At 40.9% G+C, this 144,179-nt stretch overlaps 1 protein-coding gene and 2 long non-coding RNA genes across 3 annotated transcripts; all 3 read left to right on the forward strand.

Moving 5' to 3' along the window:
• Positions 1–19,079: 19,079 nt before the first annotated feature.
• Positions 19,080–24,734, forward strand: LOC131403915 (uncharacterized). Its single transcript, XR_009219640.1, has 5 exons — positions 19,080–19,133; positions 19,689–19,899; positions 21,091–21,230; positions 22,496–22,599; positions 24,655–24,734. It is a non-coding gene; the product is annotated as an uncharacterized LOC131403915 (long non-coding RNA).
• A 761-nt stretch (positions 24,735–25,495) lies between these two features.
• On the forward strand, positions 25,496–29,882 carry LOC131403903 (uncharacterized). The gene is made up of 3 exons (XR_009219633.1): positions 25,496–25,691; positions 28,174–28,209; positions 29,727–29,882. It is a non-coding gene; the product is annotated as an uncharacterized LOC131403903 (long non-coding RNA).
• Positions 29,883–42,274: 12,392 nt separating this feature from the next.
• Positions 42,275–108,925, forward strand: LOC131403895 (centrosomal protein kizuna-like). The gene is given in 10 exon segments (XM_058538126.1): positions 42,275–42,872; positions 43,317–43,632; positions 74,224–74,337; positions 82,042–82,157; positions 82,160–82,188; positions 89,616–89,672; positions 90,299–90,464; positions 91,588–91,653; positions 106,288–106,392; positions 108,803–108,925. Coding segments are annotated over 10 exon segments (1,659 nt in total). The 3' UTR covers positions 108,895–108,925.
• Positions 108,926–144,179: the final 35,254 nt, after the last annotated feature.

Genomic DNA, 144,179 nt, shown 5'->3' on the forward strand with positions numbered 1-144,179 from the left:
TTTGGCCTAAGGGATCATTTAGTGTTTTTAGTTATATTTGTTTAGAATACTTGTACTCAGGAAAAGAGGATACCTACTGTAAAGAGCTTATTTTTTAACATTAAATTAATTTGATTCCATAAAAGTCTTACATTACTAAGCTTGATTTTATATCTCATTCTAACATAAGTTCTATCCTTTTATTTCCAAATACTAACTCAAATATAAGACATTTTTATATAATTTAAGTAGTCCTTAGACTACCTGTTACAGCCTTATCTGTTACCTAAAATTACCTCGGTGATTTTTTAAAATAGAGTTCACCTTAGATTCCTAACAAGGACAATGCTGTGTGGGAGCATTCAGCGCTGAGAGAATCTTGGCAGCAGGCTTGCTGCCTTCGCCTTGACACTAGGTCCTGAGTCAACGAAGCTTGTCCATCTGCCCACAGAGTCGGGCACATCGTAATTATTCAACAAATATGTGATGAACAATATTTGGTGGAAAAAAGGGTCAAGTTACAGTAGTCAGATGGTAGGACTCTTACTGGGTCAGGAGGGGAAAGGACTGATGTGGTTTTGGAAGGATCTGGAATTTTCTGGACTTTCTTGAAGACCTTTGATAGAGCAGTCTTAGCAGTCATGGGGAAGGAAGCCTATTTCAGAGGGTCAAAGAGTGACTGAGAAACAGAAGGGCAGAGAGGGAGTGGAGGTGGACAGCTGTGCCTTGTGCCTCCTGACAATGGCCTCTGGATTTAACACAGTGATGTCTCCCTCCCAGAGCCCACAGCTTGGTGTGGGGCTGACTCCTCTCTAGGACTAGGGTGTTCTAATTCCTCAGTGTGAGCTACTCTGCATATTCAAAACCCCCGATGTCCTAGGACAGGGAGTGTCAAATGGCCCTCTCTGACCCTACAGGATCCAGGCACAGGACCCTTTATGGAACAGGAAGAGGATCCGGGTATACACGGGGTTCTTACTTGCCAGACCTGGAGTTATGGGGAGTGGAGCTGAGTGAGGTCACAGCGTAGGAGTCGCTGACAGGGTCTGAGTCCACCTGGGAGGAGAACAGAGTAAGAGTGGGTGAGGGGGATGGTCAGGACAAGACCTGCCCCCTCATTTGTATGCTGCATCTCTGTGCTTGGTCACAATCTACTCCTCAAGTCTCATTAACATGAGCTGATTTCTTCCCTCATTGCATCTTTTCTTCCCTCGTACATCCTGTTAAATTGTTTTAGGTTAACGTCAGTTGGGTTTTTGCTCCAATATCTTTAAATTATTCCTGACGAATTCGTAGATGTAGACCATGATTTCAGTGAGTTACATTGAAAAATGAAGGTGTTCACATGTGATAATTGCAGACCTGAGAAATTTAAATGATGGCATCGGGCGTGGTCCATGATCTTCAGGACAGCCATATGAGCCATGTGACAATCAGAATTTTTAAGACAAGGGACCATTAGGTTTTGATGGTTTGAGTGAGAACAAAGGGGAGCCCTACAATTGCTTCACAGTTTATCAGCAGCAGAGAACCCTCCCTCACCTCTTCCAGCTCCTGGGGGTTCCTGCTTCCCTGTCTGGTGGCAGCAGATCTCCAATCTCTGCCTACGTTTTTCACGTAATCTTCTTCCCTCCATGTCTCTGTGTCCTCTCTTCTTATTATTAAAGACACCAGTCGTTGAATTGAGGGCCCCCCCTAAATCCAGGATGAGTTCATCTGCGGATATTTAATCACATCTGCAAAGACCCTGTTTCCAAATAAGGTCACATTCTAAGGTTCTGGGTGAACTTGAATCTTTGGGAGACGTTATTCAACCGACTACATCACCTACCCTCAAGTTGAGGTTGGGAGCTGGCTCAGGCAGATCTGAACATTAACAATATTAAAGGAGTTGTTTTCACCAACAATATTGGAGTTGTTTTCCTCAAAAGTACTTGATTCAATGTAATAAACTTAAAAATCATAATTATTTGAAATCGTGATGGTGATTCTTAAATCATATGCAAGAGAAAGTTTACAAAATGAAAGAAGAATTTTTGAGAACCAACCACCAAACAAAATAAACAAGATTGAGAAAAAGGACAAAGTGACATATCAAAACATTTCCCTAGTTCCGTTAAGAAAATCAGCAAATTAACGTACTCACAGAACCAGTCTCTCCACTGAAGCAACCATTCAGTTGAACAAAACTTGACAGAATCAAGTGTTTCAGAAATCGGAAATATAATAAAAAACTTACAGCATCCAGAGGAGTGATTAATGAAGGAAAATGGGGCTGAATTTGGGTAAGAAAGCACTGTGGTGTTTTTGGTTAATGCCTACCCGCTGACATTCTCTGGTACCGCGGAGGATGTGAAGATGGGAGCCAGAATCCTTGCACGGCTCCCTCATGCCAGGAGACAAATACTAACCTGCTTCTTCAAATAGGGTGATTCTGTGACTGGGTGGTAGTGATCTGTCTTTTGGGTCCCTGAGGGACCAGCACAGAAGTTGACAGGTATTTCTCCCCCTCAGGGTGGAGGGACTTTCCAAGTGTTGTCATTGTCTGATGAAAGACTTAAAGATCTATGCTACTGGTAGATGCCTGGGCCAATGGCTGGGGGAGGAGACAGACATAAAAATCTGGAAAGGAGGCATCTGAGGAGGAAGTTTTTTGGGGAATGAAAGGTTAGAAGGGCCACTGCATCTACCAGGGAAGCTGGAGTGCAATGTGCACGCCCAGGATTGGATGGGTGCTCAGACAAGACCTGAGAAGACCTGGGGTTGCACCTCTGGCAGATTTGTGGGCTCCATGCAGGTAGGGGGTGAAGTCTAAGGTAGAGCTACAGGGGACCAGCTGCAAACACTGGAGAAATTTTAATTTTTTCTTTTTTTAAAATGTGTTCTTTTGGATACTTGCATTTAAAGACATCTCTGTCAGTTCACTTGCTGATTGTTAAGATAACTGAAAAGAGATTTCAGTGACCACACACATCAAAAAACATAGTCTTTGTAAAAATAGTTTGAAGAGTCACTAAACAAAAGGATGACTGCAGCTCATAAAAAGCCACAACAGCAAAACCTGGAGAGCGAGGAGAATCTGATTCTCACAACAACAACATTGTAATACAGAAAAAGCCCAGTTACCACTACAAAATTACAAATTATATGAAGCTACAGGAAAGTATAGCTGGTTCATATGGAATAGAAGGAAACTGACAGAAGTTTTTCCTGAGGAAGCCCAGGCATCAGACTCATGAGACAAGGACTTTAAAACAACTCTCTTATATATGCTCAAAGGGCTAATGGAAAGTAGGGATAAAGGACCAAGGAAAATAAAGAGAATGATGTCTCAATTCAGACAGAATATCAATAAAGAGATAGAAATAGTAAAAAGAACCAAATAGAAATAATTGAGTATTACCTCTGCACTTCTCCCACCTCCAACCTTAAACAACCACGAATTTACTTGCCTGTATTTGACATTCCATGTAAATCGAATCACATAATAAGTGGTCTTCTTTGACTAGATGCTTTCACTTCGCAGGTCTTCAAGGTGCATCCATGGTCTAGCACGTGTCCTTCATATCTTTATGGCTGAAGAACATACAATGTACAGAAACACGGATCACATTGTGTTTATACATTCATCAGATGATGGATATTTGGGTTGCTCTGGTCCAGCTTTTGCTGGTCCCACTCTCACCTTCAGTGGCCCAACATCAATGTCTCCCATCACCCTTCGTATTCACTGCCATCCAGTCAGCTCAGCTCTGCTTAGGCACCAGGTCTTGTCAATGTAAACACTGGTGGAGCCCATAACAAGGGCCCTAAAAGGCAGAGGTTGGGACAGGTAGTGGCCACCTCGCTGAAGACCGCCAAGTCCAACACATGCTTTTTGGCTGCTGCAACTTTAACATAAATAATTAGAGCGGAAATTCCCCAGGTTGCTGACATAAGTGGTCTCCAGTGGTTCCTCTTAAAAAACTTAAAGTAGGGCCTCCTAGTAGAATTTGTCATCCTTCTTGGTTTCTCAGCCACTGAACCCCTATCCTATGTTTGAGGGCTTCCCTCACTTTATGATCCTGGAGGGAGATAACACCAGCTTCCAGATTTAACAGCAGAAAATGCCAGACACGTCCATTTCCCGCCTCCCCACTGTAGCCAGGGCACAGTTCTGTGGATCAGACGCACCCACGCAGACTCTGACCCAGGAGAGGGACCTACGCTCTGATGACGATGGATTTGGACAGCAGCTAATAGAAGCGGCCTCAGCGGGGCTCCAGCCGGTTCCGTCCTCCCAGAGGCTCCGTGAGCGATCCCTCTAACAATCCTGTTTCACACAATCAAGAGCCCTGAATGAGAGCCTGGCGCTGGTGTTGGAAGTGGGGAGACGGTCAGGAGGGGCCCACAGTTCGCATTCCAGCCTCCGTCTAGGATGGGGGCCTCTTCCCAGACCCCCGGTCAGCCGGCGTGGTCACTGCCCCCCAGCGGCTTCCCCACGGGCTGGGTCCGCGGGCTCAGCGCGGGTCAGAGGCTGCACCCCCGGGGTCAGTCCCCGCGCGGACACCGGCGCCAGACTCCACGCGGCCATCACGTCCGGCGGATGCAGCCGCGGGGACACGCGCGTCCTCGTCGTGGGCGGAGGACACGCCGCTGTCCGGCCAGAGCGCCCCGCGCCGTGGGCAGCGGCGGGGCCGGAGGAGCCGGGAGGAGGGCAGCGGGGACCGCGTCCACGACCCTCCGTGGGGGCGCTCGGGGCGGCTCGTGCGCGTGGAAGGCTCCGGACTTTACATCCAGGTCCCCATGCAGCGCGGTCCCCTTCATCGTCGCCGGCCTCGCCTCCGCTTCCTTCTGAGGCGCCAACCGCCTGTTCTCTCTTCACCGCCCACGACCTGTCAGCCCTTCCCCGCGGCCCCGGGGCTCGGCTCTCTCCGCTGCCTCTCGCCGCTTTTCGGCTGGGCTCGGCTCCTCTAACCAGGCGTCGGGCCCTTCCGCCTGGCCTCCGCTGTGTCTTCACATCTTCGGCTCTTTCCGTTTATCTTCGTCTCTCTCCGCCTGGTTTCGGCTCCCTCCGCCTGTCCCCGCCGCTCCTCGGCTCAGTGGTTCGGGTTCGTCTCTCTCCGTCTGGTTTCGGCTTTCTCCGATTCCACTGCCACAGTTCGGCTCTTTCCGTCTCTCCCCGCCAAGTCCCGGGCTTCGCTGGTTGTTCAAGTTCACCCCCTCTTCACTGTGCTGTCGGAGTGTCACTTTCTCTACATCCTAATAGATCAACATATTAAACAAACAGTAAGTGTTCCTAATCTGATAAATAAAAACAAGAATCTTGGTGTTTTACTTATTTTTCCTTTGGTGGGCGAAGTTGAGAATCATCTCTTATACTGAGAGCATTCTGTATTTTCTGTGAACTGTTCTTCGCCATTTGTCCATTTCTCCAACGGATTCTTGGTCTTTTTTGGTTGGTAGGAGTTCCTTAATGTTAAAAAATTAGCTTTTTGTGATGAGTTGCCAACATCCTCCTCTTTTCCTTTTTTTGTCTTTGCCTCTAGTTGTTGCTGCCATGCAGATTTTTTGAAAGGAAATCAAATGTGTTAATTTCGGTTCTTGTTTTGTTATAGTTTTAAAAGACCATCTCTTCTCTGAGATTATATATAAAATACTTATCCTTTGGTTTTTTATAGGACTTTCACAGCTTTAATCTGTACCTTTAAATCTATGATAATCCCTATTCCACAGAACAACTGGGGGTTCCAACATGATTTTTTTGTTAACAATTCGTTTTTCTTTCCTGCCTTAGCACACCACCTGCACCCACTTTATTAGGAAAAATGTTCAGGCAGGGAGATAATTTGAAAGAGTTTTGCAGTGAACAGTCACGTTATGGACAGAATTCTGTCCCCTCAACTGTCATGTGTTGAAGCCCAAATCCCTAGTACCTCTTATTGTAACTTTATTTGGAGTTTGTGACTTAAAAGAAAGTAACTGAGATAAAATAGGGCCATTAGGGTGGACCCTAATCCAATTTGACCAGTGTCCTTATAAGATGAGATTAGGACACACAGACCAAGAGACGCCAGGGGCACGCATGCACAGAGGGATGACAATGTGAAGAGGCAGCTAGACGATGGTCATCTGGAAGCCAAGGAGAAAGGACTCAGGGGGAACCAATCCTGCAGGCACCTTGATCTTGGACTTCCAGCCTCCAGAATTATGAGAAAGCAAATTTCTGCTGTTTAAGCCACCCTGTCTGTGGTACTTTACTACGGCAGCCCTAATGAAGACAGTCCACCACCTAGATTCCATCAGTTACAATTTACTATGTTTACTTTGCCACCTCCATCCATTTATCACCCAAGAATCCATCTCTGTTTAATGCATTTAGAAGTACGTTGCAAACAACAGTAGACTTCACTCCTAAACTTGTTAGCATACATAGTCATTAAAGTTCAAAATTTGGCTGAGGCTGGAAGATCTTCCCAGGTGGCTCACTGAATGGTGAGCACTTGGTGCTGGCAAGTTGGTTCCTCTCCACGTGGACCTCTCCACAGGGCTACTGGAGCATCCTCATGGCATGGTGGATGGCTTCCCCTAGAGAGGGAGCAATCTAAGAGACCAAGGAGGCAGCTTCAGTGTGGTTTATGATGTAGCCTCAGGTGTCAGACACTGTCATTTCTGCAGCACTGTATTGACCACTTGGGTTCATGACAATTCACAGCTAATCGAATGTAGGAGGGGGCTGCACAGGGCATAAACACAGGTGGAAGATACCATTGGTGGCTATCTTGGCTGCTAGCCTACACACCCCCCTTTCCTCCAGGCCGCCTCTCCTCATAAGCCCAGAATTCCTTTTCTTCTGCTCCTGCTCACCCCTGAGAACCTGGTTTGATTGGAGCTGTTTGGGGCCTCTGGAATTCATGGCTGTGTTTGGGACAACATGGAAGGTCTCATCTTTCCCTTTACTCTTACTCCTCTCCCCTCTCTATCCTTCTCAGCCTCTCCCCCAGCTCCAGCCTTTCTTGGCTCCTAGTGACTCTTTTAGCAGTAGAGGTTATTCTGAAGGTCAGCAGGATGTGCAACAGATAAGAGGGGTTTGGTGGAGCAGGAAATGTTGAGGGGAAGTTTGCGTCCTGGGCTCCTGTCACCTTCTGTAGAAGGGGAGCTTGGGGGTGTTTGATGGCTTGTCAGGACAACTGCTGTGTTCCTTATTCTGAGACTGGGTCCTCAACATTCCCCAGGGCAGGGGATTTTAGGTTGAACGGGGCTCTATCTATCCACTACAGTTGGGGACAGAGACATCTACACAGCAAGAGGAAGCTGACGAGTTGCCAGCTGGGGCTCAGAATGTTCCTTGTGTTTGGGATTAGGGAGGATTCCCCACAGGGGCAGTCGTCTCCTGTTGGGAGGGACTTGAGGGACTTGCATTGTGGTCTCCTCTCATTTGTGTTGAGTACTGCTTGCTGATGCTTCTATAGACTCTTATCTTTTGATAATGGGAAGAGAGGGAGTTTTCTGAGGATCTGTTTGACACTTACACTGGAGAACCTGGCGTGTTGCCTAGTGAGACTCTGGTCATTGCTTTTCTGGGGGGGAGACTGGGTTACTCATTGCTGGGTATACTCATATCTAGTCCAAGTAGTCAAGAGGCGAGCTGGGCTTTGTGTTGGGTGAAAATGGTGTGCTATTGGTTGGGGCTCCTTTCTTCTTGATGTATAGGGGGTTGTAAGTTGGTTTTTGGGGTTTCCAACATCTCTAATCTTGCAGGAATATGGGGGAGCACTTGCTGAAGCTTCCGTCATTTGATGGAGCCCTCATTATTTTGGGGATAACTAGGAGGCATGAGACTGAGTTTCCTGTTGTATCTGGTGCTTGGAGACTGGAGGACCACTGCTTGTACGGGGATCCCACCTTTCAAGTGTTGGGGTGACAGGAAGGGGTCACTTCATGGAGGGCCATTGTCTCTAATTCAGGGAGAGGATTGGGTTAATTGCGTGAGATTCCATGTGTCTTTAGTCAGGGGGCTCTGGAGGGGTCTTTATAGAGCTCCTTTTTTCTAGTGTTGGGGGAGATCGGAAGTCTACTTTCCGGGTCTGCCCTTGTCTGTACTGTTGGCATAGACTGGGTGGGTCACTGGGCTGGGCCTTCCCATTGTCTAGTGTTGAGGAGCAGCTAAGGGTGTTACTTATGGGACTGCTGTCATTTCTAGAATTGGAAGTGACTAGGGGGTGCTTGCTGGAGTCCCATAATTTCTAGTTCTGGGGGAATGGAGGTCTTGATGCTCAGACCCCAGCATTTGTGTTTGTGGATGACAGTTGTTATCTGAGGTCTGGTTGCCTCTAGTTTTGGAAGGAACTGGTGATGTCTCTCTAGGGCTTCTGTCACATCTGCTGTTGGAGGCAGATTGTGAGCACCATTTGCTGGGGCTCCATAATCTCTAGTCTTGCGGGGTGGAGTGAAGATTTTCTTGGAGGTGCTTCCATCATCGCTATTTTTCGGGTATCAGTTCAACATGTTTTTAAAAGCATTATATTTTGAAAATGTTTAAACTTACATAAAAGTTGTAAAAGTATACAGGGTTATTTTATTCAGTCAATATTCATTATATTTACATACATTTTCTTTCCTGCTGATGATCATTCCTAACATTATGTGTCTTTGTGTGGAATTCTTTTCCTTCACCCTGAAAATTCTCTTTATAGAGTTTCTTGAATTTCAGTTCTGCTGCTGTTTAATTGTTCTAGCTTGTTTTTTTAAACCCCATTTGAAAAATATCTTTAATTTGTCTGCATTTTTGAAGAATATTTTTCTTAAGTCAGAGAAATTTAAATTGGCAGCTTTTTCTCCCCTCCCATTCAACCCTTATCTGTCAGATGTCATTCATGTCTTCTGCTTCCAAAGTTTCTTTTGAAAAGTTTCCAGAATTACTATTGCTCTTTTGAAAGAAACGTGTCCTTTTTCTTTGGTTGCTCTAAAGATTTCTAGTTTGTCTTTCATTTTCTACAATTGTCCAGGTTTCTTTCCTTTTATTCATAGTTATTTTGAAGTCCTTGTCTGCTAATTCCGGTATCTGGATTGTCTCTGGGTCTGCTTCTACTGATTTATATATTCATAATTGAGAGCATTTTCCTGCTGCTCTGCATGTCTATTAATCTTTTATTGTGTGCTGGATCTTGTGAACAATACCTCGTAAGGTCTTAATCATGTTGCCTTCCTCTAAAGATTAGGTTTGTAGTACGAATGGATCACCCTGAGCCTCTGAAGGCTAGGTTTTAGACCCTAAAAGGACATATATATTTCAGTTTTACACTGACTCCCAAGATGTAATCCTTACTCTTAATGTGTGGCACTGACTCTCAGGCTGTGACATTTCTAGGGTCATAATTGAAAGCTAGGACTTGTTTTTCTTTTATCAAGGTCGTTCCACTCCAGATGAATCCAAAAGCCAACCTCCCACTCCTGGCATGTGTGATCTCCGAAATTTCTGCACAATATTCAGTTTTCAGTGGCTTTTCTCTTCTAAGTCTCCTAGATTCGTTCCCTGCACGTGCACAAGTTAGGTGTTATTCAAGGACCTGAAGGGGGATTTTTAGTCAGATTTTGGGGGTTTCCTTTTGTGAATCTTTATTTTACACTAGAATATCCTTCAGAGATATTTCATGGTCAGGTTGTATTTCCTCTACCATAGCCCTGGAATCCAGTATTCCTCAAGAGAGCCCTGGTTCCTTCCTTTTTCTTTAGAATAGTATCTTAGTAACCAATTTCTGGGTGGTTGATAGGTATTCTCATTATTACTGGTGTGTCGTTCTTCTAGGCCTTCTGAGCAGTCAGGCCTTGAAAAGATATGAATCTATACTGTCCTCTACATACACACATTAACTATCTATCTCTCTATCTATCTATGTATCTATCTATCTATCTACTATCTATCTATGTATCTATCTATCTATCTACCCATCCATCCGTGAAAAGCATGAATTGATAATGGTAGCTCTTATTCCAATCCAACGCCTCAGTTGGATTGGAATAAGAGCCAGCCTTCTCTCTTTCCCTGTTTATAACATTTTTCTTTGACTGTGATACACTGGCTCTCATCATCTACAATATATTTACTTAGTTGTTCATGTCTAGTGTATGCATAAATTAGTTTCAGAATTGCTAACCGATACCCTTCTGAGAAACATTTTTTATGAACTAGACTACAGGATTTCTGATCAGTTCTTTTGATCCAGGCTTACAGGATCTGGTAAAACATAGGTTTCCAAAATAATTTTGGTTTCCTTTTCATAGCCTTCATTGTGGCTATGTTATTCATTTGCAATACATTTAGATTCATTTGTTATAGCTTGTTTTCCATTTTATGTTCCCTTCACTACCTGGTGGATTAATTTTTTTAACCTACAGTAATATCCACTCTGGGATGTACTGTTCTGTGGGTCTTGGCAAATGCATAGAGTTGTGTATCCATCAACACAGTCATGATCTAACATGATACACACATGAACAGTCTTGATAGGACAATTCCATCACTCCCAAATTCCTTTGTGCTGTCCCTTTGTAGTCATCCCCCTCTCTTACTCTTTGCCCCAGAAACCATTGATTTCTTGTCCTTCCTGACAGTTTTGCTTTTCCCCAAATGGAGTACAATGGAATCTACAATAAATGGCTTTTCATCTCTGGCTTCTTTCACTTAGGAAAATGAATCTGATTTTAATGGAGGCATATGTTACACATAGCACAATGCATAGATCTTAGGTGTAGAACTGAATGCATTTTGACAAATGCATACACCTATGTAACCTATACTCCTTTCAAGATATAGAACGTTCTCCTCATCCCATAAAGTTCCTCCATGTCCCTTCTCAGTCAATCCTTGCTCCTGCCTCACCCCTTCTCCACAATCTGAGGTTAGATGCAACCACTGTTCTGATTATTTTTCCTACCACAGACTATTTTTTGACTGTTCTTGGAATTCATACAAATAGAATCATACAATATTTACTCTTTTTTGTGTGTGGCTCATTTTGCTCAGTATAATCCTGTAATGGATTTTAATTAATTCACAATAAAAGATGAAACATATAATGTTTCCTATATACTGGGAGTCTCATAAATGTTTTACATATATTAGCTGATTGAATCCTTAATACAAGTCTGTGAAGTAGTCAATCTCATTGTTCTCATTATACAGATGAAGAAACTTTGGCATAAAAAGTTTGTTACTTGCTTGAGGTAACCATCTCTAAAGAAGAGAACTGAGATTAGGCAGAAGACATTGAACTGTGATAAGTTAGAAACGGAGACCACAGTTGATCCCAATGGGAGCACTGGAGCTGAGGTGGCCCTTCTGGGGTCTCTCAAATTGAGGCAAAGGAATTGGGCCTTTGTATCCGCCTCCCTCCCCCCATGAACTGGTGATTGGAAGTGGGCCGCTATTGGGAGTGGTCACAATCTTAGGTGTGGCACTTTCCTTTGGCCCAAGGAAATTCCCAGAGAGGTTGGCAGTATGAGCCCTTAGAAGAATTTCTGCAGCTACAAGAGCGAGTGACTTAGTCCTGAAATAAGAACCTAGAAAATATACCACTGTCTCCATTATGGTCCACCACTTATGCCACTCAGATGCACTTGCTTCTTACAGTCAGTGCACTAGGATTCTGGTTGGTCTTCTTGACTGGGGAAACTTAGAACAGGAAGATCAGTGGGACAAATTACAGACAGCTCTTGACTGCACCTTTTATTCATGCTACAATTGATACTTACAATCCCACTTCTCCTACTGTCCCATTTAGATTCCCCTCACCCTTGACAAGCACTTCTGGTGGTCTGGGTGGCTTACCTGGAGAGAGGATCCAGTTCCTCATCCCTGAGTCATCTGAACACCTGATCACCACACCCTTCACAGGATACAGCTGCTACACTTAATTATTGGGGAAAGAATATCAAAAGACAGCCCAATGGATGACTTGAAGGCCAAATGTCTTCTTTGCCCTCACTGTATAACAGAAGCCCCTTGTCCTCTGGATGAGTTACTTGTGCCAGAGGCCATAGTGACTTCTTTCATTCTGTTTGCCTCATAAGCAGTAGTAAAGTTCAATGGGACTCTGACTTTGTCTCCTGGTAGAAGTGTCCACCTCTGGGAACCAGGATCTGTTGGTTAATTATTGTTTGCAATTCTTCCCAAGAACCTCATAACCCATCTTACATGAAGAACACCTGCAATGGCAACTATTTTTGACTACACATGGGAGTATCAATGCTTGGATTGCATCTAGGACAGGACAGTAGCTGATGGGATTCCTGGGCAGGGATATGAACTTTCCACCCAGGTGATTGACAAGAGTACATTCTCAGGCAAAAAAGGGCTGCACAGTTCAGAACATCTTCCATTTGCCCCAGTAGATCCACCTTCTCTATCTTGCTTCACCCAGGAAGATTAGTGAAGATGAACTACGTCAGCGGGCTTTCTTGCCTTATGGCTTTTGGCTGGGTTTGGTCAATGGGGAGCCTAGACATGAAATCAGAAGGATGAAAGAGAGTGACATCTAGTCACTCTGGCAATTTCTAGTCAGTCCTGGCAATTTCTTGCAGGAGAACCTGGGGCTGGATGCTACCCCTGACCTCCTTTCAGCTCCTGGAATGCATTTCCCTCATCTCTTGTTTCTAGAATTCGATAATTTTTCACTATCCTTACTCCTTCAGACTTAGGGATGTTAGTAGAGCCCTGCACTTACCATCTCACTGGGTACCAACCACCTTTTGTGGTGTTCTTACATGCTGTCCACAACTCCGAGAAGCCCCTTTATGAAAACTCTACTTGAATCATCCTAGTCTCAGTGTGTCCTCTGTTTGCTGCTGAGACTCCAACTGATATTGATAGCCAACTCATTGATAGCATAAGGAAAAGACCTAATAGTGAACCATAACACCCAACAACATCAGGACCGACCAAGTCTCTGACCACATCACCTTCTACCACTCCCTCAGTGTCCCCAACTTGATCTACTCCAGTCACACTAGCCTCTGTCTTCCAGACCTTTGCATGAGTATATTGCTTTAGTCACACAAATTCGTATGACTCACTGTCCCAACTTGTTATGCTATCTGTTCAAGTGCTCCTTAACTAAGAGTTTATCCCTTTCTATTCTATGTAAATTAGCAAGATCTCAATCCCTCTCAACTGTCTTAAAATGCTTTCTACATTTTCTACATGACACTTATAATAACATGTTTTCTTGATTTTTCTATAGTCTGTCCTTCCCCTATTAGAACCTAAGTGCTTCAATAGCAAAAGTGGAGTTTCATTCATTGCTACAGACACCAGTGTCTCCAAAAGTGCTTGGCATATAGAATGTACTCAAGGAATATGCTGGTGGTTAAGAGTGTCTACTGTCTGAGCTCAAATTCAGGCTCTACCATTTTCTAGCCAAAGAGCTCAGGCAAGTAACATGCCAGTTTTCTCACATCTGAAGTGGGAATGATACTACTGCACACTTCTTATGTTTATATTTAGTACTCTGTAAGTTAATATTCATAAGGCGTTTAGAAAAGTGCCTGGTCTATCAGAAGAAATGTTTGATCATTTATTAATGTAGTGAAATACTTCGCTATGAAAAAATAAGACCCCTTCATGAAAAGGAACAATTCACAAGAAAAGACCTAATCCTGTATGTACTTATTTACGTTACACCCAAATATATAACGAAAAAATGACAGAATAACAAATAAGAATCTGTTTCTCTATAACCGTAGTAGAAGACTTCAGTACACCTCTATCACAAGATAAGTTCGAGAAAATAATCTGAATGTAATACTATATTCAAAAACAAAATTAGCTTGAGTTCATGAGAAAGTAGTGTCCTAAGGATAGAGCAGTCAGCCGGGTCAAATGATGCTGCGTGCTGAAGTAAAAAAAGAGTAAAGAATGACCACTGGATTGGGCCTCGTAGAAGCTGCCGATGTTCTTGACGAGAACAGATTGAGTGACGTACTTGGACAGACCTGATTGAAGTGGGTTGAAAAGAATGGGAATTGAGGAAGAGGAATATTTGAATACTAACAACCCTTGCAAATGTTTGCCTTGAAGATTAGCAGAGAAATGGCAAAAGAGTTGTTGAGAGAGACTTTGGGTTTAGGAGAGACAGACTTTAAATGGAATGTACTGGAATATGTAGTAACTAAGTGCTGGAGTCCTAGCACAGGACATAGGTCTAAGGAAGAGGTTAGGTGTAAATATATGTGAATTTAGACTTCATTTCATGGGAAACTGATATGAACTGGATAATGGATATCCATTTCCTGAACTGTGCATGAGACCAGTTCTTCAGACATTGGTCAAATAGACCTAAGGGTGAGGTTGGCGATATAGGCTGTAAAGTACCATTGAGGCTTACCCAAGGCATGGTCAATGACCTCATCCTTGGGTATCACAGGAATCATGCTGGGCTGTTTTTGCCGATTGCAATACCAGCCCTTTCTGATGTTGTGTTTTGATGGATGCAACACCACTCAGTCAATTGCAAGAAACAGAATGTTTGCCTAGAAAAGAAAAAATCCAATCTCAGGATGGGGTAGTTCCCAGAGCCTTGCTGACCCCCATCCCTGATGAAATCTCTGGCACCTTCAGTGGAAGATGTTGCCCAAACGTATTTTTCACCTTTGTCTTTACCAGGGCACAGCATGCCCAGGTGCAGAGCCCCAGGGCAGGGAGGACCCCAGAGCTCCTTACTGAGAGCAGTGAGCAGTTAGGCCTGGACTGGGGGAGTGACAGAAAGAGGGTACCGGAAGCAACTCTGAACCACAGTGACATTGAGGGAAAATCTGAGCCAGTATATATTGCTCTTGAAAATGCCCTAGTTCTGATTAATAACAAATCTTCTTTCCATGGTGTTGAATGGCAGAGCACTTTTAGACACGTGTACCATGCACAGGAGTAAAATTTCCCTGCAGAAGGCTACACTGCAGGTCTCTTTCCATCTCTGCTCCCTCAATCACCACTGACTAGAGGCCTTGCCTCAAACTGTTGAGTCAGCTGAGATGTTCTTTCTGCTTCTTCTGCCCCTCCTTGGGAAATTTCCACATTCCATGTGCCTGATGAGTTATTCGAGCGGCTTTGATTACATAAGGCCCAGTGTCTACAAGGAAGGGAACTTAGTGGTCAGTGGGTTTTCCCCCTTCTATACGTTGACCCAGGATTCAGAAATGCAATGGAAATTTCTTTGTGACTTGTCCAAGCAAAGATGTCACATTTTGCGTGTAAGTTCCTGTGTGTGTGTGAATCCCTCTGACAGTTATGAAAGTTGAATATAAAAACTGTGTTGAGATTCTCCCGTAAACTATGAATCATCGGCTCCTTTCTTTTCCTTCAATAATTATTTGTGGCTTCCTTTCTTTTTCCCTTCTGGAATATTTTCCTTCCAAACAGAAGACAGAAATAAGCATCTTTTATTTTCCCCTGCCTTGGAATAATCTCCATTAGTGATTATTTTCTGAAAGCCTAAAGGATGCAAATTGTAGGGAAAAAACACCAAGATCCTACTGCAGTGATCCACAAGCCACCCTGCTCCTGACCCATATTGTGGGAGGGGAGGGAATCTTTGGGCAAACCATACCTTGGCTAGAAGTTAGTACTAAGAGAAAGTCTCATCACAATGTATAGATTATTCAAAAATGAACTACTTATTGAGATGATATTTATTTTTCTTCAAAATGCATTTACTCAGTATCCTTTATGGTCTAAAATAATTTGGTGTATTCTCTGAAAAAGATGTGTTTTTTTTCCAGTTTTATTGAGATATTATTGATGCTCATCACTGTATAAATTTAAGGTGTACTGCATAATGGTTTGACTTATATATTTGGTAAAATGATTACCACAATAAATTTAGTTAGCATCTATCATCTCATATAAATATAATAAAACAGAAAAAGCGAAAAAAGAAAAGAATATTTTTTTCCTCTTGATGAGAACTCAGGATTTAGTATCTTAACATTCATATGTATCATACAGCGGTGTTAACTATAGTCGTGTTGTACATTTGATCCCTAGTACTGGATCAAAGATCAAGTGTTTAACATATATATACATATATATATAAAATGGAATTTTCTAGATCTTTTTATTAATTGCTAGCCTAATGATACTGTGGTCAGAGAATGCATTGTGTATAATTTCAATGTTCAAAGGCTTACTTGATGGCCCAGTGTATGATCAAATGTATGTATATTCTTTGGGGTTCATAATATACCAGCCTTATTTACATTTATATGTAAATATCTGTTAAGCTTAAGTCTTCCATAACTTTGCATATTTTTTTTGTCTTTAATTTGACCATTTCTAAGAGGATATGTTAAATCTCCAAATCTGGTTGTTCATATATGTACTTATGCACATGGGTCTATAAATAATAGCTTTTTTTCAGTTTGGGGGATAGATATAATGACTGTTAGTACTCAATCTTCTCTTCCTTTCACCACATATGGTCACCACATATGTCACATATGACATATGTTCAGCTCCTTTGATATTTCACATGCTTTTTGCTTTGAACTCGGATTTTATCAGATATTAACAAGGATACCCATGCTTTCTTTTGGTTCATATTTAAATGGAATATCATTTCTACCTATTTTAACCTCTTCTGTGTTTTGCTTCAAGTATTGGAAAGCATGTAGTTGGGTCCTGTGGTAGGTGGAACGTGCCCCCAAAGGTGACCAATTCCTAATCCTTCGAATCTGTGAATATGTTACCTCACACAGAAAGGAGACTTTGCAAGTGTGAAGAAGTCAAGGATCTTGAGATGAGGAGATAATCCTGAATTATCTGGATGTGTCCAATATAATCACAAGGGTCCTTACAAGTGAAAGAATAAGTCAAGAGTCAGAGTCAGAGAAGGAGTTATGACAATGGAAACAGAGATTGAAGTGATATGAGGCTGTTACCTAGGAATGTGAGCAGCCTCTAGAAGCTAGAAAATGCAAGGAAATGGACTCTTCTCTAGAGCCTCCAGAAGGAATGCATTCCTGCTGACACCTTTATTTGAGCCAGTGAGACTCATTTTAGATTTCTCTCCTCCCAAAGTATAAGATAATAAATTTTGTGTTATTTTAGGCCTCTAAATCTGTGGTAGTTTCTCAGAGTAGCAATAGGAAATGAATACAAGTCTTATTTGTAATCCAATCTGAGTGTTTCTGTGTGACTCAGAATTACAGCATCCCAACATTTTGGTTTTTAAAGCTGTATTCACCAATGAAAATAATATTTTAATGTTAGAGCACCAAAAGCCTATGTTCTGCTGTGCAATCTTCTGGAATTGCATGTTGTACCTTGTCAATTAAATTGTTTGAAAATTAACATTGGACTGAAGTTAGATGTGTAAGAGAGGAATCAACCCAAAGATAAGCTGTAAAGCTCACTGCTTATGATGGTTTTCTAATCTGTAAAGAAATAGATGAAAAGCTGCAAGTTTACACTGCTCCTCGGACTCTGAATTGTTTTTACTCTTTTAGAAAAACATAGAGTCATAAATTGCTTCTTCCTCTTTATTTTCTCCCTAAGACTATCTCCTTATTTATTATGGTGCAATTTCCCTGCTTCTGGTAGTATGTGTTTCCTAAGTCTGTGAGGCAGGCAGTTTTAGAAAGGTATATTGCAGAAGTTTTGATGATACCATTCTGTCCTCGACTTGCCCTTCCTTCAAGTTTTTCTTATGCACTTCCCTGTCCTACCTAGTTTCTTTAATGGATTATAAACTTTTGCTTCATCTCACTATACCTGCACATGCCCATGAGCAACCTCATGTTGGTGCCACTGTGTGAAATAGTGTTTGACTTGTAAACAAACATGCAAATGGATTCTTTCCCCTTAAGCATCCTTTGTGCCTCTTCTTTCCACTAATTCATTTTAGGATATTGATCTATCTCTTTTGAGTCCAGAGTTGTAGGGCTTGATCTTCCAAGGCTTTGGGAACATCTTGTGCGTGTGCTCCAGATTCCAAAGTCATGAAGAGACAGCCATTGCTCTGGAATGAACAAGTTGCTTAAGTCAAAATGCCACCCTTTACTCTTTTTTTTTCCCACATGAGTTATGCCTGAAGTGCATGACTTGATCTTTATTTTTAATACTATGGCCTTGGTACAGGTTGAACTTCAAAAACTATCGTTATGTCCTGGTCTTTGTTTTTGCCATCGAGGAGATCAACAGGAGCCCCCAGCTGCTCCCCACCCTGTCTCTGGGTTTCCATGTCTACAATTCCTTCCACAGTGATGTCAGCACCTTGGTGAGCACCCTGAGGTGGTTATCGGGATGGGGTCAGATGATCCCTAATTACACCTGCCAGGCACAGAACAAGAATGTGGCTGTCACTGCAGGAACCACACCAGCATTCTCTGCCCATATTGGGACACTGTTGGAGCTCTACAAAATACCACAGGTATGAGCGTGGTGGAGGGATGGATCTGGAGGGACTGAAGTTTTCCTCCTTGGTGGAATTCTGTGGCCACTCATGTGGAAAAGAAGAAAGTGGTTTTGCATGTCTCCCTAATAGGAAAAAACCTACCACAGATAGTTCTTGAAATGGTGGATTCATTATTTTGGTATGTGAATCTGAGAGAGGGATGAAGTAGCCAGAGGCTAGCGTCACTGTCTAAAGCAGACCACAGGAGCTTCTGGAAGAGTGGTTGCCCAAATTCTCTCAAAGGAGTGGAAGCTAGATATTCTGAAATAATCATACCCTAGTTACTTATCAAATAGTTAATAAAATTTTATATGTAAACATGTACTTAAAACCACTTTACACTCTTCAAATGCTTTACAAATAGTCACAAACTTAATCCTAATATAAGACAATGAATAGGTAACGTTATTATAGGACTTTTTAGAGATATAGAAACTAAGATGGATAGAGGTTATTTAACCTTCTCAAGTGCGTTAAGCTAGTCACAGTAGAGTCAGGATTTGAACCCAGGCAGTCTGGCTTCAAAGCCAAGCTTCCCCTCAATCACTTCTACCATCAGATAATATTGCTTCATACTCACAGTGTTAGCACCAAGAATGTAAGTTTAGCTAGCTGATCATATGAATTTTGTTGAAATTCTGTTTATTTTTCTTCCAGAGAACTCAACATGGAACGCTTTTTCTCTTTTGATTCAGACAACCTATGGAGATTTTGATCCTGTACTGAAAGGTAAGGACTAGTTTTCCTCTCTCTATCAGATAGCTCACAAGGACACATCTCTAGTCTTCAGAATGGTCTCATTGTTGACACATTTTGGCTGGACCTAGGTAGGAATCTTAGTATCAGTTGATACAAAAGGTGAGCAATTCCTCTGGGAACTTAGAAGAGAGATGACTAGGAACGGTGCCTGCCTGTGACTAAGATACCTGTGAGCAAGAGGACGTACACTTCAAAAGATTGGACATGCATAGCCAGAAGCACAGACTCATCAGCCAACGTGTTTATCATTTATGGTGACACAAGTAGATTAATAAATGTGAGCATTGCAGGAAACCATTATTTAACCACTCAGAAGGTGTGGATCACTACACCACAGTGGGATGCTTCTTTTATTCCACGTCACCACTTTTTCCATACCTACCATGGGAGTCTTTCCTTTGCACACCAGAACTTTGAGATATCTGGATTTTAAACACTCTCTATGGACAGTTAGCCCCTCTAAATACCAAGAAGACTTTTTCTTTACCAAATGATGGCTTGAACTTTTCAACTGCTCATTTGCAGGAACTGAATGTGGAAATTTTTGGAGTGTCCATTCAATGCCTCCCTGGAGTCTCTGCCAAAGGAAAAATTAGACACGACTATGTCTGGATCCGGCTACTACATCTATGATGCTGTGGATGTGGTGGCCTGAGCCCTCCATGAAATACTTCTTATAAAAGCAGAACAGGGGTCCATAATGGATGCAGGCCAGCTCATGTTTCTCCCTTAGCAGGTAAAATTCTCCCTTAAATAGGATTCTCATTATTGTTGTTTTAGGATCTGAGAGTTATTTTATTTGGGTATCGAATTGTGATTGTCACATTGTCACAGATCAGCAGTGACTTGTGCATAATGAATTACTGTTCTTTCTTACAGGTTGCAAGTAAACCTCTAGTGATTGTAGGGTCTAATTAGCAACAGTGTCAACTCTTTTAACTGGAAATAATTGATTAAAAACTTTCACTGTGAGAGGTAAGTGCTCAAGAGAAAACAATGACAATTCATCCCAGGGAATTAAAAAATTCAGGGATTTCCAAAATCTAGTTCTGGCCCTATCCCTTGATATCTTAAATGCTTCTGGGGAAAGGACAATTTATTTAAACTTCCTGCATTTTTCTAGAAAGGCTACTGATAGCTAAATAAATATTTCCCCATTGAAATTTAAAATGACTTTTGGAAGCAAGGAGTTTGATCCCCTTTTTACAGATCAGAACCCCAATACTATGAAATATATTTTAATTCCCCAAGTCCTTATCAATTCTACTTAGATGAATTTGTACATGAACCTAGACTTTTATAAATCCAAAACCTATGAATAATGTGTCATGAAACTCTTGCTTTCAGGTACGAGGAAGTGAATGTCATGTCAGATCTAAATACACACATTTGTTGTGAATATATATTTGTTTGTGTATATATACAACCATATATATAGTTATGTATTATACAAATATCAGTTGTACATTTATATAGAAATTATATCAATTAATGCGTGAAGATTCTGTACTAGGAGCTTTCATCTCTTCTCTCTCATTTAATAAAATATTTTGTTCAAAGGTAGGAAGAAGCAGGCTGTCTTTCTTTGTCTCTTCTTGAGCTCGAGGAAACTCCCTAGCACCCTTAAAGCAAACCTCCTTGTTCAAGGTACAGCTCAGGTTTAGCCCCACAGCACTCCCTGGACGTGGAATCTTCAGGAATGGTTTAAACATCACCATGTGCTCTCTGAGGGCCGACAAGAATGCCTGCTTCCTTAAGCGTGCAGAATAGTAAACACTCCCCAAATTGAACTTATTCAGAGGATGAATAATATAGAGGGGAAAAAATCTAATTGCTGGGCAACTCAGTATCCCCACCAGTTCGAATCTGGGTTTTCTGCCTTCAATTTCCATGCTCATTTCATTTCCCAATTATGTCTCCCTTTTAGCTCCACCCATTCCTAAGAAACACCCAATTTAAAAAAAGCACTGGAGCTCACGTGTCACTGGATGAGAAAAGAAACTCTGTGTCACAGCATGTAATTCTGAACTATATGATTTTCCTAAAGGTCTTGGACTTCAGGTGAAAGTAAGGGAGTTTGTTCCCCAGGAACCATGTGGTCAAGGTTTCATCATACATGAGGAGCTGATAGACTGGGCCATGGGATTCAAAAAGGTTGCAGACAAGTCGATCTTGGATTAATCATCTACATCACAAGATAGAGAGCATATATGAAAATAATGGTGAAATCATTTAACTCATAACAAAATCCTCATTTGTTGATATAACTTTTCTTACTGTCCAAGAGATATTGAAAGGACACTTGCAATTAAGGAGATATTCCTGAATTTTGAAATGCTTTATGCATTACAGCAGGACAGTGAGGCTACCAATTTAATAGGATGAGCTGATAAAAAATTGATTGAATTCCCATTTAAGCTGAAAAAGTGTCAATCTCATGTGCTTGCAAATTTATTGCTCTGCATGCATTGTGCCCTGAAGATATAACAGATGCTGATGACCTAGACTTTTGATGATTTAAAGATACAATTCAAATTGTCTTTGGCCATATGCTTTTCTTCCAGAAAACAAATTTTATTCTCTTTAACGAGAATCAAAAGAATTGACATTGAGGGTTTTTTTAAATATTTTAATATTTTATTAATTTTCCTTATATTTCCATCTCTTCATCCCAACTTTATACATTCTTGTAGAAAAATTCACCATCAGAAAAAAAGATTCTTTTGGCTCCCCAGGAACTGCATTCTTCCTCTTCTTCAGATTTCCCTTTAGAACTCAGTCTTGTAAGCCATCCCTCAAGATGCTATATTATATCATTCAAGCCTGTCCCTGTGTCTTTGGTGTATAATCTACCTGACATTAAATACATTACTAAATAAATTCAATAATTACAATTTGTACTAATCAAACAATTCTCATATAAATGCATTGTATGAATTAAAATATTATTTTATATTAAGGTAAAATCTGCTTATAGTTCAAAAAAGTAATCCTGGAATACCATATTCAGAGTCACAATTGTTATTGCCAGATGCCCCATTCCATAAAACAAACAAGTGTCCTAGTCATTGAGATGGAAAATTTTTTAAATCAGTACGTATTTTCGTGTTGGGAACTCTTTTCTGCAGATTGACCTTGATTTTATTTTGCTTTCCCTGGGTGCATCAATCATGTCAAATCTTATAGGTGATCTCTAAGATAAGTTTTGAGATAATTTAAACAATATTATCAATTATTCAATATTATTAAATAAAAAAATATTATCCAATTATATAGTATTGTTCAGTATCATCAATAATTCTCTTCTTTCAAACTCCCCACTCTGAGTGTAGGACGTTCTGTCAGCCAGGATTCAGGAACATCCCTCAGGAAGAGAGAGCTACCTGCTGCTTTGTCTGTGTATTGTGCCCCGAGAGAGAAATATGTAATCAGACAGGTATGAACTGACAAAATTACACAATCACTTTCTCTTACCTCTTCTTTGTCTCCAAATAAAATGTAAAGTATCTGAGAGTAACCAATAGCATCACATTTCTTCATTATTTTCTATTATTTCATTCACTCATTCAATACATTCATTTAGGAAATCAATACATTGTTTCCATGTTAGGAGTTAACTTGATCTGGCTTCCTTATACTCACATTGTTAGGTTCTGCTGAAGCAGCTCTTCTCAAGGGAATACAACCCTTAAACCACATGTTGTGTTAGGCAAACACTTAGAGATTCCATAGCACCATATACTCATCTTGATCACAGAATAACACACATGGAATTACAATGGAAGTAAGTGTGGGTGTCTTTAGCACATGCCTCCTATTCATATCTTTACACCCAAGGTGACGAGCACTATGCCTTACACATAGTAGGTGTGCAAAAACCGGAACTAAAGATTCAATAAATGAATGGATATATTATATTATTATTACTCTAGTAGAAGACATAAACAATGAACTGAGCATGCAAACTTGATAAGATAAAGGCCCTGCTTTCCAAGAAATCATAGTGAGGTACATGTGAAAAAAGAATAGCAGGGCAATTTGAAAAGTGCCAAAATAAAGGTAGTTAGAGGTTAGCAGAGTCAACAAGAGTAGATAGTGTTACTTGGATAAATCAGATAATTCTTCATGGAAAGCTTATGTTTGAGTTGAGCTTTTAAAAATATGGGGGGATTTTTCAGTTAAAGATGAAGAGGGCCTCTTGGCAATAGATGTTTGAGCAACAAAAGTTATGTAAGATTAATAAGTTCTGGAGACCTACCATCCAACATGGGCCGATAGTTCACAATACTGTATTGTAGACTTAAAAATTTACTAGGAGGGTAGATTTATGTTAAGTATTCCTACCTCAAAAGAAAAAAAGTATTTTAAAAAAGGAAGTTAAATAAAAAAAATAAAGAGGACAGGAGGAAACATTTGGGGGTGATGAATATGTTAAGGACTTGAGTAGTGATAGTTTCACGGGTGTATATTATCTCCAAACACATTAAGTTGTATACATTAAATATGTACAGCTTTTTGTATGTCAGTCATACCTCAATAAAGTGTTTTTAAAATGTTTTCATGTGGCATATTCAGACATTCAGAATATGACTAATATGACTGGAATGAGATGATAAAAGACTGATCATGGATGATGATGGAATAGGTAAATAATGAAAAAAAATCCTATCATATTTAAAGTACAATATTCCAGTCTTACCAAACAAAACAGCAAACAATTCATATATATTTATTACCAAAGTTATCTCTACATTGCTAAATGTTCTGTCCAGTAAGATAATTCATGAAATAACATATTACAGAAATAATAATGGGCTGGAGGAGAGAGCATGTTTACAAATTATGTTTGTTGGTAGAATGCATCTGGCTATAAATTAAAAAGAAAAAAATCTAAAAGTGTCTTTTAAAAAATATTTATTATATCCCATAAAAAAGACCAGAGTAATTTACTACGATGATTCTTTGCGCCAGAAAAAATAAAAGCACAATTGTTGGCATTATAAAGATGGAGAAGGAAATAGGTTTCATTCCATTTGTTATTTACTTGATGAATGTTGTCATAAATATCACTATTTATAAAAAGGCCAGAGATAGAATGACTCCAGGTTTAGGGAAAGGAATGAAGAAAAGCTATTCAACATCCAGCTACCTGTACAGTCTAGGGGTGCACGGAAAGCATCGCCTCCAGCCCCGCCCCTGGAGCTGATTTCCTCCCACTGTGAAGTCGGCCAGACTTATTCCAGCCCCACCCCCGCCTCTTCCCGCCCCTGGAACTGGTCTCCGCGGACAACCTCCTGGCCTGGTTCCGCCCGCAGCCTGGTCCCGGCTCATTGCCCCGCCCGCACCCTTGTCCCCCCGACCCCCGGGCCTGGTGTCAATCACACCCTTGTCCCCGCCCACAGCCCGCCCCTAGAACTGGTTCGCGCCCCTAGATTTCGTCCCTGTCCCTGGTGCTGACCCAGCCCGCGGCCCAGCTTCGCACTCACTCTAGACACTGGAGACCTCCCCCGAGGCTGGGGTGCGCGGCCCCGCCCCGCCCGCCGCCTCAACCCGGAGCCCCCAAACGTCCGTCCTCCCAGAACGCCCGCCCGAGACCGGAAGCGGAAGCGCGGGCGGCGCCGTGGATGGAGCGGGAGGTCTGCGCGGTGTGTCCAGTCTTCTCGGCGCGGACCGCATTCCCGTGGACCTTCGGCCTCAGGGGCGGAGCTCGGTGAGCAGCGGGCGGTCCCGGCTCCGGTCTTGGTCCAGGGAGGGGCCTGGGCGGCGGGCAGCCCCGTCACGGCCCGGCGTCCCTCCGTCCCCCCGGAGCCCCGGTTCCCCCGGGCTGTTCGTTCAGGGCGCCCGAGGCTGCTGTTCCTCCCGGCTCCGGGCGCCGCCGGCCCCTCCTCAGAGTCCCCGTCACCGTCCTCCGTGTGATTTTGTCCCCAGGGGGCTTATCCGCGTCTGGAGGCCGTGTTTGGGTTGTTACTAATGGGGGCGTTCCTGGCATCTAGAGGGGGAGGCAGGGATGCTGCTCAGCGTCCTCCAGGGCCCAGGACGGCCCGACAGAGAATCATCCGGCCCCAGATGTCAGTGGTGCCGAGGTTGGGAAACCTGCTCCAGGGCCTGAAAATCTCCCGAGCCCTGAATGAAGTGTGGGAATTGTTTACCAGTCAGCAAGCCACTTACAGGGGTCATAAATGACAAGCTTGTTTAAAGGGTCCGGAGTCACCAAAGTGAGTTGAGCGACTCAAGTGCACACAGCACGGAGCTGCTTCTCTCATCTTGGGGAGCAGGTGGCTGGACAGGAATCGGGAAAATCCAGTCTCAGCCAACAGTTACAGTTAAATCAGTAAATACGAAAAAGAAAAGTAAGTGGGGTGGGCTTTCCTTCCATCACCTGTATTACTCCCTGTAAAAGGCCTCAAAAGCAATCTTTGCTTTTTTTTTCCGTTAGAAAAGAAAAGTGTCTGTGGGGCTCAAGTTTGAGTTGGAACCAGGCTCAGGGTCCACCTGTCCTCGCTGATCCGTGGATTTCTGTGTGACCAGGTGAGTACCCTGTGGACCTGGTACCAACAGGTGCCAGCAGCCTCCGCTGTGCAGAAGACCTGCCAGTGGGCTTTCCTGGGCTCAGGTTGTCAGCACAAGGACTCACTGAGAGTGAGGGTATCATGAGAAAAATTATTTATGTTTGATGGATTATATTCAAGGGAAAGATGGTAAGGTGTGTGAGGCTCTGTGTGTAAATAATTCAGAAAATACAGTTATTTGCAAAGAAAAACACATTAAACAAATATATGTAAATAAGTGTAAATATGTGTAACAGTAAAGAAATATAGACTTACCTGCATTCCGAGTTCTCAAAAGTCAGGATTTCATCTATAAATATAAATATATAAATGTTTTACGTGTATATGTAGTATTACAAGACATCTCATTAAATATTAGCAGGGATGCTCAGCAACATTCCTCAGGCCTATTCAATTTGACTTCTAAAGACCTATAAATGCTCCACAAAGATTCAAAATCTTACAGACACCTGGAGAAAAATATGATTTGAACTTCTTTATGTTAGTAACAGAAATGTAAAGTTAAATTGACCAGCAGCCGGATTTATTTTCAGCATATTGTTGTTGTTTATGAGATTTCAAATCATTTGGAGGAATATTAAGCAACACCTTTTAGATAGAAGGGTAGGGCACTAGTCTCCAAAAAGATTGTCCTCTCCACCTCACATTCTAAAGGGAATTAACTTTGCTTCTTGAATCCTTTCTGAAATAACAGTCTGGTGATTCACGTTGAAGACAATCTTGTTAAGTAATTTTATATATAATTGTTGGCCTCTCCTAATTGTGTGTGTATGTCTGTGTGCCTTTTTCATTCTAGCATTCCTGGGACGTTCTTGAGGGAATGTGTGCTTGTCATGCAGTAGATATTCTTTGAGTGCACAATTTATGGTGACCCACCATCCTCATTTATTCAGAACAGAGGGGTTTTCCAGGACACAGGACATTTAGCGTTCAAACCAGGATGGTTCCTCATCTGATGAGCCAGGCCCTGGGCCAGATGCGTGGGGACCTGGAGAACCAAACAGACCTTGTCCCACTTCCATGGGATTTATATTCTGTTAGGGAATTTGGATTTTAGACAGTTAATGATGAGAGTGATGTGGGAGTTTGGCACAAGGGGACTAAACCGGAGGGGGCAGGGAAGCGCTCTTGAGAAGGACTGATATTTAGCTTGAGAGCTGGAGTTGGGACTGGATTTAGGTGGTTGGAGGGTTAGACTGGAGTGAGGGTGTGGGAGTGTGTTCAAGAGAGCGTTTCAGGCAGAGGGACCCGCATGAGGACACACCTGAAGCAGAGAGCCTGGTGTGTCCATGACCTGAAAGAGGGATGGCTGAGCCGAGTCAACACAGGGGGAGGGGTGTGAGCCAGACCAGCGAGGGGAACAGGCTGGACCAGGTCAGGCGTGACTTTGGACTCTGTTCTAAGACCAGTGGGAAGACACTGGAGAGGTGCGAGCAGATGGGTGATGTGATTGGCGTTTGGTCTAAGCACGTGGGTTAAAATGGACTTCATGGTTAAGAATGTAGACTTAAGAGGCAGATAGGAGGTGTTGGGAAGAAGGTTACGAATAAGGTGATTGTTCCCTAGGCCTGGATGATGGCTGTGGAGTAGGAAAGAAGTAGAAAGAGAAGACCTTGGAGTGTAGAACCGCGAGAAGGTAACGGTACTTTCTTGCCTGGATGTGTCAGATGGCACAGGGCACTGACTGTGCTCCTCGCTGCTGTCCGTGCAGACCTGCAGGCGCCCCCTCACCCAGGTCTGTGTGTTCACCCCACTTAGCCACTCACAGGCCTCCCTCCACATCTTAAAGGAAGTCAGGCCTTACTTGTGAGGGGGTTGTCTCAGACGGGAGACACCGAGGAGAGCCCCTCCAGGCATCAGGGCAGCCCCTTCAGCCTCTCCCTCAGCCTCCTCCCCCTCCACTCTCTCGCTTTCCACCCTCAGAAGGACCCCTGCTCAATATTCCACGTCCCCATGTTCTTCCTCCCTCAGGCTTGAGAAGGGTGGGCAGCCAGTGGGGTGGACATCATCTGTACCTTCCACTCTGACCCCCGCACGTCCTTGGCTGGACAGAGAGCAACTCTACTGGGAGCTGAGCCATGAGAGCCAGGGCGTCACCCACCTGGGCTCCTTCACCCTGGATGGGGACAGCCTCTACGTCAGTGTTGAGGGGCTGGGCTACAGCCGTGCTCTCTGTCCCTATCATAGTTCTGTGTTGCCTCCATTGCTCTAAAGTGAGCTGTGATCCATCTCTGTCTCCTTGTGGTCGGGGTGCAGTCTTCTGGGGTGATGACTGGGGCCAGCCACCTTCCATCTCGTTTCATCCCCCCTGAACACCCCTCCCCTCTTCCCCTCTGCTTTCCCCCCTGCTTTCCCCACAAAGCTCCCTACATCCTCCCTCTCCCTTAATCCTTTATGTTCACCCCAACTCTTGCTCAGCTCCTCTCACCTTCTCTCCACAGCTGACACCTATGGAGCTGTGGCCCTGACTACTACCAGTGAGTATTCCTGGCCCTCATCTCCTGGGTTCCATCCCCATTTGGGGTTGGGGAGCAGTGGTTCTCCTGCACCCGCTGTCCTTGGTGAGAGAAGGACCTGGAAGGGCCCTAACTCATCCCTTCTCTCTCTCCCGTGTTCTGGTGGAGAGTTCCAGCCCAGGGTGAGAAAGCCTTAGTGACAGACATATTCTCCACCACATTCTGACCCCATGTGGTTTTCACTTTAATTCTCCTAAAGCCTTGCCCTTGGTCCTCCTTTTCCAGGTGTCCCATCCATCTGTCCAGTGTTCTGCCCGTCCATCTGTCTCTCCTCCGAGTTCAGTCTCTCTTGTTCACCTATCTCACTCTCTTGGGCTCCTCTCATCCACAGGCTTGCTCATCCCTCTACTCACACAGTCACCCCTCCCCTCACTCTCATTTATGCTTCACCTGTGAATGGTGGTCCTGGGAAAGCCACTGCTGGAGCCCGGGTGAGCCTGGAGGCTCCTCCCACTCTGTGCCTCCCTGAGACAGCCCTCGCCACAGCTCCCGAGCCGGCCACCACGTCCCTGCATACTTCATCATCACCTGTGCCACCAGAAGCCACCACAGGTGTCTGGGGGCCCCTTTTCCTTCCCAAGAGAAGCTCTCCGGCCCCACACCTCCACCAGCCAGTTGTGATCCAGGAGCTGGGCAGCCACAGTGTGAGATTCTGGTTTTGAGGAAATGGTGCTGATCACAAAGATTATACCAATGATTCAGTCTGAGGCCAACCCTCAGAGAGCCCCTAGCCTTGTGAAATTAACACACCAATATAACACTGTGTGGGAGGTTTCGGGAAGAGGCACCTGGCATAGTTTGCAGAGGAAGAGCTTGCTAGAGAAAGTTTCACCTGAATAGAGTCTTCAAGAATGAGCAGGAGAGACCCAGGCAGGTAGAGGATGAAGAGTTTTCCTGGCAGAGGGGATTCCGTGAGCAAAGGCTCCAGCCAGAAACAATATGCCATATGGGGAGAATTGAAACGAATTTGGGTTGCGTGAAGCATAAAGTTTAACCCGCAGTACGTGGATAAAATGAGACTGAAAGGTCAGCAGGAGCCAGATTGAGTAGAGCCTTGAGTGCCAGGTCAAGAAGGTTGAACTAAACACTGAAGGCCATAGGGAGCCATGGGTGGTACTAGAGCAGTGGTGGCCCTAGTGAGGTATTCATTTCGGAAAGATTCTTCTAGTGGTCCATGTAGAACATCCTTTAGACAGAGCATCCAGTGAGCCTGCTGGGGTGTTGGTCCGGGTGAAGGAAGTTAAGACCTGAGCTGGGACAGGGATGGAGTGTATGTGAGGACCAGTGTTCAAGGTGAATGGGTGTTACTGGGAGGGAGGAGGAGCTGAGCAGATATGCTGGTTCTGACTTGGGTGACCACACGGGTGGGTGGTGGTGCCCCTGGGAGAGAAGACGACAGATGATAATGAGTGCAGGACTCTGGTCTGGTCTCAGGCCAGCTCTCAGTGATGGCCATCGCTCTCCCTCTCGTCTTGCAGCTTTGGGGCACAACCTGAAGACCCTCACAGTCACCTTCCCCATCTCCACCCTCCAGTATTCATCAGACAGGAGCAATAGCTCAGCCACGTTCAACTCCACTGAGAGGGTCCTGCAGAGCCTGGGGAGACCCTGGTCCCAGCAGCTCCTGTTGGGTTAAATCCCACCCAGCCCCTCCCCCAACCCCTGTCCCTCCTGCTCCTCCTCCTCCTCCTTCCTCCCCAGCTGGATCCTTGTTCAAGGAGAGCAGCCGGGGCCCCTTCTACACGTTTCAGACCGGTCTCCCTCAGGTAAGACCCTCCCCTGAGCATTTGCCCCTAATGACCACTTTTGTGACCACCCCTCTCTCAGTCTCCCCACTGTCCTCCCATTTCCTCCTTCCTGTTCTGGCCCCCACTCCAGAGGTTTCAGGACCTCTCTCTAGATTCCCCACGTACCTCTCTCCCCAGGCCTGAGAAGGATGGGGGAGCCACCTGAGTGGACGCTGTCTGCACCCACCGCCGTGACCCCATGGGCCACCATGCCTCTCTGCTGGGAGCTGACAGTCTCCACGTGTCTGCTCTTCCTCTCGGTGGCTCCAGGCTCTGCACCCTGGAGTTTATGCATGCAGAGAGAACACCAGCTGCATTTCCCCAGCATCAGCTGGAACCTCAGCAACCCGGAGCCCACATCCTCGGAGTACACCGCCCTGCTGAGGGACACCCAGGACCAGGTGGGTTCTCCCCTGTCCCATCTCTCCTTGCCCTGAAGGCACCCTCATTCCTCCGTCTGACTTACATCTGTTACATGGTTGTTTCAGTCCTTCACTTTCCCTGCGTGTCTGGGTTCTCTCAGTTTCCAGAGGTGATGTCCTAGCTGCCTTCCCCATTTCTCACATGGGTAAACTGAAACTCAGAAAAGGGAGTATTGTGCCTAAGGTCACACAATGAGTTAGGGGCAGAGCCAGGATTTGAAGTCAGGTCTCCCTTGCCCCAAGGTCTGTGATCTTTCACCGGCTCCAGTGGCCCCCTGCGTCTCCAGGAGACCTCCATCTCTCCCATTCTCCCTCGCGTTTGTTCTAGGTCACCAAGCTCTACAGAGGCAGCCAGCTGTGAGACATATTCCACTCCTGCCTGGTCACCGACTTGATGTAGGTTGAGGAGATTGGAAGCATTGGCTGAGCTGGTGGCTGATGGCTCTGAGCTCCCGTGACACATCCTTGATCTGGAAGTCACTGACATGGTGCCCATTCTCCCCCACATCCCTGTCAGCTAATCCTACCATCTCCTTCCATAGGTTTTCGGGGGTTGAGAAAAGCATTAACATTTGGGGCCACCAACCTCCAGCATCCTCCTCCTCCTCCTCTTTTGGAGACTTTCAACAAATATCATCAGTCTAACTGTGCTCTCCAATAGTGGAGCCACTAACCACATGGGGCAATTTAAATTTTTTATACACCTCTTGGGATACGATTCACATATTGTGTGTGTGTGTGGGGGGGGGCTGTATTTTTTAGGTTTTTCTATATACAATATTTTCACCTCTGCAAAACAAATAGTTTTACCATTTCCCTTCCAATCTGGGTTTCTTTTATTCCTTTTTCTTGCCTAATTGCCCTCATTAGAAACTCTAGTACCTGTGATTAACATATCAGATGAGGGAAGACATCATGGTCTTGTCCCTGGTCTTAGGGGGAAATTTTCAGTCTTTCCGCATTGCATATGGTGTTAGCTGTGGGTTTTTCATTGACGCTATTTATAGGTTGAGAAAGTTTTTTTCTATTCCTAATTTGTTGAGTGTTTTCTTTTTTAGACATGAAGGGTGTTGTATTTTGTGAAATTCTTTTCTATGTATATGGTCGAGATTACGTGGTATTGGCCGTTATTCTATTAATATGGTGTATTACATAATCAAGTTTTCAGATATTAAGCCACCGCTCCAACTAGAGGTGAGAGATTCAGACGTTCTCAAGTCTGTCCTGGGCATGCCACATCCCTGAGCCCTTGTGGCCTTCTAGATGCCCGCAAATACCCTGGAGATTTTCAAAGCCCCCTGTGGACATCTCATTCCCCCAATTTTTCTTCTAAGTTTTTGGCTCACCTCTTGCCTGCCTCTCCTGGTGTCACTCCCTCAGGCAACTACAATAGAAAACAATTAGCCCTGATTGTTTTTAGCAAGTGCCCTGGGGACAGACTTTCCTCCCTGGGCAAGCTCTGAGTCTAGTAACAACAAGCCCTGAACATGGGGCGTTTTCGGGGAGCTGCCAGGCAGGTCAGCTAGTTGCAGTTGGGTGGGGAGAGGTCTTTTCAGAGCTCCACACCCATTATGGCTGCTGTGCTGCGGGTTGTCTCAGCCACCATGGTTCTGAGACTGACGGTTTTCAAAGTTATGGAGGATATTGTGAGAGCAGGATGGGAATAGTGCAAGTTATAGTGCCACGAAGTTTGCTCCCTTTATCAAGATTCCACCATGTGTCTTCACTAAACCCTCCTCAGAGTCTTACAAGCCTTTGATTAATTTCTAGACTTCTGAAAAGTTGATTTCGACCATTTTTACCAGTGTTCTCATTGTTTTTATGCATTTGCAGAAGTCCTTACTCCAAAGTTTCAAAAATGTTCTCCCTGTGGTTATTTATTTATAAATTAATTACTTGAAATGAAATTACATGGGAAATTCAGTTCCTCACTCACACACACTAGCCACATTTTAAGTGCTCAATAACAACATGGGGCTAATAATGAGTGTATTTGGTAGTGCAGGCAAATGTTTACATTATTGCAGAAAGTTCTCTTGAACAGGACCCAGAAGCAGGGAATCTAGATTCAGGGTAGAATTCCAGACACCCTTGTTCATCCCTTGTGTCCTTCCAGGTCTGTCCCCCACAGTAACCACACTGGAGTGGACTCCCTGTGTACCTTGTCGCCTTGGCACAGAGACTGGACAGAGTTGCCATCTATGAGGAATTCCTGCAGCTGAGCCAGAATGGTACCCAGCTGCAGAACTTGACCCTGGACAGGAAGAGTGTCCTTGGGGATGGTAAGGCTCCCTGGTCATTGGGAAAGGAAGTGAGGCCTTTCTGGGGACTCTGGATGCCTGGGGCTGAGAGAGCATTGAACCTTCTCAGGCTGGCAGGAGGTGGCATAGTCCCCCAGTCTTTACCCACCGTTGAGAGAGAGAAAAGGACACCAGTGTAATATAGGAGGCCCTCACTTTCTCCTAGACAGCTCTGTGACCTCATAGTAGTCACCTCCCTTCTCTGGACTTTTGTTTCCTCATCTCTGCACTGAAAACCACTGGGCCAGATGGTCAGTGAGGGCCTCCAGCTGTGTGTGAAACAGACTTACAGGTTTGGGGGTCATGTGGTTACTGATCCACAGGCTATAGTTTGCCAAGTCCCGCTCTAGATGAGCACCAATGTGCTAGAACTTTCTGCAGTGGTGGAATGTTCTATATCTGTGCTGTCCAGTGCATAGCCACATATTGCTGTTGAGTGCTCGAAGGACGGTATTGGGACTGGTCTTTATTGTTACTGAGTTTTAATATTACTGAGGTACCAGAATTTTTATTTTATTTAACTAAAATTAATTTTAATTCAAAAAGAGACTTGTTGCTGCTCCATATCAGACAGCACACCTCTAAGAGGTTGTCTGGCTAGAGGTACAAGAAGGGGGACATGCACCCTCCCCCCAAGCCCACTGGGTGCTGTGTGTCCTACCCTCCTGGAGTTTATGTTGTAGCTGGCAATAACAAGAATAGAGAATTGAAAATTATCAATTAATTGATGTGAAAAAACTCATACTTGCAGGCGGAAATAAGAGAAGTCTTCCCGCAGGATATTACATTGTAGGTTAATCCTAGAAAATGAATATTAAGCAAATAGGTAAAGGAGAAGGGGATGAATGTGTTTCTAGGCAGGGAAGAACACTTTTGAGTGGGAATTTACAAATTTAGAGAGATCCCATAGGCTTGCCAACTGTGATGACCCATTCTCCCCCCGGCCATCATAAGAAAGTCCAGCTCAAATTCAATCCTCTGTGCCCAGAGTTATGAATTTGGTTTAATTTACTAAACTTTTGTTCTGTGATAATGGTCTTGGATTTTGTAGGAATGTGTGGTCACGTTTTAGAGATGGAAACTAAAATGGGGTGAAACATGATGATGTCTACTTGACTTTAATATTTCATTGAAAACATGGGATGCATCAAGGTTGGCAAGTGTTAATAATTTATACATTGATAAAATATTGTTTTAATTGGATGGAATATACATGGTTAAATCTAGATGATGAATGTTTATGAGACTGTTCCCTTTATTTTTCTGTGTCTAAAAAGTTCTGTTAAAAAGAGTGAACCACACTCACATGCATTCTCCATTTGATTCACTTCCAGAATATTCTCCCAACAGAGATGACACCTTGACTGAGAAGCCTGGTAAACCTGCAGGAAGCCCCAGCCCACGGTAGGGGGCGAGTATCTTGATGCTGTGCCTCATTGAAGAGAACCATGCGCACAGGGTCTTGGATGATGAGGAAAGTTGGCCAACCCTTGTCAAGGACAGTTGAGGCACAGTGGGGTCAGCAGGAGCCCTGGGGCGATGACAGGAGGTGGCTCACCCCACCATTTGTCTCCCCAGACCTCCCCTTCTGGGCCCTCATCCTCATCTGCCTCCCGGGAATCCTGGTGCTCATCACAGGCCTGATCTGCTGTCTCCTGGTGAGCCATGACGTGCTGCTTGTCTTCTTACTATTGGGTTATAAGAGCTCTTTATATATTATAAATACACGTCCTTTTCTAGGGATATGTTTTGCAGATGTTTTCTCCCAGTCTGTGCGTGGCTCGCCTTCTCCTTCACAACATGAGTCATTGGGGAAATGAAAGTGACAGTCATCATGAGATTCCACCACACTTGAGGATGGCTAAAAGTAAAAAGACTGACTATAGCAAGTGTTGTTGAAGATTTCAAGTCACTGAAACTCTCATCGAGTGCTGGTGAAAAATAGCTTGGATGCGTCTTTAATAATTACATAAGTCTACCCAGCCATTCCTGCCCTAGGAATCTATCCAAGGGAAATAAACCCGTAGGTCTATACACAGACTTGTACACACATGTAGATAACAACCTATTTATAGTATACAAAAACAGAAAACAACCCAAATGTCCATCTACTGGTGAACGGATACACAAAGTGTGGTATTTCCCCACAGTGGAATACTATATAACCATAAAAACGGATGAATTATTATTTTTTTCTTTTTTAATTATTTTATTGAAATTATAAAGGGTTTTAACATTGTGTAATTTCAGGTGTTCATTATTATTTGTGAATTTCTGTATAGACTGCATGGTGCTCACCAACAGTAGTCTAACTTTTATCCATCACCATGCATATGTGCCCCTTTAACTCTTTCACTCAACCCCCAGCCACCATCCCCTCTGGTAACCACTAATCTGTTCTCTTTATCCCTGTGTATGTTTATCTTCTACATATGAGTGAAATAATGCATATTTGTCTTTGTCTGGCTTATTTCATTTAACATCTTACCCTCCATGTCCATCCAGGTTGTTGCAAACAGGACGATCTTGTCTTTTGTTTCTGGCTGAGTTGTATTCCATTGTATATAATACATACCACATCTTCTTTATCCATTCATCTGTAGCAGGGCACTTGGGTTGCTTCCATGTCTTGGCTATTGTGAATAATGCCTCAGTGAACACAGGGGTGCATAAATCTCTTTGAATTGTTGATTTCAATTTCTTTCGGTGAATACCCAGTAGTGGGATAGCTCAAAAGTATGGTATTTCTATTTTTAATTTTTTGAGAAATCTCCATACTGTTTTCCCTGGTGGCTGCACCAGTTTGCATTCCCACCAGCAGTGTGTGAGGGTGCCCTTTTCTCCTTATCCTCTCCAACGTTTGTTATTTTTTGTCTTGGGAATTATAGCCATTCTGATAGGTGTAAGGTGATCTCTCATTATAGTTTTGATTTGAATATCCCTAATAATTAGTGATGTTATACATCTTTTCATGTGTCTGTTGGCCTTCTCTATATCTTCTTTGGAAAAATGTCTGTTCATATCCTCTGCCCATTTTTAGATTGGATTGTCTGTTTGTTTCTTGTTGGGTTGTATGAGTTGTTTATATATTTTGGAAATCAATCCCTTGTCAGATATGTGATTTGCAAATATTTTCTCCCAGTTGGTGGGTTTTCTTTTCATTTTTTTTTTTTGTGAGGAAGATCAGCCCTGTGCTAACATCCGTGCTAATCCTCCTCTTTTTTTTCTGAGGAAGACCGGCTCTGAGCTAACATCTATTGCCAATCCTCCTCCTTTTTTTTTCCCCCAAAGTCCTAGTTGATGGTTGTATGTCATAATTGCAGATCCTTCTAGTTGCTGTATGTGGGACGCAGCCTCAGCATGGCCGGACAAGGGGTGTGTCTGCGCGCGTCCAGGATCCGAACCTGGGCCGCCAGTAGCGGAGCGCACGCAATTAACCACTAAGCCATAGGGCTGGCCCTGTCTTTTCATTTTGTTCATTGTTTCTTTTGCCTTGCAGAAGCCTTTTAGTCTCATGTAGTCCCATTTGTATATTTTTTATTTTCTTTCCCTTGCCTGAGTAGACATGGTATTGGGAAGGGTGCTGCTAAGACCGATGTCAAAGACTGTACTGCGTATATTTTCTTCTAGGAGTTTTATGGTTTCAAGTGTTAGATTCAAGTCTTTTATCCATTTCGAGTTAATTTTTGTGTATGGTGGAAGATAATGATCTACTTTCATTCTTTTGCATGTGGCTGTCCAGTTTTCCCAATAGCATTTATTGAAGAGACTTTCCTTTCTCCATTGTATGATCTTGGCTCCTTTGTCAGAGATTAACTGACCACAGATGTGTGGTTTTCTTTCTGGGCTTTCAGTTCTGTTCCATTGATCTATGAGTCTGCTTTTGTGCCAGTACTATGCCATTTTGATTACTATAGCTATGTAATATATTTTCAAGTTAGGATTGTGATGCCTCCAGCTTTGTTCTTTCTTCTCAGAATTGCTTTGGTTGTTCGAGGTCTTTTGTTATTCCATGTATATTTTAGGATTCTGTGTTCCATTTCTATGAAGAAGGTCATTGAGATTCTGATTGGGATTGCATTGAATCTGTAGATTACTTTAGGTAATATGGACATTTTAACTGTGTTTATTCTTCCAATCCATGTGCATGGAATATCTTCCAATTACTTCAGGTCATCATTGATTTCTTTCAATCATGTCTTATAGTTTTCATTGTATAGGTCTTTAACCTCTTTGGTTAAATTTGGTTAAATTTATCCCTAGACACTTTTTTCTTTTTGTTGCAATTGTAAATGGGATTGTATTCTTGAGTTCTCTATCTGTTAGTTCATTATTAAAGTATAGAATTGCAACTGATTTGGTAAGTTGATTTTGTATGCTGCAACTTTGCTGTAGTTGTTGATTATTTCTAATAGTTTTCTGATGGATTCTTTAGGGTTTTCTGTAATTACAATCATGTCATCTGCAAACAGCAAGAGTTTCATTTCTTCCTTTCCAATTTGGATTCCTTTTATTTCTTTTTCCGGCCTAATTGCTCTGGCCAAAACCTCCAGTACTATGTTGAATGGGAGTGGCGATAATGGGCACCTTTGTCTTCTTCCTGTTCTCAGAGGAATGGCTTTAAGTTTTTCACCATTAAGTATGATGTTGGCTGTGGGTTTGTGATATATGGCCTTTATTGTGTTGAGGTACTTTCCTTCTATACCCATTTTATTGAGAGTTATTATCATAAATGTATGTTGGATCTTGTCAAATCCTTTCTCTGCATCTGTGGAGAGGATCGTGTGACTTTTATTGCTCATTTTGTTAATGTGGTGTATCACATTGATTGATTTGCGGATGTTGAACCATCCCTGCATCCTTGGTATAATTTCCACTTGATCATGGTATATGATCCTTTTAATACATTGCTGTGTTCGATTTGCTGATATTTAGTTGAGTATTTTTGCATCTGTGTTCATCAGTGATATTGGCCTGTAATATTCCTTCTTTGTGCTATCCTTATCTGCTTTTGCTGTCAGGGTGATGTTGGCCTCATAGAATGAATTAGGAAGTGTTCCATCTTCTTCAACTGTTTGGAATAGTTTGAGAAGCATGGGTATTAAATCTTGTTTGAATATTTGGTACAATTCTCCAGAGAAGCCATCTGGTCCTGGACTTTTGTTTTTTGGGAGGTTTTTGATGAGCATTTTGATCTCTTTACTTGTGATTGGTCTGTTCATTTACTCTATTTCTTCTTGATTCAGTTTTGGGAGGTTGTAGGAATCTAAGAATTTATCTATTTCTTTTAGGTTATCCTGTTTGGTGGCATGTAAGTTGTTCAGTGTATTCTCTTACTGTCTTTGGATTTCTGTGGTATCTGTTGTAATTTCTCCTCTTTCATTTCTAATTTTATGTCTTTGAGCCTTTTCTCTTTTTTTCTTCGTGAGTCTGGCTAAGGGTCTGTCAATTTTGTTTCAATCTTCTCAAAGAACCAGCTCTTTGTTTCATTGATCCTTTCTACTGTTTTTTTAGTCTTTATTTCATTTATTTCTGCTCTAATTTTTATTATTTCCCTCATTCTGCTGACTTTGGACTTCATTTGTTCTTCATTTTCTGGTTCTATTAGGTGTAGTTTAAGGTTACTTATTTGGTATTTTTCTTGTTTGTTGAGGTGCGCTTGTATTGCTATGAATTTCCTTCTTAGAACTGCTTTTGCTGCATCCTGTAAGAGTTCTTTTGTTGTCTTTTCATTTTCATTTGTCTTCAGGTATTTTTTGATTTCTCCTTTGATTTGTTCATTGATCCAATGGTTCTTCAGTCACGTGTTCTTTAGTCTCCACATATTTGTGACTTCCCCATCTTTTTTCTTGTAGTTGATTTCTAGTGTCATAGCATTGTGGTCAGAAAAGAGGCTTGATATGATTTCAATCTTAAATTTATTCAGGCTTGCCTTGTTTCACAACATATGGTCTATCTTTGAGAATGTTCCATGTGCACTTAAGAAGAACATGTATTCTGCTGTTTTAGGAGGGTATGCCCTATATATATCAATTAAGTTCATCTGATCATATGTTTCATTTAATTCCACTATTTACTTGTTGCCTTTCTCTGCATGATCTATCCATGGATGTAAGTGGGTTGTTCAGGTCCCCTGTTATTATTGTGTTGCTGTTAATTTCTCCCTTTAGGTCTATTAATAGTTGCTTTATATTCTTTTGTGCTGCTGTGTTAGGTGCATATATCTTTATAAGTGTTATGTCCTCTGGGTGGAAAGTCCCCTTTATCATTATATACTGCCCCTCTTTGTCTCTCATAGTCTTTTTTATCTTGAAGTCTGCTTTGTCTGGTATAAGTATGGCAACACCTAGTTTCTTTTATTTGCCATTTGCCTGGAGTATTGTCTCCCATCCCTTCATTCTGAGCCTGTTTGTTTTTAGAGCTGAGATGTGTTTCCTGGAGGCAGCATATTGTTGGGTCTTGTTTTCTAATCCACCCCAGCACTCTGTGTCTGTTGATTGGAGAATGCAATCAATTTACATTTAGAGTGATTATTGATACATGAGGGCTTAATCCCACCTAATCTATATTTCCATTGTTTCTCTTCCTTTGTGTTTCTGACTACCATTTCATTTTGGGGGTTTTCTGTGGAAGTTTCTCTCTCTTTTTTTTTTTTAATTGATGTTTTAATGGTTTCTAAAATTGTGAAATATTGGGTTGTACATTTTTGTTTGTCGATCACCATATATATGACTCCCTTCACCCCTTGTGCCCACCCCCCACCCCCACTGCCCCTGGTAACCACAGTCCAGTTTTCTCTGTCCATGTGTTGGTTTATATTCCACATATGAGTGAGATCATACAGTGTTTGTCTTTCTCTTTCTGGCTTATTTCACTTAACATATTACGCTCCAGGCCCATCCATGTTGTTGCAAATGGGACGATTTTGTCTTTTTTTATGGCTGAGTAGTATTCCATTGTATATATATACCACATTTTCTTAATCCAATTGTCAGTCGAGGGACACTTAGGTTGCTTCCACTTCTTGGCTATGGTGAATAATGCTGCAATGAACATAGGGGTGCATAAGCCTCTTTGGATTGTTGATTTCAGGTGCGTTGGATAGATTCCCAGTAGTGGGATGGCTGGATCATAGGGCATCTCTATTTTTAATTCTTTGAGGAATCTCCATACCGTTTTCCATAGAGGTTGCACCAATTTGCATTCCCACCAGCTGTGTATGAGGGTTCCTGTTTCTCCACATCCTCTCCAACATTTGTTGTTTTTTGTCTTGGTGATTAGACAGAGTTTTTTGAAATGCCTAAAACCAGTAAGTTTCACAGTCTTTGCCAAGGGGCTTTGAGTGTGTCTTCGGGCACACCTTCAGCCCTCATCCAGGCAGTTTACAATTCCACCTTGACCTTTACTAAGTGCTTGCACAGAGCCTCCGGGCAAGCCTGAGGTGAGAGCTTAGGCCCTTTTCAGGACTTTTCCTGAGCATGCCCAAGGCCTGAGCGTGCAGGTGGCCATCTGGATTTCCAGGAGTGTGTTGGAGCTTTTCAAAGCCCCCTGTGGACATCTTGTTAACCAGCTTTTCCTTTTAAGGTTTTTAGTTAGCCTGTTGTTTGCCCAACTGTTATCTACTGCCCAACTTTTATATACAGCCTTGATGTTAAACAATTGTCTCTGATTTTTTTTTTTTTTTTTTTTTTTTTGTGAGGGAGATCAGCCCTGAGCTAACATCTGATGCCAATCCTCCTCTTTTTTCTGAGGAAGACTGGCGCTGAGCTAACATCCGTGCTCATCTTCCTCCACTTTATATGGGACGCCGCCACAGCATGGCTCGACAAGCAGTGCGTCGGTGCATGCTGGGGATCCGAACCGGCGAACCCCGGGCTGCCGCAGCAGAGTGCGTGCACTTAACTGCCTGCGCCACTGGGCCGGCCCCTGTCTCTGATTATTTTTGACAAATACCCCCAAGGAGAAGGCTTTTTGCACTGTGTGAGCTTCAAGTCAAGTCAAAAAAAGACAGTCTTGTGAGTGTAGCCTTCCAGGAAACCACCAGATAAGTCACGTAATGACAGTTCTCTGAGAATGGGGTGTTGAAGGAATTCCATCTCTTTTCCACTCTTTCCAGTAGCTGTTAGACTGCTGGGTTACAGGCTGTGGATTTTCAAAGTTACCGCAGACCTGAAGAGTGGGAAATGAGAATAGGACAAGATAAAGCACCATAAAGTGTACTGTTCCTACCAAGATTCAGTTGTTTTTCTTGAGTAAATGCTCCCCTGATTGCTGCAAGCCTGTGGTTAATCTCCAGAATTCTAAGTTATTTTCCAGTGTCGAAGATGTTTTCCAGTGTCACTGTTTGTTTTATGAAACATAGAATTTTGAGAGGTTCTTATTCTACCATTTTCTCTGACATCTCTGTTCATTTGTTTTTAACATCAAAGTTGTTTCTTTTATTTTTTGGAATAGAAGAGATGGTATATTTGAAGAGAAGCAACACCTGATTCTGTTTCAGCTGTGTTTATGGCATTTTCTGTCTGAACATTTGGGCCTCAGTTTTTCCATATGCAGAAAAGGGGTGCAAATATGTCTCCCCATCTATTCTGTAGGGCTCTGTGAACTAAATGCTACTGTATATGTGGAGATGCTTTGGTCTCTTTGGAAGAAAAGCACTTAAATTCCTCAAGGCTTCAGGGTTGTTACTTCCAGTTCTGCTTCCCACTGTGCGTCCTTGATCAAGCCACTGAACCAATTGCTTCTGTTTCTTTTTCCACCTCTCCCCTCCCCTCTCTCTTTTCAAGGAAGAGACAATGTTCATTCTCCTGATAGACGTGCCAGTAAATTTAAATTGCTTTAAATGTATTTAAAATTATTTGAAAATGTTCAGGAAAAACTGTTGTTGTTATTTGAGGTTGACTAGAAATTATGGCTGTTTGCACATATGCAGAATATTATAATGCAATCTTGAATGTTATTATTGGAGGGTTTTTTATATTACACATATTACCAGAAATAGAGTTTTGAAACCTCTGGTAGTCCTTTGTATGCATCTCTTTCTCTCCCTCTCCCTTTTTTTTTTTTTCCATCAGGTACCTTCCTAGCTCCATCAAATCTGAGCATCTCTGAGGAAAGTGGCTAGAACTCACAGCTTTTTTTTTTTTGCTTGTGCTAAAATATACATAACATAAAATTTACCATCTTAACCACATTTAAGTGTACAATTCAGTGGCGTTAAGTACATTCACATAGTTGTGCAATGTATGCATTTCTTTTTGAAAAATATAGATTCCATAGTTCCTTGACAATATTTGCTTTGTGAACCAACACTGTTTTTAAAATTAAAGAGTATGGACTATACCAGTTTTTTGCTCATTCATTTTGTAGGAAGCCATGAGTTTTATAAACATGGTAGCTGTTGATTTCAATGGTGATGCTTCCTTTTCCTCATTTCATTTCTGAAAACAACCTAAACAACCTAATTGTTCATACACAATACATTTAACTCACGTCTCTTTTGGTGCTGCAGGTTGCAATGCAGGCAGGGATTAACTTGGGGACAGCTGTGTCAAGAGGATTGTATCAACCAGCAACAATCTTTATGGGCCGCCAAATGTCAGCCATCTCAAGCGCTGGAGATGTTAGTACAGAGCAGAAATCTCCCCAACCCACGAAGAACTTCAGAACAATTCTTGACCCACGTTCACAGCAACAGACAGCCCAGAGCAGTGATGTGACAGACAGCTATGTAGTCTGCACTAATAGTGGCACACAGTGCTTAAATAAGTCTGACAAAATAGATGGAAGGACATCTCTTCAGATTGGTGAGAAAACGCCAGTCACAGCCAGCCCATTGTCTGAGGAGGAACAGACTCATTGCTTGGAGATAGGAAGCAACTCACGTCACGGCAAGAGTAATTTATCTGAAAGCAAAAAGTCTGCTGAACTCCATTCCCTGTTACGGGGAAGATTACGTCCAGGGAGCAGAACCACTGATTTAAAGTGTGACAGTTCCAGCAGATCAGGGGCATCAGAGGGAGAAATACTGACACGGGAACATATTGAAGTCAAGGAAGACAGTGCCAGACTACCAGTCGCTCCGATATCAGTCTCAGAATACTGTGCATCTGAAAGTAAGTGTTCTCAAGAGAAGCATTCTGCTCAGGAAGGTTTCTCAGGTGGGGTGAGAGGCTGAGATTGTTTGCTGATTTTTGTTGGTATTTAGTTTTTCTGGGTGGTAGTGGTCTTATGTAAGAACAAAGTGTACTCTCTAATTTTATCTTTTGTCAAAAAACAAAGTACAGTGGTGACTTTGCCAACAAATTCCATTCTAATGAATTCTTAAATATGTATGTGGAAATATTCTTACAAGCGAATTCTCTGATTTTTAAACTCATTGTTATATTTTTAATATATTTAATAAAATATTTTTAATGAGTTTTTAAATACTGTAATTAATCATGTATTGTTTCTACATGTTTTAACTGATGAATAATCCCATTCCGTGAGGTGGAACGTCTTACCTCGCTTCTCCCTGCACTTAGTGATCAGTAGTCTCTTCATATCCCCTCTTCCAGATCATCCTCCTCACGGGGACCCCGAGGCACAGAAGCCCTTCAGGAAAATGCAGCAACAGCAGGAAGAGGAAAGTCTGAGCAGCAGCAGTGACCTCACAGTTGCCGTAAGTGAAGATGGTCTGATTTTAGAGAGTCCAGAACCACAGCCAGATCCGAGTGACAAGATGGAGGGAGAAGATGGAATAGAGGCCTTAAAATTAATCCACTCTGAGCAAGAAAGAGGTGCCCTATCCACCGAAAAACATAATTGTATTTTGCAAACTCTAAGCTCTCCTGATTCAAAAAAGGAATCCTCCACTAACTCACCAACAAGAGAGTAAGCCATTGAATTTTTTTTTACTATTCTGTTTTTAATTATAGACGTTTTTAGAGATCATTCCACTGGGAATGTATTGTCGAACACTCAGTCATGAATGTATAAGTTCCTTACTCATAAATAATCTCTTAGCAAAGGTCTAATTTGCTTTCTTTTCTTTTTTTATAAAATAGCTTTAAAAGTCTGAATATCATTGAAATCATGGTGATTTGCAGTTTATAATTATATCCAAACAATCCCTGGTTAATTCATAAGTCATTCCCCCCACCCCTACCCTCCAGCCTTTTAAGAAAACAAATCATTTTGAAGTTGTGGTAACACAGAAGGTGACAAACGGTTAAACTTACTAGGAATTCAGCTTTAGAGGCTAGGAACTTTGTATCTAATTAATTTGCTTAATCCTAATATCCCTTGCCATGGTGTCATTTTTGTCATACGATTAAATATGAGTTAATAAGTTCTTCTAAGTGTATATCTAAGCCAGCTTTCCTTTTCTGAATGTAAATATGAGGACACTGGAATCTTTAATGTTAAATAGGAACAACATCAGTGTTATACATTTTGAGCACTTATTATAATATCCAACTCATGAAAGCTCATGTATAATTTTTTATTATTGATTGGAGGTACTAGGTGGAATTGTGTAGAAAACATGGAAACTGTTGAAAACCAATTCTGCAATGAAAAATAACTCTAATAGCATCAAATCTCTTTTAGGAGTGGAAGGAACCTACGTAACAAACTAAGGTAGATCTCACCTTTTAAAAATGAGGAAATCAAGGCTAGGGGCATAGGAATGACACGGAGGCCGTTGGGGCAGACCTTCCATACAGCCTGCCTCCCCAACCCACATGCCACCACTAGAATTTTCTGTTACACTGTGATGCCATCACTCTTTCTTTCCAACAGTCCCAGCAACAGTGAAAAGCCAAGTGGGCATCCTTGTATATGAGGGGATATGTTCTCTTTTAGAGCAGCGTTGCACCTTTAATGTATTGCCTCTTACCATTCATTATCTACTTATGGTGAAAATTTTAATTTATAGTCTGATTGACTTTAAAGTGATGTTCAAGAAATATTTATTAATAGCACATCCAAGTACAAAGTACTTGTACTGTGGATGGAAGAACCAACATGGTTCCTGTCATTGGGAAATTTGATTTATTAGAGTGGCAAGCCAAATGGATTTTTTTGTGTGTGTGTGAGGAAGATCGGCCCTGAGGTAACATCTGCCAATCCTCCTCTTTTTGCTGAGGAAGACTAGCCCTGGGCTAACATCCATGGCCATCTTCCTCCACTTTATATGGGACGCCGCCACAGCATGGCTTGACAAGTGGTGCGTCAGTGCGCGCCCGGGATCCAAACCAGCGAACCCCGGGCCGCCGCAGCGGAGCGCATGCACTTAACCGCTTGTGCCCCCGGGCTGGCCCCCCATTGGATTTTTCTAGTAAGAATACTTCTCTTGTCAAAGAGGTACAGGTATTATATACTACATCATCAGAAACTTTATTACTAGAGATAGAATGTATCTGTTTTGGGTTTCGTATTTGTAGGCTTCTTTTTATAGCAATTCATTGGACAAGTAAGTAGTTTGGTGGATTAACTGGGGGACTAGCGTACTTACCCAGGACTCAGGCTTTTTCTGAGATGAAAAAAGTTGGGTATGTGTATAGAATTAAGAATGTTCTCTCTCTCCTTCTCCTATATGACTGACTTTTTCCTATGATCTTAAAGCCAAGTTCCTCAGAATTTTGGGATATAGTTTTCCAAAATTTGTTAGAAAATATGGGCATTTGGGGAATTTTTGAATAGTTTGTCCTAATGGAATGGTCCCAGGATGAAAGGTCAGTCAGCAATGGTTGTTTTCTGTCTGTTACCAAATTTGAGCCCATTGATTTTTCTGTGGTAAAAGTACTACCCAGGGGCCGGCCCTGTGGCTTAGCGGTTAAGTGCGCGCACTCCGCTGCTGGCGGCCCAGGTTCGGATCCCAGGCGCACACTGACGCACCGCTTCTCGGGCCATGCTGAGGCCGTGTCCCACATACAGCAACTAGAAGGATTTGCATCTATGACATACAGCTATCTACTGGGGCTTTGGGGGAAAAAATAAATAAATAAATAAACAAAACAAAAAAAAAAGTACTACCCAGGAATAGGTTGAAGGTGGTTTAAATGATCCTGGTTAAACTGCTGACATCCTCACCGCTTTTGAGGCGCTGCGTTCTCTTATTTCCTCTTTAGCATGAGCTCTTCTCCTTGCTCTGAGGGTTAATTATTCATCTGAGACTATAGTGTCATATTTACAGAGCTAATACTATGACCTCAAAGGTTCATTATCTCAGTTTACTTTAGGGTCTGTTGGGGGCCTGGAGAAAAGTCACTTGAATGAATTTTAGTTAACAAAGATCGAGAGATGGGACAAAGGAAGACACATAGAAGGATCTGAACAGGAAAGCGGAACCTCTGATTTGATGAGAATGATGATAGATACTATGTTTGAGCACATCTATGTGCCAGCTGAGTTGCTGACCTTGAACATAAAACTTGGTCTTAAGCTTCCTGGCAGTGAAGGGAAAATAGATGTGCAGTATGCAGCGTAGTTTCCATCTGAGGAGAAAAGTGAAATCAAGGGTGACTTTTGGTGGTGTTTTCTCTTGTTTTTTGTTTGTTTTATTTAAAAAAACTTTTTAACAGCTTTATTGAGATATAATTCACGTACCATACAATCCACCCATTTAAAGGGTATAATTCAAGAGTTTTTGGCATATTATATTATTAATATTTAAATGCTGTGTTAAAATGTATATAACATAAAATTTTCCATTTTTAAGTGTACAATTTAGTGACGTTAATTATGTTCATGATATTGTACAACCATCACCACTACCTATTTCCAAAACTTTTTTGTCCCCCTTATATATTTGTCCTTTTGGTCTATTTCAATTCACATAACATTTTCAAGATTCATCCATGTTGTAGCAGGTATCAGAACTTCATTCCTTTTTAGGCTAAATAATATTCCAGTGTATGGATATACCACATTTTGTTTATCCATTCATCTGTTGATGGACATATGGATTGCTTCTCTGTTTAAAAGCCAAGCATCTTTGAGAAGGTTCATGACCCACCCCCATGGATATTTCCAGATAATTGAAGACCAGCTTGTGCTTCCTGCACAGTTCCTTCATTGCAAGCTATAATTCACATTTCTCACAAGGAAGCATATTAGAATGAAGCTGAGTAAAAGCAATGTTGTTAAAAAGGAGGACCTTGAATCTCATTGTTAAAGAGTAGTTTGCTGCAAACATTGGTACAAAGCTTCATGACCTAAAACACCAGACATTTATTATTTTTCAGGTGCCAGGTGGTTGGCCCAGTGTCATTTGGGGCTACAAGAATTATTTGGCCAGGTGTCCCTTATCGTCCAGTAGAGTAGTCCAACCTCAGTCACCTGGTGGTGGTAGCAGGGTTCCCAGCACAGCAAGAGGGCAAGCCCCAGTGCACAAATGCTTTAAAGTGTCTGCTTGTGTCAGGTTTGCTCATGTCCCATTGGCTAAAGAAAGTCACAGGACCCAGCCTAGAGTCAAGAGGTGAAAAAATATAATCCACCTCTTGATGGGATGAGTGGCAAAGTCACATTGCAAATGATTGCACACAGGAATGGGAAGATTACGGTTGCTTTTTGCAATCCACCACAGTACTTGAGGACAAATTCAAATGAAGATAACCTCAGTGTGAGTCAAAAGGGTCAGGAAAGGTTTTATCCCGGGGTGTTGATGCAGCATCTTGAAGGCTGTAAAGGCTTGAATAAGAAGGAGGAGGGAAAGGAGTGAATGAGGTCTGGAGGAAGAGTGCAAGAAGGAATGCAGATACAGAGAACACAAAGGGCGTGGGAGGGCAGAGCAAAGCGTGTGACTAAGGGCTCATTGAGCAGGGCTTGTTGGAGTAAAGGTTTAAAATGTTGCCTGGGTCATGTTTGAGAAAGACCTTGAATATCAGGGTAAAGAATTTAAAGTTCCTTCTCTGTGTTTTCCAGAACTATTGAAGGTTATTTTAAGAGAAGAGTGGTATGGTGAGTAACTTGATTTAGGAGAATTAATCTGACATCATTAGTTTCATCAGGATTAATTGTATACACTGGTGGGCAGAATTCTGAGATGGCCCCTGAGGTTCCTGCCCCCTGATGTACACTCTGTATAATCCCCTCACTTTGCGTGTGGGCAGGACTGTGAGTTTGAAGGATTTCCTTTCTGTGATTAGGCTATGTTACGTGACAGAGGTAAAGAATTTTGCAAACATAATGAAAGTCCCCAAATCAGTTGACTTTGAGGTAATCAAAAAGGAATTGTTCGGGGTGGGCCAGACCTAAACAGATCAACCTTTAAAAGGGACTGGGCACTTACTGAAATCAGATTCAAAGCAGCTGAGATACTCTCCTGTTCACCTGAAGAAGCAAACTTGCCATCTTATGATGAAGGCCACGTGGCAGACGATGGTATGTGCCCTGTGGGAGCTGAGGGCCTCAGTCCTATAGCCACGAGGACCTGAATTCTGCCAACAACCAGTGAACTTGGAAGAGGACCCTGAGCTTTAAATGAGATTGCCTATGAGGAGATGATAAAGATTAAATGAGATCATAAGGGTGAAGCCGTTATCCAATAGGGCTGGTCTCTTAAAAGAAGAGGAAGAGACACCAGAGCTTTCTTTCTCTGCCATGTGAGGACACAGTGAGAGGTGGCCATCTGCAAGTCTCACTAGGAACCAAATCAGCTGACACCTTGATCTTGGACTTCCCTGCCTCTAGAATTGCAAAAAATAAATTTTTGTTGTCTAAATCACCCAATTTGTGATATTTTGTTATGGCAACCTGAGCAGACTAATAAACCTGGCTAGAGGTTTATCCATTTTGTTGGGTTTTTCCCCAAAGAACCAGCTTTTTGTCTTTTGATTTTCTTTATTGTTTGCCTATTTTCAATTTCATTGGTTTCTGCTCTAAATTTTATTACTTCTTTTCTTCTGCTCACTTTGAATTTAATTTGCTCTTCTCTTTTCTAGTTTCCTAAGGTGGGAGCTTTGATTATTGACTTTTAGAGCTTTCTTCTTTTCTAATGTGTGCATTCAGTGCTATAAATTTCCCTGGAAGCACTGCTTTCACTGCATCCCACAAATTTTGATAAGTTGTATTTTCATTTTCGTTCAGTTCAAAATATTTTTAAATTTCTTCTGAGACTTCCTCTTTTACCCATGTGTTTAGGAGTGTGTTGTTTAATCTCCAAATATTTTGAGATTTCCTAGCTATATTTCTGTTATTGATCTCAGTTTAATTCTGTTGTGGTCTGAGAACATACTTTCTATGACTTCTGTTCTTGTAACTTTGTTGAGGTGTGTTTTATGGCCCAGAATGTGGTTTGTCTTAGCAAACGTTCCATGTGACCATGTGTATTTTGCTGTTGTTGGATGAAGTATCTTATAAATGTCGATTAGATCCAATTTAATGGTGCTATTCAGTTTAGCTATATCCTTGCTGCTTTTTACCTGCTGGATATGTTAGTCACCGACAGAGGTGACTAAATATTCAACTATAATAGTGGCTTTATCTATTTCTCCTTGCAGTTCTATCACTTTTTGCCTGTGTATTTCAATGCTCTGTTGTTAGGTGCATACACTTTAAGGATTTTTGTGATATTCCTAGGTGTAGATTTTTTGGGTAATTATCCTACTTGGTGTTCTCTGAGCTTCCTGGATCTGTAGTTTGGTGGTATATGTTGTTAACTTCGGAAAATTCTTAGCCATTATTACTTCAAATATTCCTTCTGCTCCTTTCTCTCTTTCTCCTCCTTCTGGTATTCCCATTACTTGTATGTTACACCCTTTGTAATTATCCTACAATTCTTGGATGTTCTGTCCCATTTTTTTTTCATTCTTCCTTCTCTTCGCATTTCAGTTTGGGAAATTTGTACTGACATATCCTCAAGCTCACTGATTCTTTCCTCAGCTATGTCCAGTCTGTTGGTGAGCCCCTCATAGATGGTCTGTTTTGAGTTTGATGTTTAGTTTTTTGGTTTTGAAATTATGTAGACCATTTAAAATTAATTATTTTTTATAAACCCCTGTATTAAAGAACCAAACTGTTCTCTCTTCTAGTTATAGTACCTTAGTTGAAAATCCCATTTTGTAATTCCATTTTGAGTCAACCAAAGTTTCCTGAATACCTAGTAGGCCCAAAGCTCTGTACTGTGAGGTATGGGGTTGTAGCAATCTGAAATATGGCTGCAAATTCTTCAACACTCCTCTTATTAAAAGATGGGATCTCTCTCCCCTTCCCTTGAATATGGATGGGCTTATGACTGCTTCAACCAAATAGAGCATGGTAGAATTGATCCTCTATGACTTCCAAAGTTGAGTTATAAAAGGCCGTGCAGTTGCCACTCTTTTTGCTGGAACATGTGTTCTTGGAACCCTGAACCACCATGTAAGAAGTCTGACTATTCTGAGACTGCCGTGGTAAAGAAATTATGTGTAGGTGCTCTAGACTGTGGTCCCAGCTGTGCCCATCCTTGCAGCTATCCCCTCCAAAGTACCAGACATGTAGGCGAAGCCTTCTTGGACCCTCTACCAAGTGCATCCACCAGCTGATATCACTGAATAACCTCTCTCAATAATACCTAAAACAGAAGAATCCACTCAGCCAAGCCCTGACTGATTTTCTGATCCACAAAGTCATTAGATAGAATAAAATGGTGGTGTTTTTTTTTTTTATTATTGTTTTTTGTGTGTGTGTGTGTGTGTGTGTAAGGAAGATCAGCCCTGAGCTAACATCCATGCCAATCCTCCTCTTTTTGCTGAGGAAGACTGGCCCTGAGCTAACATGCATGCCCATCTTCCTCTACTTTATATGGGATGCCGCCACAGCATGGCCTGACAAGTGGTGCGTGGTGCCCACCCGGGATCCAAACCCAGGCTGCCAGCAGCGGAGAGCGCACACTTAACCACTACACCACGGGGCCGGCCCCAAAATGGTTGTTGTTTTAAGCTACAAAGCTTTGGGGTAGTTTGTTACGAGTCTATAGATAGCTAGTATAGGACTTTGTTCATTTAACATTAAATATTTACTGAGTGCCTACTCTGTCCCAGGCACTACTCTTGCTCTTATGGTATTTATGATCATGCGTGTGGAGGGGAGGAAGAAAACACAAACCAATAAACAATCTGTGTGAAAATATTATGACAAAGTACGAGCAGGTTAAGTGCATAGAGAATGCATAGATGCAATTTAGTGTAGGATACTCAGGGAAAGTCTCTGTGGTGATTTGACATTTGAGAGGAGATCTAAAGTGAGTGAGAGTAAGCCACATTAAATTGTACCCATGCCTTCTCTGTCTATTTAACCTGCTTTATTCTTTGTTACCTTAATTTTCACCCTGGTATATTTGTTTGTTTATCAATTTATGTTTCATTTCTCTCCTTCAGTGTCTTGGAGATGAGTGGGATATATCTTGAGGACGAGAATACCATGCAGCAGGAACAGCAAGTACACAGGCCCTCTAGTGGCAGCATACGTGGTGTTTCTAGGAACAGCAAAGAAGCCAGTGCAGCTGGACCACAACAGGTGAGTGAGGAAGGTAGGAGATGGAGTGAGAGAAATATCAGTGGGCCACATCACAAAGGGTCTTGTAGGCTGTAGGAAGAACTTTGGATTGTGCTTCAAGGGAGGTGAAGAACCACTCTGGCTGCTTAATGGAAAATGAACTGTAGGGGACAGGGTGGGAGCAAGGAGACCTGTTTAGAGAATATTACAGTAATCTAGGGAGTAGGTGGTGGTGCCTTGGGCCAGGGTGGCAGCAGTGAGAAGTGTCAAATTCTGGATATACATATATTTTTTGTGTTTAAAAAAAAACACAGGGCCGGCCCCGTGGCTTAGCGGTTAAGTGCGCGCGCTCCGCTGCTGGCGGCCCAGGTTCAGATCCCGGGCGCGCACCGACGCACCGCTTCTCCGGCCATGCTGAGGCCGCGTCCCACGTACAGCAACTAGAAGGATGTGCAACTATGACATACAACTATCTACTGGGGCTTAGGGGGGGAAAAATAAATAAATAAAATAAAATAAAATAATACATAACATGAGATCTATCCTCTTAACATTTTTTAAGACTTTATTTTTTGGAACAGTTTTAGGTTCACAATAAAATTAAGAATTAGGTACAGAGATTTCCTATATACCGCCTGCCCCTACACGTACATAGCCTCCCCCATCATCAATATCCTACACCAGAGTGGTACATTTGTTACAACTGATGAACCTGCATTGACACATCATAATCACCCAAAGTCCACAATTTATATTACAATTCACCCTTGGTATTGTACATTCTATGAGTTTGAACAATGTATAATGACATGTATCCATCATTATAGTATCATAAAGAGTATTTTCACTGCCCTAAAAATCCTGTGTGCTCTACCTATTCATACCCCCACCCCCACCCCCTGCTAACTACTGATCCTTTTACAGTTTATAGTTTTGGCTTTTCCAGAATGTCATATTCTTGAAATCGTATAGTATGTAGCCTTTTCAGATTGGGTTCTTTCACTTAGTAATATGCCTTTGAGGTTCCTCCATGTCTTTTTGCGGCTTGATAGATCATTTCTTTTTAGTGCTGAATAATATTATGTTGTCTTGATGTACTGCAGTTTATCCATTCACCTACTGGAGGACATCTTTGTGACTTCCACATTGTTGGCAATTATGAATAAAGCTGCTGTAGACATCCATGTGCAGGTTTTTGTGTGGATGTAAGTTTTCAGTTCATTTGGGTAAATACCGAAGAGTGCAATTGCTGGATTGTTTGGTAAGACTATGTTTAGTTTTATAAGAGGCTCCCAAACTGTCTCCCAAAGTGGCTGTACCATTTTGCATTCCCATCAGCAATGAATGAGAGTTCTTGTTTCTATAATCCTTGTTAGCATTTGTTATTGTCAGTTTTTTTGGATTTTAGCCATTCTAATAGGTATGTAATGATATCTTCTTGTTTTAATTTGCTGTTCCCTAATGACATATGATGTTGAGTATCTTTTCATATGCTTATTTACCATCTGTATATCTTCTTTGGTGAGGTGTCTGTTCAGATCTTTTCCCGTTTTTTAATTGGGTTATTCGTTTTCTTATTGTTGAGTTTTAAAGAGCTCTTTGTATATTTTGGATATAAGTCCTTTATCAGATGTGTCTTTTGCAAATATTTTCTCCCAGTCTGTGGCTTGTCTTCTCATTCTCTTGATGTTATCTTTTGCAGAGCATAAGTTTTTTAATTTTAACGAAGTCTAGCTTATTAGTTATTTTGTTCGTGGATCATGTCTTTAGTGTTGTGTCTAAAAAGTCATCACCAGGGCCGGGCCCGTGGCTTAGCGGTTAAGTGCGCGCACTCCGCTACTGGCGGCCCGGGTTCAGATCCCGGGCGTGCACTGACGCACTGCTTCTCTGGCCATGCTGAGGCTGTGTCCCACATACAGCAACTAGAAGGATGTGCAACTATAACATACAACTATCTACTGGGGCTTTGGGGAAAAAAAAAAAAAAAGGAGGAGGATTGGCAATAGACGTTAGCGCAGAGCCGGTCGTCCTCAGCAAAAAGAGGAGGATTAGCGTGGATGTTAGCTCAGGGTTGATCTTCCTCAGAAAAAAATAAAAAATAAATAAACAAATAAAAAGTTATCACCATACCCAAAGTCATCTAGACTTTCTCCTATGTTATCTTCTAGGAGTTTTATGGTTTTATATTTTACATTTAGGTCTGTGATCCATTTTGAGTTAATTTTTGTGAAGGGTATAAGATCTGTGTCTAGATTCATTTTTGTTCATGTGGATATCCCGTTCCAGCACCATTTATTGAAAAGTTAACATTTTTACATGTACAGTACAATATTGTTAACTGTAAGCACACTGTTGTATACCATATCCCTAGAACTTTTTCATCTTGAACGACTGAAACGTCATACTCATTGAACAGTAAATCCTCATTTCCCTCTTCCCCCAGCCCCTGGCAACCGCCATTCTACTTTCTACTTCTATGAATTTGACTACTTCAGATATCTCATATAAGTGGAACCAACCAGTGTTTGTCCTTCTGTGACTGACTTATTTCGTGTAGCATGATGTCCTCAAGGTTCATCCATGTTGTAGCATCTGACAGGATTTCCTTCTTTTTATGGCTAAATAATATTCCATTGCATGTATATACTACATTTTCTTTATCCATTCATCTGTCGATGACATTTAGTTTGTTTCCCCCTCTTGGCTATAATGCTGCAGTGAATAATGCTGCAGTGAACATGGGAGTGCGGCTATGTCTCTGAGATCCTGATTTCAGTTCTTTTGGATAAATACCCAGAGTGAGATTGCTGGATCATATGGTAGTTCTATTTTTAATTTTTTGAGGAACTTCCATGCTGTTTTCCATAGCGGCTGCAACATTTTACACTCCCACTAATAGTGCACAGGGTTCCAGTTTTTCCACATCCTCAACAATACTTGTTCTTTTCTTTTCTTTCCTTTTTTTTTTAATAATGGCCATCCTAACAAGTATGAAGTGATATCTCATTGTGGTTTTGATTTGCATTTCCCCGATGATAAGTAATGTTAAGCATCTTTTCATATACCTGTTGGCCATTTATATATCGTCTTTTGAGAAATATCTATTCAAATCCTTTCTCCATTTTTTAATCAGGTTATTTGGTTTTTTGCAGTTGAGTTGTTAGAGTTCCTTTTGTATTTTGGATGTTAACCTCTTATCAGATATATGGTTTGCAGATATTTTTCCCATTCTGTAGGTTGCCTTTTCACTCTGTTGATTGTTTCCTTTGCTGTGTAGAAATTTTCTAGTTTGATGTAGGCCCACTTATCTATTTTTGCTTTTGTTGCCTGTGCTTTTGATGTCATATTTAAGAAATCATTGCTAAGACCAATGTCAGGCAGCTTTTCCCCTATGTTTTCTTCTAGGAGTTTTACAGTTTCAGGTCTTACGTTTAAGTTGATTTTTAAGTCTATTTTGAGTTGATTTTTGTGTATAGTGTAAGATAAGGGTCCAGTTTTATTCTTTTGCACGTGAATAACAGCACCATTTGTTGAAGAGACTATCTTTTCCCCATTGTGCCTCCTTGATGCCTTTGTCAAAGATCAGTTGACTATATATATGTGGATTTATTTCTGGGTTTCTATTCTGTTCCATTTGTCTGTGTGTCTGTGTTTATGCCAGTACCATACTGTTTTGATTATTGTAGCTTTGTAATATGTTTTGCAATCAGTAGATGTGACTCCTCCAGCTTTGTTCATTTTCTCCATGTTATTTTGGCTATTCAGAGTCCTTTGTGGTTCCATATGAATTTTAGGATTGGTTTTTCTATTTCTGTGAAAAATGCCATTGGGATTTTGATAGGGATTGCATTGAATGTGTAGCTCACTTTGGATAGTGTGAACATTTTAACAATATTAAATCTTCCAATCCATGAATATGAGATATCTTTCCATTTGTCTGTCTCTCCTTTAATTTCTTTCAGCTATGTTTTGTAGTTTTTAATGTACAAGTCTTTTGCCTCCTTGGTTAAATTTATTCCTAAGTATTTTATTCTTTTTGATACTATTGTAAATGGGATTGTTTTCTTTGGATTGTTATATAGAAATGCAACTGATTTTTGTATGTTGATTTTGTATCCTGCAACTTTACTGAATCATCAGAGTATAAATGCACTTTAAAGCCGTGGACCCTGAGAAGAACATTAGGCAATGAGTGTGAATAGGAAAGCAGCCCAAGGCCTGGCTCCATATTCAAGGTCAGGAAAATGAGAAGGAAACAGCAAAGGAGTTTGAGGCGAAGCTGCAGGGAAGAATCAAGAGAACCAAGAAGAAGTTGTGCTGCAGATGCCAAGTGGAGTATTTCAAGTGAGGTTTAGAAGGATTAAATAACCTTAGAGGTGCAGCTAGCGTTCGAACTGACCGCCGGATGCCAGAATTCATGCTCTTAATTTCTGTGCTCTACCATGCAAATCACAATCATAATGGTGATATACCCTTCAATAGCACCCACTCTGTGCCAGGCACTGTTCTGAAGAGCTTTGTTTATAATAATCCATTTATTCCTATCATCATTACCCTTTTACAAAGGAGAAAACTGAGACACAGAGAAGTTATGTTCAAAGTCACAAAGTGGCTCAGTGTACTTTGAGCTCGGCCGTCTGGGTCCAGAGTCTGTATTCTTAACTGATACCCTGGGCTGGTTCCCAGTAACTCTCTACTGCCTAAAAAACTGGAATATCAGAGATAATATTTCATTAGGTTGAATAAGGAAGCTCCAGAAGCAAATGAGATTATTTAATTAGGAAAAGAAAAGAAAACTAAGCGGTGGCAATTTGAGCTTTTGCTCTGTCCGTATTGATTTTTGTGCCTTCCAGCCTCAAATAAGCTGAGGAAGTGCTGTGTGCCCTTCTTCAAGCTGAGCAAAGTACTCGCAGAGTTGCTTTGTTCCTTCCCCCCTGGAGTATGGCTGACAGCAAAACGTAATGCTGCCTTTTACACTAAATAAATGAAAGCCTTGGTTTCTCAGGGTCATAAAAATGTGATCACATGAAGTGAATCTCCTCTAGTGATTTTAATTTAGCCCCTCTTCAAAGTTAAATATGGGAAGGAGGTTCTTGCATCTGAAATTCTTGCATAAAACTGTGTTTCTTGTGGCATTTACCCGCAAGTCACTCTAAGCGGAGCTGGAAGCATGTTTATCGATTCAGTGTTCCTTCAGATGTGATGATGCCTTCAGGTGTCTGCTTCACTTGCTTTTTTTCTTCACCACTGTCTCTTGTTTTTCCTGGACCTGACCTCTGCCCCTCAACAAGTGGCCCCCTGAGCTTTTTCTTGCTGCCCCACAAATGATCGCTTTTGTTCCCAAAGTAAGGTTGTGCATTACACTTTTGAAAAGATAACCTGGTGCCAGCAGGTGGGGCTGTCAGTGTATCCCCTTCCTGTTCTGCCTGGCACTTCATTCCCCAGTCTTGCCTGTGCCTCTCCTGTTAGCTCACCTACTTTGATCTGAAAAATCTAAGACTTTCCTTATCTTTATTTTGGTTTAAATTTTTACAAGTCCAGAACCAGGCTTCCAAGAGGGCAGCAGTCCTCAGACCAGATGGTCAGCGAAGTAGGCATTAACTGTCACTCAGTGTCTGTACGGGAGATGTTAAAAGAAGTCTCCATTGACCGACCTGAACCTGGTTCCCCAGCCTTTCCCACCCTTCTCGCCATAGGCTTCTGGCCTCAGTCAGAAGAGGTGGGTGCCCTAGAGCAAAGGCAGGAGTCGGGGATACCGAGAACACTCGCAGAGGTTAAAACCAGAGGAACTTGTAACATTTCTTGCAAGACAGGTGCACTGATGAAAATTCTCTCAATTTTTGTCTGCTTTTTCCATTTCTTAAATGCTTATACGTATATTGATGTTTTCATTCATCTTGAGTCAATTTTGAAAATGTAGTGTTGGGGGAAGAGGGAGAATCTCCCTCTGCCCTTTCCCTTAAGGTTCTTCTGGCTGGCCAAATAATCAACACGACAGGTTAGCAGGAGAAAATAATACCAAGTTTAATAACACGTATACATGGGAGAAAGCAGGGACACTGCGTTTATCAACACAATAGCAGAAATTCTCGTCTTAAATACCATGTTCAGCCAATGACAAAGGAGGATTTTGGGGGTGGGGGGAGTCAGTTACAGGAGATTACCACTAAAGCACAGTAAACAAGAGTAAGGTTTATTATGCAGCCCCAAGGCCTCACCTTCCACATTGATAAGTCTCTAGAAATGAGCTCATCCCCCCTCTTCCCAATACAGAGAGGGAGATACCTTTACAAATGGAGACTTTCCTTGTAAATGTAAATGATTGTCTGGCAACTCCTCGCAGGGTCATCCAGAGAATGTGGCCAGAGAGACAGAACTTCTGATAAGAGGGGCTTGTTGGTGCCTTTCCTATTGTAACATTTATCCTACATTATCTTTACAGCCATCATGATAGATCTGTTCCAGGAAGGAGTTACTATGTCACATTCTTTAGGCAGTTAGTGGGGGAGGTCAAATGTCCCTAGAGAAAACAGCCAAGGTAAAGAGATAGATTTCAGGGTGGCCAAATCTTGATCTCCCACAGTAGAGTGTACTAGAAAAATTTTCTAGTTTCTTAATACTTTTCTAAGTTTTCAAATTTGTGGGCAGCTTTTATATTTTACAATTTTTTTTCTTTTTTTTTTTCTGAGGAAGATCATCCCTGAGCTAACATCTGTTGCCAGTCTTCCTGTATCTTGGGTGTGGGTCACCACCACAGCATGGCTGCCGACAAGTGGTGTAGGTCCACGCCCGGGAACTGAACCTGGGCCGCCAAAGTAGAGCATGCCAAACTTAACCACTAGGGCACGGGGCTGGACCCTATATTTTAGAATTTTTACCGTGTCAATAATTATGTTTCTTTTTCATTCATAATTTTATGTCTGCCCAACTTTTTTCATCAATCAATCCTGCATGAGATTTGTCTATTTTATTAATTTCTCCAAATAATCAGATTTCATCCCATCTGTTGCTTTTTAAAAATCTCATTTGTTTCTGTTATTACGTTTATTATTCCCTTTTTACTTTGCTTGGTTTTACCATGTGGTTTTTTTCTAACTGAGTTGAATGCCTAATTTTCAATCTTTCCCATTTTAGAACATATACTTTTGAGGCTTTAAATTTCCATGTAAGTACTGCTTGACTTGCACCCCACTGGTTTTGACAAATAATGCTATCACTCCCATTCAGTTTTAAGTATTTTAATTTAATTATCTAAATGTTTATAATTATTATATCTTTTTCTTTGACATAGGTATTATGTAAAATGATTTTTGGTTGTTTCTAAACATATTAGGGGAAAAGAGGATTCTCTTTTCATTATAGATTTCCAATTTTATCACATTGTTGGCAGAGAATGTGTTCTGAACAACATCTGTCCTTTGGTCTTTGTTGATTGGCCATAGTAATGGCCAATTTTTATAAATGCCCATAATGCTTGAAAACATGTATATTCACTCTTCATTGGGTAGGGTTCTGTATGTTTCCATTAGCTCGAGCTTAATAATTACATGATTCTAATCACCTATATATTTACTAATTTTTGTTTCATCTATAAGTTTCTGACCTTTCAAAATCTATTGTTAATTAATATTTTTACTTTCTTTCCAGGCAGTATAAGTACCTTAGAGACTGTATCTCCATTTCTTCCCCATGGGTCTGCTTCTGTTTTCTTTTCTTTCTCTCGCTTTTTAATCGCTCTTGTCTTGTTTTTCTCAAATCTCTGGCAATTTTTGAATGGATATTGTGTAGGAGAATTCTGGGAGTGATTTGAGGACAAGGAAGTTTTCCTCCTCTAAAGAGGATTTGCATTTGCTTCTGGCAGGCACCTGGGGCAGAAGTGATCCTGGGTCCCTTTCATCCAGGTTGAAGAATTGAGACAGTGTGAAGCCAGGCCTTGGTCCCTTTGAGGGCCAGACTCCGTTTCACCGTTATCCACAGGAAGCAGCCCTTTGAAGTTCCAGTTCAAAGTGTGGGTGATTTATTAGGGTTCCCCTTCGTTGGTAGACCTGGACTTCAGTTTTTATTCTCCCACTCTGTGGGATTGCCTGAAGCTCCACTCAGCTTCTCAGACTCTCAGCTGCCTTTTCTGGAATTGGCACATGCCCTTCAAAGAAAAATTGCCCCAGATGTTAGGCTTATCTCTCTGAATTTCCTTTTTTTCTAGGTTTTGATCCTGTAATTCATCACTGCCTTATCTCTCTAAGCTATCAAAGAGATATTTTTTATACTTTTTTTTGTTCTTAGTGCAAGGATTGGCCCGCATTAGCCAGGATGCCTTTACAAGAAGCAGAAGTCCTTGTCATGTGCTCTTTTTAAAATAAATTTTATTATTGAAGTATAGCCTACATACTAGTGAACAAAGCATGAGTGTACTGTTCCATTAATTATCACAGAGTGAACACAGCTGGTAACCCCCACCCAGTCAAGAAATAGTATCAGCACCCTGAAGCCTACCTTGTGTCTCTTCCTCCCTTCTCCCTCATAGTCGCTTCCACTTGGCTGCTGCTTCCTGTCTGAAGGCCGGGGAAACCAGATATCGTTTGGCCACTTTCAGTTTTAGTTATGAAATGCATAGCTTTGACAAAGTCATTTCTAATTTAATTTGTCTTTTACCTTTTAAATCTATTGGTGGAACAGTTTTCTCCCCTTCCATTTCATCTTTCTTTCCTTGTGATGAGCCCTCCCAAGTCTTTTAACAATTTGTCCTTTTAGATTATACACAGTACTTTCTTATTTTATTATGTGTGGTTACTAGAAAGCCTTCCAAACTCATAACCGTCTGCTGACATGGAGAATATGCGATTTCAGAATATTATGTTTTGTACACATTTATGAAAAATTATCCAGAATATGAACCTGTTCCCTTTTATTTCTCCTGTCAGGCTAGCCCTGTCCCTAATTCCCTTTCTTTAACTAGAGATGATCACAAGAAACAAATCAGGAACTTAGTGATTTGTTTGGAATGTTCTCTTTCTCTTTCCCTGCTCTAGACCACAGGAAGACTGGCAGAGCCATGACCTTTTGTGATTATAGTCTTGGATCTCCTTTTGACCAGTATCATCTTTTGACTAATTAAATTTGACTTCAAAGTTCTAGTTTACTATCTTCATCAGATTGATTTTTTCAGCTAAAGCACCTGGTACAGTGGCTGGCACATGTTGGCATTTGATAGTTAATGGTAATCTGATAGTGTGGTTCTGGAAGTCAAGATGCAGGGACATACATGACATATAAAGGGAATGGCCAACCTCTTTTTTTTTTTAAGTCAGAAATGAACTTGGCTTCTGTCTCTCCTACTCTGACTCTTAGCAATTTGATAAATTTAATTTCTAGCATCAATGAATCAGAATCCTGACAAAATGGACAGTTTGTTTTATTTAGCCCTTTTCACTGAGAAGTGTTGGGTATGATGCACCGTAAGTAGAGCTTGTGCTTAGCATCAGTACATGAGGTCACCAGCGAGGCTCCAGAAGTCTGCGAGTTCAACCAGGAAATCATCATCCAATTGGGTGTGATCAGAAGTTTTCCTAAAACCTGAGATACCTTCCAAAAACAAGATAATCAGGGCGGAAAATTGATCATAAAGGAAAATCGTAGACCAGGGAGCTGTAAGAGGCTCTCTGAAGCAAGGATGTGTGAGCAGCTGGAAAAGGGTCAGCCTGCAGCTGGGGAAAGGGAAGGCGAGAGGCAGAATTGAGCAATTATGTACTGGGTAGTACTGTTCTGCGGAGGAGGGTGCTGAGTCCGGGGTGGACAACTTGGGAAATGTCCTCTGGAGTGGGACAGTGGTGTTTTACCACACTTCACTGTGGCCTGACTGAAATCTTTAATCTTTTGTTAGAGTTAGGCTTGAGGTTGTTATATAAACTTGATATGCTAATGTTTATAATAATGGTAATAATTTCGATCATCTTTGAGTGTTTACTGTGTACCCCATGCTGTGCCAGCTGCTTTACATACATTATCTCATCTGCTGCCTCAGCCCTATGCAGTGGAGGTGTCGTTACCTGCGCTTTACTGATAAAGAGACCTGGAATCTTTTCTGGGCCTATGTCTGGTGAGAGGAGTTCTCCTGCACTCAGGAGGGGCAGGTGGGCCAGGCTGGCTTTCCTAGTTTTATGGCTCCAGAGCTCCCTCTTCTGTTGTTCTCCCAGAATGTTTGTATGTGGCCTCTTACTTTCTTAGATCCCTTGGCTCTTTTCCCCTCCTCCACTTGAAATGGGAAGATTCTTCCTCTGCCGTTATTGTCCCAGTTAAGTTCAATTTAGAGTTCACTCCCAGCAGCTTCTCCTCAGTGCAGAGCTCTGCTGAAAGGGCACTTAGACTGGTAAGGTTCTGGAGTGGTAGGGCCCGGATTGCTCCTGCACCTACCGCAGTCCCTCTGTTCTAACCCTTGAAATGGACCTGCAGCCCCCTTCCAGATGGGCTGCCCTTCTCACCTCAGCCTGCCAGTGAGTACCGCTTGACGATGTGGAGGTTCTTGCATTCTCAGGAACGTCATTCATACTTTTGCTGTCCCTCCACTTCCTTCTGTACAATTGCAGATATAATGGGGGTTTAGTTGCTATCAGTAGTTTGTTCCACTCACTCATATTTTGTCACATAATTTTGTCATAGATATTATGCATGAATTTTTGGTTTGCTCTCCTAGTTGTTCTATCTTTTTTTTATATTTATATAAGGGAATTCAGGGAGATTTTTAAAAATAAAGGCTGTGCTGCCACTGTTTTCCTAGAATCCCTCTTATCATTTGATGTTTAAGTGAGTTACAACATTTTTGGGGAGATGTCTCAATGGAGTGTTAAGAGGCCCTATCCCAGCACTCCGGGAGCCAAATAAGAGATGTAGAGGGAGAGGAGGGAGGAGGCGATTGGGGAGAGGGAGAAAGGGAGGGCAGGGGGAAAGAGAGACTAGGGAGGCTGATGAGAGAATATAGCAGGCCTGCATCTCTGCTAGGGAGGGAACCAGCAGCCCAAATTCCACGAGGGCTGCAGAAAAATGAGACCTCTTTCAATACAAATTTGAGATCTAAAAGTAGTTTATTCTGAGTGGAACAAGTTTACCTATGGTTTCAAAAGTTGGAGAGGAGACTCTAGGGGTCAAGTCTTGGTTGTTTAAGATTCAAATAAGGTAGGAGAGACTGGAATATGGCCAGGTTTCCAAGAAAGTGGGGCTAACAGCAAACAAGCCTCAGGGAGAGGCCGTGTGTCAGTGTTGCAGTCAGCAGGCCCAGCTGAGCCTGAATTTAGTCCAGCCCAGGCTCCAGATGTGAGTGTAGAAGCCTCCAGATAATTCCAGTCACCTGTGTTCCACATCACCCCATGATATTCAGACTGAGGTCCCTGACATTGCAGAGCAGAGACAAGCCACCTGCCCTGTGCCCTGTCCAAATTCCTGACCCGCAGAAGCCATGAGCATAACAAAAAGTTGTCGATTGTTGTTTTACACCACTAAATTCAGGTTAGCTATTACAAGCAATAGAAAACCAGAATAGCCATGGTGATTGGTTTGGCTGATGAAAGGAGATTAGCCATTCCAGATTTTAAGAGAGGAATGGCTGGAGCACAGGCCTGAAGACAGACCAGCATGGCCCATGTCTAGGGAACTGTTGGTCACTCCAGCTGAAGGAGTGGCTCATGTGGCAGAGTATAGCGCCACTGCAGGCCAGGGGAACACATTCAGGGGCTACAGGGGTCTTTTTCTTATCCCTCCACACCCAGCACATGAACAGCCCCTCGATCCTGCTTTGTGCTGGCCCAGCCACACCAAGAGCAAAGATTCTGCTGTTACTGGTATTTATAAAAAGGAGACATGGTAGGGGAGCAGAGTGACAGGGGTAGGATCGTCATTTTAAGATACCTCCCTTAAATTCTTTTCAATGAAATGTAAATTTGAATTATGGAAAAGCCATCCATCAGAGTTCTTTTTTCAAACTTGGCTTTCTGGCCTTGTTGAACATTTACCTATTAATTATCTTGATATACCAGGCTACAAATAACGGGAACACTGTCTCGAACTGCTTTAAACAATAAACACATTTTTGTTTATTTCTGGAAGTCCGGGAGTAAAGCAGGCCCTGGGATTGGTTGATACTGCCCTTCACTTTTGTCATCAAAGACCCAGGTCCTTTCCGTTTCCCTGCTCTGTCATCCTCAGTGCTGACCTCATCCTTAGGCCAGGAACAAGATGGTGGCAGCGGTGTTCTTATGGACTGAGTTGTGTCCCTGCAGAATTCATATGTTGAAGCCTGAACCCCCAATGTGATGGTATTTGGAGATGGGCCCTTAGTGGGTAATTAAGGTTAGATGAGGTTATGAGGGTCAGGCCCCCGTGATGGGATTAGTGCCCTTATGAGAAGAGACCTGAGAGAGCTCTCCTCCTCTCTCTGCCCTGTGAGGACACAACAAGAAGGCAGCCGTCTGCAAGCTAGGAAGTGGGCCCTCACCAGGAACCAAGCCAGCCAGCGCCTTGATCTTAGACTTGATCAGTTCCTTATGGCTCATCTTCCCTTTTATTCTCTTAAACTTATATTTCTCACCTTTTGAAGAGCAGTTGTTGAGCTATTGGTGATAGGCTTCTAGAAAAACGAAACTTATTTTAAGGTGGGATTTGATAAGGAACATTTGAGCTTGATAACTGAGTGGGAAAGCTTCCATTTAGTGATGGCTTTTGTGAGGGAATCTGTGCAGATAGGCCAAGCAGATAAGAAAAACTCAAAAAGCAATAAGTGAGACCTTGATATGTTTTCTTGTGCTTTTGTACTGAATCTCACTATTTTGAGTCCCAGTTAGGAGACTTACAGTGTTACTTTAACCTACAAGAGAGATGTGAGGAGCACTTCTGAACACCTTGTGTTTAATGGCCTTCAACTAGTTGTCTAACTTTTTTCTATTTTCCTTTGTCAGTGTAAATTCATTTTAATTTTCTTGTCATTTTTGTGGACTGGAAGTGTGTTTGAATCTGCTGCTTAAAACAATGCTAGATTCGTTTTCTTTAGTGCAGTGATTCTCAGATATATTCCAGTAGAATTCTCCTGCTATTGAGTCAAGTGGTCTTTTCCAATTTTTAGGAAAATAAATCTTTGTAATTTTGAGAACTTCCTCAAAATTATTTTAATAAAACTTTGGTTACCTGCTATAGCTTGCCTACTGGAAGAGAAAATGAATGAGAGTACCAAATGAATAATAATGAAAAATGTGAAATCAGCTGATCCTGTTAGGTTTGATAGATTGGTTTTTCATCATGGGTATTTGTGTTAGTGGTTTGATTTTTATATTGTATACATATATTCATTGTCCGCTAGTAAAAATGTTCCTAATTTGTGTGATGAAATGACGTATATCAGTACTTCATGATATTTTACAGAAAGTTCTAAGAATTCCAGGTGTTCTGCCACCTTAAACATTGAAAAGCACTACTTTCTAGGATAATTGAATCCCTAAAAGAATTTCCAGTGCTGGGTCTGGGATTGATGGTGCTTGCTGATCAGATGTTATATATTACATGGATGTATGCTGGACATGGTTGTTTTGGAGCATTATTACATCTGTAATCATGGGCACAGCTGAAACTGGTTTCTGCTGTTTTGAAAGGTGTACTTACCTGGAATTGGGGATGTGCTTGTCTTACATCCCCTGAACTTCCACACTGACGAGAAGCCTTTTCACCTGGCTCCCAGGGTCTACCCAGGAGGGCATTATTTCCTAGCTTGCATCCCGCCTGCCTTTCCTCCCGGTTAACCCCCTTTATTCATTCATAATGATGGTTTGTTATCATTCACTTTCTTGTTTCTTTTGGCTTCCTTTTAGCAGCTTCTTAGGTGAATGAGCATTTGAATAATAAATTGATTCAGCTTCTTCATTTTAATACAGTATTGGCCCTCTGAAGGAGCCAGCAGAAAACCAGCACAATTTTGTCAGTAATTCTGTCTTTGATTTCTACCATACTCACATAGCAGGAGGCAATCATTAATAGCCAAGTGTTCAGTCTCCTTCCTGCTGGTGCCCTCCCAGGGTGCTGCCACTCCCATCTCATTGTCATCATGGAGGTGGGCCCCGAACACTGAGTCAGAACCCAGGGAGGGACCTGCCCTACAGGTCTGAGCTCTCCCTCAGTGGAGGGTGACTGCCCTAGACCCCATTCCCATTCATCAGAGTTAATTGGCTTCTAAGGAGACTCACTTATCCCAGAGAAGTGACATACTAACTTATTTCAGAGTCTGAACGTTGCCTGAGCCCTCAGTAAGCCCATCCACCATCCCATTATGCCTTCTGATTTGCCTTCTCCCTGGATCCCCTCACGTAGCATAATCTTTGCCAGCCCAGTCTGGTCCTCCTTGTCTCTTCTCTTACAGACGCACGTACACCCGCACCGGCACATACACACATGTGGAGACAGACGGAGAGACGTGTAACAGCAAAAGTCTGGTGTTTTGTTTTATGATCCTCTGTTAGTCCTTAAGCTCCAGCAAAGATGATTCTACCCTGAAAATATCAGATGCCCTTTTACAAAAAGCGCCCTCTAGAGTTTAATTATAGAACCAATTATAATAATGTCTAATAAAAAAATTTATTATGTTCATAGTATTCTTTAAATTTAGTCAAAATACAAGGCCTGATTGTATTACATTTCTGAAAGGTGTCGGGGGAAGAGGGGGAATCTCCCTCTGCCCTTTTCCTTAAGGTTCTTATGGCTGACCAAATAACAAGACAGGTTAGCAGGAGAAAATAATACCAAGTTTAATAACATGTATACATGGGAGAAAGCAGGGACACTGCGTTTCTCAACACAGTAGCAGAGATTCTCGTCTTAAATACCATGTCCAACCAAAGACAAGGAGGATGTTGGGGGCGGGGGTGTTAGTTACAGGAGATTATCACTAAAGCACTATAAACAAGAGTAAGGTTTATTATGCAGTTTTAAGGCCTCACCTTCTACATTGATAAGTCTCTAGAAATGAGGTCATCCCCTCTCTTCCCAATACAGAGAGGGAGATACCTTTACAAATGGAGACTTCCCTTGTAAATGATTGTCTGGTAACTCCTCGCAGGGCCATCTAGAGCATGTGGCCAGAGAGACAGAGCTTCCGATAAGATGGGTTTGTTGGTGCCTTTTCTATTGTAACCTCTATCCTACATTATCTTTATAGCAGTCATGATAATAACTCCTTCCTGAAACAGATCTTTTGTTTTAAATTCTTTAGGCAGTTTGGGAGGGGAAACTCAAATATTCTTCCTGAGTTCTCTGAGTCCTTATTGTCTTCAGCTCGAAATAATCCGCATACCAGAGTGGTGCTTCCTGGGGTAGCTTGCCCTGAGCACCATCAAAGGCATAAAGTTGTACGATAAGACATTTACCCTCCATGTTCTTTTTTGCAGCAGATATTTAAAGCTAGGTCACTTTAGGTGACTGGCTCCATAAATCCGTTGTGTGCACCTCAGATTGGAGGGTGCAGCCAGCACCCTAATGACAACACCCCACTGGTGACACATCTGTGCTGATTTAAAGGAAATCCAGGGAGCAAGAGTAAATGTTTCCAGTGTTCACCTTCCCAGCAAAGAGGATTTTTATCAACTCAGGTGTTGTTTGGGATCCACAGACCTATCAAAGAGCAAATTAAGAACACATCCATTTCAGGGCCGGCCCCGTGGCTTGGCGGTTAAGTGCTCACACTCCGTTGCTGGTGGCCTGGGTTCGGATCCCGGTTGCGCACCGACGCACCGCTTCTCTGGCCATGCTGAGGCCGTGTCCCACGTACAGCAACTAGAGGGATGTGCATCTATGACATGCAACTATCTACTGGGGCTTTGGGGTAAAAAATAAATAATAAAAAAAAAAAGAACACATCCATTTCATAAAGGAGCCATCCTTTATGCAGCCATCGCTAATGACTCGGCTGCTAAAATCTCATTATGGGTTCAGGCTGGTTATCTCTGTTTAAGGGTAGAGGGAAACACCCTATTATAAATTCTCTCAGGCCTCCCAGCACCTCAGTAAGCAACTTAAAAAAATAAAAAAGGAAAGGTGATATGGGAGAAGGAGTAGTTCTGAAAATTAAAATGGAACAGAATGATGTTTTGAAGCCAAAGAGGGGGAAAAGGCAAGGGTTTTGCTTGTGAGGCCTCTGCTACAATAAAGAGGACCTTAACGCAGACGGACCATACCCTACAAAATGCAGCCCATAATTCAAGCTGTCAGCTTAATCACGCTGTTTCCAGGTATAGAGAAGGAGCCCTTGTTTCCAGGGCTAAACAGAGAGCCTTGTTTGCTGACCCCTAGTCTGCAGCCTGCCGCTGCAGACCGCCCCGCTCTGTTGGCCTTTGTGTTGCTGTCCCCTCCTTCCCTCATTTTTGGCATTGTGTTCCCTTCAAGTGGCCCCCTGGAAGGGACCACCCAGGGGGCTGCACAATGGGGACCAAGGGAGCCACCAAAACATAGGTTTTGTAAGACAGCCCGTTAAAAGAAAAATACTCTTTAACTATGTATGTGTTTGTCTTTTCTACAACTGTTTTGTGTGGCAAACAAAACCCCGTATACAGACTTCACTGTGGCCGCACATACAGCTGTTCCAGCCATCGGGTGTCAGGCTTGAGATAGTTCCTCCCAGTTTATTTTCCCAGGGCACTAATTCTCGATGTGGTTTATATTTACATGTTTGGATTTATGGTCAGGAAACTTGATATCAGAGTAAACAAATTGCACTGGCTTTATGAAACTATTTTATCAATAGTCTTCAGAATTGGTGGCATTGCTCTTGGGTGAAACTTGTCTGTAATGCTACTTAACAAAAGCTAGCAGCCGGAATTCAGTTCTCAATAGCCATTTACACCTCTGTAAAAGGATTAGCTCTCGCCAATTGTTACACTGTTTAAATCTTAATTTGCATCTTTATGGAGGTAGGGCTTCTACAGACCTCTCTGGTTCTCTGTTGTGTTTGTGTACCTGTGGGTGGGAGGTCACTGGAGGTTTTCTCTTATTGGTGAAGGTGCTAAATTGCTTCAGGATGACCAGTAAGCTACACAAATTGAATTAGCATATCAGGGTTTGACTGACAACAGCCCGCTTTGGCTCGTTAGTTATATTTTGTAGCAGTTGTGGTCTTTAAGTGTTGGGTGCATGAATGCATTCTGTTACTTCTGTTTAAACTTAACAATTCTCATGGGTCTTAGGAGGATTTTAAATGTTGTTGATTGTAATCAACAAATTTCCTTGGGAATTAAATGTGAAAAACAGAACCAGAACATGATCAAGTGATGGTTTTATTTATTTATTTTTTTAATAGAGATAAAATATGCAACTAAGACTTTATTTATTTATTTATTTATTTATTGGTGAGGAAGATTGTTCCTGAGCTAACATCTGTGCCAGTCTTCGTCTGTGTTGTATGTGGGATGCCACCACAGCATGGCTTGATGAGCGGTGTGTAGGTCCGTACCCGGGATCAGAACCTGAGAACCCTGGGCTGCCGAAGCAGAGCGCTCCAACTTAACTACTATGCCACTGGGCCAGCCCCAAAGTGATGGTTTTAAAAGTAATCTTTTCTATCCGGGCCATGTGTTCTTAGTTTAAAGATCAAAACCTTCTTATGTTTTGGAAGGAGTGTAGGGTCAAACCCATGAGAAGGAAGAAGTTGAGTGTGCAGGCCAGTGTTCTGCAGGCACTGGAATGGGAAGCAAAGGTCGGTCGTGTTGCCCTTTGCCCACCGTTCTGTATATGGGCTGTTCCTAAACCCCACACTCAGAACTACAGACCACCTCTGCAGATGATGCCTTTTGTCGTTGCTCATTTAGCAATACAATTTCCTTCCCCAAAACGTTGTTCTGGATGTGACCAACTATGGTGCTTTATTATTCTTCAGTCTCATTAAAAATACAGTAAATGTATTTTATAAAACTTTTTAAAAGTAACATTATATTATGTAAATTATGAAGTAAACTCATTACTAGTTATGGGCAGTGATTACCACACCATTTTGAGACTGTTGTTCCCTAGAGAAAATAAAACCTGAAAGTCATGCCTTTAGTGCCGCAACTGAAACATGTCCACTCTGATAGAACACCCACGGGAATGTGTGGAAGTTACCTGGTGGGGTTAAGGAAAAGTTTATTTTCTACAGCCCTCATACAGGGTCATTTTTGCCAAAAAGTAATTCTCAGTTTGCAGTACTGAAAGGAAAAGCATGGCACTTTTTCTCTCTTCCTTGCTTCCAAAAAAAATTGTACCTTCCTTTGAGTGTTCCCATTAGCCTGGAGTGGAGTTGTTTTCTTTTAAATTATCTCTTAAATTCTGTGTGACTGAAAGATGAAAATGAAGCTAGAAAGCAATTACTTTAAATTTGGCCAAAAAAATTTATTTATTATCTGCCTGCACTGTTGGGTAAAATAAAATATACCTCTTTAAAGTGCCTTTTGTGCTTCTAGAGATTACTTGTCATCCATCACGTTTGTCCACTTGCTGGAGGTCACAGAGACAAACTGATGGTAAGGCCCAGTGTGTTAGTGCCAGGCCCGTCTACATATTCCCCAGGAAGGACTGGGCATGGGCTGGTCAGACTGATGCCCCTCCAGCTGGAATTATTTTGATGGGAATGCAAATAGAAGACATGAAAGAAATTGAGGTCTTGAATTCTAGGATAGTGTTTTTTATAACACATAGTCTTTAATCTTTAGCTCCATAGTGTTTGAATTCTTTAATAGAGATTTTTTCAGCAAAGGACTGATGAATATTTTGTAAGCTAAAGTCAGGTATCACGTGGAGAAATAACTAGTAGAAACCCTCAGCACAGACCAACTTGTCTTTTAGCCAGAGAAGGTTCTGAGTTAATCGAGAGTAGACCATAAGCTCTGTGCAGACAGTACTTGTGGCCGTCTTATTGATCGCTCGTTGCCAAGCCATGGACGCCATGGAAGCCCTGGACTGGTCTAACAGCAACCATATAAAAACATACTGTAAAAATAGGTGTCATGGATTTCTCTAATCTAGGTTTAAATCTTGGCCTGTCATTCAACTCATGGTGTTAAGTATGTCTTCAGTATTGTGCTGAGTGCGACATGAAACTTCAAGTAAGATAAAAATTCAGAAGTCCAATTGTTGTTCTCAACAAGCTTTTGGTCTTGTTGAGAAGACTAGACAGACATGACATAACTAGAGAACAGTACAATGTAGGATGTGGTCTGTATTGTGCTAAAGGAATTCAGGGATAAGAAAGATCCCTATGAATGAGGTAGTCAGAGAAGCTCCTAGACAAGTATGAGAAGAGCTAGTCTAAGTAAGCCTGATATTTGGGTTGATCAGATTGGAAAAGAACAAAGGTTATCTGGCATCTGTCCTGACTGGAGAAGCTCCTGGACAAGTATGAGAAGAACTAGTCTAAGTAAGCCTGATATTTGGGTTGATCAGATTGGAAGAGAACAAAGGTTATCTGGCATCTGTCCTGACTGGACAATCAGGTATTATTTAGCACTGGCATACCATGGTGGGGTGGGGGGTGGGCATACAGGCAACAAAGGGTGCATTGTCTGTAGAGCATTTATAAACAGTAATAAAACCACTAAAACTGTTTTCTCTTATCACCATTCCTAAGAATGGTGGAGATAAAATACTCCTCCCTGGAGGGAGGCTGCTCCCACCGGAACACCCTGCCTATACCCCACTGTGGTACCCCAGCATTGGTGAGCGTCTGCTAACTTCCGCCATTGTACCAGCATTTCAGAGGAGGTGCAGAAACATCAAGCCCTGGTCCTTGCTCAGGGTCTACCACCTGGGGCGGGAGGTGAGACTAGAGGCAGTCTAAGCTGGAGACCCCAAGCCTGCAGACCAGCTCTGTTTGTCCAGCATAGTATTTAACCTCCTTTTGAATTAGCTGCCAGATTTTTAAATTTGGGAGATGTCACATAAAAATAAAACTAGCAATTGTGAATTTCCAGCTTCTCTTGAAAACTAGGAAGATCGACGTCACTGAGACACATTCCACTGCGGGAGCTGAGAGTGACTGGCCCTTTGAGTGAGGCACACACCCCAGTTTTTCGAGAGCCCACCCCACCAGCTGTAGGCGCTTGACTTCCCCCCAGCTGAGCCGTGAATGACTGTTCTCCCTCTCTGCCACCCCCACCACTGCTCTCACACTTACACACTCTTCCCCTGCTATCTAGAGCACAAGTTCAGTCTCCTGGCTGTGGTCTGGGTCTCGTGTCTGTCCCCTCACCAACTGCATCTGTGCACGGCTGCCAGGCTAACCCTCTCAAAAACACTGCTTTCAAGAAACCAGCCATAGCTCAGAAATCCGCCAGATTTATTACTATTTTCTCAGCCGAGTTTCATATTGAATTTTATTTCCCATTACTATCTTATCACCACAAACAGCAACCCCCACCTGGCCAGACTTGTGTCCTTGCTGGTCCCGACACCCCTCCTACCATGGCATTTCCTCACACCTTTGCCTGTGCCACCCCTTAGCTTAAAGGGTCATCTCCCCTTCTGTCTAAATCTTGCCCAGCTGAAGTTCCTCCTCCATAGTCAAGCCCTTGTGATGCCAAGGAGCTCTCTGTCTCTCTATTGCCTCACAACTCCTGATTGCCTTCCCAGTGATTATGTGCTCTCCTTTGCTGCTCTGAAATTGGCTTACCTCCGATGGGCCTGTCTTCCTTTTCTTAAGGGCAGGTGTTATTTTGTGAATTGAGTGGTGACGAGATAAAGCCTTCCAGGAAGAATTAGGAACCAGATTTTGCCAAAGGAAAAAGAAGTATTATAGGTACTATAAGTCATATAGGCCAGGAGTCTGGAAGGTTTTTTGTTTGTTTGTTTTTTAATTTATTTTTTAAATTATTTTATTGAGGTCACATTGGCATATAACATTGTATAAATTTCAGGTATACAATATCATATATCAGTTTCTGTATAGATTGCTTTGTGTTCACCACCAATAGTCTAGTTTTTATCTGTGACCATACATATGTGCCCCTTTACTCCTTTCACTCTCCGCCTACTCCCTTCCCCTCTGGTAACCAGTAATCTGTTCTCCGTATCCACGTGTTTATCTTCCACATATGAGTGAAATCATACGGTGTTTATCTTTCTCTGTCTGGCTTATTTTGCCTGGTATAATACCCTCAAGGTCCATCTATTTTGTCACAAATGGCATGATTTTGTCTTTTTTATGGCTGAGTAGTATTCCACTGTATCTATATACTATGTCTTCTTTATCCATTCATCCGTTGATGGGCACTTGGGTTGCTTCCATGTCCTGGCTGTTGTGAATATTGCTGTGATGAACATAGGGATGCATAAATCTCTTTGAATTGTTGCTTTCATGTTTTTGGATGAACACTCAGTAGTGGGATATATGGATCATATGGTATTTCTATTTTTAATTTTATAAGAAATCTCCATACTGTTTTCCATAGTGGCTGCACCAGTTTGCATTTGCACCAGTTATGTATGAGGGTTCCCTTTTCTCCACATCCTCTCCAATATTTGTTATTTCTTGTCTTGTTAATTATAGCCATTCTGATGGATGTAAGGTGAAATCGCATTGTAGTTTTGATTTGCATTTCCCTGATAATTAGTGATGTTGAACATCTTGTCATATGCCTGTTGGCCATTCATGAACAAAATGAAAAAACAACCCACCAACTAGGAGAAAATATTTGCAAATCATATATCCAACAGGGGGTTAATTTCCAAAATATATAAAGAACTCATACAACTCAACAACAAAAAACAAAACAACCCGATCAAAAAATGGGAGGTTTTTGGCAGCAGAGCTCAGAGGTGAAGGATCCAACACAGGATGTGGCCCAGAAGGACTAAGAATCTTAGGCTTAGAGTTTAGACAAGAGCTTGAGACACGGCAAGGAACTGGAGCGCCCATAGGGTGGCCTAGGGTCCAGAATAGGGCTTGAATGGGGGGTGGGGGGGTGGGGGTGGGGGACGGACATGACACGACATTTATATTTCCTTCCCAGGATAAAAGCCTGCTTCAGAGTCAGGGTGCCTGAGCCTACACTTGTCACTCACCCTCTAATAGACAAACAGAGCACATCTCTTTCATCCTTTTGATATGGATCCAGTAACTTAACCCACTGTTGTACTAACTACAAGTTAGTAAGATGTTGCTAATTAACACATTGCTTTACAAGTTGCTTCATTTTCTTTTTGGAGTACATGTTGAATATTCCCAACTACGTATGTCATCAGCTTCTTTAAAGTAGAAATACTGTTTTGTCTTTGATATCTTCTCCTATAGCTTTTTAGAATCATGCTTTCCCCCAAATGGACATGTTTTTAAAGGAAGTTTCTAACCAGTCTCTTTGGAAGCTACTATGATACCGTGACAGACCTAACCTAAAACAGTGGCCAAATTGTTAGACTAGACCAGTCCCCCAGTAGACTGGAAATAGATAATGAAGGCTAAATCCCTCTTTCCCTCCCTTCCTCTTCTTACTAAAAATAAAGAAAATTGTATTGCAGTGGGATCTGAATGGAGAAATAATAGTCATTTTTCTGCGTTCAGAAATAGAGGACGTAACCAATATCCAGCCAGCAGTTTTCGATTTCTTAGCAGTGACGATTTAAGTAAATTTCACATGAGTTGTGGAGATCTAACTTTGTTATGATTGACAATAGAAAATTAGCCTTTTCTGCCGTTAAGATTATCTAGCATTCCTATCAGTCAGGTGGAATGTGGAATGAGATGGCACAGCTGTCGATTTGAAGGTCATTAAAGTCTTCAAAGGGTTAAAAGTTACTTCCACTGATGGATTTAAAACTGCCACATACACAAAAACAAGGTTTTCAAAATGCCCCATTTTACATCTTTGTCGAGAGATAGTCTAGTTGCTGCATTTTTGTGTCTAGATTATATTACAGATATATTTCAATAAACCACGAAGAACCTCCGTAGATTCTAGAAGCTGGGCCATCTGTGCTTAAATAAACATCTCATGCAGCACCTGTTTTATTTTATAGGCTCTATAATCACAGTGACATTCTGAAAGAAGACCTTGAAGCCTGTGGAACAGCTGTCCTTCACCAGCCTCCGAGACTCTTACCTGGAGGTGGCAGCCATGAAAAGCAAGTCAGGTATTATTGGGATGAAATTGCTGCTGTGGAAGGATGGCCATTCTTGTTCCCAGATGCTTCCAAATGAAAACAAAACACTAGTCCACACGGTCACCACTGGGATAGACACTTGTAGTTGTCAGTTTAACTGTTTTATGGACTTGACCATTTACTTCTTTGTAAATGTATTTGTTTCTAATTGTTAATTGGATATATCCACTCAATCCCTACTCATAACAATGTTTTAAGGGCTTACTTGGGGGGAGGGAGCACAGGTAGCCTTCATCTGGTATATTAGCATACCTTCGTGAACAACCCAGGATATAATCTAGTCTAGCCACCACCCTAGAGGGATGTCATTGGCAAGTCCAAACCCCAGATGGATTCCTCAATTTCCAAGGTCATGCTGGTGATACAGGCCCCCAATCTAGAAGATACAGGCCCCCAATCTGCAAGTATGGTCTCTGGACCAGCAGCATCAACAAGACCTGGGAACACGTTTTCCCCTCCCAGGCCTCACTGAATCAGGAATCTGGGGGTAAGACCCAGCCACCTGGGTTTTAATGAGCCCTTAAGGGAACTACCCTCCCTCAGGTTTGAGAGCCACCACTTCAAGGATATCCCTTAAAGGCCATAAAGCTAGGATGAGAGAGAGAGGGGGTTAATTATTTGCAGGGTAGTTGGCCATGTGAACCATGATTCTTGTACATCCTTCCTGAGTCAATCAGAAATCTGTTCTCTACCCTCTACCCACCTTTTAGGTAGTGTGGGTTTCTTTTCATGGCCCCAGAAGCTTTGTGGCATCTGAGCGACTTATTGAGGTCATAGAATTACATATGTGTAATTTGTGTAATGGTTTGTCCAGTGTTGGCACCTGGTCGGTGCCTAATTCATGTTGCATAATTGTTGCCAGTGACCTAACTCTGATTTTTATTTTGGGGACTGACTATATTTCCTTTTATTAAAATATATCCCCACTATTTACTAGCAGAGAACAAATTATTTCTCGAGCATGGTCAGCAGATGAGTGTCTGTGAAAGCCCACCTGAAAGGACCTTGTTTCGCTGAGAGTGAGAGGGGCTTTGGGTCTGGTTATCTTATATCTAACATCATTTTCTCTACCTTCAGTGTGCCACATAGGCTGTTTTATGTTAATGATTTTCTTCAGAGTAGAATTCAGCATAAATCCCACGAAAGCGTGAGAAGTCAAGATGATGGTTTCTAAAAGGACCTTGGCACAAGAAGACTTGGCCAATCATATGTTCCATTTAACAGAGCACAAGATGAGGTTCACAAGTCCTGAAAGTGTGTACATTACCTTCTGCATCTGTACTAGTGATCTCCAAACTGTGGAAAATGCTGGAAATGACCTTCCTGGTCAGTAACTTTTCAACCTGAAGCAGTAAAGGGCAATGCAAGAAAATCCTTTTTCCTGTTTTTTGTTCTTTGTTTTTTTTGTGAGGAAGATCAGCCCTGAGCTAACATTCATGCCAATCCTCCTCTTTTTGCTGAGGAAGACCAGCTCTGAGCTAACATCTATTGCCAATCCTCCTCCGTTTTTTCCCCAAAGCCCCAGTAGATAGTTGTATTTCATAGTTGCACATCCTTCTAGTTGCTGTATGTGGTACGCAGCCTCAGCATGGCCGTTCAAGCGGTACGTCAGTGGGCGCCGGGATCCGAACCTGGGCCGCCAGTAGCGGAGCGCGCGCACTTAACTGCTAACCCACGGGGCCGGCTCCCCCTCTTTCCTGTTGTTTTATCATGCAAGATAAAAAACAGCAGTCTTAAATACTCCTTTACAAGGCGGTGAAAGAAGCTGTCTGGGGCGGAGTCTTTCTGCACTCTGTAGGTCATTTGGTGATTATGTGTTGTGAGGCTCTGTAACCAGGCCCCTGTTTCGTTCTCACTGCTTTTTGTATCTGTTGATATACTATTTTGCATAAACCACAGTTGTGGTATGTGGCATAGAAAGCATATATGCATTTATAATTCTCTGTGCAAACTGACTTGTTAGACTAAATGATTCATTGTGTGACTCTCTCAGCCTACGCTGCCAAACTGTGATTGTGGGTGATGAGATAAAATATCTACATCTACTAGACTAGAGATTTGTATAGTTTCTCAACATGCATAATAGAGCATTGATTTCCATTATGAAAGGTTGCATTTTGCATGACTGTTGGTCTACAGTTATGTATAAATCAGCTTTCCCTAAGAAATGATCCTTCTTTATGACCAACACAAATTTTAAAATTAATATCTGGAGGCTGCAAGACTGCTTCTTTACCACAATCATTTTTTTAAGCCAGATAAAGAAGTCAGGAATGATTACTAATGTCAGTGTTATGTTCTGTTACGATTAGGATTGCCCTTTTATGCCCCATTGTGTGTTGTGACTGGGGGTGCTGTTTAATGCACACTGATTGTCACTGGTTCACTGTCTAGCCTTGGAAAAAGTGCCAAGTGTTTATATGACCTTTGAGAGATAAGCAGTCAGGTCTTTAAATACAGATTCTTTTTAAAGAGTTTTATTTATTTATTTATTTTTGCTGAAGAAGATTAGCCCTGAGCTAACATCTGTTGCCAGTCTTCCTCTTTTTTTGCTTGAGGAAGTTTAGCCCTGAGCTAACATCTGTGCTAATCCTCCTCTATCTTGTATGTGGGTCACTGCCACAGCATGGCTGATGAGTGAGTGGTGTGGATTCACACCTGGGATCCGAACCCGTGAAGCAGGGCTGCCAAAGTGGAGCACGCCAAACTCAACCACTAGGTCACCAGGCCAGCCCCTCTAACAAGTTTTAATCATGGCATCGGGCTCCTTGCTGCTCTTCTTGCTCTAGCCACCCTTTGTGCCCCTCAGCGCCCAGGAATTATTGTTGGACACTCCCCTAAGTGATATATTCCCATCTGCTTTGAGATCTCCCCTGGACCAAAGCAGTCAACTGGTCAACTTGATAAACTATTTCAGAAACACAGATTTGGAGAGAATGATCTACTTTTGTTCCTTAATTGTTAATGACACTGATGTCATTAGAATTCTAAGCCAGGCAGAGTAGGAAGGCTCTAATGGGTTATGAACTCCTTAAAGCCTGTTGAAGAGAACTGTGTTTGGTGTGGCGGCAGCCCTGCTTGTGCCCCTGACCCAACCATGGCTGTCGAGGTCTATCTCTTTACTATAATCTCATCTGCAAAATGGGGTACCTGCCCCACAGCGTACTCTAAAAGATAGTGAGAAGACTTCTGAATTCCTGCTCACAAAGTGAAGCATCTTAAAAGGAAAAAGAACAAAACCGTTCCTATCATCATTATTGATTTTTGTTATATCAGGGATTAAGTGTTCAAAGACCTTCATATGAAAGGTTTACGTTATTAGGTGGAAGACCAAGTTGTTATTTTAGACAATCGTGAATTATTAAAATATAATTCATGTCATTTGGGGTAATTGATAAAAAATTTGTTCATTATTGCCTTCTGGAAAACATATTTTAACATAAAAATGATTACTTAAGTAATTTTATCTTATATGAAATCCATATTGAGAGTACTCATTATTTTATTTTTTTTCCAGGTGCAACTAATTAATTGTCTCTTGTTAGTGGCTACTTTCAGATACAGTTGCCCAATTGTGCTCTCAAACTCATGCTGAAAAATTGAGTCAGCTTTATATTATTTGGATTATAGTATGTAAAAACCTCTTTATTTTATTCTGCCTATTATGTTCAGAATAAAATTCAGGGTACTTACTATTTTGTCTGCATTTAAAACTTTGGTCAAGTTACCAATCTGTTGTAAATCAGTTGTAATTAGGAAATGTTGGTACATTTACTTAAATTGCAGTTTTCTGATTGGAAGCCATTCCAAGTGTATGAAGTTAATTATAGACTGTTTAAAGTCTATTCTTTTATTATCTTTTTAATTAAAGGAGTATATAATTTAGCTGACATTGAACTTTGTTTTTTCTCTGTGGCATTGATGTTATAAATTTTCCAATGTAAAGTAGACGAAAGAGAAAAAAAAAACTCCTTTAAATCCTTTGTACCTTGGGCCGGCCCAGTGGCACAAGCGGTTAAGTGCTCGCGCTCCTCTGTGGCAGCCCGGGGTTCGCTGGCCCGGATCCCAGGTGCACACCAGCGCACCGCTTGTCAGGCCATGCTGTGGCGGTGTCCCATATAAAGTAGAGGAAGATGGGCACAGATGTTAGCTGAGGGCCAGTCTTCCTCAGCAAAAAAGAGGAGGATTGGCATTGGATGTTAGCTCAGGGCTGGTCTTCCTCACACACACACACAAAATCCTTTGTACCACTTTGCAAATTTTCTGATTTGGTGTGTTTATGTAGAAACATGGGCAAGACTCCATGCAAGGAGAGCCATGGCTGTTGTACTCCTCACCCAATTTGTCCTGAAATCAATCTGCATGAAAGCCTGGTTTTGTGCTGTAAGTGTTGGCTTAACTGTTCAGAAGTCACAGAGTCTAGATGCTGTACCTCCTTCCATAGCTCATTTGCTATTTGACCCCATGCAAGTCAATTAATGGGTTTTGTCCTTTTGTGAGGTATGTATAATAATTATAGGAAACCTTAGCTAGTTCTTTCATACCAGAGCCCAAAGGATGGTTACAATTGGTGGGGACATTAGTAGCCTCTTGCCTTGGCTTTGCCTCTGCAGAAGTCACGTGTATCAGTCACCAGCGAGACGGTCTCTGATAATTCAGTCCATCCCAACTACTTGAACTAACTTAATTCACCCTACTTCAACTTGTTTCCAGGTTTAACTCAACCTAAGTAAACATCTTTTCAGACCAGAAGCACAATTGATTTACTCATTATGAGAAATGAAACGGCTGAATGGACTAGAATTTGCTGGTAGCCTGTGATTGCATTTTCCCGGTAGGGAAATCTCTTGTGAAACCAAATGTAGAAAAAGGTTGCTTCATTTACATAGAAACAGAACAAAGGAATTGGGTGCATTATGACATTGGTGAGGTCTAGACAGAACCAAGAAAGGCAAGTTGCTGAAGGGGCTTTCTACCAAACCAGCCAGAAACCTTAGAATCATTCTGGGAAGTTTTTAAATAAGTTCAAGGATTCCGATGACCCATCCCACTTTATTCAACTCTTGGGAAAAACTAGAGTTAGGTCAGGCAAAGATTATAACAATTAAGATTTATTAAAGAAGGTTCTGAATTGTACCTAGACTTATTTTTTTTCCAAATATTTTCTTATGAAAATTTCCAAACATACAGAAAAGTAAAAGGAACTGTGTAATGAGCATCCATATACCCACCACCCAGATTCTACCATTGACATTTGATTGCACTCCCATATGTGTGTCTCTTCATATTTCCATCCATCCATCAGTCACAATCTCTTATTTTTATGCATTTCCAAGTAAGTTGCAGACATTAGTATACTGTTTTTTAACTTTTTACTTTGAAATTTTTAAAACATTCACAAAAGCCGCTATAATAACATAATGAAGTCCCATGTACCCCTCACCCAGATCCACCAGTTGTCAACATTTTGCTAGTCTTGTTTTATCTTTCCCTCATCCACACTTTTTCCTTTGAGTAGTTTAAAAGAGACAACATATTTTACTTATAAATACTCACAAATACTTATATCTCTAACATATAAGGATGTAATACATTACCATTTACCAAGATTCTTTACTTTATCTGATACCTATTTCTTGTGAGTTTGTCTTGATTATCTCAAAAAAGTCATTTTACATTTGCTTTGTTTGTATCAGGATCGAAATGCTATCACCTGTAAACTGCTGGTTCAATCCAGATACATGATGATACTCCAGCCCAGTTATTTTGGCAAGACAATGTCATAGGTGGTGCTTGTACTTCGTTTTTTTTTGTGTGTGTGTGAGGAAGATCAGCGCTGAGCTAACATCTGATGCCAGTCCTCCTCTTTTTTTTTTTTTTTTTGCTGAGGAAGATTGGCCTTGAGCTAACATCCATGCCCATCTTCCTCTACTTTATACGGGATGCTGCCACAGCATGGCTTGACAAGCGGTGCGTTGGTGCACGCCCGGGATCCGAACCTGCGAACCCCAGGCCACCAAAGCGGAGTGCGTGCACTTAACTACTGCGCCACCAGGCTGCCCCAGTGCTTGTACTTCTTATTACACCCCCCTCAGGCCGCATGTGATGTCTGGTTGTCATGTTGTTAGGAAGACTGGTCTGTGGGTTTGAACATTGATAGACTGATGCTTCAGTATAAAATTTACTGTTATGCATTTTCCACAAAATTATGATCATTTCCTAGATGCATTCATTAATTTGGACTTACAAAATGGTGACTTTTCTAATTTGTTAATTTCTTCTGCATTTATTAGTTGGAAGAACTTTTCCCATCAACTACTTGTTAATTGTGAAATGCATTTTTTGACCACAAAGGCAGGATAAATGCTTGATTCTCTCCCTTTACTTACCAATTTTCAGAATATCAAGTTGTTTCCCTAGCAGCCTCCAAAGGTTTGTTTATTTGTTTATATTTTTAATTTTGGTGAAACACACATGACATAAAATTTACCATCTTAACCATTTTTGAGTGTACAGCTCAGTAGTGTTAAGTGCATTCACATTGTTCTGCAACAGATCTCTAGAACTTTTTCGTCTTACAAAACTGAAACTCATATCCATTAAATAGCTCTCCATTTCTCCCTCTCCCAGCACCTAGCATCACCATTCTGCTTTCTGTTTCTGTGAATGTGACTGCTCTAGGTGTCTTATGTAAGTGGAATCATGCAGTCTTTGTCTTTTTGTGACTGGCTTATTGTACTTAGCATAGTGTCCTTAAGATTCATCCATGTTGTAGAATGTGACAGGATTTCCTTCCTTTTTGAGGCTGAATCCAAAGATTTTTTATTATTTTTAAAACTTTTTATTATTTATTTTTTAAATGAACTTGTAGATTTTTATATATTTGCTGTGTTTAAGTCCATTGCACTCATTGTTCTTTTTGGTGCTCAAATTGTCCCGTCCTTGGCCAGCAGGAACCCTTTCAAGATGGCCTCTGAGGCCTTTTGACATGACTCAGTGGTCTTTGATAGCTTCCGTACTTTCTGGTATGACAAGGTTTTCCAGGCTCGTCTTGTACATTTCCTGCCCCAGAACTAGAACAGGGCATTTCCCTAAGGGAACCTGGTTCCTTTTAGTATCTAAATACCGTAGTCTAGGCAGCAATATAGGCTTCCCTTTAACTCTTTCCTAATAATACCTTAATTTTTAAAAAATTTCATAGTAAGTATATAACAGGAATCAACTGTTGTTGAGATGGAAATGTGATCTGTTTCTCTTAACTACACTTAAGAGGAGGGTGACTATCTGTGCAGTGATTTGAAACCATGGCCGCGCATTAGAATCGCTCTGTGAGCCTTAAAAAATCCCAATGGCTGGACCACACCTCAGGCCAATTTTACTAGACTCTGTAGGGGTGGCATTAGGCACCTGGATTTTGCAAACCTCCCCAGGTAGTTCCAGTATGCAGCCAAAGTTGAGAATGCTCATCTAGCAATGAAATCATAACCAAAATAAAATTAAAAAAGAAATACCAAGACTCTGGAAATTCCCTTAGTCCAGAATATATTAGGTTCTAGACTTTTCTGGATGAACTATCTTCTACCAACTTGATTAAGGGGCCTTTGAAAATATGGGAATCTCATAAGTAACCCAATACTACAAATTTCTAATGTGTCTCCTATTTCTGTGTTATAGATCTGAACAAGCGTCAGCCTCAGGCTTGTTGAGGGCACAGTTGGGTCAGCACATGGCCACCTTGAAAGAACGTGATAATTCTATCACAGAAGAGGTAGCTAAGAAGTCTGAAGTTTTCCAGTCAAAAACGTGGACCAGAGGACAGGGGTTAGTAATTTTTATTTTTTTTAATAAGTTTCAAGATGTACAAATTATTCATTTAAGGAAATAGTCATGTTCTTAACAATGGTTAACATAGTTGAAAAAAGATTAAATAATAGTGAGGTTTTATGGTTGGTTTTAACTTTCTGCTCTCAGGCCTTTTGCATAGTGTTTTATGTAGGAATCTCAACTCCTTACATAACGTTGATTCAGGTTTTGGAGCTAACCTAATTAAGCATATCTACCCCAACATTTTCCAAGGAACTTAGAAGCCTCTTGTGGCATCCTGGTTTTCTTTCTCCACTCCATCCAGACCCGGGAAACAGAGCCGTCTTCCGTGGCTGACGTGTGGGCTGGTGGGCGAGAAGGTCCAAGGGAGTGGAGCCTTGTTGTGCCGGGTCCAGCCTAGGCTAAGGAGTTTGTGTTTAGTTGAGTAGATTTTGAAAAGCCGGTAGAGCTTTTCGAGCGGGGCTGTAATAAGATCTCTGCTGCGCCTTGGGGAGTTCTGTCTGCTTGGAGTGGGACTGAGACGGGGAGGAGCGAGCCCTGCTGTGGGTCAGACAAGACAGCAAGGGGCCTGACTCAGGAGCTGGCACAGAGGGGAGTGTGAGCTGCTGAAGAGACAAGGGAACCGATGGAGCAGACTCCCAAGGAAGGCAGGATGGGCTCCCACCCAGGAGCCCAGATTTAGAGCGTTCCCGTCGTGGTCCTTGTCATTCCCTGGAGAAGCCATATACTCAGAGAGATGGCCTTTCCTTTCCTAAATTTAATGTCTTGTGAACGTGTCTAGTTTCATGTATGTTTTCTCATCCTTATATGTAATATAGGGTTTTCTGGCTTTGATGCTTTTTATTTTTATCGTGCACAAAGTTCGAGGATTCTGCATGTGCCCCTCCCGGAGGCGCGGCTTGCCATCTCTGCACTGAAGTCACACACCTGTGTCGCTGTGCGGTCCAGAGCCTCGGCCATCACCCCTCAAGCCTCTCAGAGCACCTTCAGTCCTTCTCAAGCCCCCCTTTCTTTGCCCCTTTGATTAAAAGAGAGTAGAAGTGCTTTTTTAAGCATTTCAAACATACAAACAGAGAGTGATAAAATGAACCCAGGAATCCCATGCCTACCAGCCCAGACTCACATGTGTTGTTACCATTGCACCCTATTTATTTCAGACCTGCTCCTCCTCTGCCTTCTCCTCATCTTCCCACCCCTCCTCCTTTTCCCCCTCCCTCTTGGCTCCTCTCTCTCCCCCTTTCACGCACCTTCCCTCCCTTCTTCTGCTCTTTCTCTCCTCTTCTTCTCCCCTCCTTTTCTCCTTCTCCTCCTCTCCCTCCTCTAACCTCCTTCCTCCCCAATTTCTTTCTCCTGAAATAAATTATTATGGAGATACAGCCCCTGTGCGCTTCTCCTCAAGCCCCTGCCCCTTTTCAGAGGTAATCTTGTGTTATCCTTCCCACACATATTTTCATTTCACTGAACTTCCTGTGACTCAATAAATAACCTATAGTTTTGTTTTGTTTGAGGTATGATACCAGTTGTGTGAATGTTCTTTGAGAAAGAACCATGTTCTTGAGGAAAAACAGAACCTGTGTTTTTTAGATCTGTTCCACACCTATTGATAAATGTAGATCTTTTTTTTTTTTCTTTCTTTTTTTTTTTTAAGTCAGGAAGATTAGCCCTGAGCTAACATCTGTTGCCAATCCTCCTCTTTTTACTGAGGAAGATTGGCCCTGGGCTAACATCCGTGCCCATCTTCCTCTACTTTATATGTAGGATGCCTGCCACAGGATGGCTTGATGCACCTGCCATGCATATGTCCACGCCTGGGATCCCAACTTGTGAACCCTGGGCCGCTGAAGCGGAGCAGGGGAACTTAACCACTCTGCCACTGGGCTGGCCCAATAAATGTAGATCCTAAGAAGGATTTGTTTTCCGGTTTTGTTGTCCATTTTCTCTAGTACCATTTTGTAACAACATTGTATTCCATTCTTGTTCACTCGAGTAGGTCACATCTCAGCCGTGTCAAGGCTGAAATAAGCAGTGGTCCACTGCCCTTTCCTATCTAGTCATCTTCTTTTAAAAAGGTGTTGTTTATATTAGAAAACATATTCCCAGTTCCAGACAACCAATCCACTCATAATTTTTCAAATAATAACTCCATTATTTTTTTTTTAAAGGATCTCTCAGTGTTGCTTGGTTTTTTTTTTTTTTTTTTTTAATTTTATTTATTTATTTTTTCCCCCAAAGCCCCAGTAGATAGTTGTGTCATAGTTGCACATCCTTCTAGTTGCTGTATGTGGGACGCGGCCTCAGCATGGCCGGAGAAGCCGTGCGTCGGTGCGCGCCCGGGATCTGAACCCGGGCCGCCAGCAGCGGAGCGCGCGCACCCAACCGCCAAGCCACGGGGCCGGCCCAATAACTCCATTATTAATGAGAAGGGGCTGCCCAATTAATAACTTATGAATCAAGTGCTATTCTGCCTCCCCTCGTAGGTTTTTTGTTCCCTTTTAAATCATCCTGATCTCATCTTAGTGACAATCATAAAAATTACCAATAAATTAATCACAAAATCTGTCCTTAAAAATCGAAGTAAGCAGGCAGTTTCTGAAACGGTTAGGTTGTGACTGAAGAAATGCACAGCCGTAAAGAACAATGTTACCAAAATGACGTGGGCAGGGCAAGCCTTGCGAACTTTAGAACAAAATGCTTTTGTGAGTTCTAGGACTGCTTTGATTTACATGTCATGCTTTTACTATTAGCAAAATCAAGTATCTTTGGTTGTTTCCCTGTATTGAAACAATATACACCTTTAGTAAATAGCATGAGTTACATATTTCTCTGTAGATAAAAATCTTAAAAATAAGAGATTTTCAAAATTTAAGAAAGTTCTACTAAAAATTACTTGGCTAAGAGTCTAATGCAGCTCAGAAATATTTACTTTGATCTCTTGGGTAAATGGCTAATTAAACAGTCACGTGTAAATGATGTTTACCTGTGGGTCCCCTTGCTGTCAGCTAGAGTCAGTCCTGTCTCTTGAGTAAATACATCATTAAAGCCGCTGAAACTCAGATTATGTCCCCTTGAGACCAGATAAGATCCACAGCATCCGCATACCCTATTAGGCAATTACATAATTGAGCTGCAGGCTTTTAAATCAGAAAAATTTATAATTACTTTATGTGGAAAAAAAAATGAGTTGGGTGCTTCATTAAAACACAAAGTGCCTTAATACTCCTTCTCTCCTAAGTAATGTCTGTTTCCACCGAGGAGAACTTCTCCAGGGAAAGCAGAGTGGCTTACTGGTGGCACTCATAGAGTGCCCCCACCACACATACCAGAAAGACACATGACTAGTCACAGAAATACCTTCATCTCTCCCTAAGGATCGACTGTTCTCTTGGTCTTCTCTCTTGAATACTCATTTGCTGGCTCATATGAATACTTTCCCCTTTCTTTTAATTGCTGCACAGATAAAATCCCCTTCCTATAACTTAGACATACCTTAGGTGATGATGCTTGCATTTCTCTTTAAACATTGAAAAATTACTTCTGGTGTGCAAGAGGAAGGTTCTTGAGGAAAAAGTCAGTTAAATCTGTGTATTAGGGGAAATTGTCATCTGCTGTCTACATCCGTGGTTTTTAATTCTCCTGCTTTTCTGTCTCTGCATTAACAGCACTGATTTACATACAGAAGGAAATGTAATTTTATTAAATGCTTTCACATTCGCTTTCTGTTTGTATTTGTACCATCCATCGCAGAAATCAGATTCCTTTGGAGCTAGCATGTGTTTTTCTTAAAAAACTAGCAGGAAAAAAAGAAAACCAAACTTGGAATATTAAGGTAAACAAAAAGGAGAAAATAAAATTGCCCGTTGACGTTGTGGTGCATGGTTTTTAATATTTAATATATTGGCAAACATGGGTTGTACTGTTTGTGTCCATAGCTTCTTTTTTTCCCACTTGTCACAAGTGAACTTCCTTTCATACCATCACATGTTCTTCTACATCATTTCCAACAGCTGTGCAGAGACCCCTGTGTGGCTATTCCACTGTCCCTTTAACCAGCCTCTTGTTCAACATTTAAGTTGTTTTTAATTTTTCCTGTAGTAAAAAAATTTCAAAGAACATCTGAGCAATTCAGTTTGTACAAATATCCATGCTATTTCCTTAGAATGAATTCCTAGATGTAGAGTTGTTAGGTCGAAGGGAATGCGTGTCTTTCAGCCTTTTGCTCTGCACTGCCAGATCTCACTCTGGAGGGGTCATCAAAGTCACAAGGAATGGAGGAAAATATATATATATATAATCTGAGCTCTTTATGAAACTGGGTGCTATCAACCTTTTTTTTTTTGAGCACCAAATTGAGAAGTGCAAATGACATCCAATTTTTTTGTTCATTTGACCTTTATATTTACCATTGAGGTCAAACTTTTCCCCTACCTATTTGTGAGCCCTTTGTGGTTCTTCTTTTATAATTTGCCAGTTCGTGTCCTTTGCTCATTTTTCTATTAGGTTAGTAATGTTTTTCTTGTTGACTTGTAAGAATTGTTTTTATATAAATTCGTACAATTTGTTGCAATATTTTGAGCAGTTTGATTTTTGCCTTTCATTTTTCTTAATGATATTTTGGACACAAAGTCTTTTCCGTTATTATCTTCATCTGTCTATTTATGCATTTGAATATCACAGTTAAGTTTCTGGATATAAATTAAGAGGCAGCCTAGATGACTCTTGGGGTTCTAGACCTAGCAGGAACCGTAACTGACCTTTGAGAAAAATTCTGGTAGAATTGAGCCAGTAATTCTAAGTGTCCTGCTAAGTGTAAATCATAGGACGATTTGCCTTTCTAAGATGTCAAATATGACCATCAGTCATTCTACAAATAGTGTGTGCCTTGGCATTGAATTTCTAAGCCTTTTCTCCTGGCTCCTGGGAAGGCAGAAAAGTGAGGAACTAGTTTGTTCTATTGACTTAGGCTCCAGACTGCTGAGAACAGTGAGACAGTCCCCAGTCTCCCTCCTGGGCTCCAAATGTATGAAATCAAAGAGAGCCTTTATTAGCTAACAGATAAGTTGAGACCCAAGCATAGTCTATTCATAAGCACCATCAGGAGGCCCATGGTAAAAGTGTTGTCTGGTGGCATTTTTCAGATAGAGAGCTCCAATTTGCAGAGCCCATTCAGTCCCAGCATGAGCTGTGTAAAGCAGCTTGTTCCCTCTTCTCTGGGCTTTTGTTTCTTTGTAGGTATGGGTTAGTGTTGTCAGTTTCAGACTGCAAGCTCCTTCAAATTGGGGGCTTCCTTAGAAATATGCCTGGCTAAAGCATCTGCAAACAGTACATCCTGAGAATGTATTACAGATGTTTTTCCTGACTCTGCAGAAGTTGTTTTTGACTAGAAACCTCTAACCATTCCTTGTCTGAGATTGACTTTTGTTTCTGTCCCTGCTTATCATTATTACCTGCTTATTAGGGATTTATATTGTGGGTTCCCTTATGAATGACCCATTGGGCAGATCTGCTGCTCTCTTTCTTGGCTCTGTGGTCCAGTAAAGTGAAGCCAACCATTCTCATGTAATTTGACCATCCATCAAAATCCTTATAAAATAAAAGACTCATCTTTGAGAAATTATCTCTAGGATTATCTTAAAAGATGAGTCCTTTTATAAACATCTCTATCAAAAAAGTAAGAGAAATCCTAGAGATAAGAGTATTGAGTAGTGAAGATAAATGGGATAAAATATATGAAATAAGTGAAAACCTGCAGTATGCCCACTACTTTATTTACCTCACCATGGTAAAAAAAAAAAAAAGAGGGCAGAGTGTAGAACTAGTAGCAGTGGTGGTATTCTTATCAAGTATACAAGGACTTATTAGAAAGACATTTGCAGGATTATTATAGCATTTTATTGTGTTCTTTTGAAACCCAGTTGGAACCCAGCTAAAGCAAAAGAGGGTCTTAATATGAAAGAGGTGCACAAAACAGTGAGATAAATTGTGTGTCATCATTGAGGGCCCAGTTACAAGTAATCTGAGTCATTGACAATCCAAAACAGTTTCCATTATCTGCAAATTCTACAGTAAAAAGTGTAGAAAGTCCTTTAACAATTTTATTCTTAAAATATGTGTTAAAACAGTGGCTCTTACGAAGTCATGCCAAGAAATTATTAGTTACAGCTATTGCATAAGGTAATACGACGAAGAAATACATATTTGAGGCTCTCTCAGAATGTTTGAATTATTTTAGGAAAAGAAAATTATAACTTTCACTTCAGAATTTGGGTCAGTTCTTTTTGTTCATATTCTAAAATGCTTTTCATAGATCCAGGATGATTGGGCACACAGAATAGGAGCTTATCTCTCTGTGGAAGCAGACAGACTAGAGCAGGAGAGGTGGAGGTCTGGAAATGAGACAGGCCACAGTGGTCCAGCTTGCGCACTGACAGTTGAGAGATGGCAGGTCAAGGAGGTGACACTATTCTTCACACCTGTCTTCCTGGACAGATTCTGGAAGCAGGTGCAGTACAGTGGTCCATGTAGGCAGCTGGGATTGAGGCATTATGGCAGCCAGTGATGGGAACCAGCCCTGGCCTGAGCTTCGAGGGCAGGACTCTACACCTGAACCCCAGTATGCAGAAACAGGGATACAGTGCAGGTCATCCCAACAGAGAATTGTCACAACTCGAGTAAAATTCAGGGACTACTTTATGTAAATAGAGGAAGAGCTCCTGGTTACTAGAACTGGACCACAGACAGGTGCTGGCTACAAGGCTAACTTGACACCAAGTCCTTCGGCCGAGGAGACTAGAATTCCTTAAATCCCCTAAAATCAGCTGCTCCGGCCCCTAGGATAGGCCGTGGATCCAGGTGGCCAGCTGGTCCAGGGGAGGGCAGAGGGCAGGAGCCTTGCAGGGATATCAAGGCCGATGGCAGTGGCCTTGTATGTTCAAAGCCAAACTTACAAGGCAAGATCTTCCATATTCTGCCTCTGTGATTCTTCCTGTCAGGGCATCTTCATGAGAAGAGATGATTATCTTCCCCCTTGTTCACTAGAGAATTCTGTTGTTACCCCTTCGCTCTCAAACTAAAGATGACCTATGAGGCTTTGTCCAGTTTTGCTCTTCATATTAACTTGTAGAGTCTCGTGTCCATTCTACAGGTTGAGTTGGACATTTCCTTGTATTTACTACTGTTGCCAGAGACCAGGGAAAGGTCAGCACCACCACCGAGATTTCCTCTCCCAGCAGCCTGGGCAAATCACCACTTCCAAGTAGGAAATGAGAGAGAAACACACTCTGGCAGCGGGACAATGTCATCATTGGTTGTTTAACTCTTGTTACCAGTATAGTTTTATTTCTTGGGGGAAGAGTGTTGACCTAGAAATTAAGAGACATGGGTATTTACCTGTCCTGTTAATTTTTACTTTTTCTCTGCCTCTCAAGTTGGCTGTGATAAAATCTGTGCCCACCTCCCTGCCCAGGACACATGAGGCGATATGGGTAAGACAATTTGGTGCCCTTTGAAAACAGATAGGCAGTGTGGCTAGTAAGTTTCCTGAGCTCCCCAGCAGACTTAGCAGCAAAGTGCAGAGTGTGTTTATCCTTGATTGACAATTATGCTTTAAAATAAGGGCAATTCTCTTTTTGCTTAGTGTCTCCTTCTCAGCCACCAAGTTTTTCTACAGTCTTCTCATTTGAGGGAAGTTCAGGGGTCATTTCTGGAAGGATGGGGATACTGCAAGGTCACATTTTTCCACATCTCTTTCTCAATCCAAACCAACAGCATTCATGCAATGAGAGAGTCGATCTTGGATAAACCAGCCCAGGTTCACAAGAGTGGTCACATTTCACATACGTACTTCACAAGCAGAACACTTCAGCATGACATAAGATTCAGGCCACAAAAAAATGTATTATTACAAGTGTAAGTTGTTGTAAAGAATTAAATTATGCTGCAAAATAATCAGATGTTATTTTATCTTGAAGACATTTTAATTTCAATTAAATGTCAGGAAGCAAATTAAATCCAAAGTAAAGCTTAACCTAAAATTATGTCTGAAGGCTGGGTCTTTGAGACCAACGGGAATGTGGCTAGAGTTTATTTTTATTTCTTTTAAACACTGTAGGCAGCAGCGTTATTGAAAAAAGCCCCTACAGAAGAGTGTGACGATAGTTCGGCCGTTCACAGTAATGAATCATCTTGCAGCTTGCCATCTATTCTGAATGACAGTAGTGGAATAAAGGAAGCGAAACCCACTCTATGGCTCAACAGTGTTCTTACAAGGGAACAAGGTAACTGTTGTTAAAGGGTCTGTCCACAGCAAAAACGCATTCAGAGTCAACGCAAACACCCTTTCTCAAGGTGTACCTATAAAAAAGCAGACTCAAGAACACTTCTAATTTTAATATGTATAATATGTTATTTGTTTTATACCACCTTCCAATAAATATATGTTTTCATTCAGTCTAACAGGAATAGGAAACCTAATTGTAGATCTGCTGTCCTGCTGAATTTCCAATAAAATAAGTTTTTATAAATTGAAATCTTAACAGGACTAAGCACTTGGCAGTAGATAATTATTATCATCCCACAAAGATGAAGATGATTCTATGAAAATGAGTCCATCAAGTACTTCACATAGAGTACTGTGAAGTTTTTGATATCACTTAATAGAATTTACTCATAATTGGTAAACATTCTTTTTAATTATAATAGAACCTTTTATAAGTTTAAACAGATGATTAAGAATCAGAGTTTATGCCCCCCAAAACTTAATAACCAATTTTTAGTATCCAGAAATTGTGATTATTATTTTTTTTTAAAGATTTTATTTATTTATTTTTCCCCCCAAAGCCCCAGTAGATAGTTGTCTGTCATAGCTGCACATCCTTCTAGTTGCTGTATGTGGGACGCGGCCTCAGCATGGCCGGAGAAGCGGTACGTCGGTGCGCGCCCAGAATCCGAACCCGGGCCGCCAGCAGCGGAGCGCGCGCACTTAACCGCTAAGCCACGGGGCCGGCCCGAAAATTGTGATTATTTTAACGTTATTGTTAAGACATGCCAATAAACCGCTATAATGTATTCCCAAGAGAGCTATGAGTTGCTCAGGATATATTCAGAAGCTGATACACATGCACAGGATTTGAGGCTCGCTTGTTTTAAGCCCCAGTCAAATTTGATAGATGTCAGGCTAAATCATTTTGCATGAAAGCAACATAGAGATACCTTAGTTTTAGAATAGGTTTCTTTTTAGGAACAGTACTATTTCAGACAAGAAATAAACTAAGCAAAGAAAGGAGGTGGGGAAGCAGTGAAAATAAAAGGAATGGCAGTTAAGAAAAAAAAAAAAGCAAAGGCCTATTCCGTAAATATAACCTTGAAATACACTTTTATTATCTTGTGTTTGATTTTTAGACGTTTCAAGTGGCTGCGGAGACGAGAGCAAGGAAGAGAGCATGGCAGCAAAGATTCCAATCACAGGTAAAGTTATGGTTGCCTAAGAGTTTCAAACACAGGATTCAACCTTGTTTTATAATCAGAACATTCTAGGTTAGTGGTGTGTGGACTCTGCTAAGAGCAAGTATATTCAACTACTACGTGCTGGAGGGGACGATTAATTGTAAGAGCATGATGTGTGCGCTTACATTAGCAGAAACTGAGGTGGAAAATAAGCATGCCTATTGAATTCTTCATGATCATGTTACACAGTTACACGTGTGAGCACCCCATCACATAGCCTTTCAGCACCTGCGTCTGTGTGACAACGTCAGTCTCCGTGGGGAACACCAGTCAGTGTGTGGCCAACTACAGCTGTTTCTGATTTTACTCTTTTCTTTCCTGTGATAATTGAATGTGTCTCATTAAAATAAGAGCAGGAAAAAAAAAAAATGCCAGACAAGAAGCTTGCTTGTGCCTCAGTTACAAAGCCCATGTGATAATTTAAAAATTTTAGCAGTAACGTTTCATCAAGACCTATTAAGATTTCTGCACATGTATTACGCTTGTTTAGCTGGAATCTGAATATCATTACATTTTTAGTTTTAGAATATCAACAGCAGCAATGAGTATTCTGAACAGAGTTCTATTTGTCATACGTCTAAATTTACTAGGATCTTATTTTGTAAAGTGGTACACTACTTCATTATAAATTCAAAGGTCTGACTTTAAATATTTATACAAGTAACCACACCACTGCACTGCGGTACTGAGGCATGCATCTGCATATGTGGTCGTTTTGTTGTTTATAAGCGGAAAAGAATAGCTTTCTTTTATGACAATACAATTCATAGCCTGATGATTAATTTTTTAAACTCATGTTTCTGTGATGAACTCTGGTTTTGAAAAAAGAGTTTATAATAGAGCAATTATTGTATATATTCTGCATCAGATAATATTTCATTCCGAAATACAGAGGTTTTCTTTTCTTTTAAACATTTTCCCAGTGATATGTTTATTGCATTTTTATTCTTCATTTTGAGAAAACTCTGGTAGCGTTCCCTCTTTATTTTTTTGTTAGTAGAAGTGTAGATGATCCCAAATTGCAGATAATCAAGAAGTCATTTGGAGACTTTTCTCTTGCATTTATCTTTGAATGCAGAAGTATCTAATGACCTCTGAATTTATTTCAGTTAAAATTATAAAGACTTATTGGAGAGAAACCAGGAAGTGATCTCGTTGCCCATTCTTGCTTCTCTTTTCAGTATTCTTTCCAGTCATTCCCTGCTGTGAGCAGATGACTGTCCTCAAAATTAGTGCAAACGTTATTTTCTCATAGACTTTCTTTGTAAGAGAAGAGATAGTTAAGTACTGGAGTTTCAAATCTTTCTTTTTTTCTTGTAGAAAGAGGTGTGATGTGCCTAGAAATAATAAGGGCTATTTACCATTAAGATTTTTAAAGAAATTTTAATTCCAACAACCTACCATCAGTCAATTAATAGTTGGCAGTTTTAAAAAAATGCTTTGTGGGGCCAGCCCGGTGGCGTAGTGGTTAAGTTTGCACGCTCTGCTTTGGCGGCCCGGGGTTCATGGGTTCAGATCCTGGGCGCGGACCTACACCCTGCTCATCAAGCCATGCTATGGAGGCATCCTACATACAAAATAGAGGAAGATTGAGAAAGATGTTAGCTCAGAGACAATCTTCCTCAAACAAAAAGAGGAAGATTGGCAACAGATGTTAGCTCAGGGCCAATCTTCCTCACCAAAAAAAAAAAAAAAAAAGAAATAAAGAAAAAAATCCTTTGTGCCTGTTGCATGCCAAAGTTTTAGACATATAAAATAACTTGGGAGATATAAAAATAAACTTTCAAAGCCATTTACTTTGAGCATTTCCATTCTGTCCTCGCCACCATACTCTCTTTCTTCTTTGCTCCCCACCCGCTGGACTTCCCATGAAATTAATGTTTGAGGGCCTCATGTGCCTTGACTCTTTAATGCTGTTGTCATGTCTGTGATTGAAACTACTTTGCTCTCTAAGTTCTTTTTTCCCCAGTTTTTTAAATTGAGATATAATTGACATATAACATTGTAATAGTTTAATCTCTAAGTTCTTGACCATTATCTCTTTATTAAATCTTTGTGTCTTTGGCATAATTATTGGAGATTTGGCCTTGGTAGAGTAAAGCAGGTATATAGTTTGATTTAAGATAGAGTCTGGGGCCAGCCCAGTGGCGCAAGTGGTTAAGTACGCGCGCTCCACTGTGGCAGCCCAGGGTTCTCAGGCTCAGATACCGGGAGTGTACCGACGCACTGCTTGTCAAGCCATGCTGTGGCAGCATCCCATATAAAGTAGAGGAAGATGGGCATGGATGTTAGCTCAGGGCCAATCTTCCTCAGCAAAAAAAAGAGGAGGATTGGCATGGGATGTTAGCTCAGGGCTGAGCTTCCTCACAAAGAAAAAAAAAAAAGATAGACTCTGCCTCCCCCTTTATAATAGTTTTATTGAGACTTTCCTGTTTTATGGGCTGCATTCCTTCTAGAATATTCCAAAGAAAAGGAATATTCCAGAGGCTGTTCTCAGGGTTGAGGGGATGTTGCAATTGAGCCTGGGCTTTGGCATCAGCCGTCAGTGTCAGCATTTTACTCCCTGCTCTATTTCTCCACCTCCCTGAGCCTCTGTACTGGGAAAGCAGACATACCACCTGGCAAGATGGTCTTAAAGTTTACATGAGATCGTGTGTGTGCAAGTGCCAGGCGTGTACTACACACTCAATACATGTAAGCTGCGATTTATAATAATAATATTCATGTGAATGTTAGTAGTAGTATTGATCTTCTGCACTGGCCCCACAGTCCCCAGTTTTTCAAACCAATGCCATCTAGTTAAAAGGAATCTCACAAAGCAAACTCAAAGAGGAAAAGAAGCAGGGGGCTGGGGGTACAGTGCCACAGAAAGCATAATCCTGAGACGAGTCTTGGAAAGGCATCTGAACACCACCTTCTGAATTGCGGTAGCCACTTGGGACCAAGACTCGCCCAAGCCCTGTGCTGCCATAATTCCTCCTAGACAGTGCTTCCCAGTGGTACCGCTAAATTAGTTTCTGCAAGAAATTTCCACTTAAGAACTCAATTGATGATTTGAATCCAGAAGGATATTTACCCCATCAAAAAGGAATCTTGAGGAGAGTTGCATGATATTTTTGGAACTTCTAATTAGTCCCGTGGAGAAACCCTTAGAGAAGAATCACAACAACGTGGTGCAGTGGCTCCTGGGGCTCTCACTGGTCAAGGCCCAGCATCTCTGCCTGTGAGTGCCTGTGTGCCATAACTCTTACAGGCTCACAGGTGAGGGCGTTGCAGGGCACACGGTTCCCAGGCGACAGTCCTCCCCTGCTGTGCCGCCTCACCGTGTGGACGGGCGGATGCAGCGTTTCCCCAAGCGTGTTCTGTGCAGGCTCCACCCCGAAAATGCTTCAGGGAATACACATTCTCTGACCAAATCCCGCATAATCGCGCTCTCCCTCTGCAACATGCACAGTGCAGGGAGCACGTTGAAAACTTTTAGACTTTCAGTAAATGACCCATTTAAAGGTGTGAACTTAAAGTTTCAAATAATTATCTTCTATTTGAAAATGGAATCCTTCCTATGAACAGCCAACAGAATTAATATTCTGTGGAACATGTTTTGGGAAATATACACAGATATACACAGAATGTTTTTTAAAACCTTGAGTCTAATGAGGGCACCAGTATTCTTAATACCCTAAAATTATCGTCAACGTTTTCCCATGAGTCCTTTTTGTGGGAATCTCCCTTGTGGATGAGATTGCTTTATAATGAAGCTTTGGCTACTTTAGTGTAACTAAACCCAGTTGATGTTATGATTGAAAGTTACTTGTTAAAGCTGCTTCCTGAATTGACGAATTGACGACCAGCATGTTCCAGTAGTGAGTTTGGACAGTCCAGAAGTGCTCTTCTTTAGTGTGGGTCCTTCTGCGTGACTATTTGCTTTACAGCCGTCTCAGAGGAGATGTAGTAGAGAAAGACACCGAAGTGAACCCAGGCAGGCACCAGGAGTTTGGGCAGAATGGAGGGGAAGCTCTGAATGATGAGGGCCCTGGGGAAGTTTAACCTGAGAAGGGTACAAAAGCTATCTTTAAATATTTGCGAGGCCTCCACGTACAAGACAGAACGTTGATCAAGCGTAATTTTAGAGTCTCTCAGGGGGCTCTGTGTGTGAGTGGTGCAGGGAAGGAATTCACAGCTCAGTAATGGAAGAACTTTCTAGCTCTTCTTTGAGGCAAAACCAAGCTGAGTGTCTTCCAGGTATAAGATTCTGTGCTGGGTGCTTGAACCATGGCAGGAACCTACTCTCTAGAGGGACACTGTGGAAGGAATTCTTGTTTCTGGAACTGACGTTCCTTCTAATGCTAAGAGACTGTGATTCTCATTCCATATGAAAGAAGTCAAATGTGCCAATATTCTCATTTCTTTATTTCCCTTTCTTATTTGCTTATCACTTCCAAACATAGGTCTCCTTGGCAGAGGGGCTCATCCTTAAAGAGTTTGCTGTCACTCTGAAGGCATCTGCTTTGTTAATCATTTGCAGAGTGTTGGTTTCATAAGTTGAGCTCCTGCAATCTGTGCTAAGATTTACATAGAAACCCTCCCGTACACAGACCCACACACACAACCAGAATAAATATTCCCACAGCCTGTATGATCTGTTGTTGTTAACACAATCTACCCCTTTCATTAGTCTGGTTGTTCACAGTGAAGAATTAAGGTAGAAATCAAAGAATAATTTTGATATCTATGAATGTGTGGTTTTCTCCCTATAATAGATAGTATATCATTTGCATGTATATTACACCTTTACTTTGGCTAAGTCCTGGGAATAAGACTGGGTCCTTGCCCCTCCTAAGTCTTCATCATCTCTGATCCTCACAACAGTCCTGTGGGGTAAACATTAGGGACCCATTCTACAGTCAGTCCAACAGAAACTTAGGAAGGTTGAGTCCTGCTCAAGGCCATATAGCTAGTGTGTTGGATCTTGAATCGAACTCAAACTTCAAGATTTAATCCCTGAACTCCTTCTGTTCCACCAGCCTGCTGCTTTCGTTTTACAAGAGAGGCGACTGCATCAAGGTGTCTGGATTAATTAAACATCAGTGTATATCATCACAAAAGATGAGCTCCACAAGGATGCTTTGCGAGTGATGATGAGCGAAGCTATACCTTTCCTTTCTCTCGTGTTAGGCCTAGAGAGGTGGGCACTTGCAAGGATTTCCGAGTATGGATTTTGCCAGGAGGTGTGTGTGCCCTTTATACAGCGGGGCGAGCCTGAGTACACGTGCAGGACTAGAATACTCAGGTCAGTGCTTCCCTGGAACACTTAGACCAGGATTAAAGCCATGCTTATCTAGATTATGAGGGAAAATCTCATCTGAACTACTTATACCCCCAAGTGAAATTTCCCACGTTGGCAATTTTATTTGTATTCATACTGAATTTACCTCTGAGAGTGAAGTGAGTTTTAGTTTTAGCAAGTGACACAGGTTATGCTAAATGTCATAGAAACCCGTCACCTGACACGGTATCTGGCACACAACACAGTGGGCACTCAGTTTGTCAAACGAATGAATAAAAACGAGTTGGAATCCAAAGATTAAGGAGTTTCCTTAAATGCTTGTTGATTCAGGCCAGAACGCTGTCTCTTTCACTCAGTCACTCTACCAATACTTTCCCCACCCCACGTGCCCATCCTGGCAAAACTCATCTCCTTAAGCTCCGTGTGAAAAGGGCTCTCAGCTTTTATCTGAAGAGGATTAAGCCTCTAAGAATGTCCATTCAGCCTCTCATTCTTTTGACTCCTATTCTCTCGGTCAAGCTGTGTTGAAAGTGGTTGCCTGACAGTGCCGTTTCTCACTGATATTCTTTGGCAAGCTGAAATATTCAATGTCATACTAAGGTATGTCCATTTAGAAGCTGTGAGGGAGGTCAGCCACTTGGGGTTCTGGGCAGTGCTTCTCAAAACGTTATTGCTTGAGTTTTACATCAAATTGGAAAAGGCTGGGAACATACAATAGCCAGGTTGTCATTGGTGACTGGATTTACCCTGGGAGAGAAGACTGTGGTGACAACGTTGGACGCCAGAGTACAGTGGCGTAACACTCCACTAAGGAGACTTTACTAAGAATGTGTCTCACCTGTCCTGTCCCAGAAATGCACGAGGATCAGGAAAGACGTGTTACCTGCCAAGCCTGGGAGCCCCAACTCGTGCAAAACCAGGGGAACCATCTCATGCTGCTGGATTGTCCATTGCAGTCCCTGTGGCCCTGTCTCTGTGGTAGATGTCAGGCTGCTGGGGCTTCCCCTTTGCTGCTACAGCAAAGCGTCTTCACTCATGACATTACAGGGCGGTGGTGTTTGTTTAACATGGTCAGTAAAGAATGAAAGGCACCTTTCTGAAGAGTGTTTTCGATTGGTTGCTCCTGCATTCAAGGAAATTAATTCATAAATGCCTAGAGAAATTCTCCTTGGTCGTTGACAGTAGAATCCTGGGTGGATACCTATGCCCCAGCCACACCCTTGACCAGTTACATCAGAACCTCTAGGGGTGGGGCTCAGGCATCAGTCTTTTATAACACCCCCAGGTGACTCCCCAGGTTTGAGAACCATGGAGCAGGGGGTCTCAAAGCTGAAAGAGCCTTTGTAGGTCATGTTGTGAAACACCTTCATTTTATGCAAGAGACTCAAGTGGGGAGAGAAGAGGTTGGGCTTCAGATACTTTAATAAAATCGAGGATCACGAAGTGTATTATTTTCCTAGGGCTATTGTAACAAAGTACCACAAACTTAAAACAACAGAAATGTATTCTCTCCCAGTTCTGGATGCCAGAAGTCTAAACCAAAGGCCAGCAGTGCCGTGCTCCTGAAGGCTCTAGGGGAGAAGGCTTCCTTGCCTGTTGCAGCTTCTGGTGGCTCTCAGTTTGTGACAGCTTGACTTCAGTCTCTGCCTCCATCAGCACATCACCTTCTTTTCTGTCTCTGTGTCCACTCTTCCTGTCAGGATGCCTGTCATTGGATTTAGGGCCCACCACAAATCTAGGATGATTTCATCTTGAGATCCTTAACTAATTACATCTGCAAAGAACCTATTTCCAAATAAGGTCACATTCTGAGGTTCTGGGTGGACATGAATTTTAGGGGAGACATCATTCAACCCACTGTAGGGGGTGAAGAGAGATTTCTTCATATTTTACATTTCTAACATCTAGTTCATCTTATACATTGATTATTCCTGACCCTACTATAATGCTAATGATAATATTATTGTCTTTATTTCTGATTCTTCTCATTATATAAATCATTGAATGCAAATTGCTAAAAATATTGTTTTTAAAAATATTTAATTATGCCAATAAAATATAGCTTCCTGATCAAGATTACTCAATCTTTGAAAAGTTCAAGATTGCATGACTTGGAGAGTTAAAAATTCCCCTCCCATGGCTGAACAATGTTAAGTGGCAGGCACTATGGTTATAAATTTACATATGAAGTAATACCAGCGGAACTGTTCAGTTCAGTTTTGGAACATTCGTTAAAGTTCAGTTACAAGCCTGACATTTATTTTCAAGTGTAATTGTTGAATTACTCCGTAGAAATTAAGAATGTGATGTAAATTTTTTTTTTTAACTGAGGAAGATTCACCCTGAGCTAACATCTGTTGCCAATCTTCCTCTTGTTTTTGCTTGAGGAAGGCTAGCCCTAGGCTAACATCTGTGCCAGTCTTCCTCTATTTTGTATGTGGGTCGCCGCCACAGCATGGCTGACAAGTTGTATAGGTTGGTACCCAGGATCCGAGCCTGCGAACCCAGGCTGCCGAAGCGGAGCATGCCGAACTTAACCACTATGCCATAGGGCTGGCCCCTAAATATTTATTTTCTGAAGCAGCTTCAGGCAACTCATGTGAAGTAGGAGTTTCTCTTCTCTGTACATCAGCAGTCTCTGAGAGCACAGAGAAACCTTGGCAATAGATTTACAGGCCCACAACACTGGGGGAGTGGAGTTTATTGCAGAAAGTCTGGACATGAAAAGTGATTCTCGTCATGGATCCAACCTATGTATTTCAGGTTCACATTGACTTATGGCCTTTGAAAAAAATCCTAAATATAGATGAGTTTTCTGTATTTTCAGAATTGTGAAGGCACCCATATCCTAATATTTTCTTGTTTTCATTTGAGCAGATTACTAGACAAATGACTTCTGGATTTTCAGTGATAATATTTATCTTTAGAATTAATTTTAGAAATATATGTCACAATTTTTATTTTATTTTACAAAAATGACTGCTGCATCAGCAACACATCTAGTAACAGTGTGGAAAAAAATTTGCATGGGTGTAGAAATATGTGAAAAGTAACAGCACTGGGAAACTCAGTGGACAGAAAATACTTTTCAAATTTAATTTTTAAATTTCTACATACTTCCTATAGGAATAGTAATTCCCCTTCCTTACTCAAAGATGCCCAGTTCTTTGTTGGTTCAAGGTTGTTTTTCTATTTGTAGTGATGGTATTGTTTGCATCTCCCTTTGTTACTCCTTTTCCGGGCCCAACTTTTCTTTCTTTCATTAGGGATTTCTGCGCAAGCCAGAGGCAGATTCTCTGCCTGGAGACACCCCTAGAGGCTGGTGAACCCTGCCTCTCTCTGGTTCTTGTAATGAGTTGTTAAAAGCACTTTTTCATCAAATATTTTCTTTTTCTTTTTCTTTCTAGATTTAGAAATATTTTAGCAGGTGTACATTTGCATATAAAAGAGAATAAAAGATAAGAAGTTGAGGCTTTTTCTTTCTTCCCTCCTCAACATCATCTCTCTCCTATCTCCCTTTATTCAGCATGTTTTCGCTTTCCTTCTCTGGCTGTTTCCATTTTCTAGACACGAAATGCATATCCAAAAAAAAAAAAAAAACAATCTCAGTGATTCTTCACCACTTTGTAGGAAGATAGATGATTGGGTTTGGCTGGCTTATGTAACAAAGTAGGGAAAAACATATTTATCTCTTTGTGTCATCAGTCTGGAATTAATAGCCAAGGATGGATTTTAACCCCCGGACTCCTTTATTTTATGTTTTAAATTGCAATATTTTCTACTTTTTAAATTAAATCTTGACACAGATTTGAGTGTATAATAGATGCTTGACTGAGAGATCCAGAACTGAAAGCTTGAGCATGCAGATATATTTGTTTCTGTGTGTACCAGAACATTCTAATTGACAATAATTGTATTCTTTAGAAATATTTGTTTTATCTAATTATACGCACTTCTCAATAATTTTCTGAGAGTTTGACATGACTAATGAGCGGAAACGTTTCTCTGGAGTTCTCAGTCACAGGCTGGAAAGTAAAGCCTTAAGGGGCTACCTAGTCCTCGAATTTGCAGACTTAGGGTTTACTTGCAGTTGAGAAGACTCAAGTCTTTTCTCCTTGGAACTGGAGGAACTCAGCCCCCACTTGTCTATAGCAGGCTGATTTGAACTCTAGACTTGTTACTTTTGCTCTTTTGTTCGTTCATTCATTTCGTAACTATAAATCTGCAGGGCAATACAGTGCAGCTTTGAACTGCTTGATTCTTCACTATCCTTCTTCCTTCTAGGAGAGCCTGGGCCTGAGTTACCAGAAACTTCATGCCCGTAGCTTTGCCTACTTGACTTATGAAGTTGGCGTCCTGGCCAAGACCTCTAGGCTTTTCCAGGAGGAGGTCTGAATTGTTCGAGTGCCCCTAGCAAGACGTAGACTCTTGCCTCCAAAGAGTCTGAAGCCTGGTCTATTTGATACAAGCAGCTACTTAAAAACCTCCACACAGCTCTTGCAGCCTGCCTTGATAGTGTGTTCCCGGGTCTCTCAGCTCTGTCAACTACGGAAGCTTTTGCTAACATCTAGCTTATATCCCTTGGCTGAAGTTTTTCTCCGAGTGTTCTTGTGCCACTTTTAGGGAACACAGAAAAAATTGCTCACCACCATCTAGTTTCGAGGTTTCCAATGTGTTCTGTTTGGCCTGTGCAGTGTTGCATTTTTTTTTTTTAAGAAAGGCAGGAGTCTGGCAAGACTAGGCCCACTTTCCCACCTGGCAGCAGTTGGCTGTAGCCGGAGAACAGCTGTCCCCCCTGGCCAGGCATGTGCTCTCCAGCTGGCCAGACTCACTTCTCTGTGCTACCTGCTTGGCCCCAGAGCATCTGCATTTATAATCCTGCCCTGTCCAATCTATGCAATTTCTGTTCTTAAACCCTCTTCCCTTGTTTCTACGCAGGCTATGTAGCCTTTATCCTCTCATTGTTATTTTTTAACCAAACCTTAATTTTGTTTTTCCTTTTTGGGTTGTTTCCCAGTCCTTCAAATGTTTTGTGCAGCTCTTCTGACTAAAACAGGGGTGACTGAGGGTGTGATACATGCCATGGGAGAATGACCACAGCTCTGAGCATCTGCTGCCCGACACAGACCTCCTGTTAGACAGCAGCACCTGCCGCCTGCTCCAACCCCTCTGGCTGGTTTGGTGTCTTGGTCCTGCCTCAGTTAGTGTTTCTTCCTCCAAGTGAATACACTTAATCCTTTCACCTTTTAAACTTCACTTTGCCCTTAAACCACACGAGGAAGCATGCATCGGGGATGGGAGCAGGCCATGTGCCCAGCAGTCCTCAGCTTGATTTTGCCAACCCTCTATTACTTAGGTCAGGGCGGCTATGTCCCAGATAAAAATTGTCCGGGTGAGCTTCACTGACTTTCCGCTTAGAGAAGGGCTACAGAAGGTTTAAAGATCAAATACCAGTAAGGAGCTATGGCTGGGAAGCGGGGTGGGCTCTGGGAGAACGAGACTGGAGAGACAAGCTACATCCCTCCAAAACTGTGTACGGTTGAAAGCAGACTCAGGGCAGCCTTGAAGGGAAAGGCCAGTTACAGAGTCCAAGTCCTTCAAGAAGCAAGGGAAGGGTAGATCCTACAATTCCTCACCCACAAGAAAAGAAACTTTGTAACTATGTATGGTGACTGATGTTAACTAACTGTGGTGATCATTTCACAATATGTACAAATATTGGATCATTATGTTGCATACCTGAAACTAATATAATGCTGTATGTTGATTATACTTCAATTAAAAAAAAAGAATAAGAGGAAGGAAGAGAAGGAAACCAGAATGGAAAGTGTGTGGAACATGGAAATGGCCTTTCTTTTCCAGAGTGGTAAAATAAAATGGTCCCTTGCTGCTAATGTGAATTCACTTCACATTCCTCCTTTGCTAGACTCAGACCAGTGATAATATCCGTACTGTCCTATATTTGGACAGAATACTTAATCCTCCCAAATGTGAAATTAACTCACAACTACTAGCTTTATATTTTTCACGAAAATCTTCTCCTAAAAATAAAAGGCACGTGTTTTCTGAGGAGCAGGAGAGCCAGCTCACTGGAGTCAGATGATTTACCTCACAACAATAGATGAGAGGAAAGCCTAACTCCAGCTTCCAGCTGCCAGGAGCCTTTGTTTACCAAGAAGCTACTCTTTTTTTCTTTTCCTATTCTTTTTTTTTTTTAACTTTTATCTTTGCTCTCTTTTCCTTGACCAAGTCAGTATAATTGAGTGCAGAAATAGCATATGGTCATTATGATCTGGACTTGTATCCTAAAAGCTGAAAAACTTTTTGGTTGATCTTTATAGAATAAAAACAAAACAGAACATTTTTACCTCTTTTACAGTGATTCCTTACCTTTTTAGAATTCTTTGATTTTATTGATACTTCTCCTCTCCCAAAAGTACCTTACCACAAATCTGAAGTAATATAGGTAGTAGGACTGACAGGAGAGTGTTATGATGCTGTCCTAGGACAGTGGGACTAATCTACAGCAAGAAACACTTTCTGTCCTAGGCCAGTACCCAACACATATACACAAGTTATGCAAAACAGTACTTTCCCCTTCTGCATGCATGACATCTGGTGTTTTCTTTATTAAATTTGTCAAAATACTAGTTCAGGTTTGCCCAACTAATATCACAATCCAGCAATGTTAAAAAGTGTTGCCTTAGGATTTATTATTTTCAGAGTTGAGTCCCTGATCTGTACATATTTTAACTATATAGCATTTAATATTTCAAAATATGATGCTCATTTTAAGTACTTATTTTTATCTTGATTGATTCTCAGTAGGGCAAGATAAGTTACATTTGTATTCGTCAGTGTGACGGTAGTTTTAATCCAGTAATAAGGGGCTCATGGTTAAGTTCTTAAATTGAACCAGCAAAAGCAGGAAAGCAGTGATTGCCAGCCTCCGGTGCTGACAGCAGGAGTCCTTTTGTTTGTGGCCATGTTGGAGATGTGGACGTGGATGCTGTTTTGTTATGTCTGTGCTAAAACTCTATTTCTCCAGCCTCTCTTTCATCCAGGCATCCTTGAGCCTTGAGGTAATGGGAAAGTTGTGTCTCTCAGGTTCTTTACGTGATCATTATTTATTGTTTTTCCCAACAGTCTTCCCCACTTTAACTTACAGCAGACACTGTTAACAGTCCTGCAGGGTAAGGGTGTCCTGTGGGTGCCCAGGCTGCTGCTGACCCCTCTGGGGCACCTGGCTTTGCTCCCTGCAGATGCTCTTCTCTGTCCCTACGATGAGCCTGGTTAGATTTTCTCAGCGGTGGGTCCCCCAGCTCATCCTGCTGCCGCCTCCCCTTCCTGACCTTCCCGCCCCTCACTCAGCCCAGAGACCCCACACTCGAATGTGCAAGCCTGAGGGCCAGGGCAGCGTGTGCTGCAGAGGACCAGCTGCCCAACCAAGGCAGTCAGTTATGTGTCTTCTGATTCATTCCTGTAGCCGCTTCTGCAAGGCCTGGACTGGAGAGAAACCATTTTACTGTGAGTTGAACCTATCCACAGACCCACTCAAAATAATGACTAGAATTTGGCCACCTCAAATACATTCATACAACTTGACTTCGAGTCTTGAAACCTGGGTTCAACTAAATTGTTTTTCGTTTGTTTGTTTTCAGAGTTTCTAAAAAGGGACAGTTCAAAAAACTAATTTGCATGCATTTGAAAAGTGTTAACATCGTAGGAGGAATTCAAGAAACTTGTTTCTAGGTAGTAGAAAATTCAGTATTTCTGTGTATTTTTTTCACACCTAAAGCAGTTAATAACAATTTAGCAATATCATATATCCAATCAGTGTTCAGTCAGGAGCCAAGCAGATATCTTTTCAGTTGATGTTTTTTGATGAGTAGCCAAACTGTGCCATTGCACTGCATTTGGCTCATATGTCTCTTAAGTAGCGTCACCATATAATTTATTGTCTAAATTAGGAAACTTTTGATTAACAAAAGACAACTCTATTAATTATTATGCTGGGACAACAGGCAGAAACCTGAATTGTCATGGACAAATTCTACTTTTTATTTTAATTGTGGTAAAAAATACATAACTTTAAATTTACCATCTTAACTGTTCTTAAGTGTGCAGCTCAGTAGTGTTAAGTATATTCACATTGTTGTGCAACAGATCTCTAGAACTTTTTCATCTTGCAATACTGAAACACTATACCCACTAAACACTAATACTCCCTCCCCCTTCTTCCCAGCCCTTAATAACCACCTTTCCACTTTCTGTTTCTATGATTTTGACCACTTTTGTTACTTCATATGAGTGGAATCATACAGTACTTGGCCTCTTGTGACTGGCTTATTTCGCTTAGTATAAGGTCCTCAGGGTTCATCTACACTGTAGTATGTGACAGGATTTCCTTCTTTTTAAAGGCTGCATAATATTCCATTGTATGTACATGCCACATTTTCTTTATCCATTCAACTACTGATGGACATTTGGGTTGCTTCCACCTCTTGGCCATTGTGGAAAATGCTGTGATGAACAAGGGTGTGCCAATAACTCTTTGAGATCCTGTTTTTAGTTCTTTTGGATATATACCCAGAGTGGATTGCTGGATCATATAGTAATTCTATTTTTAATTTGTTGAGGAAGCTCCATACTGTTTTCCCTAATAGCTACACCCACCAGCAGTGCACAAGAGTTCCGATTTGTCCACATCCTCCACAACGCTGATTTTCTGTTCTTTTGATAGTGGCCATCCTGATGGGTGTGAGGTGATATCTCATTGTGGTTTTGATTTACGTTTCCCTGGTGATTAGTGATTTTGAGCATCTTTTCATGTGCTTATTGACCATTTGTATATGGAGAAATGTCTATTCAAGCACTTTGCCCATTTTTAATCGGGTTATTTGATTTTTGTTATTGTTGTCGAGTGGTAGAAGTTCCTTATATATTCTGGATATTAACCCATTTTCAAATATATGATTTCAGTTATTTTCTCCCATTGTGTAGGTTGCCTTTTCACTCTGTTGATTGTTTCCTTTGACATGCAAAAGTTAAGTTTGAGATAGTCCTGTGTGTCTATTTTTAATTTTGTTGACTGTGCTTTTGGTGTCATATCCAAGAAATCGTTGCCAAAACCAATGTCCTGAAGCTTTTCTCCTATGTTTTCTTCTGGGAATTTAATAGTTTTCAGTCTTATGTTTAAGTCTTTAACCCTTTTTGAGTTGATTTTGTGTATGGTATAAGGTAAGGGTCCAACTTCATTCTTTTGCATGTGGATATCCAGTTATCTGTGCCTTTTTTTAAATCTGTAGAAACAAAAGCCTACCAGTTGCTGAAGTGGTCTACCCTTCAGGATAATACAAATCAAACTGAAGACAGGTTCCAAAAGGCAGATGCTTCTGCATCACAACTGTCAGGTAAGTGAGCAGATTCAGCACTCACAGCCAGTGTCTAGGTGACCCAAGGCAGCAGCTAGTGCTGTGCTCAGGGAAGGGTGGTCATTCTTTGAAAGTTTCTGGAGTTTGCTTTGTAATAAGCTATCACTGGATCAGAATCAGCCAGTACTTTTTCAGTCCTTAACAAACAAGAATTTGGAAGAGTCTTCTCTCCTGGATATGTGCCAGCCCTGGCATGGCGATGGTCCTTACAGGCCCTTGGATTATACCTGGCATGTCATGATAGTAACTTGTCACTAAGTACCACAGGAGACACCCCAAATTCTTTCTTTTCCCACATCTTCCAGTTTCTTAATCATCAATGGGGAACATCATCCTGGGCTATTTTCCCTCACCAGAATGTTGGAAAACTTTGGGCTTTTTAAATGAAAAGACTGTAAATCCCAGTAAAGCTAAATTTTAAGCTTAAGTGTAGTTCCTTCAATCTAGGATTTTTGTTTTAATTGTAATTTTCTTTGTTTTCCTATACTTTATTGCATTTTTATTATTTTCATTGGTTTTTATTTTATTACACCTTTTTTTAGTATGTCACTTCAGCTCCCTTTGTGAAAATAAATGGATTCATACAGAAGGAAGTACACCTTAGTCACTTCCTTATCCTTACATAAACCACCATTCCATAATTTCACCCATCAGAATGAACAGTGATCTCTTAACATCACATAATTCCCAGGCCATATCCAGATTTCCCAATTGTCTCAAAGATGTCTATATCAGACAGGCATTTTTTCGAGGGACATATGGTGCATTAGACTTAGCTGTCTGTCTTCAGAGAGCTATTTCCTAGATAATATTAGTGTTAGAATTGGTTGCTGCAAAATTCTGTTATTTTGGTTGTTTTGAGGATTCAGTGAGCCACTGCAGGCGAAATGCCCAGCACAGGGCCTGTTAGAGAGCAGCCCTCAGCGACTGCTGGCCGCGGTGGTGCTGGGTGTTATGTGAACTCCGCGAATGTGAGACATTGTAGTTGGCTGAGGTATGAAGCAGGGCCTCTGCCCCGATGGAGGGCTTCATCACTTTGGAAAGATGTAGCACTCGTGAGCCCTTAACCGTTTGCTTTTCACCACTTTCTTCACATTTGAGTCACAGAATTAGAATCCAGAGAGATTTAGAAAGTATTTATCCAACCCCCTCATTTCACAAAAGGAGGCGACAAGAGAGTAGCACCTCCCTCAGAGCCTTACAGCCAGTTAGCAGACACACGTGGTTGGAAGGTGACTCCACACATCTATGTTTGGTAAGTTTATTTTATATGGATAGTTAATTGGACAAGTTCAAAGGATGAGTAAATTTGACATAAGTTGTAGTCCCTTGGATGTATATCAAAAATGTTGGGGGCCGGCCTCATGGCTTAGTGGTTAAGTGCGTGTGCTCCGCTACTGGCGGCCCGGTTCGCATCCCGGGCACACACCGACGCACCGCTTCTGCAGCCATGCTGAGGCCGCATCCCACATACAGTAACTAGAAGGATGCGCAACTATGACATACAACTATCTACTGGGGCTTTGGGGGAAAAAAAGAAGGAGGATTGGCAATAGATGTTAGCTCAGAGCCGGTTTTCCTCAGCAAAAAGAGGAGGATTAGCATGGATGTTAGCTCAGGGCTCATCTTCCTCACACACACAAAAAAATGTTGGTACTATTAATATACTAATGATTAATGTATTTGTTTATTAATTTATTCATAAGTGATACTTTATAGGTTGTATAATCAAGCACCCCTAGATTCAGTTCCCTCACTCCACACTCAAATTTACACTATGTGCTTTGCAAGATTCCACATTTTCCTGCGTTGGGATCATAGAAGTCCTTCTGGTGGTGTCAGCCATCTCTGAGGTCAGATACGGCCTCTGGCGTTTAGTTTACGTGTGGTCACACAATACTTTTCACTCTCACTCTCACTCTCTCGCTCTCACTCTGATCCTGGGGACTTCTCTGAGCTCCAAAGAGAAGCAGGAGGCAGGCTGGCAGGGTGGAGGGAAACGGAAGCCATGTACCCCGTGGTTAGCGTACCCCGCTACTGCTGTTACAGGTAGTGGTGAGGATGGGCACCCTGAACTCAGGAGCCACCCCAAATCTGACTATTGAAGAAGCAGTGCATGTTTCAGTTACTTTCTGCATCAGATGTGTTAGGTCTCTGCCTCTGGACCTGTCACTAAGGAAAGCCACTGCCACCTTGCGCCTTCCTTTCCATGTCTGAAAAGGCCTTATGCTGGTAAGCACATGGAAACCCTCTTCAGGCTGAGCACGGACACATTCTTAAGAGAATGGCTTGGCTGCAGAGGTTACATGCAGGCAAGCAGGTTACAGGATAGAAACTCAGCAAATGCCTTTTGCAGAGACACCCATGCACTCTCTATCCGTGATCTCAGGTGACTGCCAGTTAAGAATCAGACTTGAAGCAGAAACATCCAAGGCTGAAGTCACCCAGGGGGCAGAGGTCAAGGATTGCCCTGCACGCTGATAGCATCATGGGAACAGTCTGGTTCCCCTGGCTCCAGGAAAGAGGTGGATTGTGCATCTTCCCCATCAACTTTTTCAGGCTGGTTAAAGAGTGGCCTTGATGGTTTTCAATGGAGATTCAGTCTCTCCTGGGAGATGGAAAAACAGAGGATTTGGCAGAGGGCTTAAGGGTGGGTGGGGTGGGTAACTGTCATCCAGCGGTGTCAGTTATTTCTGAGACCTGGTTCCCAGCACCCATTATTTTGATGATCCCTTGCTGCCCATGTGTTATAACAAGGTGAATTATCCAGTGCATGGTGCTGTAGTAGAGACCCATGTGCTCACATGTGCATCGTGGTCATTTGGAATAGAGCTCTTCGAATGATTTTATTTTTTATTTTTTGTGGCTTCTAAGTATCACCGGAAAACGCTCCACTTCCTTTCAGAGTTCTATCAACATGTTCCTTGCCTCAGAAGCTCCCTGCCTTCTGTGGCTTGAGCAGCATCTTCTCCTGTTGACATTTGTTTCACCAAAGTTATTGTGAGCCCTCTTCTTCACTCGTTGCTGCGTGGTGGCTGACACTCCCTCTCCATGTTTGTGCTTCTCACAGGTTTGAATATTGGCAGCGGTACATTCAGGACAAAGACAACTAACAAAATCGCTTCGGAAGCTAGTTTTTCATCTAGTGAAGGAAGTCGTTTGTCAAGGTAAAGTCGTGAAAGCCTGTCTAAATAGCGGCAACACGATAAGAAATGTCGCTACGCAATGAATTAAACTCCGGCCGCGTGTTCTTTTGTTTTGTGACTTGATGGAAGGTTATGGTTTGGGGTTTTGTTTATCTAAAATAACAGTTGAAACTTTAGTCTACCTTTGAAAATATTTGCACCAGAGTCAAGTATTGTTTTGCAGCTGTTGTTTCCTTGGTTTAAGACTCAATTGACACCTCAGTGAACCACAAATTAGCGTCTACAGCTGCTCACAGTAGGGCTGCTTAGAGACCACACAATGGAGGGTGTCGGAAAAGGGCAGAGAGAAAAATGTCAGGCCTTAAAGGAAATAAAGTGGCCTGTTTCTTCTTTCTGAGATGGCTGATACATATACTAGCAATTTCTGGTTATTTGTTTTTGTATTCCTATTTCTTACCAAGTACTTGAGCTAAATTATTCTTTCCTTTCCTGATACTTTCTTCCTTATTTTCCATAAAGGACAAAATATATTTTTTCAGTTTTGTTAAACAGTAGCACTTCTTGTAAGTTTTTCAAGCAATGATAAGTGAGTTGTGTGCGAGATTTGTCATCAACATAAAATACTGATCAGGCAAGGGCACTGAGTCACTGGGGAAGAATTTATAGATGGGAATGGAAGCAGTCACCTGCTGAAATACCTCCCTTGTTGCTTTGGGCTAAATATCATTTAAAACAGCCCAAGTCTCCTTTAGTAATAGCATTTCTCATTAAAAAGATGTCCTTTAGATGACTGCATTCCATTTGAATTAGTTGCTTGCCCCTGATGAAATTTTAAAGCAGGAACTTTACATTTCTCATGTTCCTTAATTTTGATGATGAAGTTTAACTTATTTATTCATTTATTTAGGTGCTTCTGCTTTTGGTGTCAGATCTAAGAGTCCATTGCCAAATACAAGGTCATGAAGATTTATGCCTGTGTGTTCTTCTAAGTGTTTTATAGTTTTAGCTCTTCAATTTAAGTGTATGATCCATTTTGAGTAAACTTTTGCTTATGGGATAAGGTTAGGGTCTAACTTCATTCTTTTGCATATAGCTATTCAATTGTCACAGCACCATGGGCACTCTTGTGAAAAATCAGTTGACCATAGGTGTATAGGTTTATTTCTGGTCTTTCAGTTCTGTTCCATTGATCTGTATGTTTGTCCTTGTACCAGTACCACACTGTCTTGACAACTGTTGCTTTGTAGTAACTTTTGCAATTGGGAAGTATGAGTCTTACACTATTTATTCTTCTTTTTCAGAATTGTTTTGTTAGCTGTAGCTTGTTGCCTTAGAATTCCGTATGAATTTAGAATCAACTTCAGAGTATAAGTTTTGGATTTCTTTGGTTAATTTATTCCTGGTTTTGGATACTATTGTGAATGGAATTGTTTTCTTAATTTTACTTTTGGGTTTTTCAATGCAAATGTATAGAAATTCAATTGGGTTTTGTATATTGATCTTGTATCCTGCAACCTTGCTGAACTCATTTATTACTTCTAATAGTTTTTTGGTAGACTCCTTAGGATTTTCTATATACAGGATCACTTCATGCAAATAGAGATAGTTTTACCTCCTCCTTTCCGATATAGATGCCTTTTATTTCTTTTTCTTGCCTAAATGCCCTGGTTAGAACCTCGGCTACAATTTAGAATAGAAATGGCAAGAGTGGAAATCTTTGTCTTGTTCCTAATCTTAAAGGGAAACCATCCAGTATGTCACCATTAAGTATGATGTTAACTGGAGATTTTTTGTAGATGCCCTTTATATTGAGGAACTTCCCTTCTGTTCCTAGTTTATTGAGTTTTTTTTAAATCATGAAAGCGTGTTGGATTTTGTCAAATGCTTTTTCCTACATCTGCTGAGTTGGTCTTGTGATTTTTTGTTTTTCATTCTATTTGTATGATGTATTACATTAATTGTTTTTGGACGTTAAACCAACTTTGCATCCCTAGGATAAATCCCACTTGGTCATGGTGTATAATTCTCTTTATATATTGCTAGATTCAGTTAGCTAGTATTTTGTTGAGGACTTTTACATCCATGTTGGTAAGAGATATTAGTCTGTAGTTTTGTTTTCTTTTTTTTTTTTGGTGAGGAAGATTAGCCCTGAGCTAACATCCGTTGCCAATCTTCCTCTTCTTGCAGAGGACGATTGGCCCTGGGGTAACATCCGTGCCCATCTTCCTCTATTTATTTTTTTTTAATATGGGACACCGCCATAGCATGGCTTGACAAGCGGTCCATCAGTCCATACCCGGGATCCAAACCTGTGAACCCTGGGCTGCCACAGTGGAGCGTGCAAACTTAATCTCTACGCCACCAGGCTGGCCCCTGTAGTTTTGCTTTCTTGTGACATCTTTGTCTGACTTTGGTATCGGGGTAATATTAGCCCCATAAAATGTAGTGGAAAGTGTTTCTTCCTCTTCTTTTTTTTTTTTTTTTGTAAGAATTGGTGTTAATTCTTCCTTGAGTGTTTGGTAGATTTCAGCGGTGAAACCATTTATGCCTGGGCTTTTCTTTGTGCATAGTTTGTGGATTACTGATTCAATCTCTTCACTTATTATAGGTTTATTCAGATTATCTTGAGTCATTTTTGTAGTTTGTGTTTTTCTAGTAATTTGTGTATTTCATCTAAGTTATCTAATTTGTGTACTATTATTCATAGTATTTGTTTATAATCCTTTTTGTTTCTGTAAGGTTGGTAATCTTGTCCTGTCTTTTTTTTTTTTTCCTTCAGTTTTGTCTTTTTTTTAATTGATGTTTTAATAGTTTTTAACATTGTGAAATTTTGGGTTGTACATGTTTGTTTGTCCATCACCATATATATGTCTCCCTTCAACCCTTGTGCCCACCCCCCACCCCCATTGCCCCTGGTAACCACAATACAGTTTTCTCTGTCCATGTGTTGGTTTATATTCCACATATGAATGAGATCATACAGTGTTTGTCTTTCTCTTTCTGGCTTCCTTCATTTAACATAATACCCTCCAGGCCCATCCATGTTGTTGCAAATGGGACGATTTTGTCTTTTTTTATGGCTGAGTAGTATTCCATTGTATATATACACCACATTTTCTTGATCCAGTCATCAGTCGAGGGACACTTAGGTTGCTTCCACTTCTTGCTATGGTGAATAATGCTGCAATGAACATAGGGGTGCATAAGGCCCTTGGGATTTTTGATTTCAGATTCGTTGGATAGATTCCCAGTAGTGGGATAGCTGGATCATAGGGCATCTCTATTTTTAATTCTTTGAGGAATCTCCATACCGTTCTCCATAGAGGCTGCACCAGTTTGCATTCCCACCAGCTGTGTACGAGGGTTCCTGTTTCTCCACATCCTCTCCAGTGTTTGTTGTTTCTTGGCTTGGTGATTATAGCCATTCTAACGGGCGTGAGGTGATATCTTAGTGTTGTTTTCTCTCTTTTGTTTTTGATTCAAGTAATTTGAATCTTCTCTCTTTTTCTTGGTCAGACTGGACAGAGGTTTGTCAATTGTGTTGATCTCTTCCAAGAACCAGCGTTTTCTGATTTCCCTTTAGATTTCTTCTTCGACTCATTGGTTATTCATGAATGTGTTGTTTAATTCCCACATATTTATGAATTTGCCAGATTTATTCCTACTATTGATTTCTAATTTTATTTTATTATGGTTGGAGAACATACTTTGTATTATTTTTCTGCTTTTAAATTTATTGGGGTTTGTTCTGTAGCCCAACATTTGATCTGTTCTGGAGAATGTTCCCTATGTACTTGAGAATGTATATTCTGTTGTTGGATGGAGTGCTCTGTAGAAGTCTGTTAGATCTGGTTGGTTTGTAGTGTTGTTCAAGTCGTCTATTTCCTTGTTGATCTTCTGTCTAATTGTTCTATACATTATTGAAAGTGGGGTATTGAAGTCTCCAACTATTGTTGAATTGTCTGTTTTCATTTCTATTAAAAGTTTCATGTATTTCAATGCTCCATTAATAGATGCATATATGTTTTTAATTGTTATGTCTTGAACTATTGACCATTTCATCATTATAAAATGTCACTGTCTCTAGTATTCTTGTTTTAAAGTCTATTTTGTCTGATGTTAGTCCAGCCAATCCAGCTTTCTTGTGGTTGCTGTTTGCATGATATTTGTCCCCATCTATTTACTTTCAGTGTTTTTGTCTCTGTGACTCTCGTGTGTCTCCTGTAGACAACATATAGTTGGATCATGTTTTTTTTAAATCCAATCTAACAATCTTTCCCTTTTGATTGTTCAATCTATTCACATTTAATGTTACTGATATAGTTGGATTTACATCGGCCATTTTAGTTTTTGTTTTCTATATGTATTTTCTAATGTAGCATTTTAATTTCATTAGTGATCTTTTTTTTAGTTTTTTTTTGGAATTTTTTTACGTAATTGCTCTAGGGTTTACTATACACGTCTCATCAGCTTTAGATTTGTACTAGCTGAATTTGGGTAATATGTAGAACCTTTACTGCTATGCAGCTTGATTCCCATTTTCCCTTTTTTTTTTGGTATTGTTGTTATATGTATTATATCTGTTAATGTTACAAACTCAACATTGCATTGTTATAATTATCATTTTACCATCTGCAGTCATTTCCTTAGCTCATTGCAACTTTGCTTCCATCCACCTCCTTTTGGGCTGTTACTAGGAAATATATTACACTTATATTAAATTGTGCGTTTTAAGCCATGATACGTTGTGTGATATTATTTTATACAATTGGTTTTTAAATCAGTTAAGAATAGAAAGGATAAAAAATATGTATAATTACCTTTACTGGGGTCACTTGTTTTCAGCCTGAAGAACTTTCTTTAGTATTTCTTGTAAATCAGGTCTACTAGCAATGAATTCTCTCAATTTTTGTTTATCTGGCAAAGTCTTTATTTTTTCTTCATTTTTGAACAGTACTTTTCCTGAATATAGAATTCTTAGTTAACAGTTTTTTCCTTCAGCACTTTATATGTGCTATCCCACTGCCTTCTGGCCTCCATTGTTTTGTCCCAAACTAGCGTGGGACAAAAGGAGAATTTACTGGCTCATAGAATTAAAGAATAGGTTTACCAACCAAACTGCAGGAAGAGGGATTTAGCTGTACTCAAAAACCACTGGAACCAGGGACTTAAATCTGCTTCTCTCATTGCGGACTGGCAGCAAGTCCCATTCTCTTTCAGCTTTCAGCTATCTGGGAGGGACTGCCTTACCACCTTCCTGTGGTTCTCAGTTCAAAAATGCTGGGCAAGGACTCTCAATGGCCCAATTTGCCCAGCTGTTCAATCACCTACCTTGTGTGTGGTCTTACAAGAACACAGCACCTCCTAGGGGAACCAAATACTTGACGAGGAGGGCCTGTTTCCAGAAGAAATGAGGGACTTCACAATAGACATAATACTCCGGAATAGTTCTGGCTGTCCTTAAGTGAAACATGGGCTAACCATTTCTCTTAATTTCCACACCAGCAGTTTAAACAGTTTAAAGAAGTTTAAAGTGGCATCAGACCACAGAGGAAGGGGCAGTAAATATTTGCACACCAGGTAGCAAGGAGAAATACTTTCATAAAGGCCTCTTGAGGTGAGCCTTTAGGACTGAGCGTGATTTGTCAAGCCAAGAGGGGATTCCATGGAGAAACACTTCCAGGCTTGAACAAACGGACATAAATCTCTCTTCTTCCAGATCTCTTTGTATATGCTTAAAAAAAGGATTTGAAGCCATCAGAAAATAAAGGATAAAAGCATCCTGTTAGTGTAAGGACAGAGCATTAAATGATCTTTACTTGGACTGAAACACAGCAGTATGAATAAGCAAGTAACTTAACCCCTTTACAGCTTGGCTTTCTCATCTGTTCCATGAAGATGATAATATGTAACACTCTCAGAAGGTTCACGTGACAATTAAATGAGATAATCACTTAGCCAAAGCTTTAGTATGTGGTAAGCGCTCAAATAAATGCTGGAGAGTGATATCAGCAATTATTTTATACTCATAAATGTAGCTGGAAGGTTCAATTAGATGCTAAATGCCGGCTAGATCCCATTTTATAACTAAAGGGAGTTACGCAAACCAGCCATCATTCGTGTAAAATACCTAAAAATATTCCTTTTCATAGTCCAAGTATGTACTGTGGCACAAAACCGGGAGAAACCAGGACATAGAAATAATGAGTGTGTTTAGATGCTTTGATTCTACTCTGAATTGAGATGGGTGAGAAAAAGGAGGTGATCAAACCGGCAAGGAAGACCTACCTCCCCGGGCGCCTGCGGAGCACGGGGATCCCGCCCCAGTGGAACCCGAGGGCTGGGGAAGCAAGACGCCGGTGCAGCCCGGGATTCCCCGCGACTCACATGAGGTCGACCTCGGGCTTCAGGGCTGGCACCACTGAAAGCTAACGCCGCAAGCGAGGCCAGCCGCAGCCCCCACCACCCGGTCAGCCGTAGAACCCCGAATCCGACAACCAGCCCGGCCGCGAGCCTCCTTCTCGGCTTCCCCTGCGGCGGCGGCGCCGTGACATCACTTCCCGTCGACGGCGCGCACGTGGGAGGAAGTCCCGGTGCCGCGGCTGCCGCTCCCGCCTGTCTCTTCTGGTTATGTTCGTGGGGGGCCGCACCGCTGCTATGGGAGGCCCGGCTTTCTCTCGCTGGCTCAGCCGCAAGTCCCCGTCCATCATTGTCGACTGCGTGGAAGAGAAGGTGAGGAGGTGCCTGGCGGCAAGCCCGGAGCCCCAGCGCGTCTGGGCCGCGGCCCTCGGGACCCGCCGCCTGTCCCCGGGGTGCCGTGCCGGGGCCCGCGCTGCTCTGTGGGCCCCGCGGGCGGCCGCGGCCCGACACGCGGTTGGTCGCCGACACTCGTTGTCGGGGCCCTGGGAGAGCAGCCTCGGCGGGGCGAGGGCCGAGCGGGGTCTGTGCTCGCTGGAGGGCGGCTCCTCCCTGCCCGCTTTTTCCGGCCCGGAAGGCCCCGCCCACGGCTTTGTTTCCTCTCGGCGCAGCGCGTTTCGGGTTTCAGAACAGGCTGGAAGGTGTTGGGCTGCACACGCCTGGCCCGCTGAGTTAGCTGGGGAGCGAGGCGCACGTGTTGATCCCAGCCTCTCACAACCTTGTAAAGTCACCCCCCGCGGCGAGCTTTCTGTTGTTTACTGCCCGTGCTCGAAAGGTTTTCTCCTGGTGTGAAAGGACTGTTGTTGCTGTTTTAGATCCTACGGTGAAAGCAGCATCTTAGAAACGTCTAGGACGAGACAGAAGTCTCATAAGTGCCCCCTTCTCTAGGTGCCCCGACTGCTGGACAGAAGGCTTGTTGAAATTTTCAGAATTCCTGGATGCACTTAAATACTTGGTTGGTTGTTTGTTAATGTATGTGTCGACTTCTGGCCATTATTGAGTTTTCTCTTTATCGTTCCGTGATCCCGTCCGAGTTCGATTTTGTGCTTGGAATTTCTGGATTGGGAAGGTTCAGCGGCGCTTCATGCCCCTCGCCCCTTCGTTTTTGAAGGAAGTGCCCGTCAGTCACAGTGAACTGCATTCTTTTGCTGAGGTTGGTGAGATCTTGATTTTTACTTAGCTCCTATCCAGGAGGAACCGAAAGCCTGGTTTTGACGGCAGTTTCAGTATTCCTTGTGTTTTTCCCAAAGAGAAAGTGTTAAACTGAATGCTGGTTTCCTTTGTTTTTAAAACTTCCATCAAACTTGACTTGCATCTCATCCCATTTCTACTCTGTAGAGATAACCATTTTTAACTGTTTTGGTTCTGTCTCTAGATATCATGATTATGCCTGATTTATTGGTTTTGGATCTATCTATTGAATTCTAGCTATGATAGAAGAGGATTGCGTCACTTATGCGGCATCCCCTGCCCCATTCCTAATAGTAAATCACTGTCTTTATTTCTTCTCTTGGTAAGCTTTATAACTTTGAGTAATGTGTCTTTTTTATTACGTCTTCTATTTAAAGTATCCCTTGACTTCTCACTTTCTAAGGTTAGGTATTAGCTTTTCTACCTCTGCTGCTCTTACTCTTCACCCCAAGCTTGCCAGCTGTCCTTTTGCCTTGTTGGCATCCCAAATTAAACTGTCAGGGCTTTGGCTATATATGGGATTGTTTTAAAAGCTGAAAAATCAAATAGTATTGTAAATTCTTGTCACTTTCCAGATTCAAGTTATGCTGTGATACTGTTTCTTTTCTTGTGCTACTTTTGTCTTTTTCTTGGTGTTCTCTTTCTGTTTTCCTCTTTATACGGTTCCACATCCAAACTCGCTGTTTTATTAGGTATTCTATCAAGTCCTCTTTCTTCTTGGAGACTCCTTCTTGAGGTCTTTATTTCTGTTGCTGTCACACCTGGTTCTTTAGGCTTGTTGGAAAGCTGCTTCCTGAGATTTTTAAAAATTCCTTTCTTCAGTTGAGGGTACTATTTTCTGATCATCTTTCTTGGCCTAAATCCTTCCTTGGTTTTTATTCTCAATTGAATTCTTAAGAAATGCCGTGCAGGGTGTGAGTTTTCTGAATCTGTTCTACCCTTGTACACATGAGTGGTCATTAGCTAGGCATCAAGTTCGAGTTTGCAAGTTAGTTTCCCTCAAATCTTTGAAAGTGCTGTTCTTTTGACTTATGTCATCCAGTATTTTTGATGAGTTTTTTTTTTTTTTGGTGAGGAAGACCGGCCCTGAGCTAACATCTGCCAATCCTCCCCTTTTTGCTAAGGAAGACTGGCCTTGGGCTAACATCGTTGCCCATCTTCCTCCACTTTATATGGGACACTGCCACAGCATGGCTTGCCAAGCGGTGCGTCGGTGCCCGCCCGGGGTCCAAACCGGCGAACCCCGGGCCGCCGCAGCGGAGTGCTAGCACTTAACTGGTTGCACCACCGGGCCGGCCCTGTGATGAGAAGTTGAATGTTAATGTGATTTATTTATTTAACTGATACTTATGTAGTATTTAACACATACCAGGCACTGTTCTAGGCACTTTATAGATTAATTTATTAAATTGTCATAACAACCACATGACTACTACTCCTTACTATTATTACTATTACAGATGAGAAAACTGAAGCACAGAGGGGTTAAGTAACGTACTCAGGGTCACTTGGCTAATACATGGCAGAGCCATTGTCAAAATCAGGAAGGCCATGCGCTTAATTTCTATGTTCTGCTTTCGTTCTTTTGTAGTTGATCTATTTTTCTTTCTGAATGTTTTCAAGATCTTTATCCTCGGTAGTGTAAGTGTTCATGATTGTGTACTTAGGTATAGATTCTTTTAAAATTTCAGTTTATTTTGATCGGTGCTTGGCTGACTCTGAGGCTGAGGACTTGTGTTATTCAGTTCTAGGGAATGCTCCTTGATTGTTTCTTGACCTCCTTTTTCACTGCCCTCTCTGAACTCTGGATCCTGGTCCTCCTAGGCTGATTTATTTTTCTTTCGTCTCTCTGTTCTCCCCCTCCTCTCGCAGCTTTATTGAGGTATTATTGACCTACAACAAACTGCACATATTTAAAGTGTACAGTTTAATACATTTTGAGATATGTGTACATCCATGAAACCGTCACCATAATCAAGATAATGAGCGTCACCTCTAAAACATTCCTTCTGGCCCTTTGTTATTCCTCCCTACAACTGTGTGCTGCCTGTCGTTAGTCAACCACTGATTTCTGACTCTGTAGATAAGTTTTCATTTTCTACAATTTTATATACATGAAATTATATAATATGTACTCTTTGTTTTACCTGGCTCAGTTACTTTCATTCAGAATAATTATTTTGAAATTCGCCCATGTTCTTACATATATCAATAGTTCATTTCTTGTTATTTTTGAGTAGTAGTCTGTGTTGTGCATGTATCACATTTTGTTTGTTCCTTCACCTGATTGAGGAACATTTGGATTGTTTCCAGTTTTGGGCTATTAAACAAAACACTTCTGTGAACATTGGTGTACAAGTCTTTGTGTGGACATGTGCTTTCATTTCTTTAGAGAAAATACTCAGGAGTGAAATGGTTGAATTGTGTGGTAGGTGTGTGATTAGTTAAAAACTTGCCAAGCTGTTTTCCAAAGTGGTTGTACGATTTTACATTGCCGCCAGCATGTGTGCAGGCTGTAGTTGCTCCACTCCCTCTCCAGCACTTAGTCTGGTTAGTCTTTTTGAGTTTTAGCCGTTCTAGTCTAGTGTTATCTCGTTGTCGTTTTAATTTTCATTTGCCTGATGACAGATGATGTTGACCATCTTTTCAGGTGCTCATTTGCGTGCTGTATATCTTCTCGAGCAAGGTGTCTATTCAGATCTTTTGCTCATTTTTAAGTTGGGTAGTTTGTCTTATTGAATTGTAGAGTTTCTTACGTGTTGATATATCTTTTGCAGGTATTTTCTCCTACTCTGGCTTACCTTTTTACTTCTTACCAGTGCACAGAACAGAAGTTTTTAATTTTAATGAAGTCTGTTTTATATATATTTTTTTATATTTCCGCTCTTTGTATTGTATTTAACGATCTTTGCCAAAGCCAAGGTCACTACGATTCTCTCTTGTGTTTTCTTAGAGATGTTTTATAGTTTTAATTCATCCCATGGTTTCTGTTTTAAGTTTTTTAATATGATGAATTACATTGATTTTGAAATGTTAAACTCGCCTTGCATTCCTTGGGTAAATCCCACTTGGTCATGGTATATTATTTTTATATACTGTTGGATTCAATTTGCTAAAGATTTCTTCATTTACATTTTTACATTTATGTTCAAAAAGGATATTTGTCTGTAGTGTTCTTGAAATGTCTTTGTCTAGTTTTAGTTTTTGAGTAACCTTGGCCTCAGATTGAGCTGCGCGGTATATACCCTCCCCAGTTTTCTGGAAGGGTGTGTCTAGAATTGGTGTTATTTCTTGCTTAAATATTTGGTAGAATTCACCAGTGAAGCTTTCTGGGCCTGAAGTTTTGGGGGAAGGTTTTTGTCTACAAATTCACTTTCTTTAGTAGATATAGAGCTATTCAGATTATCTATTTCTTTTTGAATGAGCTGTTGTAATTTTTAACTTTCACAGGTTTTGTCCATTTCATCTGAGTAGTCAAATGTGTTGACAAAAGTTGTTCATAGTATTCCTTATTATCCTTTTACTATTGATAGAAAATGTGGTGATGTCACCTCTCTTATTTCTGATACTAATTTTGTCTTTTCTCTTTTGTTCCATTAATAGTCTGGTTAGACTGATCTCAGAGAACTAGCTTTTGGTTTCATTGATTTTTCTCTGTTGTTTCTCTGTTTTCTTTTTCATCAACTTCTGCTCTTATTTGTTTCTTATGCTCACTTTGTGTTTAGCTTGCGTTTCTTGTCCTTATTTCTTAAGGTGGGAACTTAGGTCATTGCTTTGGTACATTGCATTTTCTCTAATAAAGGTGTTGAGTGCCATAAACAGCCTTCTAGATACTGTTTCAACTCTATGCCACAAATAATGACATGTTGTGTTTTCATTTTCATTCAGTAACAAATATTTCCTGATATCCTCTTTGACTTCTTCTTTGGCCCATTGCTTATTTAGAAGAGTATTATTTAATTTTCAAATATTTGGGGGATTTTCCAGACTTTTTTTCTGTTATTGATTTCTAATTTAGTTCCCCTGTCAGAGAACATGCTTTGCATAATTTGAATCTTTTAAAAGCTTATCTGATTTGTTGTATGTCCCAGGATATGGTCTTGGTAAATGTTTCATTTTGACTTTAAAAAGATATATGTGCTGCTGTTATTGGGTGGAGTGTTCTATAAATGTTATCACGTTTGTTGATAGGATATGAAAGACTTGAACAACATTTACTGATTTTCTGTCTCCTTGTTCTGTCAATTATTGGTAGGGGTGTGGAAATCTCCTATTATAATTTTTTGGATTTGTTTGTTTCTTCTTTTAGTTCCATTGTTTTTTGCTCCTTGCATTTTGAAGCTCTTTTATTAGGTACATAAATGCTTAGGATTGTTATGTCTTCTTGATGAATGTACTCCTTTATCGTTATAAAGTGGCCCTCTTTATCCCTGGTAATATTCTTTGCTCTGAAGTCTACTTTGTTCAATATTAATGTAGCCAGATCTTTTGACTAGTGCTAGCATGGTCTATTTCCATCCTTTTACTTTTAGCCTGTTTGTGTCTTTATATTTAAAGTGTTTGTTTTTGTAGGCAACATACACTTGGGTCTTGCTTTTTTATAGTTTGATGATCTCTGCCCTTTTTTTTTTTATTGTGGCAAAATATATGTAACATAAAAATTGCCATTTTAACCATTATAAGGTTTAGAATTCAGTGACATTAAGTACATTTACAATATTGTGAAACCATTGTGACTCTTCATTTCTGTAACTTTTTCATCATCCTAAACAGAAACTCTATACCCATTACACAATAATTCCCTGTTCTCCCTTCTCCCCTACCTTCTGTCTTATGAATTTGCCTATTCTAGGTACCTAAGATGAGTGGAGTCATATAGTATTTGGCATTTTGTGTCTGGCTTATTTCACTTAGCATGTTTTCTAGTTTCATCCATGTTTAGCATATATCAGAGTTTCATTCCTCTTTAAGGTTGAATAATATCCCATTGTATGTGTTTATCACATTTTGTTTGGACACTTGGGTTATTTTTACCTTTTGACTGTTGTGAATAATGCTGCTATGATCATTGGTGGACAAGTATCTGTATGCCACATCAGTGCTTTGGGTGTATACCTGTGAGTGATTCCTGCTTTCATTTCTTTGGGTATATACCTATGAGTGGAATTGCAACATCATATGGTAATTCCGTGTTTATCTTTTTGAGGAACTGCCACACTGTTTTCACAATCTCTGCCTTGTAATTGGGGCATTTAGAACATTTACGTTGAATGTGATTATTGATATGGTTAGATTTAAATCTATCATCTTACTGTTTGTTTTCTGTCTCATCTGTTTTTTGTTTCCCTTCTCCATTTTTTCTTCTTTTGGTGTAAGTATTTTTTATGATCTCGTTTTATCTCTTTTTTTAGCCTTTTAACTATTAATTCATTCAACCATCAATTTCTTCACTTTGTGTCCTTGGCTCATACAGTCCTCCATTCGTTAGCTTTCTGATCTTGGGAAAATGACTTAAACTCTCCTAAACTCGAAAGAACTGGAGCTTCTTGCATTACACCACACTGCTCCCTACCATCTCTATCCTCTGGTCATTTCTGTATGAGAGCTGAAGTAAGGCAGAGTGTCACCTTGTTTGACCTCAACTGGAACGTGTGTGTTGATAGACTGAAATTTTTCACTGCTCTGCTCATGTTTGCGAATGACCATGAGAATGCTGCAAATACTGATTTGGGATTCCAAAAAACTTTTAGTGAGTAGGTGAATTCACAAATATGGAACTTGTAAATAATGAAGATCAGCTATATATGTACCACATAGGGTGGTTGTGTGGATTAAATCAATTAATACAAGTTAAGTTCTTCAAACAAAGCCTTACACAGACTCATTTGATGTTTCAGAAATTTATTTGGTAAGTGAGTTTTTAGTAGTTTGTATGTCCAGGTATAAGTGAGGATATTTTTATGTCTAATTTTTGGTGACATTGCATAGTGTAGAATTGTGCTCTTTTCATGTGGTGAAATCCAGGTTTCCTACCCTGCTTTTTTCCTGTCACTCGTCTACTTCATTTAGTCCTTTTTTTTTTTTTTTTTTTTTTTTTGCAAACATGCAGGCATGGCTTTAAGGGCAGGAAGGATTAATGATGAACAAAAGCGATGTTGCTCTCTGACCCTACATTCTGCTTTCTTCACTATGATGTTTTTTTTTGGAGCTGGCTACTACATTTTTTAGGCAGCTTTATTGAGATATGATTCACATACCATACAATTCACCCATTTAAAGTTTATAATTCAGTGGTTTTTTAAAATATATTCACAGATGTGTGTAACCATCACCACAGTAAATTTTAGAATATTTTCATCACCTCAAAAAGAAGCCTGAACCCTTCAGCTACCATCCCTTTATCCCCTGACCCTGTTTACCCCATCCCTAAGCAACCACTAAGCTACTTTTTTGTCTCTATAGATTTCCCTATTCTGACTTTCCTAGGAATAGAATCATATAGTATATGGGTTTTTTTTTGGCTGGCTTCTTTCACTTAGCATTATATTTTCAAGGTACATTTATGTTGTAGCATATGTCAGTATCTCATTCTTTTTTATGACCAAATAATGTTTCATTGTGTGGATATACCACATTTTGTTTATCTGTTTGTGTGTCTTTGGACATTTGGGTTGTTTCCACCTTTTGACTATTATGAGTGATGCTGTTACATTCATGTACAAGTTTCTGTGTGGACATGTTTCCATTTGTTGGATATATACCTAGGAGTAGAATTGCTGGGTTACATGGTAGCTCTATGTTTAATTATTTGAGAAACTGCCAGACTATTTTCCAAAGTGGCTGCAACATTTTACATTCCTGTGGCAGTGTTTGAGGGTTCCAGTTTCTCCACATTCTCACTAACACTTGTTATCTAACTTTTTTAATTTTAGCCATTCTAGTGGGTATGAAGTGGTATCTTATTGTGGTTTTGATTTGCGTTTCCCTTATGACTAATGATACTGAGCATCTTTTCATGTGCTTATTGGCCATTTGTATATCTTCTTTGGAGAAATATCTGTTCAGATTCTTTGCCTATTTTATATTGGGTTGTCTTTTTATTACTGAATTGTAAGAAGTTTTTTGGGGGGAGGAGGTGGGGAAGATCAGCCCTGAGCTAACTTCTGTTGCCAATCCTTCTCTTCTTGCTGAGGAAGATTGGACCTGGGCTCACATCCGTGCCCGTCTTCCTCTACTTTATATGGACGCAGCCACAGCATGACTTGATAGGCAGTACGTTGGTCTGTGCCTGGGATCAGAACCCATGAACCCTGGGCCGCCAAAGTGGAGCGCGCGAACTTAACTGCTACACCACCGGGCTGGCCCCAAGAGCTTTTTAATCTATGTTCCGAATACAAGTTCCTCATTACATATATGATTTGCAGATATTTTTTCCCATTCTAGATTGTCTTTCCACTTTCTTGATAGTGTCTTTTGAAGCATAAAAGTTCTTAATTTTGATGATGACGTTTAACTTATTTATTCATTTATTTAGTTGTTTCTGCTTTTGGTGTCGGATCTAAGAGTCCATTGCCAAATACAAGGTCATGAAGATTTATGCCTGTGTGTTCTTCTAAGTGTTTTATAGTTTTAGCTCTTCAATTGAAGTGTATGATCCATTTTGAGTAAACTTTTGCTTATGGGATAAGGTTAGGGTCTAACTTCATTCTTTTGCATATAGCTATTCAATTGTCACAGCACCATGGGCACCCTTGTGAAAAATCAGTTGACCACAGGTGTATAGGTTTATTTCTGGTCTTTCAGTTCTGTTCCATTGATCTGTATGTTTGTCCTTGTACCAGTACCACACTGTCTTGACAACTGTTGCTTTGTAGTAACTTTTGCAATTGGGAAGTATGAGTCTTACACTATTTATTCTTCTTTTTCAGAATTGTTTTGTTAGCTGTAGCTTGTTGCCTTAGAATTCCGTATGAATTTAGAATCAACTTCAGAGTATAAGTTTTGGATTTCTTTGGTTAATTTATTCCTGGTTTTGGATACTATTGTGAATGGAATTGTTTTCTTAATTTTACTTTTGGGTTTTTCAATGCAAATGTATAGAAATTCAATTGGGTTTTGTATATTGATCTTGTATCCTGCAACCTTGCTGAACTCATTTATTACTTCTAATAGTTTTTTGGTAGACTCCTTAGGATTTTCTATATACAGGATCACTTCATGCAAATAGAGATAGTTTTACCTCCTCCTTTCCGATATAGATGCCTTTTATTTCTTTTTCTTGCCTAAATGCCCTGGTTAGAACCTCGGCTACAATTTAGAATAGAAATGGCAAGAGTGGAAATCTTTGTCTTGTTCCTAATCTTAAAGGGAAACCATCCAGTATGTCACCATTAAGTATGATGTTAACTGGAGATTTTTTGTAGATGCCCTTTATATTGAGGAACTTCCCTTCTGTTCCTAGTTTATTGAGTTTTTTTTAAATCATGAAAGCGTGTTGGATTTTGTCAAATGCTTTTTCCTACATCTGCTGAGTTGGTCTTGTGATTTTTTGTTTTTCATTCTATTTGTATGATGTATTACATTAATTGTTTTTGGACGTTAAACCAACTTTGCATCCCTAGGATAAATCCCACTTGGTCATGGTGTATAATTCTCTTTATATATTGCTAGATTCAGTTAGCTAGTATTTTGTTGAGGACTTTTACATCCATGTTGGTAAGAGATATTAGTCTGTAGTTTTGTTTTCTTTTTTTTTTTTGGTGAGGAAGATTAGCCCTGAGCTAACATCCGTTGCCAATCTTCCTCTTCTTGCAGAGGACGATTGGCCCTGGGGTAACATCCGTGCCCATCTTCCTCTATTTATTTTTTTTTAATATGGGACACCGCCATAGCATGGCTTGACAAGCGGTCCATCAGTCCATACCCGGGATCCAAACCTGTGAACCCTGGGCTGCCACAGTGGAGCGTGCAAACTTAATCTCTACGCCACCAGGCTGGCCCCTGTAGTTTTGCTTTCTTGTGACATCTTTGTCTGACTTTGGTATCGGGGTAATATTAGCCCCATAAAATGTAGTGGAAAGTGTTTCTTCCTCTTCTTTTTTTTTTTTTTTTGTAAGAATTGGTGTTAATTCTTCCTTGAGTGTTTGGTAGATTTCAGCGGTGAAACCATTTATGCCTGGGCTTTTCTTTGTGCATAGTTTGTGGATTACTGATTCAATCTCTTCACTTATTATAGGTTTATTCAGATTATCTTGAGTCATTTTTGTAGTTTGTGTTTTTCTAGTAATTTGTGTATTTCATCTAAGTTATCTAATTTGTGTACTATTATTCATAGTATTTGTTTATAATCCTTTTTGTTTCTGTAAGGTTGGTAATCTTGTCCTGTCTTTTTTTTTTTTTCCTTCAGTTTTGTCTTTTTTTTAATTGATGTTTTAATAGTTTTTAACATTGTGAAATTTTGGGTTGTACATGTTTGTTTGTCCATCACCATATATATGTCTCCCTTCAACCCTTGTGCCCACCCCCCACCCCCATTGCCCCTGGTAACCACAATACAGTTTTCTCTGTCCATGTGTTGGTTTATATTCCACATATGAATGAGATCATACAGTGTTTGTCTTTCTCTTTCTGGCTTCCTTCATTTAACATAATACCCTCCAGGCCCATCCATGTTGTTGCAAATGGGACGATTTTGTCTTTTTTTATGGCTGAGTAGTATTCCATTGTATATATACACCACATTTTCTTGATCCAGTCATCAGTCGAGGGACACTTAGGTTGCTTCCACTTCTTGCTATGGTGAATAATGCTGCAATGAACATAGGGGTGCATAAGGCCCTTGGGATTTTTGATTTCAGATTCGTTGGATAGATTCCCAGTAGTGGGATAGCTGGATCATAGGGCATCTCTATTTTTAATTCTTTGAGGAATCTCCATACCGTTCTCCATAGAGGCTGCACCAGTTTGCATTCCCACCAGCTGTGTACGAGGGTTCCTGTTTCTCCACATCCTCTCCAGTGTTTGTTGTTTCTTGGCTTGGTGATTATAGCCATTCTAACGGGCGTGAGGTGATATCTTAGTGTTGTTTTCTCTCTTTTGTTTTTGATTCAAGTAATTTGAATCTTCTCTCTTTTTCTTGGTCAGACTGGACAGAGGTTTGTCAATTGTGTTGATCTCTTCCAAGAACCAGCGTTTTCTGATTTCCCTTTAGATTTCTTCTTCGACTCATTGGTTATTCATGAATGTGTTGTTTAATTCCCACATATTTATGAATTTGCCAGATTTATTCCTACTATTGATTTCTAATTTTATTTTATTATGGTTGGAGAACATACTTTGTATTATTTTTCTGCTTTTAAATTTATTGGGGTTTGTTCTGTAGCCCAACATTTGATCTGTTCTGGAGAATGTTCCCTATGTACTTGAGAATGTATATTCTGTTGTTGGATGGAGTGCTCTGTAGAAGTCTGTTAGATCTGGTTGGTTTGTAGTGTTGTTCAAGTCGTCTATTTCCTTGTTGATCTTCTGTCTAATTGTTCTATACATTATTGAAAGTGGGGTATTGAAGTCTCCAACTATTGTTGAATTGTCTGTTTTCATTTCTATTAAAAGTTTCATGTATTTCAATGCTCCATTAATAGATGCATATATGTTTTTAATTGTTATGTCTTGAACTATTGACCATTTCATCATTATAAAATGTCACTGTCTCTAGTATTCTTGTTTTAAAGTCTATTTTGTCTGATGTTAGTCCAGCCAATCCAGCTTTCTTGTGGTTGCTGTTTGCATGATATTTGTCCCCATCTATTTACTTTCAGTGTTTTTGTCTCTGTGACTCTCGTGTGTCTCCTGTAGACAACATATAGTTGGATCATGTTTTTTTTAAATCCAATCTAACAATCTTTCCCTTTTGATTGTTCAATCTATTCACATTTAATGTTACTGATATAGTTGGATTTACATCGGCCATTTTAGTTTTTGTTTTCTATATGTATTTTCTAATGTAGCATTTTAATTTCATTAGTGATCTTTTTTTTAGTTTTTTTTTGGAATTTTTTTACGTAATTGCTCTAGGGTTTACTATACACGTCTCATCAGCTTTAGATTTGTACTAGCTGAATTTGGGTAATATGTAGAACCTTTACTGCTATGCAGCTTGATTCCCATTTTCCCTTTTTTTTTTGGTATTGTTGTTATATGTATTATATCTGTTAATGTTACAAACTCAACATTGCATTGTTATAATTATCATTTTACCATCTGCAGTCATTTCCTTAGCTCATTGCAACTTTGCTTCCATCCACCTCCTTTTGGGCTGTTACTAGGAAATATATTACACTTATATTAAATTGTGCGTTTTAAGCCATGATACGTTGTGTGATATTATTTTATACAATTGGTTTTTAAATCAGTTAAGAATAGAAAGGATAAAAAATATGTATAATTACCTTTACTGGGGTCACTTGTTTTCAGCCTGAAGAACTTTCTTTAGTATTTCTTGTAAATCAGGTCTACTAGCAATGAATTCTCTCAATTTTTGTTTATCTGGCAAAGTCTTTATTTTTTCTTCATTTTTGAACAGTACTTTTCCTGAATATAGAATTCTTAGTTAACAGTTTTTTCCTTCAGCACTTTATATGTGCTATCCCACTGCCTTCTGGCCTCCATTGTTTTGTCCCAAACTAGCGTGGGACAAAAGGAGAATTTACTGGCTCATAGAATTAAAGAATAGGTTTACCAACCAAACTGCAGGAAGAGGGATTTAGCTGTACTCAAAAACCACTGGAACCAGGGACTTAAATCTGCTTCTCTCATTGCGGACTGGCAGCAAGTCCCATTCTCTTTCAGCTTTCAGCTATCTGGGAGGGACTGCCTTACCACCTTCCTGTGGTTCTCAGTTCAAAAATGCTGGGCAAGGACTCTCAATGGCCCAATTTGCCCAGCTGTTCAATCACCTACCTTGTGTGTGGTCTTACAAGAACACAGCACCTCCTAGGGGAACCAAATACTTGACGAGGAGGGCCTGTTTCCAGAAGAAATGAGGGACTTCACAATAGACATAATACTCCGGAATAGTTCTGGCTGTCCTTAAGTGAAACATGGGCTAACCATTTCTCTTAATTTCCACACCAGCAGTTTAAACAGTTTAAAGAAGTTTAAAGTGGCATCAGACCACAGAGGAAGGGGCAGTAAATATTTGCACACCAGGTAGCAAGGAGAAATACTTTCATAAAGGCCTCTTGAGGTGAGCCTTTAGGACTGAGCGTGATTTGTCAAGCCAAGAGGGGATTCCATGGAGAAACACTTCCAGGCTTGAACAAACGGACATAAATCTCTCTTCTTCCAGATCTCTTTGTATATGCTTAAAAAAAGGATTTGAAGCCATCAGAAAATAAAGGATAAAAGCATCCTGTTAGTGTAAGGACAGAGCATTAAATGATCTTTACTTGGACTGAAACACAGCAGTATGAATAAGCAAGTAACTTAACCCCTTTACAGCTTGGCTTTCTCATCTGTTCCATGAAGATGATAATATGTAACACTCTCAGAAGGTTCACGTGACAATTAAATGAGATAATCACTTAGCCAAAGCTTTAGTATGTGGTAAGCGCTCAAATAAATGCTGGAGAGTGATATCAGCAATTATTTTATACTCATAAATGTAGCTGGAAGGTTCAATTAGATGCTAAATGCCGGCTAGATCCCATTTTATAACTAAAGGGAGTTACGCAAACCAGCCATCATTCGTGTAAAATACCTAAAAATATTCCTTTTCATAGTCCAAGTATGTACTGTGGCACAAAACCGGGAGAAACCAGGACATAGAAATAATGAGTGTGTTTAGATGCTTTGATTCTACTCTGAATTGAGATGGGTGAGAAAAAGGAGGTGATCAAACCGGCAAGGAAGACCTACCTCCCCGGGCGCCTGCGGAGCACGGGGATCCCGCCCCAGTGGAACCCGAGGGCTGGGGAAGCAAGACGCCGGTGCAGCCCGGGATTCCCCGCGACTCACATGAGGTCGACCTCGGGCTTCAGGGCTGGCACCACTGAAAGCTAACGCCGCAAGCGAGGCCAGCCGCAGCCCCCACCACCCGGTCAGCCGTAGAACCCCGAATCCGACAACCAGCCCGGCCGCGAGCCTCCTTCTCGGCTTCCCCTGCGGCGGCGGCGCCGTGACATCACTTCCCGTCGACGGCGCGCACGTGGGAGGAAGTCCCGGTGCCGCGGCTGCCGCTCCCGCCTGTCTCTTCTGGTTATGTTCGTGGGGGGCCGCGCCGCTGCTATGGGAGGCCCGGCTTTCTCTCGCTGGCTCAGCCGCAAGTCCCCGTCCATCATTGTCGACTGCGTGGAAGAGAAGGTGAGGAGGTGCCTGGCGGCAAGCCCGGAGCCCCAGCGCGTCTGGGCCGCGGCCCTCGGGACCCGCCGCCTGTCCCCGGGGTGCCGTGCCGGGGCCCGCGCTGCTCTGTGGGCCCCGCGGGCGGCCGCGGCCCGACACGCGGTTGGTCGCCGACACTCGTTGTCGGGGCCCTGGGAGAGCAGCCTCGGCGGGGCGAGGGCCGAGCGGGGTCTGTGCTCGCTGGAGGGCTGCTCCTCCCTGCCCGCTTTTTCCGGCCCGGAAGGCCCCGCCCACGGCTTTGTTTCCTCTCGGCGCAGCGCGTTTCGGGTTTCAGAACAGGCTGGAAGGTGTTGGGCTGCACACGCCTGGCCCGCTGAGTTAGCTGGGGAGCGAGGCGCACGTGTTGATCCCAGCCTCTCACAACCTTGTAAAGTAACCCCCCCGCGGCGAGCTTTCTGTTGTTTACTGCCCGTGCTCGAAAGGTTTTCTCCTGGTGTGAAAGGACTGTTGTTGCTGTTTTAGATCCTACGGTGAAAGCAGCATCTTAGAAACGTCTAGGACGAGACAGAAGTCTCATAAGTGCCCCCTTCTCTAGGTGCCCCGACTGCTGGACAGAAGGCTTGTTGAAATTTTCAGAATTCCTGGATGCACTTAAATACTTGGTTGGTTGTTTGTTAATGTATGTGTCGACTTCTGGCCATTATTGAGTTTTCTCTTTATCGTTCCGTGATCCCGTCCGAGTTCGATTTTGTGCTTGGAATTTCTGGATTGGGAAGGTTCAGCGGCGCTTCATGCCCCTCGCCCCTTCGTTTTTGAAGGAAGTGCCCGTCAGTCACAGTGAACTGCATTCTTTTGCTGAGGTTGGTGAGATCTTGATTTTTACTTAGCTCCTATCCAGGAGGAACCGAAAGCCTGGTTTTGACGGCAGTTTCAGTATTCCTTGTGTTTTTCCCAAAGAGAAAGTGTTAAACTGAATGCTGGTTTCCTTTGTTTTTAAAACTTCCATCAAACTTGACTTGCATCTCATCCCATTTCTACTCTGTAGAGATAACCATTTTTAACTGTTTTGGTTCTGTCTCTAGATATCATGATTATGCCTGATTTATTGGTTTTGGATCTATCTATTGAATTCTAGCTATGATAGAAGAGGATTGCGTCACTTATGCGGCATCCCCTGCCCCATTCCTAATAGTAAATCACTGTCTTTATTTCTTCTCTTGGTAAGCTTTATAACTTTGAGTAATGTGTCTTTTTTATTACGTCTTCTATTTAAAGTATCCCTTGACTTCTCACTTTCTAAGGTTAGGTATTAGCTTTTCTACCTCTGCTGCTCTTACTCTTCACCCCAAGCTTGCCAGCTGTCCTTTTGCCTTGTTGGCATCCCAAATTAAACTGTCAGGGCTTTGGCTATATATGGGATTGTTTTAAAAGCTGAAAAATCAAATAGTATTGTAAATTCTTGTCACTTTCCAGATTCAAGTTATGCTGTGATACTGTTTCTTTTCTTGTGCTACTTTTGTCTTTTTCTTGGTGTTCTCTTTCTGTTTTCCTCTTTATACGGTTCCACATCCAAACTCGCTGTTTTATTAGGTATTCTATCAAGTCCTCTTTCTTCTTGGAGACTCCTTCTTGAGGTCTTTATTTCTGTTGCTGTCACACCTGGTTCTTTAGGCTTGTTGGAAAGCTGCTTCCTGAGATTTTTAAAAATTCCTTTCTTCAGTTGAGGGTACTATTTTCTGATCATCTTTCTTGGCCTAAATCCTTCCTTGGTTTTTATTCTCAATTGAATTCTTAAGAAATGCCGTGCAGGGTGTGAGTTTTCTGAATCTGTTCTACCCTTGTACACATGAGTGGTCATTAGCTAGGCATCAAGTTCGAGTTTGCAAGTTAGTTTCCCTCAAATCTTTGAAAGTGCTGTTCTTTTGACTTATGTCATCCAGTATTTTTGATGAGTTTTTTTTTTTTTTGGTGAGGAAGACCGGCCCTGAGCTAACATCTGCCAATCCTCCCCTTTTTGCTAAGGAAGACTGGCCTTGGGCTAACATCGTTGCCCATCTTCCTCCACTTTATATGGGACACTGCCACAGCATGGCTTGCCAAGCGGTGCGTCGGTGCCCGCCCGGGGTCCAAACCGGCGAACCCCGGGCCGCCGCAGCGGAGTGCTAGCACTTAACTGGTTGCACCACCGGGCCGGCCCTGTGATGAGAAGTTGAATGTTAATGTGATTTATTTATTTAACTGATACTTATGTAGTATTTAACACATACCAGGCACTGTTCTAGGCACTTTATAGATTAATTTATTAAATTGTCATAACAACCACATGACTACTACTCCTTACTATTATTACTATTACAGATGAGAAAACTGAAGCACAGAGGGGTTAAGTAACGTACTCAGGGTCACTTGGCTAATACATGGCAGAGCCATTGTCAAAATCAGGAAGGCCATGCGCTTAATTTCTATGTTCTGCTTTCGTTCTTTTGTAGTTGATCTATTTTTCTTTCTGAATGTTTTCAAGATCTTTATCCTCGGTAGTGTAAGTGTTCATGATTGTGTACTTAGGTATAGATTCTTTTAAAATTTCAGTTTATTTTGATCGGTGCTTGGCTGACTCTGAGGCTGAGGACTTGTGTTATTCAGTTCTAGGGAATGCTCCTTGATTGTTTCTTGACCTCCTTTTTCACTGCCCTCTCTGAACTCTGGATCCTGGTCCTCCTAGGCTGATTTATTTTTCTTTCGTCTCTCTGTTCTCCCCCTCCTCTCGCAGCTTTATTGAGGTATTATTGACCTACAACAAACTGCACATATTTAAAGTGTACAGTTTAATACATTTTGAGATATGTGTACATCCATGAAACCGTCACCATAATCAAGATAATGAGCGTCACCTCTAAAACATTCCTTCTGGCCCTTTGTTATTCCTCCCTACAACTGTGTGCTGCCTGTCGTTAGTCAACCACTGATTTCTGACTCTGTAGATAAGTTTTCATTTTCTACAATTTTATATACATGAAATTATATAATATGTACTCTTTGTTTTACCTGGCTCAGTTACTTTCATTCAGAATAATTATTTTGAAATTCGCCCATGTTCTTACATATATCAATAGTTCATTTCTTGTTATTTTTGAGTAGTAGTCTGTGTTGTGCATGTATCACATTTTGTTTGTTCCTTCACCTGATTGAGGAACATTTGGATTGTTTCCAGTTTTGGGCTATTAAACAAAACACTTCTGTGAACATTGGTGTACAAGTCTTTGTGTGGACATGTGCTTTCATTTCTTTAGAGAAAATACTCAGGAGTGAAATGGTTGAATTGTGTGGTAGGTGTGTGATTAGTTAAAAACTTGCCAAGCTGTTTTCCAAAGTGGTTGTACGATTTTACATTGCCGCCAGCATGTGTGCAGGCTGTAGTTGCTCCACTCCCTCTCCAGCACTTAGTCTGGTTAGTCTTTTTGAGTTTTAGCCGTTCTAGTCTAGTGTTATCTCGTTGTCGTTTTAATTTTCATTTGCCTGATGACAGATGATGTTGACCATCTTTTCAGGTGCTCATTTGCGTGCTGTATATCTTCTCGAGCAAGGTGTCTATTCAGATCTTTTGCTCATTTTTAAGTTGGGTAGTTTGTCTTATTGAATTGTAGAGTTTCTTACGTGTTGATATATCTTTTGCAGGTATTTTCTCCTACTCTGGCTTACCTTTTTACTTCTTACCAGTGCACAGAACAGAAGTTTTTAATTTTAATGAAGTCTGTTTTATATATATTTTTTTATATTTCCGCTCTTTGTATTGTATTTAACGATCTTTGCCAAAGCCAAGGTCACTACGATTCTCTCTTGTGTTTTCTTAGAGATGTTTTATAGTTTTAATTCATCCCATGGTTTCTGTTTTAAGTTTTTTAATATGATGAATTACATTGATTTTGAAATGTTAAACTCGCCTTGCATTCCTTGGGTAAATCCCACTTGGTCATGGTATATTATTTTTATATACTGTTGGATTCAATTTGCTAAAGATTTCTTCATTTACATTTTTACATTTATGTTCAAAAAGGATATTTGTCTGTAGTGTTCTTGAAATGTCTTTGTCTAGTTTTAGTTTTTGAGTAACCTTGGCCTCAGATTGAGCTGCGCGGTATATACCCTCCCCAGTTTTCTGGAAGGGTGTGTCTAGAATTGGTGTTATTTCTTGCTTAAATATTTGGTAGAATTCACCAGTGAAGCTTTCTGGGCCTGAAGTTTTGGGGGAAGGTTTTTGTCTACAAATTCACTTTCTTTAGTAGATATAGAGCTATTCAGATTATCTATTTCTTTTTGAATGAGCTGTTGTAATTTTTAACTTTCACAGGTTTTGTCCATTTCATCTGAGTAGTCAAATGTGTTGACAAAAGTTGTTCATAGTATTCCTTATTATCCTTTTACTATTGATAGAAAATGTGGTGATGTCACCTCTCTTATTTCTGATACTAATTTTGTCTTTTCTCTTTTGTTCCATTAATAGTCTGGTTAGACTGATCTCAGAGAACTAGCTTTTGGTTTCATTGATTTTTCTCTGTTGTTTCTCTGTTTTCTTTTTCATCAACTTCTGCTCTTATTTGTTTCTTATGCTCACTTTGTGTTTAGCTTGCGTTTCTTGTCCTTATTTCTTAAGGTGGGAACTTAGGTCATTGCTTTGGTACATTGCATTTTCTCTAATAAAGGTGTTGAGTGCCATAAACAGCCTTCTAGATACTGTTTCAACTCTATGCCACAAATAATGACATGTTGTGTTTTCATTTTCATTCAGTAACAAATATTTCCTGATATCCTCTTTGACTTCTTCTTTGGCCCATTGCTTATTTAGAAGAGTATTATTTAATTTTCAAATATTTGGGGGATTTTCCAGACTTTTTTTCTGTTATTGATTTCTAATTTAGTTCCCCTGTCAGAGAACATGCTTTGCATAATTTGAATCTTTTAAAAGCTTATCTGATTTGTTGTATGTCCCAGGATATGGTCTTGGTAAATGTTTCATTTTGACTTTAAAAAGATATATGTGCTGCTGTTATTGGGTGGAGTGTTCTATAAATGTTATCACGTTTGTTGATAGGATATGAAAGACTTGAACAACATTTACTGATTTTCTGTCTCCTTGTTCTGTCAATTATTGGTAGGGGTGTGGAAATCTCCTATTATAATTTTTTGGATTTGTTTGTTTCTTCTTTTAGTTCCATTGTTTTTTGCTCCTTGCATTTTGAAGCTCTTTTATTAGGTACATAAATGCTTAGGATTGTTATGTCTTCTTGATGAATGTACTCCTTTATCGTTATAAAGTGGCCCTCTTTATCCCTGGTAATATTCTTTGCTCTGAAGTCTACTTTGTTCAATATTAATGTAGCCAGATCTTTTGACTAGTGCTAGCATGGTCTATTTCCATCCTTTTACTTTTAGCCTGTTTGTGTCTTTATATTTAAAGTGTTTGTTTTTGTAGGCAACATACACTTGGGTCTTGCTTTTTTATAGTTTGATGATCTCTGCCCTTTTTTTTTTTATTGTGGCAAAATATATGTAACATAAAAATTGCCATTTTAACCATTATAAGGTTTAGAATTCAGTGACATTAAGTACATTTACAATATTGTGAAACCATTGTGACTCTTCATTTCTGTAACTTTTTCATCATCCTAAACAGAAACTCTATACCCATTACACAATAATTCCCCGTTCTCCCTTCTCCCCTACCTTCTGTCTTATGAATTTGCCTATTCTAGGTACCTAAGATGAGTGGAGTCATATAGTATTTGGCATTTTGTGTCTGGCTTATTTCACTTAGCATGTTTTCTAGTTTCATCCATGTTTAGCATATATCAGAGTTTCATTCCTCTTTAAGGTTGAATAATATCCCATTGTATGTGTTTATCACATTTTGTTTGGACACTTGGGTTATTTTTACCTTTTGACTGTTGTGAATAATGCTGCTATGATCATTGGTGGACAAGTATCTGTATGCCACATCAGTGCTTTGGGTGTATACCTGTGAGTGATTCCTGCTTTCATTTCTTTGGGTATATACCTATGAGTGGAATTGCAACATCATATGGTAATTCCGTGTTTATCTTTTTGAGGAACTGCCACACTGTTTTCACAATCTCTGCCTTGTAATTGGGGCATTTAGAACATTTACGTTGAATGTGATTATTGATATGGTTAGATTTAAATCTATCATCTTACTGTTTGTTTTCTGTCTCATCTGTTTTTTGTTTCCCTTCTCCATTTTTTCTTCTTTTGGTGTAAGTATTTTTTATGATCTCGTTTTATCTCTTTTTTTAGCCTTTTAACTATTAATTCATTCAACCATCAATTTCTTCACTTTGTGTCCTTGGCTCATACAGTCCTCCATTCGTTAGCTTTCTGATCTTGGGAAAATGACTTAAACTCTCCTAAACTCGAAAGAACTGGAGCTTCTTGCATTACACCACACTGCTCCCTACCATCTCTATCCTCTGGTCATTTCTGTATGAGAGCTGAAGTAAGGCAGAGTGTCACCTTGTTTGACCTCAACTGGAACGTGTGTGTTGATAGACTGAAATTTTTCACTGCTCTGCTCATGTTTGCGAATGACCATGAGAATGCTGCAAATACTGATTTGGGATTCCAAAAAACTTTTAGTGAGTAGGTGAATTCACAAATATGGAACTTGTAAATAATGAAGATCAGCTATATATGTACCACATAGGGTGGTTGTGTGGATTAAATCAATTAATACAAGTTAAGTTCTTCAAACAAAGCCTTACACAGACTCATTTGATGTTTCAGAAATTTATTTGGTAAGTGAGTTTTTAGTAGTTTGTATGTCCAGGTATAAGTGAGGATATTTTTATGTCTAATTTTTGGTGACATTGCATAGTGTAGAATTGTGCTCTTTTCATGTGGTGAAATCCAGGTTTCCTACCCTGCTTTTTTCCTGTCACTCGTCTACTTCATTTAGTCCTTTTTTTTTTTTTTTTTTTTTTTTTGCAAACATGCAGGCATGGCTTTAAGGGCAGGAAGGATTAATGATGAACAAAAGCGATGTTGCTCTCTGACCCTACATTCTGCTTTCTTCACTATGATGTTTTTTTTTGGAGCTGGCTACTACATTTTTTAGGCAGCTTTATTGAGATATGATTCACATACCATACAATTCACCCATTTAAAGTTTATAATTCAGTGGTTTTTTAAAATATATTCACAGATGTGTGTAACCATCACCACAGTAAATTTTAGAATATTTTCATCACCTCAAAAAGAAGCCTGAACCCTTCAGCTACCATCCCTTTATCCCCTGACCCTGTTTACCCCATCCCTAAGCAACCACTAAGCTACTTTTTTGTCTCTATAGATTTCCCTATTCTGACTTTCCTAGGAATAGAATCATATAGTATATGGGTTTTTTTTTGGCTGGCTTCTTTCACTTAGCATTATATTTTCAAGGTACATTTATGTTGTAGCATATGTCAGTATCTCATTCTTTTTTATGACCAAATAATGTTTCATTGTGTGGATATACCACATTTTGTTTATCTGTTTGTGTGTCTTTGGACATTTGGGTTGTTTCCACCTTTTGACTATTATGAGTGATGCTGTTACATTCATGTACAAGTTTCTGTGTGGACATGTTTCCATTTGTTGGATATATACCTAGGAGTAGAATTGCTGGGTTACATGGTAGCTCTATGTTTAATTATTTGAGAAACTGCCAGACTATTTTCCAAAGTGGCTGCAACATTTTACATTCCTGTGGCAGTGTTTGAGGGTTCCAGTTTCTCCACATTCTCACTAACACTTGTTATCTAACTTTTTTAATTTTAGCCATTCTAGTGGGTATGAAGTGGTATCTTATTGTGGTTTTGATTTGCGTTTCCCTTATGACTAATGATACTGAGCATCTTTTCATGTGCTTATTGGCCATTTGTATATCTTCTTTGGAGAAATATCTGTTCAGATTCTTTGCCTATTTTATATTGGGTTGTCTTTTTATTACTGAATTGTAAGAAGTTTTTTGGGGGGAGGAGGTGGGGAAGATCAGCCCTGAGCTAACTTCTGTTGCCAATCCTTCTCTTCTTGCTGAGGAAGATTGGACCTGGGCTCACATCCGTGCCCGTCTTCCTCTACTTTATATGGACGCAGCCACAGCATGACTTGATAGGCAGTACGTTGGTCTGTGCCTGGGATCAGAACCCATGAACCCTGGGCCGCCAAAGTGGAGCGCGCGAACTTAACTGCTACACCACCGGGCTGGCCCCAAGAGCTTTTTAATCTATGTTCCGAATACAAGTTCCTCATTACATATATGATTTGCAGATATTTTTTCCCATTCTAGATTGTCTTTCCACTTTCTTGATAGTGTCTTTTGAAGCATAAAAGTTCTTAATTTTGATGATGACGTTTAACTTATTTATTCATTTATTTAGTTGTTTCTGCTTTTGGTGTCGGATCTAAGAGTCCATTGCCAAATACAAGGTCATGAAGATTTATGCCTGTGTGTTCTTCTAAGTGTTTTATAGTTTTAGCTCTTCAATTGAAGTGTATGATCCATTTTGAGTAAACTTTTGCTTATGGGATAAGGTTAGGGTCTAACTTCATTCTTTTGCATATAGCTATTCAATTGTCACAGCACCATGGGCACCCTTGTGAAAAATCAGTTGACCACAGGTGTATAGGTTTATTTCTGGTCTTTCAGTTCTGTTCCATTGATCTGTATGTTTGTCCTTGTACCAGTACCACACTGTCTTGACAACTGTTGCTTTGTAGTAACTTTTGCAATTGGGAAGTATGAGTCTTACACTATTTATTCTTCTTTTTCAGAATTGTTTTGTTAGCTGTAGCTTGTTGCCTTAGAATTCCGTATGAATTTAGAATCAACTTCAGAGTATAAGTTTTGGATTTCTTTGGTTAATTTATTCCTGGTTTTGGATACTATTGTGAATGGAATTGTTTTCTTAATTTTACTTTTGGGTTTTTCAATGCAAATGTATAGAAATTCAATTGGGTTTTGTATATTGATCTTGTATCCTGCAACCTTGCTGAACTCATTTATTACTTCTAATAGTTTTTTGGTAGACTCCTTAGGATTTTCTATATACAGGATCACTTCATGCAAATAGAGATAGTTTTACCTCCTCCTTTCCGATATAGATGCCTTTTATTTCTTTTTCTTGCCTAAATGCCCTGGTTAGAACCTCGGCTACAATTTAGAATAGAAATGGCAAGAGTGGAAATCTTTGTCTTGTTCCTAATCTTAAAGGGAAACCATCCAGTATGTCACCATTAAGTATGATGTTAACTGGAGATTTTTTGTAGATGCCCTTTATATTGAGGAACTTCCCTTCTGTTCCTAGTTTATTGAGTTTTTTTTAAATCATGAAAGCGTGTTGGATTTTGTCAAATGCTTTTTCCTACATCTGCTGAGTTGGTCTTGTGATTTTTTGTTTTTCATTCTATTTGTATGATGTATTACATTAATTGTTTTTGGACGTTAAACCAACTTTGCATCCCTAGGATAAATCCCACTTGGTCATGGTGTATAATTCTCTTTATATATTGCTAGATTCAGTTAGCTAGTATTTTGTTGAGGACTTTTACATCCATGTTGGTAAGAGATATTAGTCTGTAGTTTTGTTTTCTTTTTTTTTTTGGTGAGGAAGATTAGCCCTGAGCTAACATCCGTTGCCAATCTTCCTCTTCTTGCAGAGGACGATTGGCCCTGGGGTAACATCCGTGCCCATCTTCCTCTATTTATTTTTTTTTAATATGGGACACCGCCATAGCATGGCTTGACAAGCGGTCCATCAGTCCATACCCGGGATCCAAACCTGTGAACCCTGGGCCGCCACAGTGGAGCGTGCAAACTTAATCTCTACGCCACCAGGCTGGCCCCTGTAGTTTTGCTTTCTTGTGACATCTTTGTCTGACTTTGGTATCGGGGTAATATTAGCCCCATAAAATGTAGTGGAAAGTGTTTCTTCCTCTTCTTTTTTTTTTTTTTTTGTAAGAATTGGTGTTAATTCTTCCTTGAGTGTTTGGTAGATTTCAGCGGTGAAACCATTTATGCCTGGGCTTTTCTTTGTGCATAGTTTGTGGATTACTGATTCAATCTCTTCACTTATTATAGGTTTATTCAGATTATCTTGAGTCATTTTTGTAGTTTGTGTTTTTCTAGTAATTTGTGTATTTCATCTAAGTTATCTAATTTGTGTACTATTATTCATAGTATTTGTTTATAATCCTTTTTGTTTCTGTAAGGTTGGTAATCTTGTCCTGTCTTTTTTTTTTTTTTCCTTCAGTTTTGTCTTTTTTTTAATTGATGTTTTAATAGTTTTTAACATTGTGAAATTTTGGGTTGTACATGTTTGTTTGTCCATCACCATATATATGTCTCCCTTCAACCCTTGTGCCCACCCCCCACCCCCATTGCCCCTGGTAACCACAATACAGTTTTCTCTGTCCATGTGTTGGTTTATATTCCACATATGAATGAGATCATACAGTGTTTGTCTTTCTCTTTCTGGCTTCCTTCATTTAACATAATACCCTCCAGGCCCATCCATGTTGTTGCAAATGGGACGATTTTGTCTTTTTTTATGGCTGAGTAGTATTCCATTGTATATATACACCACATTTTCTTGATCCAGTCATCAGTCGAGGGACACTTAGGTTGCTTCCACTTCTTGCTATGGTGAATAATGCTGCAATGAACATAGGGGTGCATAAGGCCCTTGGGATTTTTGATTTCAGATTCGTTGGATAGATTCCCAGTAGTGGGATAGCTGGATCATAGGGCATCTCTATTTTTAATTCTTTGAGGAATCTCCATACCGTTCTCCATAGAGGCTGCACCAGTTTGCATTCCCACCAGCTGTGTACGAGGGTTCCTGTTTCTCCACATCCTCTCCAGTGTTTGTTGTTTCTTGGCTTGGTGATTATAGCCATTCTAACGGGCGTGAGGTGATATCTTAGTGTTGTTTTCTCTCTTTTGTTTTTGATTCAAGTAATTTGAATCTTCTCTCTTTTTCTTGGTCAGACTGGACAGAGGTTTGTCAATTGTGTTGATCTCTTCAAAGAACCAGCGTTTTCTGATTTCCCTTTAGATTTCTTCTTCGACTCATTGGTTATTCATGAATGTGTTGTTTAATTCCCACATATTTATGAATTTGCCAGATTTATTCCTACTATTGATTTCTAATTTTATTTTATTATGGTTGGAGAACATACTTTGTATTATTTTTCTGCTTTTAAATTTATTGGGGTTTGTTCTGTAGCCCAACATTTGTCTGTTCTGGAGAATGTTCCCTATGTACTTGAGAATGTATATTCTGTTGTTGGATGGAGTGCTCTGTAGAAGTCTGTTAGATCTGGTTGGTTTGTAGTGTTGTTCAAGTCGTCTATTTCCTTGTTGATCTTCTGTCTAATTGTTCTATACATTATTGAAAGTGGGGTATTGAAGTCTCCAACTATTGTTGAATTGTCTGTTTTCATTTCTATTAAAAGTTTCATGTATTTCAATGCTCCATTAATAGATGCATATATGTTTTTAATTGTTATGTCTTGAACTATTGACCACTTCATCATTATAAAATGTCACTATCTCTAGTACTGATCTGCTCCCTATCAGTAGTTCTGCTTCTTCCCGAATCTCACAGGGATGGGATCACACACTATGTAACAACTTTTTGAGCTTTACCTTCTTTACTTAGCAGATTGTATTTGATATTCATCCATTTCGTCTCACATATAAAATGCTTATTCCTTTTCATTACTGAATAATATTCCATTGGATGGATGTGCCACCTGTTTACTAGCTCAAGAACATTTATATCTACAGTTTGTCTGTTTGGGTTGTTTCCAGTTTTTGGAAATTGTGAATAAGTCTGCTATAAACATCAACATACAGATTTTTGTGTGAACGTAACATTTTGATTCTCTTTGACATATATCCAAGAATAAGATTACTGGATCAGAAAGATTACATGGTCAACATTTCTTTAACTTTACAAGCAACTCTCAAAATGTTTTCCAATATGGCTGAAACATTCTCCTTTCCCAGCAGGAGTGTACGAGCATTCTGGTTGCTCTGCATCCTTGCCAGTACTTGATATTGTTGCTAATTTTTTAAGCCATTCTGAAAGGTGCACACATGTATCTCTTTGTGGTTTTAATTTGAATTTCTCTGATGACTGATGATGTTGAGCATTTTTTCTTGTACTTTCATTCCATTTGTGTATCATTTTTGCTGAAGTGCCTCTTCAAATCTTTTGCCAATTTTTTACGAGGTTGTTTGTTTTGTTATTCAGATTGAAGAGTTCTTCATACACACCGAATAAAAAGCCTTCACAGATGTGTGTTGCATAAATGGTTTCTCCCAGTTTTTGACTTGTTTTCCTTCTCTCAACAGTGTCTTTTGAAGAGAAGAAGTTCTTAGTTTTGATAAAGTTTAACTAAACAAAATTTGTTATGGGTGTGCTTTTGGTTTGATACCTGAGAAATCTTTGCCTAATCCAAGGTCATGAATATTTTCTCCTAGAAGATTTATAGTTTTAGATTTTACACTTACTGCTATGATTCACTTTGAGTTAATTTTTGTATGTGGTGTGAGACATGGGTCCAAGGATTTTGGGGTTTTGTTTTGTTTCGAGTTATATATTATGGTGGATATTTTTGCATATGAATATTCAATTTTTCCAGTGCCTCTTTTTTAAAATACCATTCTTTCTCCATTAAGTTATTTTAGCAACTTTGTCAAATATCAATTGCTCATACATGTGTGGTTCTGTTTCTGGATTCTCTCTTCTGTTCCACTGATCTGTGTGTTTATTCGTTCACCAGCACACTATTGATTATCGTAATGTTATAATATGTCTGGAAAGCAGGTAGTTTAAGGCCTCCAACTTTGTTCTTCTTTTTCAAAATTGTTTTGGCTATTCTAATTACTTTGCCTACTCAAATAAATTGTAGAATCAACTTCACAGTTTCTACCAAAAATATGCTGGAATTGTAATTGGTATAGATCAACTTAAGGAAAATTAATATTTAAAATACTGAGTCTTCCAATCCACGAACACTGTATATTTCTGCTGGGGTCTGAATGCTTATGTCCTCCCAAAATTCACATGTTGAAATCCTAACCCCCAAGGTTGAGAGTGTTAGAAGGTGGGGCCTCTGGGAGGTGCTTGTGTCATGTGGGTCGAGCCCTCATGAACAAGATTAGTGCCTTTATAACAAAAGAGGCTCCAGAGAGAGCCCTTGTCCCCTCCACCGTGTGAGGACACAGCAAGAAGGCACCAGCTATGAACCAGGAAGCGGGCTGTCACCAGAATGTGACCGTGCTGGCGCCTTGATCTTGGACTCTCAGCCTCGAGAACTGTGGGAAATAAATGTCTCTTGTTTATAAGCTATCCAGTCTGTGGGTTTTTTTATAGCAGCCCGAATAGACTAAGACCATTTCCCTGCTTATTGAAGTTTTCTTTTACTTCTTCCATCAGTGTTTTGTATTTTTCAGCATAGAGATTCTACAGGCATATTATAGGATTTATTCCTAAATATGTTATGATTTTTGTTGCTATTGTAAGTTGCACTTTAAAAATGTCAATTTCTGGGGGCCAGCCTGTTGGCGCAGCTGTTAAGTTCTCATACTTCACTTCCACGGCCCTGGGTTCT

Source organism: Diceros bicornis, unplaced genomic scaffold, assembly GCF_020826845.1.
Source record: "Diceros bicornis minor isolate mBicDic1 unplaced genomic scaffold, mDicBic1.mat.cur scaffold_95_ctg1, whole genome shotgun sequence".
NCBI lineage: Eukaryota > Metazoa > Chordata > Mammalia > Perissodactyla > Rhinocerotidae > Diceros > Diceros bicornis.